The 106,678-nt window shown below is 45.2% G+C and overlaps 1 protein-coding gene across 4 annotated transcripts; it reads right to left on the minus strand.

Moving 5' to 3' along the window:
* Positions 1 to 1,291: 1,291 nt before the first annotated feature.
* ano8b (anoctamin 8b) lies at positions 1,292 to 103,409 on the minus strand. Of its 4 annotated transcripts, XM_065009262.1 has the most exons (21): positions 103,018 to 103,409; positions 38,549 to 38,659; positions 37,961 to 38,093; positions 32,715 to 32,853; positions 32,471 to 32,567; positions 31,066 to 31,182; positions 30,309 to 30,436; positions 28,388 to 28,549; positions 27,432 to 27,584; positions 23,003 to 23,129; positions 22,211 to 22,266; positions 22,005 to 22,079; positions 21,665 to 21,799; positions 21,124 to 21,162; positions 17,696 to 17,943; positions 16,954 to 17,485; positions 13,563 to 13,754; positions 9,399 to 9,530; positions 2,542 to 2,652; positions 2,340 to 2,418; positions 1,928 to 2,144 (listed from the first exon to the last, which is right to left on the minus strand). In XM_065009262.1, the coding sequence occupies exons 1-21, from the start codon at positions 103,187 to 103,189 to the stop codon at positions 2,029 to 2,031; spliced, it is 3,054 nt and encodes a 1,017-aa protein (XP_064865334.1). In that variant the 5' UTR covers positions 103,190 to 103,409; the 3' UTR covers positions 1,928 to 2,028. The 4 variants fall into 4 exon arrangements, with proteins under 4 accessions (XP_064865331.1, XP_064865332.1, XP_064865333.1 ...); XM_065009259.1 differs by lacking the exon at positions 2,340 to 2,418 and having other exon boundaries at positions 1,292 to 2,144; XM_065009260.1 differs by lacking the exons at positions 2,340 to 2,418; positions 21,124 to 21,162 and having other exon boundaries at positions 1,292 to 2,144.
* Positions 103,410 to 106,678: the final 3,269 nt, after the last annotated feature.

The raw sequence follows: 106,678 nt of genomic DNA on the forward strand, positions 1-106,678 counted from the left end.
CGGATGAAATGACAGCATCTACAGTACAAGATACTAGCGATAATAAAATCCAACGTTTGTATATGTTATGTTGTGTTGTGAGGCAGACCGGTATAGTTCTTCCTTACACCTGCTGTCTCAGTGCAGAACGTCAGAGTTTAGTGCAAATCTTCTCTCTTTCTATGTCTAGTCTACTCACTAAATCTAGTCAGATCTGTGTGCTGAAATGGAGAGCCATTAGTATACTGTGTAGAATGTCTCTCTGCAGGCTTGAATGGAGAGAGATTAGAATGGCACACAGTAAACTACAGGAACCCAGACTTTCCATGATACATACCGTGTACTGTATAATCCACATCAACATCCTGTGGCATCAGTCAAAACAACTCTTTCATTCTCTCTCTCTCATACTGATGCAAGACAAAGCCTGTCTTTTATCAAACGATTTTCATCTTTGCCTTTCACAACGTCAAACACAACATCCTGTTTCCCACGCACTGTGTCAGACATACACTTCAGATATTGCCGTTGTTTTCATGGGATGTACTGTATATACAAAACTCACGACTGCTCACGTATGCCTTCAGATGAGAGTGTGGGTGAAAAACAAAGAACTGGACGTGTTTTGCAGTACTGCTCAGATTTGAAACACTGATTTGATATTGCTCGGCTAGCACAGCCGGTTCGTATTAAGTAGAAAAGCCGATCGACCGTCACAGTTAAAAGTGAGTCTGATATCAGGCCACCATTGTGTGGTGACTGTGAAAGGTCTCATTATGCTTTTGATTCACACACACCAATCCATTTTTTTCTTCTGACCTTCGAAACCAGGATGTTATGTTTCAGTGGCAAGATGGCCACCAGGATGTTATGTTTCAGTGGCAAGATGGCCACCAGGATGTTATGTTTCAGTGGCAAGATGGCCACCAGGATGTTATGTTTCAGTGGCAAGATGGCCACCAGGATGTTATGTTTCAGTGGCAAGATGGCCACCAGGATGTTATGTTTCAGTGGCAAGATGGCCACCAGGATGCTTACAATTTTCAGAATAGAATAAATCAAGAAACACTGCTCTCCTTTTTTTGGAAAATGCTCGGAAAGTATCAGAAATGCAGCTCATGCATTTCTATATGTATTGCAGACAAAAGAGGATTCTATGTGTGTGTGTGTGCGTGTGTGTGTGTATGTGTGCGCGTGTGTGTGGCCACGGGTAAAAGGGTGGGTTATGTCTTCACCATTAAGCCTGAAAGTCTCTCAGCAACAGCAACAATGCAGACCCACACATCCCATCATCATTACCATTAGTCCCCCCCACAGCCCTCAGGCGGCGTCTTCATACACAACCTCAGATCCAGACAGCACAGAGAGAGGCTTGACCTTTTCTCCCCATACATTTCTCCTTCTAGTAGATATATTAAGTTAAGTTCTCATAGTAGTTTGTCATCTCCCTATCCAAAGAGAGCCTAGACTTTAGGGTCTGAGGAGTCTGTGTGGTGTCCGTTCTCCCCCTCATCCCCTCCAGGCGAGGGGATTTCGTCCGGCACCCCATTCAGGTCAGACTTGGTGAGCTGTTTGTCAGATCCCTGGGAACCCTCCCCTGGTCGGGGTAACTGGGACCCATTCACACAGGAGCCCCCCTCTGACTTCCCAAAGTTAAATAGTTTCCCAGGGTTGAACGACTTGCTCGGCGACTGAGACCGCTCCTGGTTACCGCCGGGGGCGGTCGCGGTCGTCGTGGTATTCGTTGCCGTGGCTGCAGCTGCAGCGGCAGCAGCCGCTTCCTTCTTATTCTCAGGCGACTTGAGGAACTTGAAGCTGAGGAACCCGGGGAGCTTGGGTTCGTTTCCTGTGGGAGACTGAGGGGATCGTGCGCTGCCGGAGGAGAACTTGCTCTGTAAGGGGGTGATCAGTTTGAGCTTCATCACGTTGTTGTTGGCCAGGAGGGAGCTGGGCCTCTTGGGCTTGTCCCCACCTCCACCCCCTCCAGAGCGGGACTTCCCCCCGTGGCTCTTGTCGTGGTGGTGGTCTCCCCCGGAGGAGTCCTTCCCCTCATCTCTCTCCCTCTCCCTGCGAGCCTGGTGCTCCGTCTGCCTCTGCCTCTCCTCCTCCTCTCTCTTCCTCCTCTGTAGCTGTTGGTAGTGCTGCTGCGCCTGCCGCTCGTGCTTCTGTAGGGAGATTAACAACCGCTACAACAACTCACGCAATCACAGTCTGACAAACATGTGCACACTCTGAACTGTGAAACTATCTGGCCTTGGTAGTCATTTTCAATCTTAACTTCTACCAGGTACAGCCAGAAGAGGATAGCCCTCTGAGCCAGTTTCCTCTCTACGTTTCTTCCTCCTGGAGAGTTTTCCTACCCAATCTGCTTCTGCTTGCTCTTTGAGGTCTAGGCCGGCTTACTGTTTCACTTTGGGTTACTGGGTCACTTTGTAACAACTGGTGATGTAAAAAGGTTTTTATAAATCAATTTGATTGATTATTGCTTGATTGATAGAATGAATTGCTCACAACACCAATGTGATTCAGGCATGGACAAAATAAGCCATTGTAACAATTTACCTTAAAAGCCTCCCTGCGTTGGTACTCCAGTTTGGCCATCTCCTCCCCCACCCAGCTGGGGATGTCTGGGATTGCTATGTGAATGATGTACTTCAGCAGGACGGCAAAGTGCTGTGAGAGAGAAACAGAAAGAGAGATGGGAGGGAGAGAGAGAGGGGAGAGAGAGAGAGAGAGAGAAAAAGGGGGAAAGAGAAAGGGAGAGAGAGAGTGAGAGGGGCAGGGGAGAGGAGATATACAGTATATATAGTACATACTGAGTATAAAAAACATTGACCTTTCCATGATATAGACTGACCAGGTGAATCCAGGTGAAAGATATGATCCCTTATTTATGTCACTTGTTAAATCCACTTCAATCAGTGTAGATGAAGGTGAGGAGACGGGGTTAAAGATGAAGGTGAGGAGACGGGGTTAAAGATGAAGGTGAGGAGACGGGGTTAAAGAAGGATGTTTAAGTCTTGAGACACCTGAGACATGGATTGTGATGTGTGCCATTCAAACATTGGCAAGACAAAATATTTCAGTGCCTTTGAACGGGGTATGGCAGTAGGTGCCAGGCTCACCAGTTTGTATCAAGAACTGCAATGCTGCTGGGTTTTTCACACTCAACAGTTTCCCATGTCTATCAAGTATGGGCCATCACACAAAGGACATCCAACAAATTTGACACAACTGTGGGAAGCATTGGAGTCAACATGAGCCAGCATCCCTGTGGCTTTCGACACCTTGTCGAGTCCATGCCCCGACGAACCGAGGCTGTTCTGACACCTTGTCGAGTCCATGCCCCGACGAACCGAGGCTGTTCTGACACTTTGTCGAGTCCATGCCCCGACGAACCGAGGCTGTTCTGACACTTTGTCGAGTCCATGCCCCGACGAACCGAGGCTGTTCTGACACCTTGTCAAGTCCATTTGTATGAACATAACAAGATTCAACAACTGAGACATAAACTGAACAAGTTCCACAGACATGTGACTAACAGAAATGGAGTAATGTGTCCCTGAACAAAGGGGGGGGGGGTCAAAATCCAAAGTAACAGTCAGTATCTGGTGTGGCCTCGAGCTGCATTAAGTACTGCAATGCATCTCCTCCTCATGGGCCGCACCAGATTTGCCAGTTCTTGCTGTGAGATGTTACCCCACTCACTCTCCCGGACATTTCTGGGGGGAATGGTCCTAGCCCTCACCCTCTGATTCAACAGGTCCCAGATGTGCTTAATGGGATGGAGATCCGGACACTTCGCTGGCCATGGTGGAACACTGACATTCCTGTCTTGCAGGATATCATGCACAGAACGAGCAGTATGGCTGGTGGCATTGTCATGCTGGAGGGTCATGTCAGGATGAGCCTGCAGGAAGGGTACCACATGAGGGAGGAAGATGTCTTCCTTGTAACGCACAACATCCTTACAGCATGCCTTAGGCACGTTCACGCAGATGAGCTGGGACCCTGGGCATCTTTCTTTTGGTGTTTTTCAAAGTCAGTAGAAAGGCCTCTTTAGTGTCCTAAGTTTTCATATCTGTGACCTTAATTGCCTACCGTCTGTAAGCTGTTAGTGTCTTAACGACCGTTCCACAGGTGCATGTTCATTAATTGTTTATGTTTCATTGAACAAGCATGGGAAATAGTGTTTAAACCATTTACAATGAAGATCTGTGAAGTTATTTGGATTTTTATGAATTATCTTTGAAAGACAAGGTACTGAAAAAGGGACGTTTCTTTTTTTGCTGAGTTTATATACTGCGTAAAACGTTAAAGCATTAGAAATGAATGTCTGCTTCCTCTCTCTCTAGTGCGTGGTCTACTTTGAATCAGTTTTCTTTGAATCAGTGATCCGTAAATCGGGCCTACTGCACTCTGACCTATGCTGTCCATGAAGCAAGAGGACACAACAACAGCTGTGACCTTTTTACTGGCTGCATTGCTGTGCTGTGTTGATTTAGTATGTTGAGACCCCCCCCCACCCCACCAGTAGTGTGACGGAGTGTCAGAGATTGTGTAACACTCGACCTTTCCTACAGGTATGTACAGTGACTGGCTGAGACTAGGGTTCACGTCACTCAGCACCCATCTGCCTTATCAACACCCACAGATATACTCAGGAGTGAAGCACCTCAGAGAAAACTTCACCGTCTTTACTGCTATGGGCACTAAGTTGTAGAGCTGAAAGCTACCTCAGAAAAGGATGCATTTGAGGTTAGCTGTGGTTGGCTTCAACATAGTCTTTCATAGACACACCTGCTGCTGGCTGGTGAGCAAGACTATCCCTTCTCTGGGATAAAATATATACATATTTTGACATTACCAAAGAAAGATTTAAAGAAAGGAGGAAGTTCATATGAAATAAGACAGCAGATATATGTCATATTATGATGACTTAAGCTCACCTGAAAGCATGCTAGTAGACTGAGGACGCCTTGATGTCAAAACACATTGGTGCAGGTCATGATAAATGTTTGAAATATGTCTTTTGGAAGACAGTATGAGGACCATAGCTCACTGAGGTGACTTCTAAAGAAACACTTCTATAAGGCCTGCTGGGTTGCTGTCAGTTTGAGAGGTTGAGCTGCTCTGAGATCAGTTTTCTAGCCATATATCTTCACCTCAACTATTAGAGGATGTAAATTAAATCTAATTCTGGACCAGTGCTGTGTTAGACTACCACAAAATCCCTATTTAACCCTGCCAACACTGAAACAGTGTGAGACTGACTCATAAAACTCATAAAAACATGGGTCTATGCAACTCAAAACCCCATCAGCCTACTGAGTTAAAGCCTAGGCATTACAGCCCTGTCAGAAAGTACTCACACCCCTTGAATTTCCACATTATGTTGTGACACAAAATTGATTTAATTGTAATTTTATTTGTCAACGATCTACTCAAAATAGTCTAATGTCAAAGTGGAAGAAAATAATAAATAAAATACACTAATTGTCACGCCCTGATCTGTTTCACCTGTTCCTGGGATTGTCTCCACCCCCTCCAGGTGTCGCTTATTTTCCCCAGTGTATTTATCCCTGTGTTTCCTGTCTCTCTGTGCCACTTCCTCTTGTATGTTTAGTCAAGACAACCAGTGTATTTATCCCTGTGTTTCCTGTCTCTCTGTGCCACTTCCTCTTGTATGTTTAGTCAAGACAACCAGTGTATTTATCCCTGTGTTTCCTGTCTCTCTGTGCCACTTCCTCTTGTATGTTTAGTCAAGACAACCAGTGTATTTATCCCTGTGTTTCCGGTCTCTCTGTGCCACTTCCTCTTGTATGTTTAGTCAAGACAACCAGCATATTTTTTCCTGTACGCATGATGCTATTCTACTTTTTCTAGTCCTCCCGGTTTTGACACTTGCCTGTTTCTGGACTCTGTACCCACCTGCCTGACCATCCTACCTGCCTGACCATCCTGCCTGCCTTGACCACGAGCCTGTCACTCTGTACCTCCTGGACTCTGATCTGGTTTTGACCCTTGCCTGTTTCTGGACTCTGTACCCACCTGCCTGACCCTTCTGCCTGCTTTGACCATGAGCCTGCCACTCTGTACCTCCTGGACTCTGAACTGGTTTTGACCTTTAGCCTGTCCACGACCATTCTCTTGCCTACCCCTTTGGATTATAAAACATTGTAAAACTCCAACCATCTGCCTCCTGTGTCTGCATCTGGGTCTCGCCTTGTAGTAAGCAAAAGTGTTAAACAAATCAAAATATATTTTTTATATTTGAGATTCTTCAAAGTAGCCACCCTTTGCCTTGATGACAGCTTTGCAAATTTTTTTCATTCTCTCAACCAGCTTCACCTGAAATTTTCTAACAGTCTTGAAGGAGTTCCTACATATGCTGAGCACTTGTTGGCTGCTTTTCCTTCACTCTGCGGCCCAACTCATCCCAAACCATCTCAATTGGGTTGAGGTCGGGTGATTGTGGAGGCCAGGTCATCTTATGCAGCACTCAATCACTCTCCTTCTTGTGTTGGGTCATTGTCCTGTGGAAAAACAAATGATAGCCCCACTAGGCGCAAACCAGATGGGATGGCGTATCGCTGTGGAAGCAATGCTGGTTAAGTGTGCCTTGAATTCTAAATAAATCAGACAGTGTCACAAGCAAAGCACCCCCATACCATCACACCTCCTCCTCCATGCTTCACGGTATGAACCACACATGCAGAGATTATCCGTTCACCTACTCTGTGTCTCACAAAGACACGGAGGTTGGAACCAAAAATCTCAAATTTGGACTCGTCAAACCAAAGGACAAATTTCCACTGGTCTAATGTCCATTGCTCGTGTTTCTTGGCCCAATCAAGTTTCTTCTTATTATTGGTGTCCTAGTAGTTTCCTTGCAGAAATTCGACCATGAAGGCCTGATTCAAGCAGTCTCCGCTGAACAGTTGATGAAAGCTGCCGCTTTCAAGGAGCAGGACTCTAACCCGGAAGCTTATAAGAAATCCCGCTATAACCTCTGACGAACCATCAAACAGGCAAAGCCTCAATACAGGACTAAGATCGACTAACACCTCCCACTGCAACTGGATCCTGGACTTCCTGATGGGCCGCCCCCAGGTGGTAAGGGTAGGTAACAACACATATGCGCCACACTGATCCTCAACACAGGTGCCCCTCAGGGGTGCGTGCTCAGTCCCCTCCTGTACTCCCTGCTCACTCATGACTGCATGGCCAGGCACGACTCCAACACCATCATTAAATTTGCAGATGACACAACTAAAAATTGTCAAGGACTCCAGCCACCATAGTCATAGACTGTTCTCTCTGATACCGCATGGCAAGAGGTACCGGAGCACCAAGTCTAGGTCCAAGAGGCTTCTAAACAGCTTCTACCCCCAAGCCATAAGACTCCTGAACATCTAATCAAATGGCTACCCAGACTATTTGCATTGACCCCCCCCCCTTTTATGCCGCTGCTACTCTCTGTTGTTATATATGCATAGTCACTTTAATAACTCTACCTACATATTACCTCAATTACCTCGACTAACTGGTACCCCCACGCAATGAACATGTACCGGTACCCCCCTGTATATAGTCTCCACATTGACTCTGTACCGGTACCCCCCTGTATATAGTCTCCACATTGACTCTGTACCGGTACCCCCTGTATATAGTCTCCACATTGACTCTGTACCGGTACCCCCTGTATATAGTCTCCACATTGACTCTGTACCGGTACCCCCTGTATATAGTCTCCACATTGACTCTGTACCGGTACCCCTGTATATAGTGACTCTGTACCGGTACCCCCTGTATATAGCCTCCACATTGACTCTGTACCGGTACCCCCTGTATATAGTCTCCACATTGACTCTGTACCGGTACCCCCTGTATATAGCCTCCACATTGACTCTGTACCGGTACCCCCTGTATATAGTCTCCACATTGACTCTGTATCGGTACCCCCTGTATATAGTCTCCACATTGACTCTGTACCGGTACCCCCTGTATATAGTCTCCACATTGACTCTGTACCGGTACCCCTGTATATAGCCTCCACATTGACTCTGTACCGGTACCCCCTGTATATAGTCTCCACATTGACTCTGTACCGGTACCCCCTGTATATAGTCTCCACATTGACTCTGTACCGGTACCCACTGTATATAGTCTCCACATTGACTCTGTACCGGTACCCCCTGTATATAGTCTCCACATTGACTCTGTACCGGTACCCCCTGTATATAGTCTCCACATTGACTCTGTACCGGTACCCCCTGTATATAGTCTCCACATTGACTCTGTACCGGTACCCCCTGTATATAGTCTCCACATTGACTCTGTACCGGTACCCCCTGTATATAGTCTCCACATTGACTCTGTACCGGTACCCCCTGTATATAGTCTCCACATTGACTCTGTACCGGTACCCCCTGTATATAGTCTCCACATTGACTCTGTACCGGTACACCCTGTATATAGCCTCCACATTGACTCTGTACCGGTACCCCCCTGTATATAGTCTCCACATTGACTCTGTACCGGTACCCCCTGTATATAGTCTCCACATTGACTCTGTACTGGTACCCCCTGTATATAGTCTCCACATTGACTCTGTACCGGTACCCACTGTATATAGTCTCCACATTGACTCTGTACCGGTACCCCCTGTATATAGTCTCCACATTGACTCTGTACCGGTACCCCCCTGTATATAGTCTCGCTATTGTTATTTTAATTACTTGTTCCTTTTTTTTTTCTTATTCTTATTCATATTTTTTAAACTGCATTGTTGGTTAGGGGCTCGTAAGTAAGCATTTCACTGTAAGGTTGTACCTGTTGTAATAGTCGCATGTGACTAATACAAATTGATTTGATATACTGTAGGAAGGACGCTTGTGTCTTTGTAGTGACTGGGTGTATTGATACACCATCCAAAGTGTAACTATGTTTACCCATCTACCAATAGGTGCCCATCTTTTCAAGGCATTGGAAAACCTACCTGGTCTTTGTGGTTGAATCAGTGTTTGAAATTCACTTCACCTTACATATAATTGTATGTGTGGGGTCCAAAAAGCATGTTAAACACTGTTATCAGGTCCATGCAACTTACTATGTGACTTGTTACGCAAACTTGTTCTCCTGAAGTTATTTAGGTTTGCCATAACAAAGGGGTTAAATACTTACTGACTCAAGACATTACAATTTTTTATTTTTTATTACTTTGTAAAAATGTCCAAAAAATGTATTCTACTTTGACATTATGGGGTATTGTGTGTAGGCTTGTGACATTTTATTTTATTTTTATTCAATCCATTCAGGCTGTAAGACAACAAAATGTGGAACAAGTCAAGGGGTGTGAATACTTTGTGAAGGCTCAGTATCTGATGTCCAGTGAGTGACTTTAATAGTGGATGTACCTCGAGGATGACAATGGAGATGATGGCCATCTCAGGGCTGAGCCAGGGGAAGAGGCGCTGCAGCTGACCACACTGACCAATCAGGTAACAGTTGACTATGATGGCGATCAGACCCATGGCCTCCATCGCTGTCTGCAGAGAGACACACACACACCACAGACAGGTTTACTGTATGTACACAGAACATCATGCCTATAAAGCTTACCCAACTCTATGATTAGGCTTTATGAAAGGACAAGTCTCTGTTTATTAAATAATAGTGCTGGGCTACAACAACAGCCTGTGCATTCTGTGACCTTGCATAACCAGTTTCCCATTCCCACTCCTCTGACTGACCAATATGTCCCTCAGTCCTGCCTGTCCCTCAGTCCTACCTGTCCCTCAGTGCTGCCTGTCCCTCAATCCTGCCTGTCCCTCAGTCTCATCTGTCCCTCAGTCATACCTGTCCCTCAGTCCTGCCTTTCCCTAGGTCCTACCTGTCCCTCAGTCCTGCCTGTCCCTCAATCCGGCCTGTCCCTCAGTCTCATCTGTCCCTCAGTCCTGCCTTTCCCTAGGTCCTACCTGTCCCTCAGTCCTGCCTGTCCCTCAATCCTGCCTGTCCCTCAATCTCATATGTCCCTCAGTCATACCTGTCCCTCAGTCCTGCCTTTTCCTAGGTCCTACCTGTCCCTCAGTCCTGCCTGTCCCTCAGTCCTGCCTGTCCCCCAGTCCTGTCTGTCCCTCAGTCCTGCCTGTCCCTCAGTCCTGCCTGTCCCGCAGTCCTGCCTGTCCCTCAATCCTGCCTGTCCCTCAGTCCTGCCAGTCCCTCAGTCCTACCTGTCCCCCAGTCCTGCCTGTCCCTCAGTCCTACCTGTCTCTCAATCCTACCTGTCCCTCAGTCCTGCCTGTCCCTCAGTCCAGCCTGTCCCTCAGTCCAGCCTGTCCCTCAGTCCTGCCTATCCTCAGTCCTGCCTGTCCCTCAGTCTTACCTGTACCCCAGTCATACCTGTCCCTCAGTCTTACCTGTACCTCAGTTATACCTCTCCTTCAGTCATACCTGTACCTCAGTCCTGCCTGTCCCTCAGTCATACCTTTACCTCAGTCATACCTGTCCCTCAGTCTTACCTGTCCCTCAGTCATACCTGTCCTTCAGTCTTATCTGTCCCTCAGTCATACCTGTCCTTCAGTCATACCTCTCCTTCAGTCATACCTGTCCCTCAGTCATACCTGTCCCTCAGTCCTGCCTTTTCCTAGGTCCTACCTGTCCCTCAGTCCTGCCTGTCCCTCAATCCTGCCTGTCCCTCAATCCTGCCTGTCTCTCAATCTCATCTGTCCCTCAGTCATACCTGTCCCTCAGTCCTGCCTGTCCCTCAGTCCTGCCTGTCCCTCAGTCATACCTGTCCCTCAGTCATGCCTGTCCCTCAGTCATACCTCTCCTTCAGTCTTACCTGTCCCTCAGTCTTACCTGTCCCTCAGTCATACCTGTCCCTCAGTCATACCTGTCCCTCAGTCATACCTGTACCTCAGTCCTGCCTGTCCCTCAGTCTTACCTGTCACTCAGTCTTACCTGTCACTCAGTCATACCTGTCCCTCAGTCTTACCTGTCCCTCAGTCATACCTGTACCTCAGTCATACCTGTCCCTCAGTCATACCTGTCCCTCAGTCATACCTGTTCCTCAGTCTTACCTGTCCCTCAGTCCTACCTGTCCCTCAGTCATGCCTGTCCCTCAGTCATGCCTGTCCCTCAGTCATACCTCTCCTTCAGTCTTACCTGTCCCTCAGTCTTACCTGTCCCTCAGTCCTACCTGTCCCTCAGTCATACCTGTCCCTCAGTCATACCTGTACCTCAGTCATACCTGTACCTCAGTCCTGCCTGTCCCTCAGTCTTACCTGTCCCTCAGTCTTACCTGTCCCTCAGTCATACCTGTCCCTCAGTCTTACCTGTCCCTCAGTCTTACCTGTCCCTCAGTCATACCTGTACCTCAGTCCTACCTGTACCTCAGTCATACCTGTACCTCAGTCCTGCCTGTTCCTCAGTCATACCTGTCCCTCAGTCATACCTGTTCCTCAGTCTTACCTGTCCCTCAGTCCTACCTGTCCCTCAGTCTTACCTGTCCCTCAGTCTTACCTGTCCCTCAGTCCTACCTGTCCCTCAGTCATACCTCTCCTTCAGTCCTACCTGTCCCTCAGTCATACCTCTCCTTCAGTCCTACCTGTCCCTCAGTCTTACCTGTCCCTCAGTCATACCTGTCCTTCAGTCATACCTCTCCTTCAGTCATACCTGTCCCTCAGTCATACCTGTCCCTCAGTCCTGCCTTTTCCTAGGTCCTACCTGTCCCTCAGTCCTGCCTGTCCCTCAATCCTGCCTGTCCCTCAATCCTGCCTGTCTCTCAATCTCATCTGTCCCTCAGTCATACCTGTCCCTCAGTCCTGCCTGTCCCTCAGTCCTGCCTGTCCCTCAGTCATACCTGTCCCTCAGTCATGCCTGTCCCTCAGTCATACCTCTCCTTCAGTCTTACCTGTCCCTCAGTCTTACCTGTCCCTCAGTCATACCTGTCCCTCAGTCATACCTGTCCCTCAGTCATACCTGTACCTCAGTCCTGCCTGTCCCTCAGTCTTACCTGTCCCTCAGTCTTACCTGTCACTCAGTCATACCTGTCCCTCAGTCTTACCTGTCCCTCAGTCATACCTGTACCTCAGTCATACCTGTCCCTCAGTCATACCTGTCCCTCAGTCATACCTGTTCCTCAGTCTTACCTGTCCCTCAGTCCTACCTGTCCCTCAGTCATGCCTGTCCCTCAGTCATGCCTGTCCCTCAGTCATACCTCTCCTTCAGTCTTACCTGTCCCTCAGTCTTACCTGTCCCTCAGTCCTACCTGTCCCTCAGTCATACCTGTACCTCAGTCATACCTGTACCTCAGTCCTGCCTGTCCCTCAGTCTTACCTGTCCCTCAGTCTTACCTGTCCCTCAGTCATACCTGTCCCTCAGTCTTACCTGTCCCTCAGTCTTACCTGTCCCTCAGTCATACCTGTACCTCAGTCCTACCTGTACCTCAGTCATACCTGTACCTCAGTCCTGCCTGTTCCTCAGTCATACCTGTCCCTCAGTCATACCTGTTCCTCAGTCTTACCTGTCCCTCAGTCCTACCTGTCCCTCAGTCTTACCTGTCCCTCAGTCTTACCTGTCCCTCAGTCCTACCTGTCCCTCAATCATACCTCTCCTTCAGTCCTACCTGTCCCTCAGTCATACCTCTCCTTCAGTCCTACCTGTCCCTCAGTCTTACCTGTCCCTCAGTCCTACCTGTACCTCAGTCATACCTCTCCTTCAGTCCTACCTGTACCTCAGTCCTACCTGTAACTCAGTCCTACCTCTCCTTCAGTCCTACCTGTACCTCAGTCATACCTGTACCTCAGTCCTACCTGTACCTCAGTCATACCTCTCCTTCAGTCCTACCTGTACCTCAGTCCTACCTCTCCTTCAGTCCTACCTGTCCCTCAGTCATACCTGTCCCTCAGTCTTACCTGTCCCTCAGTCTTACCTGTCCCTCAGTCATACCTGTACCTCAGTCCTACCTGTACCTCAGTCATACCTGTACCTCAGTCCTGCCTGTCCCTCAGTCATACCTGTCCCTCAGTCATACCTGTTCCTCAGTCTTACCTGTCCCTCAGTCCTACCTGTCCCTCAGTCTTACCTGTCCCTCAGTCTTACCTGTCCCTCAGTCCTACCTGTCCCTCAGTCATACCTCTCCTTCAGTCCTACCTGTCCCTCAGTCATACCTCTCCTTCAGTCCTACCTGTCCCTCAGTCTTACCTGTCCCTCAGTCCTACCTGTACCTCAGTCATACCTCTCCTTCAGTCCTACCTGTACCTCAGTCCTACCTGTAACTCAGTCCTACCTCTCCTTCAGTCCTACCTGTACCTCAGTCATACCTGTACCTCAGTCCTACCTGTACCTCAGTCATACCTCTCCTTCAGTCCTACCTGTACCTCAGTCCTACCTCTCCTTCAGTCCTACCTGTCCCTCAGTCCTACCTGTCCCTCAGTCCTACCTGTACCTCAGTCCTACCTGTACCTCAGTCATACCTCTCCTTCAGTCCTACCTGTACCTCAGTCCTACCTCTCCTTCAGTCCTACATGTCCCTCAGTCCTACCTGTCCCTCAGTCCTACCTGTACCTCAGTCATACCTGCCACTGTCCGATGCTCTCCACTCTCTTGCCGAAGGGTCTCTGCAGGCCGGTACAGAGCTTGAAGGCGTCGCTGCGGATCTCGATGATGTTGTTGATGAGGGCACACATGGCCGCCAGGGGGAAGGCTGAGGAGAAGAGAACTACGTAGCCGAACTGGACAAACATCTCCTGGTAGTCCTGGAAGGTGTCCTGGAAGGGACAAAAAACACAAGGGATAGTCAGCACTGTCTGTGACATGGATAGATGATTTAAAAAAAAAAAAGAATTATTTCACCTTTATTTAACCAGGTAGGCAAGTTGAGAACACCTTTATTTAACCAGGTAGGCAAGTTGAGAACACCTTTATTTAACCAGGTAGGCAAGTTGAGAACACCTTTATTTAACCAGGTAGGCAAGTTGAGAACACCTTTATTTAACCAGGTAGGCAAGTTGAGAACACCTTTATTTAACCAGGTAGGCAAGTTGAGAACAAGTTCTCATTTACAATTGCGACCTGGCCAAGATAAAGCAAAGCAGTTCGACAGATACAACGACACAGAGTTACACATGGAGTAAAACAAACATACAGTCAATAATACAGTATAAACAAGTCTATATACGATGTGAGCAAATGAGGTGAGAAGGGAGGTAAAGGCAAAAAAGGCCATGGTGGCAAAGTAAATACAATATAGCAAGTAAAACACTAGAATTGTAGTTTTGCAATGGAAGAATGTGCAAAGTAGAAAAAAAAAAAAATGATAATCCCGTTCAAAAAATGATTTGTTTTGTTTAATGCTTTTTTGGTTACTACATGATTCCATATGTGTTATTTCATAGTTCTGATGTCTTCACTATTTCTAATGTAGAAAATAGTAAATAAGAAAGATCAACCCTTGAATGAGTATGTGTGTACAAACTATTGACGGGCACTGTAATTGCACATGGGAAGCTAGCTACTCATGGATAACCTCGCAGTGACGTCAAGAGAAACCCTAACGTAAATGTCCCTTTTTTATGGTTCAGTGGTACTGCCAGTTGATACAGATACAATGTATTTACAGTTTTTGGTGGTATTACATAAATACTATTTTCTATGAGACGTATGTGGTAGGGTCTACAGACAATCACGGACTACAAATGGAAAACCATCCACGTGCGGAAACTGACGTCTTGCTTCAGGACAGGCTAAACACCTTCGCCTGCTTTGAGGATAACACAGTGCCACTGACGCGGCCCGCTACCAAGGACTGTGGGCTCCTTCTCTGTGGCCGACGTGAGTAAAGACATTTAACCGTGTTAACCCTCACAAGGTGGACGGCCCAGACGGCATCCCTAGCCGCGTCCTCGGGGCATGCACAGACCAGCTGGCTGGAGTGTTTACGGACATATTTAATCAATCCCTATCTCAGTCTGCTGTCCCCACATGCTTCAAGATATACACCATTGTTCCTGTACCCAAGAAAGCTAAGGTAACTGAACTAAATGACTCTCGCCCTGTAGCACTCACTTCTGTCATCATGAAGTGCTTTGAGAGACTAACTAGTCAAGGATCTGGGTTTGAACTGCGCCCTATGCAACTGGGTCCTGGACTTCCTGATGGGCCGCCCCCTGGTGGTGAAGGCAGGAAACAAAACCTCCCCTTCGCTGATCCTCAACACATGGGTGTGTGTTCACAAGGATGCGTGCTCAGCCCCCTCCTGTACTCCCTGTTCACCCATGACTGCGTGTCCAAGCACGCCTCCAACTCAATCATCAAGTTTGCAGACAACACAACAGTAGTAGGCCTGATTATCAACAATGACGAGACAGCTTACGGGGAGGAGGTGAGGGCCCTGGGTGTGTGGTGTCAGGAAAATAATCTCTCACTCAACATCAACAAAACAAAAGGAGCTGATCGTGGACTTCAGGAAACAGCAGAGGGAGCACCCCCCTATCCATATCGACGGGACCACAGTGGAGAAGGTGGAAAGCTTAAAGTTCCTCGGTGCACACGTCACTGACAAACTGAAATGGTCCACCCACACAGACAGTGTGGTGAAGAAGGCGCAACAGCGCCTCTTTTTATGTATTTTTATTTCACCTTTATTTAACCAGGTAGGCTAGTTGAGAACAAGTTCTCATTTACAACTGTGACCTGGCCAAGATAAACCTCAGGAGGCTGAAAAAAATTGTCTTGGCACCTAAAACCCTCACAAACTTTGACAGATGCACAATTGAGAGCATCCTGTCGGGCTGTATCACCGCCTGGTACGGCAACTGCACCACCCGCAACCGCAGACCCCACCGTCTGCCCAACGCATCACCGGGGGCAAACTACCTGCCCTCCAGGACACCTACAGCTCCCGATGTCACAGGAAGGCCAAAAAGATCATCAAGGACCGCAACCACCCGAGCCACTGCCTGTTCACCCCGTTATCATCCAGAAGGCGAGGTCAGTACAGGTGCATCAAAGCTGGGACCGAGAGACTGAAAAACAGCTTCTAGCTCAAGGCCATCAGACTGCTAAATAGCCATCACTAGCACCTTAGAGGCTGCTGCCCTATATACATATATTTGAAATCACTGGCCACTTAAATAATGGAACACTAGTCACTTTAATAATATTGACATTTACATTTAAGTCATTTAGCAGACGCTCTTATCCAGAGCGACTTACAAATTGGATATTTTGCATTACTCATCTCATATGTCTATACTGTATTCTATTCTATTCTACTGTATTTTAGTCTATGCCGCTCTGACATTGCTCGTCCAAATATTTATATATTCTTAATACCATTACTTTACTTTAGATTTGTGTGTATTGTTGTGAAATTGTTAGATATTACTTGTTAGATACTACTGCACTGTTGGAGCAAGAAACTACTACATTTCGCTACACCTTCAATAACATCTGCTAAACATGTGTATGTGACCAATACAATTGGATTTGATTTGATTTACACAGTAATTACATTCAAGTTAGCACAGCAGTCAATAGAATAAGTAGAAGTATTTTCCCAGAGGTAACCTCAAAACCAATCCATGCCATCCCAAATACCAATCAACAGCTTAGAGCTCAAATCACTTCAGGGATCAAATGAGAGTTTGTGAAGGACTCTAGGCAGGATATATTGTAGTATCATATGGATGGACAGAGGCATGAGTTTGGCTGAGAGAGCATGGGGTAAATCTCGGGCCATGGTAACAGGAACACATGCCCAGCTACATGATTCAGTATGGAAATGGAAATAGATCTACAAAGGGATGGTTACCCCTCTAGTTGGTCTCATATGGGACGATGGAATTGTTTATTTAGAGTTGGCATTGTTGACATAGGTTACATAGTGAGTGAGCCTGCTCATTAGTTAGTTTGTGTGTGCGCATGTGTGTGTATGTGTGTGTGTGCATGTGTGTGCTGTCTTCCTACCTCATATGTCTGCATGCAGCTCTCCATCTCAGCCTGTGCCAGACTCGTACTCTCCTGTTCCTCTGGCGGGTCGATCCATGACTCCCGCTTGGTTTTAGAGTCTGCCCTCTCCAAACTCCTCTGCCTTCTGCGATGACGCACCGTCACCGTGCTCTCTGGCCCAGAAGGCAGCGGGGCAGCCGCCATACTCTCATTGGCCGAAACTCCCGTGTCCTTTGTCTCAGTGACGCCATTGTCATCGTCATCATCATATGTCTCGAACACCGATGCCGGATCCATCCCCTTCTCCACCATAGTGGGGCTGCCGTCCTCCAAGAAACTGTCCTCCATTGTGGGGATGCAGCCCCCTCCAGACGACTTCCTGTCCCCCCTCTCTATGAAGCTGACCTTCCTCAGCTTGAGGCCACAGTCTATCAGACTCTCAGACGATTCCTCATTCTCTCCCTCACTGAACCTCCCACTGTCCCCCTCCTCCCTCTCTCCCTCCTCCTCTTCAGGCACCCCACATCCCCCGTTCAGACACTTCTTCTCCCTGCAGAACAGAGGAAAGGTTTGCCTGTAGTCATATAATCACATACTATCTATAACACTATTGTATTGGGTTAGCCATGTAATAATGTGAATACACATCCTCAAACAAATCAAAACATAGGCTTGACTACACTCAAGGAAACATGTCTGAAAAAGGAAGCTCTCGTGTTGCGTTTTCATGGATGAATACAAGCCGTTGTGTCAGCATTACCTGCGGTCAGGCTGTCCCACCCCGGGTCTGGTTCCCCTCAGGCCAGGGCCCGGCATGGCCTGGTCGGTGGGTGAAGCCTGGGGCTTTCCTGCGGCCAGCCTGCAGTACTTGAGCACGGCTGAGAGGAGCAGATCCCAGACGCTGCGCAGGGTGAGCTCGCCCAGCTTGTGGCGCTCGTACAGATAAGGCTGCATCACCTCCTTCACGTTCTGGACAAAATGGCGGATGATCAGCAGGGTGGCCAGCATCTGACACAAACAGGAAATAGAGGACAGGATCAAGGGTTAAAGGTCAGGGATGTCAGGATCTGTCACAGGGTTTAATACCATGCATAGCGATTTCGATAAGTAATCATTAGGGCACCACAGTAAACAAATAAAGTTGTACAAAATCAAGAATGATAATTCCTTTGCAAAAATAAAATATTCACTCAGTACTAAATGCAATAGACTGAAAACAATTGTATATCTAAACCGCAAGCAGTTCACTCCCATTCAAATACACACACTGCCTGGTCCAATGTGTAACATCAAAACCATGACATGCAAAACTACCACTACCTTGACTACCACTACCATGACTACCACTATCATGACTACCACTACCATGACTACCACTACCATGACTACCACTATCATGACTACCGCTATCATGACTACCACTACCATGACTACCACTATCATGACTACCACTAACATGACTGTCGCTACCATGACTACCACTATCATGACTACCACTACCATGACTAACACTACCATGACTAACACTATCATGACTACCACTACCATGACTACCACTATCATGACTACCACTACTATGACTACCACTATCATGACTGCCGCTACCATGACTACCACTATCATGACTACCACTACCATGACTACCACTACCATGACTACCACTACCATGACTAACACTACCATGACTACCACTACCATGACTAACACTACCATGACTACCACTATCATGACTACCACTACCATGACTACCGCTATCATGACTACCACTACCATGACTACCACTATCATGACTACCACTATCATGACTACCACTAACATGCCTACCACTACCATGACTACCACTATCATGACTACCACTACCATGACTACCACTATCATGACTGCCGCTACCATGACTACCACTATCATGACTACCACTACCATGACTACCACTACCATGACTAACACTACCATGACTACCACTACCATGACTACCACTACCATGACTATCACTACCATGACTACCACTATCATGACTACCACTATCATGACTACCACTACCATGACTACCACTGAGTTGAGACCTAGGACACAGAGACACAAACATATTGTCATTTCACTGCAAACCATGACCAAGTCAAAGCACAAACCACACATAGCATATTGACAGACAGTCCTCAGTCATCAGTCATCAATCATCAGTTTAGACCAATGACAACAAATGATTAGTATGTTCCTTAACAGAAACAGAAAGTGAGGCATAAAAACATATCCTGGAACATTTTGGGTTTTCAGAAATCTATAAACACACAGAAATGAATAAACTATAAACACACAAGGCCACAGTTATTAGAGATGGACTGAGTGACAGGAAGAAGGACAAAAGGACTGAGTGACAGGAAGAAGGACAGAGTGACAGGAAGAAGGACAAAAGGACTGAGTGACAGGAAGAAGGACAAAAGGACTGAGTGACAGGAAGAAGGACAGAGTGACAGGAAGAAGGACAGAGTGACAGGAAGAAGGACAGTGTGACAGGAAGAAGGACAGAGCGACAGGAAGAAGGACAGAGTGACAGGAAGAAGGACAGAGTGACAGGAAGAAGAACAGAGTGACAGGAAGAAGGACAGAGTGACAGGAAGAAGGACAGAGTGACAGGAAGAAGGACAGAGTGACAGGAAGAAGGACTGAGTGACAGGAAGAAGGACAAAAGGACAGAGTGACAGGAAGAAGGACTAAGTGACAGGAAGAAGAACAGAGTGACAGGAAGAAGGACTGAGTGACAGGAAGAAGGACAGAGTGACAGGAAGAAGGACTGAGTGACAGGAAGAAGGACAAAAGGACAGAGTGACAGGAAGAAGGACTAAGTGACAGGAAGTAGGACAAAAGGACTGAGTGACAGGAAGAAGGACAAAAGGACTGAGTGACAGGCAGGAGGACTGAGTGACAGGAAGAAGGACAGAGTGACAGGAAGAAGGACAGAGTGACAGGAAGAAGGACTGAGTGACAGGAAGAAGAACAGAGTGACAGGAAGAAGGACAGAGTGACAGGAAGAAGGACAGAGTGACAGGAAGAAAGACAGAGTGACAGGAAGAGGTCATGGTGACAGGAAGAAGGACAAAAGGACTGAGTGACAGGAAGAAGGACAGAATGACAGGAAGAAAGACAAAAGGACTGAGTGATAGGAAGGAGGACTGAGTGACAGGAAGAAGGACAGAGTGACAGGAAGAAGGACAGAGTGACAGGAAGAAGGACAGAGTGACAGGAAGAAGGACTGAGTGACAGGAAGAAGGACAGAGTGACAGGAAGAAGGACAGAGTGACAGGAAGAAAGACAGAGTGACAGGAAGAAGGACAAAGTGACAGGAAGAAGGACAGAGTGACAGGAAGAAGGACAAAAGGACTGAGTGACAGGAAGAAGGACTGAGTGACAGGAAGAAGGACTGAGTGACAGGAAGAAGGTCAGAGTGACAGGAAAGGACAAAAGGACAGAGTGACAGGAAGAAGGACTGAGTGACAGGAAGAAGGACTGAGTGACAGGAAGAAGGACAAAAGGACAGAGTGGCAGGAAGAAGGACTGAGTGACAGGAAGAAGTACTGAGTGACAGGAAGAAGGACAAAAGGACAGAGTGACAGGAAGAAGGACAGAGTGACAGGAAGAAGGACAGAGTGACAGGAAGAAGGACAGAGTGACAGGAAGAAGGACAGAGTGACAGGAAGAAGGACTGAGTGACAGGAAGAAGGACAGAGTGACAGGAAGAAGGACAGAGTGACAGGAAGAAGGACAGAGTGACAGGAAGAAGGACAGAGTGACAGGAAGAAGGACAAAAGGACTGAGTGACAGGAAGAAGGACAGAGTGACAGGAAGAAGGACAAAAGGACAGAGTGACAGGAAGAAGGACTGAGTGACAGGAAGAAAGACAGAGTGACAGGAAGAAGGACAAAAGGACAGAGTGACAGGAAGAAGGACTGAGTGACAGGAAGAAGGACTGAGTGACAGGAAGAAGGACAAAAGGACAGAGTGACAGGAAGAAGGACTAAGTGACAGGAAGAAGGACAAAAGGACAGAGTGACAGGAAGAAGAACTGAGTGACAGGAAGAAGGACTGAGTGACAGGAAGAAGGACTGAGTGACAGGAAGAAGGACAGAGGGACAGGAAGAAGGACAGAGTAACAGATTGACGTGCCAGGCAAATAACTTTCCCGACACAAACCTTATAGAACAGCTGCTCAAATCCAAAGGTAGCCAGACGCTACAAACCCAAAGCAGAACACTGCTTAACAGACATATCAACCGCTCCCAAAGTCCCGTCACGAACACAACCAACAGAGTGGGAAACCAACTGTGGAACATTCTATATGTGTTTTTAAATCAACATAGTATTCACATGTATTACACGTCTTCCTATAGTAGGTAACTGGGTGTGTGACAAGTTACCAACGGAATCCTTACAAAAACAGGACTACATGTGCTATAGGACTAGCAGGTTAATGCTAGCAGACAGCCTACAACAGACACATTTAGCCATCCTGCATCTACCTGAACATGGAAATGCTTTCTATGCAATGCCAAAAGATACATACAATAATGATGCTAAAACTACAAGCACAACAAAATAACAGTCTACAACTCTACACAAATAAGGCACATGATGTTTAAAGGTCTAAGGTCATGCATTTGGGCGCTGGGCAGGTAATGTCGAGATGACTTTGACCTCTAACCCCCTGACCCTTGACACACAGGCAAGGTCGTACTTTGGACCTGAAGGAGGCCTTGATGACCCAGGGGATGGTGACGACCAACAGCCTGATCTTGAGGAAGACAAAAGGCAGCACATTGTCCTTCAGCTGTCTGAGAAGACTCTGTCCCAGAGAGAACACCAGCAACACCTAAGACCAGCACCACGGAACCAGCACCACGGAACCAGCAGCACAGAACCACACAACAGAGACAGGATGGAAAATAGACAGAACGAAGAGAGAGCAACATGTGAAGGGGAGGGAGGGATGAAGCAAGGAAGACCAGGAAGGTGAACACGGTTTGGGTAACTATTTGGAAGGAGTGGAAACGTGTTGTGATTTAAGTGTCTCTTACCTCTTTCAGACGCTCCATGTCTTTGAGGTAGAATCCAATGTAGAAAAGGCTGAGATAAGAGTTTACAAACTGAAACTGGGAGTACAGAAAGAAAACGTGTGAGTGGTAAAGACCTCCGCGGGAAAGTGTCAATTCTGTATTTCAATCCTTTGTCTTGTGAAAAGTGAGTCCAATTTCCATGTAATAAGGAAGATGACAGCACTCACAAGAACCAATTTAATGATGAGATGTTTCTCATAGGCACTCTGGAGTCTATAGTTTTCTGTGGGGGAAGAAATATAACGTCAGAATTCACAGCAATAATCATCATCACCTGAATTAGTTTTTTAAAATTCCGCTGCTCCTCGACTCTCTGGCCTCCATTAGCCCATTCCCCTTCTCCTCTGCCACATGCACAAGTGTCCCAAAGCTGAGGGGGTGAAAATTACGAAGGGTGTAGGGGCTAATTAGACCCTCCGATAGCCACTTCCACAGAGCCAGCTACGCTGTTTGCTTCAGAGCGAAGTGGTATCCCATAACGCACCGCGTTATTTTTGAGTTTGCACAATTTCGCACAAAAGATCTAATTATGAGCCACCTGTAATTGTTTGTGTCTGATTTCGAGGCTTGATACATGTTACAGATTAAATACCTCCCAAATGAAATGTTACTGAGGATTATATCTTGTAAAACAACACAGGGAATTTTATATTTTTAATTTCATGCTTGTTTTATTATTTAAATGTGAAACATGAATTGTATCATCACAAGTGTGTCCCGAAGTTGAGGGGTTTATTTGTTCCTCACTCGCCACTCTGGAAGTCACCCTCTGAGTTTCGTCAGCAGCAGGTGACAATGGAGGGCCCTACGACTGAGTTGATAGGGGCGAGAGGTTGGTTTAATTCTTTTTTACCCCCTACCCTTTTCAGATACACCAGCACCTGGTATACAGAAGCAGGCATGGTAAAATAGTGGGATGTTGGTCTGTGTATGAAAGGGATAAGAGTGCCTGTTCTCACCCATGTCGTTGAGCCAGTAGGCTATCTTCCTGTACACCTCGTCACAGGCAGTCACAGTGATGGCCAGCATGATCTTCGGGATGAACCGGGCCAGGCGAGGTACTTCTTTAATCCCCATAACAAACTCCTGCAAACGCCATCACAACAACAACAACTTTCTTACTTACTACACACATTACAAACCTTTACCGTCCATACAATGTCAATCTACATACAGTACCAGTCAACAGTTTGGACACACCTACTCATTCAAGGGTTTTTCTTTATTTTTACTATTTTCTACAATGTAGAATAATAGTGAATACATCACAACTTTGAAATAACACATATGGAATCATGTAGTAAACAAATCTAAATATATTTTATATTTGAGCTTCTTCAAAGTAGCCACACTTTGCCTTGATGACAGCTTTGCACACTCTTGGCATTCTCTCAACCAGCTTCATGAGGTAGTCCCCTGGAATGCATTTCAATGAACCGGTATGCCTTGTTAAAAGTTCATTTGCATAATTTATTTACTTCTTAATGCATTTGAACCAATTAGTTGTGTTGTGACAAGGTAGGGTGGTACAGTATACAGAAGATAGCTCTATTTGGTAAACTACCATATTATGGCATGAACAGCTCAAATAATCAAAGAGAACAACAGTCCATCATTAATTTAAGACATGAAGGTCAGTCAATACGGAAAATGTCAAGAAGTTTGAAAGTTTCTTCAAGTGCAGTCGCAAAAACCATCAAGTGCTATGATGAAACTGTCTCTCATGAGGACCACCACAGGAAAAGAAGGCCCAGAGTTGCCTCTGCTGCAGAGGATAAGTTCATTAGAGTTACCTGGCTGTCATGAGGACCGCCACAGGAAAAGAAGGCCCAGAGTTACCTCTGCTGCAGAGGATAAGTTCATTAGAATGAACTGCACCTCAGAAATTGCAACCCAAATAAATGCTTGACATAGTTCAAGTAACAGACACATCTCAACATCAACTGTTCAGAGGAGACTGCGTGAATCAGGCCTTCATGGTCGAATTGCTGCAAAGAAACCACTACTAAAGGACACCAATAATAAGAAGAGACTAACTTGGGCCAAGAAACACGAGCAAGGAAATCAGTCCTTTGGTCTGATAGTGCAAATTTATTGTGAGACGCAGAGTAGATTAATGGATGATCTCCGCATTTGTGGTTCCCACCGTGAAGCATGGAGGAGGAGGTGTGAAGGTGTGGGGGTGCATTGCTGGTGACACTGTCAGTGATTTTTTTTGAATGCAAGGCAACACTTTACCAGCATGGCTACCGTAGCGTTCTGAAGTGATACGACATCCCATCTGGTTAGTGCTTAGTGGGACTATCATTCGTTTTTTTCAACAGGACAATGACCCAAAAACACCTCCAGGCTGTGTAAGGCATATTTGACCAAGAAGGGGAGTGATGGAGTGCTGCATCAGATAACCTGGCCTCCACAATCACCCGATCTCAACCCAATTCAGATCGTTTGGGATGAGTTGGACCGTAGAGTGAAGGAAAAGCAGTCAACAAGCACTCAGCATATGTGGGAACTTTTCAAGCCTGTTGGAAAAGCATTCCTCATGAAGCTGGTTGAGAGAATTCCAAGAGTGTGCAAAGCTGTCACAAGGAAAGGGTGGCTACTTTAAATAATTTAAACTCTAAAATGTGTTTTGATTTGTTTAACCCTTTTTGGTTCGTATGTGTTATTTCATGGTTTTGATGTCTTCACTATTATTCTACAATTTTGACTGGTACTGTAAGAAATAGACCTCTGAACATTTCACCTATTACTACCTGTCAGGGCAAGGAGATTGAGGTTGTAACCTCATATAAATATCTTGGAATTTTAATTGATGACGGCCTCTCTTTTAAATTGCATATTCAACAACTTACAAAAAAATTGAAGCTGAAATTGGGATTTTATTTTAGGAATAAGGCCTGTTTTTCTTTTGAAGCCAGAAGGAGGCTAGTATCAGCTACATTTGTGCCTTTACTAGACTATGGGGATATTTTATATATGAATGCTTCCGCTCAGTGTTTGAGATCAATTGACACTCTTTACCATGGCACTTTGAGATTTATTTTAAACTGCAAACCCTTACGCACCACTGCACTTTGTATACCAGGGTTGGCTGGCCTTCTCTTGTCACTCGTAGGCTCAGTCACTGGTATACTTTTATTTACAAAGCCATTTTGGGTTTACTACCTTTTTATTTGTGCATTTTTATTGTTCAGAAATGTGGTGGGTACTCTCTTCGTTCGCTGGACTTTATCCTGCTAACTGTTCCAATGTCCGAACTGAATTTGGTAATAGGGCTTTTATGTACTCTGTGCCATCGTCTTGGAAAGCCTTACAAAATACTTTAAAACTGGAAGAACTTGTCCCGATTGGTGTTTTTAAATCACTGATGAAGGATTTTGAGGCTGATTCCCTGACCTGTCAATGTTTTTAATTTGCTGTTTTATACTCTTGTGAATTCAATGGTTTTTACTAGATTACTTGTAGTTTTTCATGTTGTCTGTCTGTAATTTTTTTGTAATGACTTGGTGCTGCCTATCTTGGCCAGGGCGCTCTTGAAAAAGAGATTTCAATCTCAATGAGCCCTTCCTGGTTAAATAAAGGTTAAATAAAATTAATAAAAATATGGCTTCAATTACATATATTTAACTATTCTGTATTACGTGGCTACATACAGCTATAGAACGCACTGACAAGAACCACATCCATCCTAAGGAATAGATGTTTATGACCGATTCATAATCAAAAGAAATGTACAGTTGAAGTCGGAAGTTTACCTTAGACAAATACATTTAAACTCAGTTTTTCACAATTCCTGACATTTAATCCTAGTAACCACTTTAAGAATGTGAAATGTCAGAATAATAGTAGAGATAATGATTTATTTCAGCTTTTATTTCTTTCATCACATTCCCAGTGGGTCAGACGTTTACATACACTCAGTTAGTATTTGGTAGCATTGCCTTTAAATTGTTTAACTTGGGTCAAACGTTTTGGGTTGCCTTCCACAAGCTTCCCACAATAAGTTGGGTGAATTCTGGCCCATTCCTCCTGACAGAGCTGGTGTAACTGAGTGAGGTTTGTAGGCCTCCTTGCTCGCACACGCTTTTTCAGTTCTGCCCACACATTTTCTATAGGATTGAGGTCAGGGCTTTGTGATGACCACTCCAATACCTTGACTATGTTGTCCTTAAGCCATTTTACCACAACTTTGGAAGTATGCTTGGGGTCATTGTCCATTTGGAAGACCCATTTGCGACCAAGCTTTAACTTCCTGACTGATGTCTTGAGATGTTGCTTCAATATATTCACATAATATTCCTGCCTCATGATGTCATCTATTTTGTGAAGTGCACCAGTCCCTCCTGAAGCAAAGCACTCCCACACCATGATGCTGCCACCCCCGTGCTTCACGGTTGGGATGGTGTTCTTCGGCTTGCAAGCCTCCCCCTTTTTCCTCCAAACATAACGATGGTCATTATGGCCAAACAGTTCTATTTGTGTTTCATCAGACCAGAGGACATTTCTCCAAAAAGTACAATCTTTGTCCCCAGTTGCAAACCGTAGTCTGGCTTTTTTTATGGCAGTTTTGGAGCAGTGGCTTCTTCCTGACTGAGTGGCCTTTTGGGTTATGTCGATATAGGACTCGTTTTACTGTGGATATAGATACTTTTGTACCTGTTTCCTCCAGCATCTTCACAAGGTCCTTTGCTGTTGTTCTGGGATTGATGTGCACTTTTCACACCAAAGTACGTTAATCTCTAGGAGACAGAACGCATCTCCTTCCTGAGCGGTATGACGGCTGCGTGGTCCTATGGTGTTTATACTTGCGTACTATTGTTTGTACAGATGAACGTGGTACCTTCAGGCATTTGGAAATTGCTCCCAAGGATGAACCAGACTTGTGGATGTCTACAATTTCTTGTCTGAGGTCTTGGCTGATTTCTTTTGATTTTCTCATGATGTCAAGTGAAAAGGCACTGAGTTTGAAGGTAGGCCTTGAAATACATCCACAGGTACACCTCCAATTGACTCAATGTATGTCAATTAGCCTATCAGATGCTTCTAAAGCCATGACATCATTTACTGGAATTTCCCAAGCTGTTTAAAGGCACAGTCCATTTAGTGTATGTAAACTTCTGACCCACTGGAATTGTGATGCAGTGAATGATAAGTGAAATAATCTGTCTGTAAACAATTGTTGGAAGAATGACTTGTGTCATGCACAAAGTAGATGTCCTAACCGACTTGACAAAACTATAGTTTGTTAACAAGACATTTGTGGAGTGGTTGAAAAACAAGTTTTAATGACTCCAACCTAAGTGTATGTAAACTTCTGACTTCAACTGTAAATCTCCAGTAAGGAAGTTTGACAGTGTTACTAGAAGCTGTTGATCATTCAGTGACCTGCAGTTCGAAGCAGAGGAGCATGGCCAGGAACACAAAGCAGAGACACAGGATGCAGATGGGCAGGCTGACCAGCCACCTGAACACCCTCCTCCTCCATGGTGGGTAGTAAAACTCCTCACAGCCTGTTATGGGGCTGCACCGCTTCACACCCTGCAGAGGGAAAGTGGGGGGGGGGAAGGTTGAGAGAAAGAGGAGAGAAAGGGTGTAGGGAGGGAGGAGAGAGTTGGAGGGAGATGGAAAGAGGTGGAGGGAGATGGTGGAGGGAGGAGAGAGGTAGAGAGAGATGGAGAGAGGTGGAGGGAGGAGAGAGTTGGAGGGAGATATAGAGGGTTGGAGGGGGATGGAAAGAGGTGGAGGGAGATGGTGGAGCGAGGAGAGAGGTAGAGAGAAATGGAGAGAGGTGGAGGGAGGGAGGATAGATGTGGAGGGAGAGAGGCGAGAGATGGAGGGAGTTAGGCGAGAGGTGGAGGGAGGAGAGAGGTGGAAAGAGATGGAGAGAGATGGAGAGAGGTGAAGGGAGATGGTGGAGGGAGGAGAGAGGTAGAGAGAAATGGAGAGAGGTGGAGGGAGGGAGGATAGATGTGGAGGGAGAGAGGCGAGAGATGGAGGGAGTTAGGCGAGAGGTGGAGGGAGGAGAGAGGTGGAAAGAGATGGAGAGAGATGGAGGGAGGAGAGAGGTGAAGGGAGATGGTGGAGGGAGGAGAGAGGTGGAGAGACATGAAGAGAGGTGGAGAGACATGGAGAGAGGTGGAGAGACATGGAGAGAGGTGGAGAGACATGGAGAGAGGTGAGAGATGGAGGGGGGAGAGGGGGGGGGAGTAGCAGGAAGGGAAGGAAAAATGTTTACACCTGTTGTCCATAATTTTTATTGTAGCTCTGTGCTTTTCTTTAGTCATCTTCTTCTGTAAAATATATTGAGACATTGAGTTGAAATGTTCTCATGTCGTCCTCACCCTAAACTGCGTCCGTGGTTCCTCTAGGGACTCGTTAGGGGTGTCCAGCGTACCCCACTTATAGGCCAGCTCCGCCCCCCTTCTCTTCCACCTCTCCAAGAAGAGTGTGGCCCACACCACGTTAAACAGTGCAAACACCACACAGCAGATATCACGACTCGTCTGAGGAGAGAGAATACACAGTAGATATCACGACTCGTCTGAGGAGAGAGGAGAATACACAGCAGATATCATGACTCGTCTGAGGATAGAGAATACACAGTAGATATCACGACTCGTCTGAGGATAGAGAATACACAGTAGATATCACGACTCATCTGAGGAGAGAGAATACACAGCAGATATCATAACTCGTCTGAGGAGAGAGGAGAATACACAGCAGATATCACGACTCCTCTGAGGAGAATACACAGCCGATATCACGACTCGTCTGAGGAGAGAGGAGAATACACAGCAGATGTCACGACTCGTCTGAGGAGAGAGGAGAATACACAGCAGATATCACGACTCGTCTGAGGAGAGAGGAGAATACACAGCAGATATCACGACTCATCTGAGGAGAGAGAATACACAGCAGATATCATGACTCGTCTGAGGAGAGAGAATACACAGCAGATATCATGACTCGTCTGAGGAGAGAGAATACACAGCAGATATCACGACTCGTCTGAGGAGAGAGGAGAATACACAGCAGATATCACGACTCGTCTGAGGAGAGAGGAGAATACACAGCAGATATCACGACTCGTCTGAGGAGAGAGGAGAATACACAGCAGATATCAAGACTCCTCTGAGGAGAATACACAGCCGATATCACGACTCGTCTGAGGAGAGAGGAGAATACACAGCAGATATCACGAGCAGATATCAAGACTCGTCTGAGGAGAGAGGAGAATACACAGCAGATATCACACTCGTCTGAGGAGAGAGGAGACTCATCTGAGGAGAGAGAATACACAGCAGATATCATGACTCGTCTGAGGAGAGAGAATACACAGCAGATATCATGACTCGTCTGAGGAGAGAGAATACACAGCAGATATCACGACTCGTCTGAGGAGAGAGGAGAATACACAGCAGATATCACGACTCGTCTGAGGAGAGAGGAGAATACACAGCAGATATCACGACTCGTCTGAGGAGAGAGGAGAATACACAGCAGATATCAAGACTCGTCTGAGGAGAGAGAAGAATACACAGCAGATATCACGACTCGTCTGAGGAGAGAGAATACACAGCAGATATCACGACTCATCTGAGGAGAGAGAATACACAGCAGATATCACGACTCGTCTGAGGAGAGAGGAGAATACACAGCAGATATCACGACTCGTCTGAGGAGAGAGAATACACAGCAGATATCACGACTCGTCTGAGGAGAGAGGAGAATACACAGCAGATATCACAACTCGTCTGAGGAGAGAGAATACACAGCAGATATCACAACTCGTCTGAGGAGAGAGAATACACAGCAGATATCACAACTCGTCTGAGGAGAGAGAATACACAGCAGATATCACGACTCGTCTGAGGAGAGAGAATACACAGGTGGTCCTTCGATTCCATGAAAAGACATGAGATCATCATATCTGAGGAACCTTAGAAACACAGTTGCTACATTTTCAAACGTCAACACAGTTCAATATCTCACCGTGAGCCAGTAGAAAAGGCTAAAGATGTTAAAGAAGGGAATACACTGTACTTCAGAGCAGATTGGAGTGTATCACAGTGAGTATGTCTCTGTGTATCTGTACTAAATGAGATACAAACAGTGCATTTGAAAAGTAAGCTGTAAGTAAAAGCCTTGTCTTGACCCAGAGGACAGGAGTCTATCTCCTGTTGCTGTAGTGTGAGGCAGCTTGGTGTACAGGTACTCCCCATTCCAGACAGGACACTCGAAAAGGTCCAGTGTAAAAGTCACCTGGTCAGACTCGGTGAGAACCCAGAGCACGAAGCCGATGACAGCAGGATAGAGCATAGACGTGGTGTAGAACCCCAGCCAGGCGAAATACATGGCTATCTTCACCCCAAAGTAGTCACGAATATCATCTAGATTCACCACAGAGGGAGACAGGCCGTTAGATTCACCACAGAGAGAAACAGACTGTTAGATTCACCACAGAGGGAGACAGACTGTTAGATTCACCACAGAGGGAGACAGACTGTTAGATTCACCACAGAGGGAGACAGACATACACCACAGAAGGAGACAGACTGTTAGATTCACCACAGAGGGAGACAGACATACACCACAGAAGGAGACAGACTGTTAGATTCACCACAGAGGGAGACAGACATACACCACAGAGGGAGACAGACTGTTAGATTCACCACAGAGGGAGACAGACCGTTAGATTCACCACAGAGGGAGACAGACTGTTAGATTCACCACAGAGGGAGACAGACTGTTAGATTCACCACAGAGGGAGACAGACATACACCACAGAAGGAGACAGACTGTTAGATTCACCACAGATGGAGACAGACTGTTAGATTCACCACAGAGGGAAACAGACTGACAGACTGTTAGATTCACCACAGAGGGAGACAGACTGTTAGATTCGCCACAGAGGGAGACAGACTGTTAGATTCGCCACAGAGGGAGACAGACTGTTAGATACACCACAGTGGCATACGTGCATGTGCGTTTTTGTGTGTGCGTGTTTGTGTGTACTGACCTAGTGGCTGTTTTTCACACACAGCCTGCACCCAGGACTTCATCAGCTGACTGAGGATCCTCTGCTCATGGAGAGGAAACACCTGCTGGATCACACCCCTCCCACTCAGCTCTGGGACTGGTGGAAAACACAGGTAAACATTAACCCCTCCCACTCAGCTCTGGGACTGGTGGAACACACAGGTAAACATTAACCCCTCCCACTCAGCTCTGGGACTGGTGGAACACACAGGTAAACATTAACCCCTCCCACTCAGCTCTGGGACTGGTGGAACACACAGGTAAACATTAACCCCTCCCACTCAGCTCTGGGACTGGTGGAACACACAGGTAAACATTAACCCCTCCCACTCAGCTCTGGGACTGGTGGAACACACAGGTAAACATTAACCCCGCCCACTCAGCTCTGGGACTGGTGGAACACACAGGTAAACATTAACCCCTCCCACTCAGCTCTGGGACTGGTGGAACACACAGGTAAACATTAACCCCGCCCACTCAGCTCTGGGACTGGTGGAACACACAGGTAAACATTAACCCCGCCCACTCAGCTCTGGGACTGGTGGAACACAGGTAAACATTAACCCCGCCCACTCAGCTCTGGGACTGGTGGAACACACAGGTAAACATTAACCCCGCCCACTCAGCTCTGGGACTGGTGGAACACAGGTAAACATTAACCCCGCCCACTCAGCTCTGGGACTGGTGGAACACAGGTAAACATTAACCCCGCCCACTCAGCTCTGGGACTGGTGGAACACACAGGTAAACATTAACCCCGCCCACTCAGCTCTGGGACTGGTGGAACACACAGGTAAACATTAACCCCGCCCACTCAGCTCTGGGACTGGTGGAACACACAGGTAAACATTAACCCCGCCCACTCAGCTCTGGGACTGGTGGAACACACAGGTAAACATTAACCCCGCCCACTCAGCTCTGGGACTGGTGGAACACACAGGTAAGCATTAACCCCGCCCACTCAGCTCTGGGACTGGTGGAACACACAGGTAAACATTAACCCCGCCCACTCAGCTCTGGGACTGGTGGAACACACAGGTAAACATTAACCCCGCCCACTCAGCTCTGGGACTGGTGGAACACACAGGTAAACATTAACCCCGCCCACTCAGCTCTGGGACTGGTGGAACACACAGGTAAACATTAACCCCGCCCACTCAGCTCTGGGACTGGTGGAACACACAGGTAAACATTAACCCCGCCCACTCAGCTCTGGGACTGGTGGAACACACAGGTAAACATTAACCCTGCCCACTCAGCTCTGGGACTGGTGGAACACACAGGTAAACATTAACCCCACCCACTCAGAAGCATGCACACAAGCACACACATATTTTATTGGGATTTTAACAAAGTGCTAGAAATAAACAACAAATTCTGCTCACTGATTGGCTGTCCCTCCAGGAAGTGTATGTTATGAAGCACCTCCCCCTGCTTGGCTCGTAGATTGTCGAGCCAGTACTTGATAATGCTCTGCCTCTCCTGAAGACAGAGGGACAGGCTCAGACACAATCAACTCTTTAGATTCTCAGACAAGGTTATTAAGCACATCAGTCTGTGTGTCAGTGTGTGTGTGTGTGTGTGTGTGTGTGTGTGTGTGTGTGTGTGTGTGTGTGTGTGTGTGTTGACCTGTGATGTGAAGAAGCATAGTTCACTCTCAATGTTCTCATAGATGTAGTCTTCTTCACAGGAGAAGCTGCGTGTTCCTCCCCCAAACTCTGGCTTTAATGACTTCCTCAGACCCATCTCCTCTGCCCCGCGCAACAAACTGAGAGAAAGAAAGAGAGAGAGAGAGAGAGAGATGAAGTGAGAGAGAGAGAGAGAGAGAGAGAGGGAGAGAGGGAGATGAAGAGAGAGAGAGTGTCAGTTAGGGAAATGCTTGCACAAGCCACACGGCAGGTGCAGAGTTGGGCTGGAGAAACACACACACTCTCAAACCAACAGAAGGTTCTCTCTGTTCCGTTCTCCCTATTCTGTTGTCTCTGTTTTTGTTCTCTGTGTTCTGTTCTCTGTGTTCTGTTCTCTTTGTTCTCCCTGTTCTGTTCTCTGTGTTCTGTTCTCTTTGTTCATGCTGTTCTGTTCTCTTTTCTCCCTGTTCTAATCTCTGTTTTCTAATCTCTGTGTTCTGATCTCTGTGTTCTGTTCTCTGCATAATGATAGATCCACCACACACACACACACACGCACACACACACACACCTGAGTGTGGCCACGCCTGTCTTAGCTGACATTTACCAGCACACATCTATCACAATGTTGTGTGCCTCTGGGAGCATGACTGATACTGCTTTCCAATACAGCCCATAGTAGATCAACACACTGTCCATCTGAAAGGGATTCGATGTGTCTTTAGGGAAACACAGGCTGCATTATAAACCCGCTATTTATTCTCCAGACCAAGCCAACAGTATGTTAAGAGACGTATCCTGCCAAGACTCTTTACGAACACGTCCAAGCTTCCAAGCTATTGGATTAAAACTTTAATGCTTCTTTTATTTTCCTTTCATTTCAAGAGGTAGTTTTTTTTTTTGCGTGTAGTGTCCTGTTGTCATTGGCAGCTCCAGGGAGTTAGAAGCCTAAACTGCTGACAGGCCTAGCCAGCTGTACCCTGAACGGCTCTATGTTAATGTAAACCATTATATATCTCCTGGAATAAACAGCCAACTCAGACTCTAGAGGAGTGAGCGGTTTAATACCATCTCCAGTAGAAGATGATCTCACCACGTTCCACGCTAAAATCTCTTCAGTCCAAATTGGTTCCATATCACTTTAATGGTTCAACACACAGTCGTTCCAGCAGAATTAGCATTTATCTTTTCACATCAAATGCAAATTTAGGTCATCCAATATACCTTAAAGCGAGCGTGCAAGTGTGTGTGACTGTGTGTGTGTGTGTGTGTGAGTGTGTGCGTCACTGTGTGTGTGACTGTATGGGTGGTTGTGTGTGTGTGTGGTTGTGTGTGTCACTGTGCGTGTGGTTGTCTGTGTGACTGAGTGTGTGGTTGTGTGTGTGTGGTTGTGTGTGTGTGTGACTGTGTGTGTGGTTATGTGTGGTTGTGTGTGTGACTGTGTGTGTGGTTGTGTGTGTGACTGTGTGTGTGGTTGTGTGTGACTGTGTTTGTTACTGTGTGCGTCTTGTGTGTGTGTGTGTGACTGTGTGTGTGTGTGTGAGTGTGTGCGTCACTGTGTGTGTGACTGTATGGGTGGTTGTGTGTGTGTGTGTGTGTGGTTGTGTGTGTCACTGTGTGTCACTGTGCGTGTGGTTGTCTGTGTGACTGAGTGTGTGGTTGTGTGTGTGTGTGTGTGACTGTGTGTGTACTGTGTGTGTGGTTGTGTGTGTGACTGTGTGTGTGACTGTGTTTGTTACTGTGTGCGTCGTTGTGTGTGTGTGTGACTGTGTGTGTGGTTGTGTGTGTGACTGTGTGTGTGGTTGTGTGTGACTGTGTGTGTGACTGTGTTTCTTACCGTGTGTGTGGTTGTGTGTTTGTGTGTGTTTGTGTGTATGGTTGTGTGTGTGTGGTTGTGTGTGACTGTGTGTGTGTGTGTGGTTGTGTTTGTGGATGTGTGTGTGACTGTGTTTGTTACCGTGTGTTTGTGTGACTGTGTGTGTGACTTTGTGTGTGGTTGTGTGTGTGTGTGACTGTGTGTGTGACTGTGTGCGTGTGACTGAGTGTGTGACTGTGTGTGTGTGACTGTGTGTGACTGTGTTTGTTACTGTGTGTGTGGTTGTGTGTGTGTGTGACTGTGCGTGTGATTGTGTGTGTGGTTGTGTGTGTGGCTGTGTGTATGTGTGACTGTGTTTGTTACTGTGTGTGTGTGTGTGTGTGTGTGGTTGTGTGGTTGTGTGTGTGTGTGACTGTGTTTCTTACCATGTGTGTGTTTGTATGTTTGTGTGACTGTGTGTGTGACTGTGTGTGTGTGTGGTTGTGTGTGTGTGACTGTGTGTGTGGTTGTGTGTTTGACTGTGTGTGTGATTGAGTGTGTGGTTGTGTGTGTATTCAGAGAGAGAGAAGATAGGTAACACAACAGAATCATTATTTCATGTCCAGTACTGTGTTTAGCAACATCCCCAGAATCGGTTCTAGAATTGAAGTCCTTCCAACATTCTACAACAGACAGAACACTCACAGGGCTTTAGGCAGGGAACCGATGGCCAATATACATTTCACAGTGGCAGCAGCGTTGCTAATCACAATTTATTTTGCCGATGACTGTAGTATGATAATAGACTGCTTAATTTGGAACAGCCACAGGATATCAGAGCTTTTAGCCCTGAGCTGCATATGCTTACACTATACCGCACTGCTAAGAGTTGCGTTTGAGAGGGGGACAAGCAGGAGCAGGACTTGAACCAACAGTTCCTACATCAACAGTAGAGCCGACTATGGGAAAAATCTGCCGATGTGCCCTTGAGTCAGTGGCTCTGGATAAGAGCGTCTGCTAAATGACTAACATTTAAATGTGAATGTCTGTATGTGTGTGTAGCTAGTTCCTGCATCTCTTATACAGTGCCTTCATTTTTACATGTTTACATTTAAGTCATTTAGCAGACGCTCTTATCCAGAGCGACTTACAAATTGGTGCGTTCACCTTAAGACATCCAGTGGAACAGCCACTTTACAATAGTGCATCTAAATCTTTTAAGGGGGTGAGAAGGATTACTTTATCCTATCCTAGGTATTCCTGAAAGAGGTGGGGTTTCAGGTGTCTCCGGAAGGTGGTGATTGACTCCGCTGTCCTGGCGTCGTGAGGGAGTTTGTTCCACCATTGGGGGGCCAGAGCAGCGAACAGTTTTGACTGGGCTGCGCGGGAACTGTACTTCCTCAGTGGTAGGGAGGCGAGCAGGCCAGAGGTGGATGAACGCAGTGCCCTTGTTTGGGTGTAGGGCCTGATCAGAGCCTGGAGGTACTGAGGTGCCGTTCCCCTCACAGCTCCGTAGGCAAGCACCATGGTCTTGTAGCGGATGCGAGCTTCAACTGGAAGCCAGTGGAGAGAGCGGAGGAGCGGGGTGACGTGAGAGAACTTGGGAAGGTTGAACACCAGACGGGCTGCGGCGTTCTGGATGAGTTGTAGGGGTTTAATGGCACAGGCAGGGAGCCCAGCCAACAGCGAGTTGCAGTAATCCAGAAAGCGTTCATACCCCTTGACTTATTCCACATTTTGTTGTGTTACAGCCTCAATTCAAAATATATGTTTTTTCCTCACCCATCTACACACAATACCCCATAATGACAAAGTGAAAACATGGTTTTATAAAATTTTACAAATGTATTAAATACTGAAATATCAAAACTGTAACTAGGCCACTCAGATACATTCACTGTTGTCTTGGTAAGCAACTCCAGTGTAGATTTGGCCTTTTAGGTTATTGTCCTGCTGAGAGGTAAATGAATCTCCCAGTGTCTGGTGGAAAGCAGACTGAACCAGGTTTTCCTCTAGGGGTTTGGCTCTGCTTGGCTCCATTCCGTTTCCTTTTTATCCTGAAAAACTCTCCAGTCCTTATAAGCATACCCATAACATGATGCAGCCACCATTATGCATATCTTTAACATGCTCAAAGGGGTATTCGATGTCTGCTTTTTTTATACCCATCTACCAATAGGTGCGCTTTGTGAGGCATTGGAAAACCTCCCTGGTCTTTGTGATTGAATCTGTGATTGAAATTCACTGCCGAGGGACAGATAACTGTGTGTGTGGAGTATAGAGATGAGGTAGTCATTCAGAAATCATGTTATATTTGTACTCCTGAACATATTTAGGCATACCAAAAGGGTTGAATACTTAAGACATTTCACCTTTTCATTAGATGTTTTTTTTTTGTTGTAAACATTTTCTAAATCATAATTCCACTTTGACATTATAGTCTATTGTGTTTAGGCCAGAGACACAATATCTCTATTTAATTCATTTTAAATTCAGGCTGTAACACAACAAACTGTGGAATAAAGTCAAGGATTAATCAAACTTCCCGAAAGGCGCTGTAGATTACCTTATGAGTTCCTGCACCTAAATATAAACAGAACCGCCACCTATTTCCATCCAAGTCAAACACTGGTTTAAACAGGTCGTTAGAAAACACACACTAGTACCATAAAGGTCCAGATTGCTTAACAGTGGTTGTTGTACACTCACATACAGACCTTTTAGTCATTTTGGCGGCAGGTAGCCTAGTGGTTAGAGTGGAGGGGCGGCAGGTAGCCTAGTGGTTAGAGTGGAGGGGCGGCAGGTAGCCTAGTGGTTAGAGTGGAGGGGCGGCAGGTAGCCTAGTGGTTAGAGTGGAGGGGCGGCAGGTAGCCTAGTGGTTAGAGTGGAGGGGCGGCAGGTAGCCTAGTGGTTAGAGTGGAGGGGCGGCAGGTAGCCTAGTGGTTAGAGTGTTGGACTAGTAACCAAAAGGTTGGAAGATCAAATCCCTGAGCTGACAAGTAAAAATCTGTCATTCTGCCCCTGAAGAAGGCAGTTAACCCACTGTTTCTAGACCATCATTGTAAATAAGAATTTGTTCTTTACTGACTTGCCTAGTTAAATAAATGAACATTTAGCAGACGCTCTTATCCAGAGCTACTTACACGTAGTGCCTTGTTCAAGGGCACTTCCATAGATGTTTCACCTAGTCGGCTCTGCTGTTGATATCGGAACGGTTTACAGTCAAAAGCCTGACCATCACGGTCCTTAGGGGGAGACAAGATGCCTTGTCTGTAACTCAATCTACCCTCCAGGATCTATTTCGCTGGTAACAATAAGAACCGATGAGTCATTCATCAAGCTATAGTTATACTGCAGCACCCATGATGTCATTGTCTATACATTAGCCAATAGATGGCCATGCTAGGATCGTGATATTGTCGTCCCACACCCCACGGAGGCGGGGTTCTTACTTCTCGTAAGTTGCCGTGACGAAGAAGGCGTGTACATGCGTGTGTTTGTGATGTCGGATCTGGACGATGAGTTCTGGAATGCCCAGGCGCATGTGGTTTAGTAGCCATAGCAACGTGTGGTCATCTGTCCGGTCTGTCACAGGAGAAGAAAAAGACGTGTTTTAAAATTTTCAATTAAAAAAGGTTTATCTTATATCAGTATATCAAGGTTTTACTGAAAATACCAACCTTAAAGACATTAGCAACAGTTTACAGTGAAATTGATCCACATAAACCAAACACTGAAACACTGTTTTTAATTAGAATCATATATAGCCTCATTATCTCAAAAGCAAACGATGTAAATAACCCATATTATAATCATGTGTTTTTCACGAGCCTGGAGAGATGACTGTTGTCTAATGAGCATTACGTTCCAGTGATGACTGAGCAGAGTAACACAGACTAGTCATGGACTGGGATGGCTAATGTTGCAATGAGTGCACGGATGGCTGAACAAATGTGTATGTAAACAATAACGCTGAGTAATGTGTGTGTGTGTGTGTGTGTGTGTGTGTGTGTGTGTGTGTGTGTGTGTGTGTGCATCACCTGAGAAAGTCATGAGGACGTCACAGTTCTCAGTGGGCACGGTCTTCATCCAGGACTTATGAGACATTATGTACCTCCCAGCCTGCAGCAGCCGCTTCCCAAATAACTTATCTAGAGAGGGGAGAGAGGGAGAGAGAGGGGAGAGAGAGAGAGAGAGAGAGAGAGAGAGAGAGGGACAGAGGGAGAAAGAAAGAAATAGAAAGAGAGAGAGCGAGAGCGAGATAGAAAGACAGAGACAGGGGGGGCACATGGTCAGTTAACTTTCCATAGTGAAACAGATTGACAGACGAAGACATTTGTTGTAGAACTGTCAGTCAGTGCGTCCCCTCTCCCACAAACCCTCCCGTCCCCTCTCCCACAAACACTCCCGTCCCCTCTCCCACAAACACTCCCGTCCCCTCTCTCTCCATCTGTCAGTCAGTGCGTCCCCTCTCCCACAAACACTCCCGTCCCCTCTCTCTCCATCTGTCAGTCAGTGCGTCCCCTCTCCCACAAACACTCCCGTCCCCTCTCTCTCCATCTGTCAGTCAGTGCGTCCCCTCTCCCACAAACACTCCCGTCCCCTCTCTCCATCTGTCAGTCAGTGCGTCCCCTCTCCCACAAACCCTCCCGTCCCCTCTCTCTCCATCTGTCAGTCAGTGCCTCCCTCTCCCACAAACACTCCTGTCCCCTCTTCCACAAACCCTCCCGTCCCCTCTCTCTCCATCTGTCAGTCAGTGCCTCCCCTCTCCCACAAACACTCCTGTCCCCTCTCCCACAAACCCTCCCGTCCCTCTCTCTCCATCTGTCAGTCAGTGCGTCCCCTCTCACACAAACCCTCCGTCCCCTCTCTCTCCATCTGTCAGTCAGTGCGTCCCCTCTCCCACAAACCCTCCTGTCCCCTCTTCCACAAACCCTCCCGTCCCCTCTCTCTCCATCTGTCAGTCAGTGCCTCCCCTCTCCCACAAACACTCCTGTCCCCTCTCCCACAAACCCTCCCGTCCCCTCTCTCTCCATCTGTCAGTCAGTGCCTCCCCTCTCCCACAAACACTCCTGTCCCCTCTTCCACAAACCCTCCCGTCCCCTCTCTCTCCATCTGTCAGTCAGTGCCTCCCCTCTCCCACAAACACTCCTGTCCCCTCTCCCACAAACCCTCCCGTCCCCTCTCTCTCCATCTGTCAGTCAGTGCGTCCCCTCTCACACAAACCCTCCCGTCCCCTCTCTCTCCATCTGTCAGTCAGTGCCTCCCCTCTCCCACAAACACTCCTGTCCCCTCTTCCACAAACCCTCCCGTCCCCTCTCTCTCCATCTGTCAGTCAGTGCCTCCCCTCTCCCACAAACACTCCTGTCCCCTCTCCCACAAACACTCCTGTCCCCTCTCTCTCCATCTGCCAGAATAAAATGTCACCATCCTTCACCCTGCAACATGAGAGCGTGAGCAAGTCGGACTTAACCCCTACCTGTCAGGGACAGAGGGCGTTCATTGTCCTCTCTCTCTATGTATGTATGTATGTATGTATGTATGTACAGTGCCTTGCGAAAGTATTCGGCCCCCTTAAACTTTGCGAGCTTTTGCCACATTTCAGGCTTCAAACATAAAGATATAAAACTGTATTTTTTTGTGAAGAATCAACAACAAGTGGGACACAATCATGAAGTGGAACGACATGTATTGGATATTTCAAACTTTTTTAACAAATCAAAATCTGAAAAACTGGGCGTGCAAAATTATTCAGCCCCCTTAAGTTAATACTTTGTAGCGCCACCTTTTGCTGCGATTACAGCTGTAAGTCGCTTGGGGTATGTCTCTATCAGTTTTGCACATCGAGAGACTGAATTTTTTTCCCATTCCTCCTTGCAAAACAGCTCGAGCTCAGTGAGGTTGGATGGAGAGCATTTGTGAACAGCAGTTTTTAGTTCTTTCCACAGATTCTCGATTGGATTCAGGTCTGGACTTTGACTTGGCCATTCTAACACCTGGATGTTTATTTTTGAACCATTCCATTGTAGATTTTGCTTTATGTTTTGGATCATTGTCTTGTTGGAAGACAAATCTCCATCCCAGTCTCAGGTCTTTTGCAGACTCCATCAGGTTTTCTTCCAGAATGGTCCTGTATTTGGCTCCATCCATCTTCCCATCAATTTTAACCATCTTCCCTGTCCCTGCTGAAGAAAAGCAGGCCCAAACCATGATGCTGCCACCACCATGTTTGACAGTGGGGATGGTGTGTTCAGGGTGATGAGCTGTGTTGCTTTTATGCCAAACATAACGTTTTGCATTGTTGCCAAAAATATCAATTTTGGTTTCATCTGACCAGAGCACCTTCTTCCACATGTTTGGTGTGTCTCCCAGGTGGCTTGTGGCAAGCTTTAAACAACACTTTTTATGGATATCTTTAAGAAATGGCTTTCTTCTTGCCACTCTTCCATAAAGGCCAGATTTGTGCAATATACAACTGATTGTTGTCCTATGGACAGAGTCTCCCACCTCAGCTGTAGATCTCTGCAGTTCATCCAGAGTGATCATGGGCCTCTTGGCTGCATCTCTGATCAGTCTTCTCCTTGTATGAGCTGAAAGTTTAGAGGGACGGCGCCAGGTCTTGGTAGATTTGCAGTGGTCTGATACTCCTTCCATTTCAATATTATCGCTTGCACAGTGCTCCTTGGGATGTGTAAAGCTTGGGAAATCTTTTTGTATCCAAATCCGGCTTTAAACTTCTTCACAACAGTATCTCGGACCTGCCTGGTGTGTTCCTTGTTCTTCATGATGCTCTCTGCGCTTTTAACGGACCTCTGAGACTATCACAGTGCAGGTGCATTTAGACGGAGACTTGATTACACACAGGTGGATTGTATTTATCATCATTAGTCATTTAGGTCAACATTGGATCATTCAGAGATCCTCACTGAACTTCTGGAGAGAGTTTGCTGCACTGAAAGTAAAGGGGCTGAATAATTTTGCACGCCCAATTTTTCAGTTTTTGATTTGTTAAAAAAGTTTGAAATATCCAATACATGTCGTTCCACTTCATGATTGTGTCCCACTTGTTGTTGATTCTTCACAAAAAAATACAGTTTTATATCTTTATGTTTGAAGCCTGAAATGTGGCAAAAGGTCGCAAAGTTCAAGGGGGCCGAATACTTTCGCAAGGCACTGTATGTGTGACCACACAGTTCAGGCCAGTACACACGTCAACAGTGTTTATATTATTATATTTAGGTAGAGTGCAATGAGTGCAGGGTCATGGACACTGGCATCATGTGACTCAAATCCTGATCTGTACCTTCAAGGATTTCACTTCAAGTGAGGGAAAATTCCTCAGACAGTGAAGTTGAGACGATTGTATTTATAAACCCCTGATTTGAACCCGACTGTGAAACCGAGGCTCACAGACAGTAGAGACATGATTTCTACACACAGGCAAGTAGCGAATGAAAGACATCAGTGTCCAGCCAAGCATCAATAGAGAAGAGAAGTACAGCCCCCAGGCTACAGGCTACAAAGGTAACGTTAAGGTGACCACGGTAACGCTGCAGAATTGCATAATGTTAAGCCCTCTAAGAGGGAAAAAACAGAATCACACACGTCTTTGAATAAAGGTTCATCTCGTTGATCTCCTTTTCAACAGACAGCTGGTCCAAGACGGCAGCAGGGGTCAATAGTTCAACAGGAAGTACATTGTAAACGTCATTGTTTTGAAGTGCAGCGCTCTAACCCCAAAGGCCTTGGGAAAGGGGTGAAACTGAAGGGACTTTTCTGACTTGCAAACCAACTCGCCAAAATCTAAAACTGACCCTTACCTTAACCCTGACCTTAATCAAACCCTTAACCCTGACCTTAATCAAACCCTTAACCCTGACCTTAATCAAACCCTTAACCCTGACCTTAACCATAATCTTAACTGTAACCTAATTTTAACCAATTCTGAAATGAAATATCGTTTGCACGTCAGAAAAGTACCCTTTAGTATGTCCCTTGGCAGAGTTGTCTGAGGACAGTTTGTGCTGTACACTGCTGGCTGAGTCCTGAACAATACTGGTGGGGGTGGCCAGACAAAATGCCTGTCCCAAAACAGTTCTGTGCTCAGTGAGCCGTAGGTCCTCAGAGATGGGCAGAAAGTGGGCCACGTTCCAGAGATCTCAACTGGGCACAGTTTAACACTGCAGCCTATAATGGCAGGACAAATGACTTGCTGCATGAACAAAACTATGTTTATTTATACATAAGATCATGACACAGGAAGTAAATGATAATATGCACTTGAACAAAATCTCATTGTTACCGATTAGAATATGAAAGACAAGATATAATGACAACACAGCAAGCAGGACAATGTAAACAGATAAGGTAAGCATCATTAGGTAACAGACAAGTCACAGACTAGGAGATGACAACACTGTGCCCCTACACACTGTGTATGTACTACAGACACATCTCTCTCTGTAAAGGCTCTATTACTACTTTGACATTTCCACCATGGCTGGTTAGCCAGAGAAGACTGAGCCAAATCTCACCTCATATCGGTTACACATACACACATACTCACACACAGACACACACACACACACACAGACACATACTCACACACACACACACACACACACACACACACACACACACACACACACACACACACACACACACACACAGACACATACTCACACACACACACACACACACACACACACACACACACACACACACTCATACTCAGACAGACAGACACACACACACACACGGTGGTCACACAAGGTCATAGTCAGCGTTACGGCATCAACAACCAGATGGTCACCACACCAGATAGTCTCTTCTATAAATCATAGATCATGAGTTTAACTTGACACCACAGCCCTATAAACAGCTGTCACATTTAAAACCCTTCTTCTCTGACCAATCCTTGGTGACCTTCAGTCATTCCACATATCTGATGTATACCAACTGAAGCACACCTTAGTCAACCAGTCAACTAAGTCAACTAAGCAAATCACCAAGTCCTTGACCAGGTGAATCAGGTGAATCAGGTGGATTAAGTGGGAAAGGGTGGACTAAATCCAATATGTTGAATAGCGAGGGGTCTGCGAGGACTGGTTTGGAGAGATACACTGTTCTGCTCAGTGTGGTTCTGCTTCCAGGAACAGACTGATGATGACATTGGATAGTATAACTAGGTACTTCCTGGAACAGACTGATGATGAAAGAGGAGAGTAGAACCAGCTACATTCTGGAACAGACTGATGATGAAAGAGGAGAGTAGAACTAGCTACTTCCTGGAACATACTGACAATGAAAGAGGAGAGTAGAACTAGCTACTTCCTGGAACAGACTGATGATGAAAGAGTAGAACCAGCTACTTCCTGGAACATACTGACAATGAAAGAGGAGAGTAGAACTAGATACTTCCTGGAACAGACTGATGATGAAAGAGGAGAGTAGAACTAGCTACTTCCTGGAACAGACTGATGATGAAAGACGAGAGTAGAACCAGCTACTTCCTGGAACAGACTGATGATGAAAGAGGAGAGTAGAACTAGCTACTTCCTGGAACAGACTGATGATGAAAGAGGAGAGTAGAACTAGCTACTTCCTGGAACAGACTGATGATGAAAGAGGAGAGTAGAACTAGCTACTTCCTGGAACAGACTGATGATGAAAGAGGAGAGTAGAACTAGCTACTTCCTGGAACAGACTGATGATGCAAGAGGAGAGTAGAACTAGCTACTTCCTGGAACAGACTGATGATGAAAGAGGAGAGTAGAACATTTACATTTACATTTAAGTCATTTAGCAGACGCTCTTATCCAGAGCGACTTACAAATTGGTGCATTCACCTTATGACATCCAGTGGAGCAGCCACTTTACAATAGTGCATCTAAATCTTTTAAGGGGGGGGGGGGGGGTGAGAAGGATTACTTTATCCTATCCTAGATAGGATACTTCCTAGAAAGAACAACCAGGGGCTGTTCCAGAGAAAAATAGCCCCATACTGTTTACTATTGTGTGTTATGAGGTTAAATAAGGTTTGGATTGTTTATCTGTTATAGTCACAGATAATCTTCAGATGACTCACTTTGCCACTACAGACGGTCTATTTAAGGACAGCTACATTTGGAGCACTTATTAAGGGATTCCATCTCGTTTCAGGATGCTCTTCTATTATAAATGTTAAAACATTAGATTTCATTTTAAACTTAAGAGTCATTCACTGTCCCCCAAATTCCTCCTGTTCCCCATGCAGCTGTAAGGCCAGACAAAGTCCCGTAGCCTACCCCTGACCAGCATTCTAATGAGACCTGTATTCACTGCTCCACACACACACTGTAAATACCTTGATTTATGAGCCTCACTGACAGGCAGATTGGTGTGCAGTTTACGTGTGTGTGGATGGTTCTTTGTGTGTGTGTGTATGTGGAAGAGGGGGGGGGGACTTTGTGTGTGGGTCTTTGTGTGTGGGTCTATGCGTGTGTGTGTGGAAGAGGGGGGGGGTCTTTGTGTGTGTGTGTCTCTGTAATACTCAGTGGGAAACCCATTGACACTGGGACACTGGTGGTGTCTACATTTGGCCACACATTGCCCATTGGGGCTTATCGACAGACTAGGAGTGGCAGGTGTGTGTGTATTAGTGTGTCTGTGTGTGCACTCTGCTCAAGTGCACCTGATGCCATGCTGCTGAAGGGACGGAGGACAATACAGCCCCTATCAACAGACCCCGGGTCAGCAGTCACAGACAGGTGTCCAGTAACTCAAGCATTTTATTGGGAAATCACTGTTCTAGGAAAAGGGCTCATTTAACAGCAGTCGCTCTGTTATGTGTTCTCAGACTCCACTGATCTGGGGAAAGAGGGGATACCTAGTCAGTTGTACAACTGAGTGCATTCAACTGAAATGTGTCTTCCACATTTAACCCAACTGCCTTGCTCAGGAGCAGAACAACAGATTTGTACCTTGACAGCTCAGGGATTCGATCCAGTAACCTTTCGGTTAATGGCCCAACGCTCTAAGCACTAGGCTACTGCCGCCATCTATCACCACTCTGTAAAATAATCATGATAATACATGTAATAATTATAGATATATACAGTGCCAGTCAAAAGTTTGGACACACCAACTCATTCTAGGTAAAAAAAAAAAAAAAATGTTTTATTGTAGAATAATAGTGAAGACATCAAAACTATGAAATAACACATGTGGAATCATGTAGTAAGCAAAAAATTGTTAAACAAATCAAAATATATTTTATATTTGAGATTCTTCAAAGTAGCCACCCTTTGCCTTGATGAAAGCTTTGCACGCTCTTGGCAAATTTCTGTCAAGAAATTTCTGTAAAGAAACCACTACTAAAGGACACCAATAAGAAGAGACTTGCTTGAGCCAAGAAACACAAGCAATAGACATTAGACCGGTGGAAATCTGTCCTTTGGTCTGCTGAGTCTAAATTTGAGATTTTTGTTACAACCTCATTGTCTTTGTGAGATGCAGAGTAGGTGAACAGATGATCTCCGCATGTGTGGTTCCCACCGTGAAGCATGGAGGAGGAGGTGTGGGGGTGCTTTTCTGGTGCCACTGTCAGGGATTTATTTAGAATTCAAGGCACACTTAACCAGCATGGCCACCACAGCATTCTGCAGCGATATGCCATCCCATCTCGCTTGCGCTTAGTGGGACTATCATTTGTTTTTCAACAGGACAATGACCCAACACACCTCCAGTCTATGTAAGGGCTATTTGACCAAGAAGGAGAGTGACAAGGTGCTGCATCAGGTGACCTGGCCTCCACAATCACCTGACCTCAACCCAATTCAGATGGTTTGGGATGATTTGGACCTTAGAGTGAAGGAAAAGCAGCCAACAAGTGCGCAGCATATGTGGGAACTCCTTCAAGACTGTTGAAAAAGCATTCCAGGTGAAGTTGGTTGAGAGAATGCCATGAGTGTGCAAAGCTGTCATCAAGGCAAAATGTGGCTACTATGAAGAATCTGAAATATTTGTTTAACACTTTTTTAGTTACTACATGATTCCGTAAGTGTTATTTCATAGTTTTGATGTCTTCACTATTATTCTACAATGTAGAAAACTGTAAAAAAAAATATATAGAAAAACCGTTGAATGAGTAGGTGTGTCCAAACTGTTGACTGGTACGGTACATACAGTGGGGCAAAATAGTATTTAGTCAGCCACCAATTGTGCAAGTTCTCCCACTTAAAAATATGAGAGAGGCCTGTAATTTTCACCATAGGTACACTTCAACTATGACAGACAAAATGAGAGAAAAAAATCCAGAAAATCACATTGTAGGATTTTTAATGAATTTATTTGCAAATGATGGTGGAAAATAAGTATTTGGTCAATAACAAAAGTTTATCTCAATACTTTGTCATTGCCAACAAAGGGTATATAACAGAGGTCAAACGTTTTCTGTAAGTCTTTACAAGGTTTTCACACACTGTTGCTGGTATTTTGGCCCATTCCTCCATGCAGATCTCCTCTAGAGCAGTGATGTTTTGGTGCTGTTGCTGGGCAACACTGACTTTCAACTCCCTCCAAAGATTTTCTATGGGGTTGAGATCTGGAGACTGGCTAGGCCACTCCAGGACCTTGAAATGCTTCTTACGAAGCCACTCCTTCATTGCCCGGGCGGTGTGTTTGAGATCATTGTCATGCTGAAAGACCCAGCCACATTTCATCTTCAATGCCCTTGCTGATGGAAGGAGGTTTTCACTCAAAATCTTACGATACATGGCCCCATTCATTCTTTCCTTTACACGGATCAGTCGTCCTGGTCCCTTTGCAGAAAAACAGCCCCAAAGCATGATGTTTCCACCCCCATGCTTCACAGTAGGTATGGTGTTCTTTGGATGCAACTCAGCATTCTTTGTCCTCCAAACACGCAGAGTTGAGTTTTTACCAAAAGGTTATATTTTGGTTTCATCTGACCATATGACATTCTCCCAATCTTCTTCTGGATCATCCAAATGCTCTCTAGCAAACTTCAGATGGGCCTGGACATGTACTGGCTTAAGCAGGGGGACACGTCTGGCACTGCAGGATTTGAGTCCCTGGTGGCGTAGTGTGTTACTGATGGTAGGCTTTGTTACTTTGGTCCCAGCTCTCTGCAGGTCATTCACTAGGTCCCCCCGTGTGGTTCTGGGATTTTTGCTCCCCGTTCTTGTGATCATTTTGACCCCACAGGGTGAGATCTTGCGTGGAGCCCCAGATCGAGGGAGATTATCAGTGGTCTTGTATGTCTTCCATTTCCTAAAATTGCTCCCACAGTTGATTTCTTCAAACCAAGCTGCTTACATATTGCAGATTCAGTCTTCCCAGCCTGGTGCAGGTCTACAATTTTGTTTCTGGTGTCCTTTGACAGCTCTTTGGTCTTGGCCATAGTGGAGTTTGGAGTGTGACTGTTTGAGGTTGTGGACAGGTGTCTTTTATACTGATAACAAGTTCAAACAGGTGCCATTAATACAGGTAACGAGTGGAGGACAGAGGAGCCTCTTAAAGAAGAAGTTACAGGTCTGTGAGAGCCAGACATCTTGCTTGTTTGTAGGTGACCAAATACTTATTTTCCACCATAATTTGCAAATAAATTCATAAAAAATCCTACAATGTGATTTTCTGGATTTTTTCCCCCTCATTTTGTCTGTCATAGTTGAAGTGTACCCATGATGAAAATTACAGGCCTCTCTCATCTTTTTAAGTGGGAGAACCTGCACAATTGGTGGCTGACTAAATACTTTTTTGCTCCACTGTATAGTAGATATGTATGATAATAGCAAAGCTATGTGTCAGACTATATGGGATATACTGTCATATGTCCTCTCAAGGAAAGAGATTGATGTACAACTTTGATTGTGTGGTATTGCTGAAGAAAATGCAAACAAACAAATGTAAATTGATTAAACCTGATTAAACCTAAACCTTTCCCACTTACACTACAAACTATCACCCTCAGGCACTCAGGAAATCATGAATGTCATGGATATATTGGAATTAGTGGATACATGGAGGTTTAATATCCTGACCTAGTGAGATATACATGGAGGTTTAATACCCTGACCTAGTGAGATATACATGGAGGTTTAATACCCTGACCTAGTGAGATATACATGGAGGAGGTTTAATATCCTGACCTAGTGAGATATACATGGAGGAGGTTTAATATCCTGACCTAGTGAGATATACATGGAGGTTTAATATCCTGACCTAGTGAGATATACATGGAGGAGGTTTAATATCCTGACCTAGTGAGATATACATGGAGGAGGTTTAATATCCTGACCTAGTGAGATATACATGGAGGAGGTTTAATATCCTGACCTAGTGAGATATACATGGAGGAGGTTTAATACCCTGACCTAGTGAGATATACATGGAGGTTTAATATCCTGACCTAGTGAGATATAGATGGAGGAGGTTTAATATCCTGACCTAGTGAGATATACATGGAGGAGGTTTAATATCCTGACCTAGTGAGATATACATGGAGGAGGTTTAATATCCTGACCTAGTGAGATATACATGGAGGAGGTTTAATATCCTGACCTAGTGAGATATACATGGAGGAGGTTTAATATCCTGACCTAGTGAGATATACATGGAGGAGGTTTAATATCCTGACCTAGTGAGATATACATGGAGGTTTAATATCCTGACCTAGTGAGATATACATGGAGGAGGTTTAATATCCTGACCTAGTGAGATATACATGGAGGAGGTTTAATATCCTGACCTAGTGAGATATACATGGAGGAGGTTTAATATCCTGACCTAGTGAGATATTCATGGAGGTTTAATACCCTGACCTAGTGAGATATACATGGAGGTTTAATATCCTGACCTAGTGAGATATACATGGAGGAGGTTTAATACCCTGACCTAGTGAGATATACATGGAGGAGGTTTAATATCCTGACCTAGTGAGATATACATAGAGGTTTAATATCCTGACCTAGTGAGATATACATGGAGGTTTAATACCCTGACCTAGTGAGATATACATGGAGGTTTAATACCCTGACCTAGTGAGATATACATGGAGGAGGTTTAATATCCTGACCTAGTGAGATATACATGGAGGAGGTTTAATATCCTGACCTAGTGAGATATTCATGGAGGTTTAATACCCTGACCTAGTGAGATATACATGGAGGTTTAATATCCTGACCTAGTGAGATATACATGGAGGAGGTTTAATACCCTGACCTAGTGAGATATACATGGAGGAGGTTTAATATCCTGACCTAGTGAGATATACATGGAGGTTTAATATCCTGACCTAGTGAGATATACATGGAGGTTTAATACCCTGACCTAGTGAGATATACATGCGAGGTTTAATACCCTGACCTAGTGAGATATACATGGAGGAGGTTTAATATCCTGACCTAGTGAGATATACATGGAGGTTTAATACCCTGACCTAGTGAGATATACATGGAGGAGGTTTAATATCCTGACCTAGTGAGATATACATGGAGGAGGTTTAATATCCTGACCTAGTGAGATATACATGAAGGTTTAATACCCTGACCTAGTGAGATATACATGGCGGAGGTTTAATATCCTGACCTAGTGAGATATACATGAAGGTTTAATATCCTGACCTAGTGAGATATACATGGAGGTTTAATACCCTGACCTAGTGAGATATACATGGAGGTTTAATACCCTGACCTAGTGAGATATACATGGAGGAGGTTTAATATCCTGACCTAGTGAGATATACATGGAGGAGGTTTAATATCCTGACCTAGTGAGATATACATGGCGGAGGCTTAATCAAGCTAGTCGTCTTGATTACTTTCTTATGTCATTCTCTCTCTGCCACCGAAAGTTTAAAAAGTGTTGATAGGGAACAAAATGCAGTCAGACCATCACATAATTGGCATATATATTACTCTTACAGTATTTCCACATGGACAAGGATATTGGACATTTAATCAAAGCCTGGATGGTATACCAGGGGAACTACAGGTCTAGATGGTATACCAGGGGAACTCCAGGGCTAGATGGTATACCAGGGGAACTACAGGGCTAGATGGTATACCAGGGGAACTCCAGGGCTAGATGGAATACCAGGGGAACTACAGGGCTAGATGGTATACCAGGGGAACTCCAGGGCTAGATGGTATACCAGGGGAACTCCAGGGCTAGATGGTATACCAGTGGAACTACAGGGCTAGATGGTATACCAGTGGAACTACAGGGCTAGATGGTATACCAGTGGAACTACAGGGCTAGATGGTATACCAGTGGAACTACAGGGCTAGATGGTATACCAGTGGAACTACAGGGCTAGATGGTATACCAGTGGAAGTATACCAAACTTTTTGTTGATATACTCAGAGGAGCATTATTAGCATGTTTTAACCACTCGTATATAAATGGTAGATTATCAGACACGCAACAAGAAGGTCTGATTTCATTATTACTGAATCAAAATCCAAGTGGTAAATATAAAGATCCAATCCATTAAAAAAATTGGAGGCCTCTTACAAAAATTCGAGCTAAATGCTTGGCGCATAGAATTAAAAAGGTTTTGTCAGATATTATTCATCCTGGTCAAACAGGTTTTTTACATGGACGATACATTGGAGATAATATGAGACAAGTACTGGAAACAATAGAATACTATGAAATATCTGGGAAACCAGGCCTGGCTTTCATAACTGATTTTGAAAAGGCTTTTGATAAAGTACGACTGGAGTTTATACAGTTGAAGTGGGAAGTTTACATACACTTAGTTTGGAGTCATTAAAACTAGTTTACATACACTCAGTTTGGAGTCATTAACACTAGTTTACATACACTTAGTTTGGAGTCATTAAAACTAGTTTACATACACTTAGTTTGGAGTCATTAACACTAGTTTACATACACTTAGGTTGGAGTCATTAAAACTAGTTTACATACACTTAGGTTGGAGTCATTAAAACTAGTTTACATACACTTAGTTTGGAGTCATTAACACTAGTTTACATACACTTAGTTTGGAGTCATTAACACTAGTTTACATACACTTAGTTTGGAGTCATTAAAACTAGTTTACATACACTTAGTTTGGAGTCATTAAAACTAGTTTACATACACTTAGTTTGGAGTCATTAAAACTAGTTTACATACACTTAGTTTGGAGTCATTAAAACTAGTTTACATACACTTAGTTTGGAGTCATTAAAACTAGTTTACATACACTTAGGTTGGAGTCATTAAAACTAGTTTTTCAAACACTACACAAATGTCTTGCTAACAAACTAAAGTATTGGCAAGTCGGTTAGACATCGACTTTGTGCATCCTTGGGAGCAATTTCTAAACGCCTGCAGGAACCACGTTCATCTGGACAAACAATAGTACGCAAGTATAAACGCCATGGGACAACGCAGCCGTCATACCGCTCAGGAAGGAGACGCGTTCTGTCTCCTAGAGATGAACATACTTTGGTGTGAAAAGTGCATATCAATCCCAGAACAACAGCAAACGACCTTGTGAAGATGCTGGAGAAAACAGGTACAAAAGTATCTATATCCACAGTAAAACGAGTCCTATATCGACATAACCTGAAAGGCCGCTCAGCAAGGAAGAAGCCACTGCTCCAAAACCGCCATAAAAAATACAGACTACGGTTTGGAAATGCACATGGGGACAAAGACTGTACTTTTTGGAGAAATGTCCTCTGGTCTGATGAAACAAAAATAGAACTGTTTGGCCATAATGACCATCGTTATGTTTGGAGGAAAAAGGGGGAGGCTTGCAAGCCGAAGAACACCATCCCAACCGTGAAGCACGGAGCTGGCAGCATCACGTTGTGGGGGTGCTTTGCTGCAGGTTGGACTGGTGCACTTCACAAAATAGATGGCATCATGAGGGAGGAAAACTATGTGGATATATTGAAGCAACATCTCAAGACATCAGTCAGGAAGTTAAAAGCTTCCAAATGGACAATAACCCTAGGCATACTTTGAAAGTTGTGGCAAAATGGCCTAAGGACAACAAAGTCAAGGTATTGGAATGGCCATCACAAAGCCCTGACCTCAATCCTACAGAAAATGTGTGGGCAGAACTGAAAAAGCATGCGAGCAAGGAGGCCTACAAACCTGACTCAGTTACACCAGCTCTGTCAGGAGGAATGGGCCAGAATTCACCCAACTTATTGTGGGAAGCTTGTGGAAGGCTACCCAAAACGTTTGACCCAAGTTAAACAATTTAAAGGCAATGCTACCAAATACTAATTGAGTGTATGCAAACTTCGGACCCACTGGGAATGTGATGAAAGAAATAAAAGCTGAAATAAATAATTCTCTCTACTATTATTCTGACATTTCACATTCTTAAAATAAAGTGTTGATCCTAACTGACAGGGAATTTTTACGAGTGTTAAATGTCAGGAATTGTGAAAAACGAGTTTAAATGTAGTTGGCTCAGGTGTATGTAAACTTCAGACTTACACTGTATATACATTAACCCGAATCCCGGGGGTCAAATCAAATGTTATTTGTTACATTCACACGGTTGGCAAATGTTATTGCAGGTGTAGCAAAATGCTTGTGCTTCTAGTTCTGACAGTGCAGCAATATCTAACAAGTAATCTAAATATTCCACAACAAATACATAATACACAAGAATCTAAGTAAAGGAATAAGAATATATAAATATAAATATATGGATGAGTGATGGGTCGACACAGGGGGTGGGTCAGTACACGTGAACAAGCTTTAGGGTGCCCAGGCCACCCTTACAGGGTGAGGTGCTGTGCCAATATGTCACATTAAATCACAGGACAAAATAGCTGGGATGTTGGGACCCGGAACTAAACACAACACACGCATAACAACATTCTGACTTCATCACTACCAGTGTGGTCATAAACCTGGAACTGTTCAAAACATATGTATTACACATTCATAACAGCATTCATAACAGCATTCATAACAGCATTCATAACAGCATTCATAACAGCATTCATAACAGCATTCATAACAGCATTCATAAACTACAAATAGGTCCTGGAGTCACTTTCTCCAGTATAGCTGATGCAGTGACCCACGGATGGAATTCTCAGTCAGTCCACGGAATATTTGTAAACCCATCAATGGAGTCTTTATATAGGACAGATAAGCCTAACAGAAACACCTCTGTTCCCCCTAGCAACAGAGACTGCATTACCTCACAGACAGACCAGGGGGAAGGGAGTGTGTGGAACTGCTTTCGAGCAGTATGTGTATCGCATGGGGCGGTCCTAGAGGAACCACACGTAGCCCAAACCCCACACTAAATATTACATCCGCAAACCATCCCTTTAGGCACTATGCCGAAGATCTGTACGGACTGTCTGGACAGCTGCCCATTGGTTTGGGATTCAGCATAATTATTATGATTACACACACACACACGCATATCAGACACTTAAATATGCAAACATGTACACACACACATAAATACACACACACACGCACACAAGCGAAAATACATGCATGCATATCCACCAACGGACATTAGACAAACCTGCCATACACCCTAGTTGTCGTATAACATGCCAAAAAGGGCATCAGTGTTTTTCTGCATCCCATTCCAAACAATCCCATCTAGTGAGGAAAAATGAAGCCAGATATCTGCATGATGCAAGCGCAGCACACATGCCTTGAGGAGATAGAAGACAATCCAAGCGGTGGCCCACCCTCTCCCCTTGTCTCTCTCTCTCTATTTCTCTTCCTCTCGCTCTCTCTCTCTATTTCACTCCCTCTCCCCTTGTCTCTCTCTCTCCATCTCCCTCTCCCCTGTCTCTCTCTCTCTCTCTCTCTCTCTCTCTCTCTCTCCCCTTGTCTCTATCTCTCTCTCCCCTTGTCTCTCTATTTCTCTCTCTCTCTCTCTCTATTTCTCTCCCTCTCCCCTTGTCTCTCTCTCTCCATCTCCCTCTCCCCCTGTCTCTCTCTCTCTCTCTCTCTCTCCCCTTGTCTCTCTCTCTCTATTTCTCTCCTTCTCTCCTTTCTCCGTCACCCAAACACTGATCTGATTGATTTCTGGTGGCAATGGCCACCTCAGAGAACCCTCCCAAAGCACACTAGCAAACACACACACACACACACACACACACACACACACACACACACACACACACACACACACACACACACACACACACACACACACACACACTCCCAGTCTTCTCCTCAGGCAGCTGAATACCCAGACACTCACAGTCTTCTCCCCAGGCAGCTGAATACCCAGAGACTCCCAGGCTTCTCCTCAGGCAGCTGAATACCCAGAGACCTCCACGCTTCTCCTCAGGCAGCTGAATACCCAGACACTCCCAGTCTTCTCCTCAGGCAGCTGAATACCCAGGCACTCCTACTCTTCTCCTCAGGCAGCTGAATACCCAGACACTCCCAGTCTTCTCCCCAGGCAGCTGAATATAGACACTCCCAGTCTTCTCCGCAGGCAGCTGAATACCCAGGCACTCCCAGTCTTCTCCTCAGGCAGCTGAATACCCAGACACTCCCAGTCTTCTCCCCAGGCAGCTGAATATAGACACTCCCAGTCTTCTCCTCAGGCAGCTGAATACCCAGACACTCCCAGTCTTCTCCTCAGGCAGCTGAATACCCAGACACTCCCAGTCTTCTCCCCAGGCAGCTGAATATAGACACTCCCAGTCTTCTCCACAGGCAGCTGAATATAGACACTCCCAGTCTTCTCCTCAGGCAGCTGAATATAGACACTCCCAGTCTTCTCCTCAGGCAGCTGAATACCCAGACACTCCCAGTTTTCTCCTCAGGCAGCTGAATACCCAGACACTCCCAGTCTTCTCTCTCTCTCTCTCTCTCTCTCCATCTCCCTCTCCCCCTCTCTCTCTCTCTCTCTCTCTCTCTCCCCTTGTCTCTCTCTCTCTATTTCTCTCCTTCTCTCCTTTCTCAGATCACCCAAACACTGATCTGATTGATTTCTGGTGGCAATGGCCACCTCAGAGAACCCTCCCAAAGCACACTAGCAAACAGACACACACACACACACACACACACACACACACACACACACACACACACACACACACACACACACACACACACACTCCCAGTCTTCTCCTCAGGCAGCTGAATACCCAGACACTCACAGTCTTCTCCCCAGGCAGCTGAATACCCAGAGACCTCCACGCTTCTCCTCAGGCAGCTGAATACCCAGACACTCCCAGTCTTCTCCTCAGGCAGCTGAATACCCAGGCACTCCCACTCTTCTCCTCAGGCAGCTGAATACCCAGACACTCCCAGTCTTCTCCCCAGGCAGCTGAATATAGACACTCCCAGTCTTCTCCGCAGGCAGCTGAATACCCAGGCACTCCCAGTCTTCTCCTCAGGCAGCTGAATACCCAGACACTCCCAGTCTTCTCCCCAGGCAGCTGAATATAGACACTCCCAGTCTTCTCCTCAGGCAGCTGAATACCCAGACACTCCCAGTCTTCTCCTCAGGCAGCTGAATACCCAGACACTCCCAGTCTTCTCCCCAGGCAGCTGAATATAGACACTCCCAGTCTTCTCCACAGGCAGCTGAATATAGACACTCCCAGTCTTCTCCTCAGGCAGCTGAATATAGACACTCCCAGTCTTCTCCTCAGGCAGCTGAATACCCAGACACTCCCAGTTTTCTCCTCAGGCAGCTGAATACCCAGACACTCCCAGTCTTCTCTCTCTCTCTCTCTCCATCTCCCTCTCCCCCTCTCTCTCTCTCTCTCTCTCTCTCTCCCCTTGTCTCTCTCTCTCTATTTCTCTCCTTCTCTCCTTTCTCCGTCACCCAAACACTGATCTGATTGATTTCTGGTGGCAATGGCCACCTCAGAGAACCCTCCCAAAGCACACTAGCAAACACACACACACACACACACACACACACACACACACACACACACACACACACACACACACACACACACACACACTCCCAGTCTTCTCCTCAGGCAGCTGAATACCCAGACACTCACAGTCTTCTCCCCAGGCAGCTGAATACCCAGAGACTCCCAGGCATCTCCTCAGGCAGCTGAATACCCAGACACTCCCAGTCTTCTCCTCAGGCAGCTGAATACCCAGGCACTCCCACTCTTCTCCTCAGGCAGCTGAATACCCAGACACTCCCAGTCTTCTCCCCAGGCAGCTGAATATAGACACTCCCAGTCTTCTCCGCAGGCAGCTGAATACCCAGGCACTCCCAGTCTTCTCCTCAGGCAGCTGAATACCCAGACACTCCCAGTCTTCTCCCCAGGCAGCTGAATATAGACACTCCCAGTCTTCTCCTCAGGCAGCTGAATACCCAGACACTCCCAGTCTTCTCCTCAGGCAGCTGAATACCCAGACACTCCCAGTCTTCTCCCCAGGCAGCTGAATATAGACACTCCCAGTCTTCTCCACAGGCAGCTGAATATAGACACTCCCAGTCTTCTCCTCAGGCAGCTGAATATAGACACTCCCAGTCTTCTCCTCAGGCAGCTGAATACCCAGACACTCCCAGTTTTCTCCTCAGGCAGCTGAATACCCAGATACTCCCAGTCTTCTCCCCAGGCAGCTGAATATAGACACTCCCAGTCTTCTCCACAGGCAGCTGAATACCCAGGCACTCCCAGTCTTCTCCTCATGCAGATGAAAATAGACACTGCCGGTCTTCTCCTCAGGCAGCTGAATACCCAGACACTCCCAGTCTTCTCCCCAGGCAGCTGAATATAGACACTCCCAGTCTTCTCCTCAGGCAGCTGAATACCCAGACACTCCCAGTCTTCTCCTCAGGCAACTGAATACCCAGATACTCCCAGTCTTCTCCTCAGGCAGCTGAATACCCAGACACTCCCAGTCTTCTCCTCAGGCAGATGAAAATAGACACTGCCGGTCTTCTCCTCAGGCAGCTGAATACCCAGACACTACCGGTCTTCTCCTCAGCCAGCAGAATACCCAGACATCCCCAGTCTTCTGCTCAGGCAGCTGAATACCCAGACACTCCCAGTCTTCTCCTCAGGCAGCTGAATAGCCAGACACTCCCAGTCTTCTCCTCAGACAGCTGAATACTCAGACACTCCCAGTCTTCTGCTCAGGCAGATTATTATAGACACTCCCAGTCTTCTCCCGAGGCAGTTGAGAACCTAGACACTCCCGGTCTTCTGCTCGGGCAGATTATTATGGACACTCCCAGTCTTCTCCTGAGGCAGTTGAGAACCTAGACACTCCCAGTCTTCTCCTCAGGCAGATGAATATAGACACTCCCAGTCTTCTCCTCAGGCAGCTGAATACCCAGACACTCCCAGTCTTCTCTCTCTCTCTCTCTCTCTCTCTCTCCATCTCCCTCTCCCCTGTCTCTCTCTCTCTCTCTCTCTCTCTCCCCTTGTCTCTCTCTCTCTATTTCTCTCCTTCTCTCCTTTCTCCGTCACCCAAACACTGATCTGATTGATTTCTGGTGGCAATGGCCACCTCAGAGAACCCTCCCAAAGCACACTAGCAAACACACACACACACACACACACACACACACACACACACACACACACACACACACACACACACACACACTCCCAGTCTTCTCCTCAGGCAGCTGAATACCCAGACACTCACAGTCTTCTCCCCAGGCAGCTGAATACCCAGAGACTCCCAGGCTTCTCCTCAGGCAGCTGAATACCCAGAGACCTCCACGCTTCTCCTCAGGCAGCTGAATACCCAGACACTCCCAGTCTTCTCCTCAGGCAGCTGAATACCCAGGCACTCCCACTCTTCTCCTCAGGCAGCTGAATACCCAGACACTCCCAGTCTTCTCCCCAGGCAGCTGAATATAGACACTCCCAGTCTTCTCCGCAGGCAGCTGAATACCCAGGCACTCCCAGTCTTCTCCTCAGGCAGCTGAATACCCAGACACTCCCAGTCTTCTCCCCAGGCAGCTGAATATAGACACTCCCAGTCTTCTCCTCAGGCAGCTGAATACCCAGACACTCCCAGTCTTCTCCTCGGGCAGCTGAATACCCAGACACTCCCAGTCTTCTCCCCAGGCAGCTGAATATAGACACTCCCAGTCTTCTCCACAGGCAGCTGAATATAGACACTCCCAGTCTTCTCCTCAGGCAGCTGAATATAGACACTCCCAGTCTTCTCCTCAGGCAGCTGAATACCCAGACACTCCCAGTTTTCTCCTCAGGCAGCTGAATACCCAGACTCCCAGTCTTCTCCCCAGGCAGTCTCCCAGTCTTCTCCTCAGGCAGCTGAATATAGACACTCCCAGTCAGGCAGCTTACCCAGACACTCCCAGTTTTCTCCTCAGGCAGCTGAATACCCAGGCACTCCCAGTCTTCTCCTCATGCAGATGAAAATAGACACTGCCGGTCTTCTCCTCAGGCAGCTGAATACCCAGACACTCCCAGTCTTCTCCCCAGGCAGCTGAATATAGACACTCCCAGTCTTCTCCTCAGGCAGCTGAATACCCAGACACTCCCAGTCTTCTCCTCAGGCAACTGAATACCCAGATACTCCCAGTCTTCTCCTCAGGCAGCTGAATACCCAGACACTCCCAGTCTTCTCCTCAGGCAGATGAAAATAGACACTGCCGGTCTTCTCCTCAGGCAGCTGAATACCCAGACACTACCGGTCTTCTCCTCAGCCAGCAGAATACCCAGACATCCCCAGTCTTCTGCTCAGGCAGCTGAATACCCAGACACTCCCAGTCTTCTCCTCAGGCAGCTGAATAGCCAGACACTCCCAGTCTTCTCCTCAGACAGCTGAATACCCAGACACTCCCAGTCTTCTGCTCAGGCAGATTATTATATACACTCCCAGTCTTCTCCTGAGGCAGTTGAGAACCTAGACACTCCCAGTCTTCTGCTCAGGCAGATTATTATAGACACTCCCAGTCTTCTCCCGAGGCAGTTGAGAACCTAGACACTCCCGGTCTTCTGCTCAGGCAGATTATTATGGACACTCCCAGTCTTCTCCTGAGGCAGTTGAGAACCTAGACACTCCCAGTCTTCTCCTCAGGCAGATGAATATAGACACTCCCAGTCTTCTCCTCAGGCAGCTGAATACCCAGACACTCCCAGTCTTCTCTCTCTCTCTCTCTCTCTCTCTCTCTCTCCTTGTATCTGTGGGGCTCCTGTGGGCACTGCCAGTGCTATGCTGAGCAGAGAGAAAACGGACTGGATTGAAGAAGGGTGCCCTGTACAATAGTACAAATAGTCCACAATAGTCATTAAAACAGTCTGCTGGTCACATGGATGTGATACTAGTGTAGACCGGTCCTGATTGGTGAGACCTGGGGCTCCTGAGTGGTGCAGCGGTCTAAGGCACTGAATCTCAGTACAAGAGGTGTGACTACAGTCCCTGGTTCAAATCCAGGCTGAATCACATCCAGCTGTGATTGGGAGTCCCATAGGGCGGCGCACAATTGGCCCAGCTTCGTCCGGGTTTGACCGGAGTAGGCCGTCATTGTAAATGAGAATTTGTTCTTAACGGACTAGTTAAATAAAGGTTTAATTAAGACATGTCCAGTGGTGTTATTTGTTTTAAAGTGAAGGAGCACAAAATAAAAAGGTAAACGACGTCATCATTTCCTCAATCAAAGTTTGTACCGACAGATGTAGCCTGTTGAACATTTCATCCTATACAGTATAATTCTATATCATCATAGAATATGTATAAAATACATCCTCCAATCGCAACGTCTGCCTAGGCCAACACATACTGTCTCAAGAACATGTTCTGTTGTTAATACCCTCAATCACCAAGTTAGGCGTAGTATCTCATTTCAAAATAGGCCATCATCCCTGTCTTGCGTGAATGATAATTAGATACCGGTGAAATGTCCAAACTGTATCTACATACCAATCATTTGTTCTCCATCAGTTTGATGGGAATACGCATTCAGATCTTATTCAATGATTGTCTGGTGAGTGAATTAGAGCAGATGGGGTTAATGCACTTCATAGCCTTTCTTGTGTTTTGTTTCAATCAAAGCATATAACAATGATAATATTATTTATTTATTTTTTACTATTGAACGTTAGCTAACCATCAGAAAATGTCATTAGAAATGAGGAAGTGTTTTTGGTGTAACAGTATCGCTATAGGCCTACTATGCTATGCTATTATAAACGGGTTGTGTAAAATGCTAATGAATCATTATGTGATCTTGCGAGACATTTATGCAGCTCTGATCTAACTTTTCTAAACGAGCCCCATTGTGAGAATTGATAATCTTCTATTGATAATCTTCCATTTGTAATAATGATAGTAAGTGATGAGTAGGCCTGTTAGATGTAGGCAACAGATCTTGATGGTGGTTATTTTAAGCGATTGGAACGCCCTTCGTGGGGTTGAAAGGACAGCCAGGATCTGATGTTAAAAAAGGCCAAATCTCTCAGTGAAATCATACCTGCATTGGACAACGTGAATAAAGGCAAGTCACCTGGATGGGTGTTTACTCCTCCTGAGGCCTAATAAACATTTGGGAATCACTTAGGTCCACTATTGCTCTAAATTATCAATACAGCCGTTCACAAGAAGAGGTTCATTTGGAAGAGGTGTGATTAACGTCTGATTAACATCCGTTGTTGAATTCTGATTGAAGAGGTTCATTTGGAAGAGGTGTGGACACTAATTTGGCTGGAATTAAAAAAAGGTAAGGATGCCACACAGTGTTCTCACTACCCGACTGGTGGTGCTGGAGGGCAGCTCTGGGGGTGTGAATACTTTCTGGAGGCTCTGTATCTGGAGGGCAGCTCTGGGGGTGTGAATACTTTCTGGAGGCTCTGTATCTGGAGGGCAGCTCTGGGGGTGTGAATACTTTCTGGAGGCTCTGTATCTGGAGGGCAGCTCTGGGGGTGTGAATACTTTCTGGAGGCTCTGTATCTGGAGGGCAGCTCTGGGGGTGTGAATACTTTCTGGAGGCTCTGTATCTGAAGGGCAGCTCTGGGGTGTGAATACTTTCTGGAGGCTCTGTATCTGGAGGGCAGCTCTGGGGGTGTGAATACTTTCTGGAGGCTCTGTATCTGAAGGGCAGCTCTGGGGTGTGAATACTTTCTGGAGGCTCTGTATCTGAAGGGCAGCTCTGGGGGTGTGAATACTTTCTGGAGGCTCTGTATCTGGAGGGCAGCTCTGGGGGTGTGAATACTTTCTGGAGGCTCTGTATCTGGAGGGCAGCTCTGGGGGTGTGAATACTTTCTGGAGGCTCTGTATCTGGAGGGCAGCTCTGGGGGTGTGAATACTTTCTGGAGGCTCTGTATCTGGAGGGCAGCTCTGGGGGTGTGAATACTTTCTGGAGGCTCTGTATCTGAAGGGCAGCTCTGGGGGTGTGAATACTTTCTGGAGGCTCTGTATCTGGAGGGCAGCTCTGGGGGTGTGAATACTTTCTGGAGGCTCTGTATCTGAAGGGCAGCTCTGGGGGTGTGAATACTTTCTGGAGGCTCTGTATCTGAAGGGCAGCTCTGAATACTTTCTGGAGGCTCTGTATCTGGAGGGCAGCTCTGGGGGTGTGAATACTTTCTGGAGGCTCTGTATCTGGAGGGCAGCTCTGGGGGTGTGAATACTTTCTGGAGGCTCTGTATCTGGAGGGCAGCTCTGGGGGTGTGAATACTTTCTGGAGGCTCTGTATCTGGAGGGCAGCTCTGGGGGTGTGAATACTTTCTGGGGGCTCTGTATCTGGATGGCAGCTCTGGGGGTGTGAATACCTTCTGGAGGCTCTGTATCTGAAGGGCAGCTCTGGGGGTGTGAATACTTTCTGGAGGCTCTGTATCTGGAGGGCAGCTCTGGGGGTGTGAATACTTTCTGGAGGCTCTGTATCTGGAGGGCAGCTCTGGGGGTGTGAATACTTTCTGGAGGCTCTGTATCTGGAGGGCAGCTCTGGGGGTGTGAATACTTTCTGGAGGCACTGTATCTGGAGGGCAGCTCTGGGGGTGTGAATACTTTCTGGAGGCTCTGTATCTGGAGGGCAGCTCTGGGGGTGTGAATACTTTCTGGAGGCTCTGTATCTGAAGGGCAGCTCTGGGGGTGTGAATACTTTCTGAAGGCTCTGTATCTGAAGGGCAGCTCTGTCATTCGGCCAGTTCAGGAACAAACAACTATCATTTGCAGTATAGTCTAATAGGCCTTCGACTACATGGTATGTAGCTATTTGTAACCTGTAACCTACAGTGCATATGATCGTGGACAGGAAACAGCAAAGGGAGCACCCCCCTATCCACATCGACGGGACCACAGTGGAGAAAGTGGAAAGTTTTAAGTTCCTTGGTTTACATATCACCGACAAACTGAAATGATCCACGCACACAGACAGTGTGGTGAAGAAGGCTGAGAAAATGTGGCTTGTCACCGAAAACCCTCACTAACCTTTACAGGTGCACAATCGAGAGCATCCTGCCGGGCTCTATCACCGCCCGGTACGGTAACTGCACTGCCCACAACCTCAGGGCACTCCAGAGGGTGGTGCGGTCTGCACAACGCATCACCGGGGGCAAACTACCTTCCCGCCAGGACACCTACACCACCCAATGTCACAGGAAGGCCAAAAAGATCAATAACCACCCGAGCCACTGCCTGTTCACCCCGGGAGAGGCGAAGGTCAAGAGCCAAGCGTCCTCCGAAGCACAACCCAACCAAGCCACACTGCTTCTTGACACAACGCCCACTTAACCTGGAAGCCAGCCGCACCAATGTGTCGGAGGAAACACCGTACACCTGGCGACCGTGTCAGCGTGCACTGAGCCCGGCCCGCCACAGGAGTCGCTAGTGCGCGATGGGACAAGGACATCCCTGCCCGGACAAACCCTCCCCTAACCGGACGACCCTGGGCCAATTGTGCTCCGCCCCATGGGTCTCCCGGTTGTGTCCGGCTGCGACAGAGCCTGAACTCAAACCCAGAATCTCTAGTGGCACAGCCAACACTGCGATGCAGGGACTTAGTGGGGGCACAACTTTCACTGGGAACGCACATTTTGGAATTGCATTTTTGTTCCTCCCTAGTTTTATCATTGGAATGTGATACAAAACGAAGCAACGGTGTGCTTTAGGACCATGCAGACGCCTCCGAGTGGTTGGGTAGGCTGTTAGGAGTGGGGAAAAAATTACAAATGATGTCACCGCCCACTTCTAAAACCAAAATTGCGCCCCTGGGTTCCGGTACTCATTTTGGGTGCCGGGACTGTTTATATTTATGTGCAGGAGCTCCACAATACTTTTAAGCTAATTTTCTATAAGAGGAACAGGAGCTCAAGCAGTAGATATTTTGAGGTGTTCACCCCCAAAGAGAAGACAGCCCCCCCCAGAGAGAAGACAGAGCCACCCCCAGAGAGAAGACAGCCCCCCCAGAGAGAAGACAGAGCCACCCCCAGAGAGAAGACAGAGCCACCTCTAGAGAGAAGACAGAGCCACCTCTAGAGAGAAGACAGAGCCAACCCCAGAGAGAAGACAGCCCACCCAGAGAGAAGACAGGGTCCCCCCCAGAGAAAAAACAGGGTCCCCCCCAGAGAGAAGACAGAGCCACCCCCAGAGAGAGAAGACAGGGTCCCCCAGAGAGAAGACAGAGCCACCCCCAGAGAGAAGACAGAGCCACCCCCAGAGAGAAGACAGCCCCACCCCCAGAGAGAAGACAGCCCCCAGAGAGAAGACAGAGCCACTCCCAGAGAGAAGACAGGGTCCCCCACAGAGAGAAGACAGCCGCCCCCAGAGAGAAGACAGCCCCCAGAGAGAAGACAGGGTCCCCCAGAGAGAAGATAGGGTCCCCCTCCAGGGAGAAGACAGAGCCACCCCAGAGAGAGAAGACAGGGTCCCCCCAGAGAAGACAGAGCCACCCCCAGAGAGAAGACAGAGCCACCCCCAGAGAGAAGACAGCCCCACCCCCAGAGAGAAGACAGCCCCCAGAGAGAAGACAGAGCCACTCCCAGAGAGAAGACAGGGTCCCCCACAGAGAGAAGACAGCCGCCCCCAGAGAAGACAGCCCCCAGAGAGAAGACAGGGTCCCCCAGAGAAGATAGGGTCCCCCTCCAGGGAGAAGACAGGGTCCCCCAGAGAGAAGACAGGGTCCCCCAGAGAGAAGACAGGGTCCCCCCCAGAGAGAAGACAGGGTCCCCCAGAGAAGACAGGGTCCCCCAGAGAGAAGACAGGGTCCCCCAGAGAGAAGACAGGGTCCCCCAGGAGAAGACAGGGTCCCCCAGAGAGAAGACAGCCCCCAGAGAGAAGTCCCCCCAGAGAGAAGACAGGGTCCCCCAGAGAGAAGACAGGGTCCCCCAGAGAGAAGACAGGGTCCCCCCAGGAGAAGACAGGGTCCCCCCGGAGAGAAGACAGGGTCCCTCCCAGAGAGAAGACAGGGTCCCCCAGAGAGAAGACAGGGTCCCCCCAGAGAGAAGACAGGGTCCCCCAGAGAGAAGACAGCCCCCCAGAGAGAAGACAACCCCCCCGAGAGAAGACAGGGTCCCCCAGGGAGAAGACAGGGTCCCCCGGAGAGAAGACAGGGTCCCCCCGGAGAGAAGACAGGGTCCCCCCAGGGAGAAGACAGGGTCCCCCGAGAGAAGACAGGGTCCCCCAGAGAGAAGACAGGGTCCCCCACAGAGAGAAGACAGCCCCCCCAGAGAGAAGACAACCCCCCAGAGAGAAGACAGGGTCCCCCAGGGAGAAGACAGGGTCCCCCGGAGAGAAGACAGGGTCCCCCCCAGAGAGAAGACAGGGTCCCCCAGGGAGAAGACAGGGTCCCCCCGGAGAGAAGACAGGGTCCCCCAGAGAAGACCGGGTCCCCCCAGGGAGAAGACAGGGTCCCCCCAGGAGAAGACAGGGTCCCCCGGAGAGAAGACAGGGTCCCCCAGGAGAAGACAGGGTCCCCCCGGAGAGAAGACAGGGTCCCCCAGAGAGAAGACAGGGTCCCCCACAGAGAGAAGACAGCCCCCAGAGAAGTCCCCCCAGAGAGAAGACAGGGTCCCCCAGGAGAAGACAGGGTCCCCGGAGAGAAGACAGGGTCCCCCCAGAGAGAAGACAGGGTCCCCCAGGAGAAGACAGGGTCCCCCAGGGAGAAGACAGGGTCCCCCGGAGAGAAGACAGGGTCCCTCCCAGAGAGAAGACAGGGTCCCCCAGAGAGAAGACAGGGTCCCCCAGAGAGAAGACAGCCCCCCAGATAGAAGACAGCCCCCCCAGAGAGAAGATAGGGAAGAAACCACCATTTACCTCTAAGCTGACATACATATTGATTTGGTTTATAATTTTTCATGGATTTTTAGTGGTATTTATCAGAATTAATTTTCCAGTAATAATTTGACCAGCTCCGTGTATTCTCAAATTGGAAGACATTAAGGACTGTCTAGTAGTGACTTCATCCATATTAGGAATAGATTCTCTTTCTACGTCTCAGAGAAAGAGAGAACGTGTCACTTTCCCTGTCCTGATGAATGGCTGTGTGGTAGATGGATCACAACTCATTATCAGCCGCAGAAACGGGCAATGAGGGTCTGTTACGTTTTCACAATGACTTTATGTGACAACAAAACCAATAGCCAGGAGCCAGAGCGAGACAAGGCCAGATGATGAGAGGAGATTGAACAGTAACGTAGGCTATTTTGTGTGTGAGACGTGGCTCTTTTTCTATTAAAGCTATTAAAGCCTTTCACTCATCTGAGCTAGTTTAACAACAGATAAATGGAGGTTCAAGAACTAAGCAGGTGAGATATCCTCAGGCTTGTAGATAACACTGTACTGATTATAACACTGTACTGATTACAACACTGTACTGATTACAACACTGTACTGATTATAACACTGTACTGTATATAACACTGTACTGATTATAACACTGTACTGATTACAACACTGTACTGATTATAACACTGTACTGATTATAACACTGTACTGATTACAACACTGTACTGATTATAACACTGTACTGTATATAACACTGTACTGTATATAACACTGTACTGATTACAACACTGTACTGATTATAACACTGTACTGATTACAACACTGTACTGATTACAACACTGTACTGATTATAACACTGTACTGATTACAACACTGTACTGATTATAACACTGTACTGATTACAACACTGTACTGATTACAACACTGTACTGATTATAACACTGTACTGATTACAACACTGTACTGATTATAACACTGTACTGATTACAACACTGTACTGATTACAACACTGTACTGATTATAACACTGTACTGTATATAACACTGTACTGATTACAACACTGTACTGTATATAACACTGTACTGATTATAACACTGTACTGATTATAACACTGTACTGATTATAACACTGTACTGTATATAACACTGTACTGATTATAACACTGTACTGATTATAACACTGTACTGATTACAACACTGTACTGATTATAACACTGTACTGATTACAACACTGTACTGATTATAACACTGTACTGTATATAACACTGTACTGATTATAACACTGTACTGATTATAACACTGTACTGATTACAACACTGTACTGATTATAACACTGTACTGATTACAACACTGTACTGATTATAACACTGTACTGTATATAACACTGTACTGATTATAACACTGTACTGATTATAACACTGTACTGATTACAACACTGTACTGATTATAACACTGTACTGTATATAACACTGTACTGATTATAACACTGTACTGATTATAACACCGTACTAGAGATAACACTGTACTGATTATAACACCGTACTGGAGATAACACTGTACTGATTATAACACTGTACTGATTATAACACTGTACTGATTATAACACTGTACAGTATATAACACTGTACTGTATAAAACACTGTACTGTATAAAACACTGTACTGTATTTGTACTGTATACAACACTGTACTGTAGATAACACTGTACTGCATACAACACTGTACTGTATATAACACTGTACTGTATATAACACTGTACTGTATACAACAATGTACTGATTATAACACTGTACTGTATACAACAATGTACTGTATATAACACTGTACTGTATATAACACTGTACTGTATATAACACTGTACTGTATATAACACTGTACTGTATTCGTACTGATTATAACACTGTACTGTATATAACACTGTACTGTATTCGTACTGATTATAACACTGTACTGTATATAACACTGTACTGTAGATAACACTGTACTGTATATAACACTGTACTGTATATAACACTGTACTGTATTCATACTGTATATAACACTGTACTGTATATAACACTGTACTGATTACAACACTGTACTGATTATAACACTGTACTGTATATAACACTGTACTGTATATAACACTGTACTGATTACAACACTGTACTGATTACAACACTGTACTGATTACAACACTGTACTGATTATAACACTGTACTGATTACAACACTGTACTGATTATAACACTGTACTGATTACAACACTGTACTGATTACAACACTGTACTGATTATAACACTGTACTGATTACAACACTGTACTGATTATAACACTGTACTGATTACAACACTGTACTGATTATAACACTGTACTGTATATAACACTGTACTGATTACAACACTGTACTGTATATAACACTGTACTGATTATAACACTGTACTGATTATAACACTGTACTGATTATAACACTGTACTGTATATAACACTGTACTGATTATAACACTGTACTGATTACAACACTGTACTGATTATAACACTGTACTGTATATAACACTGTACTGATTATAACACTGTACTGATTATAACACCGTACTAGAGATAACACTGTACTGATTATAACACCGTACTGGAGATAACACTGTACTGATTATAACACTGTACTGATTATAACACTGTACTGATTATAACACTGTACAGTATATAACACTGTACTGTATAAAACACTGTACTGTATAAAACACTGTACTGTATTTGTACTGTATACAACACTGTACTGTAGATAACACTGTACTGCATACAACACTGTACTGTATATAACACTGTACTGTATATAACACTGTACTGTATACAACAATGTACTGATTATAACACTGTACTGTATACAACAATGTACTGTATATAACACTGTACTGTATATAACACTGTACTGTATATAACACTGTACTGTATTCGTACTGATTATAACACTGTACTGTATATAAAACTGTACTGTATATAACACTGTACTGTATATAACACTGTACTGTAGATAAAACTGTACTGTATATAACACTGTACTGTATATAACACTGTACTGTATTCATACTGTATATAACACTGTACTGTATATAACACTGTACTGTATATAACACTGTACTGATTATAACACTGTACTGTATTCATACTGTATACAACACTGTACTGTATTCGTACTGATTATAACACTGTACTGTATATAACACTGTACTGTAGATAACACTGTACTGTATATAACACTGTACTGTATATAACACTGTACTGTATTCATACTGTATATAACACTGTACTGTAGATAAAACTGTACTGTATATAACACTGTACTGTATATAACACTGTACTGTATTCGTACTGTATATAACACTGTACTGTAGATAACACTGTACTGTATATAACACTGTACTGTATATAACACTGTACTGATTATAACACTGTACTGTATTCGTACTGTATATAACACTGTACTGTATATAACACTGTACTGATTATAACACTGTACTGTATATAACACTGTACTGTATACAACACTGTACTGTATTCGTACTGATTATAACAATGTACTGTATATAACACTGTACTGTATATAACACTGTACTGTATACAACACTGTACTGTATATAACACTGTACTGATTATAACACTGTACTGTATTCGTACTGTATATAACACTGTACTGTATATAACACTGTACTGTATTCGTACTGTATATAACACTGTACTGTAGATAACACTGTACTGTATATAACACTGTACTGATTATAACACTGTACTGTATATAACACTGTACTGATTATAACACTGTACTGTATATAACACTGTACTGATTATAACACTGTACTGTATATAACACTGTACTGTATATAACACTGTACTGATTATAACACTGTACTGTATATAACACTGTACTGTATATAACACTGTACTGATTATAACACTGTACTGTATTCGTACTGATTATAACACTGTACTGTATATAACACTGTACTGTATATAACACTGTACTGTATACAACACTGTACTGTATTCGTACTGATTATAACACTGTACTGTATATAACACTGTACTGTATATAACACTGTACTGTATATAACACTGTACTGTATTCGTACTGATTATAACACTGTACTGTATATAACACTGTACTGTATTCGTACTGATTACAACACTGTACTGATTATAACACTGTACTGTATATAACACTGTACTGATTATAACACTGTACTGATTATAACACTGTACTGATTACAACACTGTACTGATTATAACACTGTACTGTATATAACACTGTACTGATTATAACACTGTACTGATTATAACACCGTACTGGAGATAACACTGTACTGATTATAACACCGTACTGGAGATAACACTGTACTGATTATAACACTGTACTGATTATAACACTGTACTGATTATAACACTGTACTGTATATAACACTGTACTGTATAAAACACTGTACTGTATAAAACACTGTACTGTATTTGTACTGTAGATAACACTGTACTCTATACAACACTGTACTGTATTTGTACTGTATACAACACTGTACTGTAGATAACACTGTACTGCATACAACACTGTACTGTATATAACACTGTACTGTATATAACACTGTACTGTATACAACAATGTACTGATTATAACACTGTACTGTATACAACAATGTACTGTATATAACACTGTACTGTATATAACACTGTACTGTATATAACACTGTACTGTATATAACACTGTACTGTATATAACACTGTACTGTATTCGTACTGATTATAACACTGTACTGTATATAACACTGTACTGTATTCGTACTGATTATAACACTGTACTGTATATAACACTGTACTGTAGATAACACTGTACTGTATATAACACTGTACTGTATATAACACTGTACTGTATTCATACTGTATATAACACTGTACTGTATATAACACTGTACTGTATATAACACTGTACTGATTATAACACTGTACTGTATTCATACTGTATACAACACTGTACTGTATTCGTACTGATTATAACACTGTACTGTATATAACACTGTACTGTAGATAACACTGTACTGTATATAACACTGTACTGTATATAACACTGTACTGTATTCATACTGTATATAACACTGTACTGTAGATAAAACTGTACTGTATATAACACTGTACTGTATATAACACTGTACTGTATGCGTACTGTATATAACACTGTACTGTAGATAACACTGTACTGTATATAACACTGTACTGTATATAACACTGTACTGATTATAACACTGTACTGTATTCGTACTGTATATAACACTGTACTGTATATAACACTGTACTGATTATAACACTGTACTGTATATAACACTGTACTGTATACAACACTGTACTGTATTCGTACTGATTATAACACTGTACTGTATATAACACTGTACTGTATATAACACTGTACTGTATACAACACTGTACTGTATATAACACTGTACTGATTATAACACTGTACTGTATTGTACTGTATATAACACTGTACTGTATATAACACTGTACTGTATTGTACTGTATATAACACTGTACTGTACTGATTATAACACTGTACTGTATATAACACTGTACTGATTATAACACTGTACTGTATATAACACTGTACTGATTATAACACTGTACTGTATATAACACTGTACTGATTATAACACTGTACTGTATATAACACTGTACTGTATATAACACTGTACTGTAGATAACACTGTACTGTATATAACACTGTACTGATTATAACACTGTACTGATTATAACACTGTACTGTATTCGTACTGTATATAACACTGTACTGTATATAACACTGTACTGTATTCGTACTGTATATAACACTGTACTGTAGATAACACTGTACTGTATATAACACTGTACTGATTATAACACTGTACTGTATATAACACTGTACTGATTATAACACTGTACTGTATATAACACTGTACTGATTATAACACTGTACTGTATATAACACTGTACTGTATATAACACTGTACTGATTATAACACTGTACTGTATATAACACTGTACTGTATATAACACTGTACTGATTATAACACTGTACTGTATATAACACTGTACTGATTATAACACTGTACTGTATATAACACTGTACTGATTATAACACTGTACTGTATATAACACTGTACTGTATATAACACTGTACTGTATACAACACTGTACTGTATATAACACTGTACTGATTATAACACTGTACTGTATTCGTACTGTATATAACACTGTACTGTATATAACACTGTACTGTATTCGTACTGTATATAACACTGTACTGTAGATAACACTGTACTGTATATAACACTGTACTGATTATAACACTGTACTGTATATAACACTGTACTGATTATAACACTGTACTGTATATAACACTGTACTGATTATAACACTGTACTGTATATAACACTGTACTGTATATAACACTGTACTGATTATAACACTGTACTGTATATAACACTGTACTGTATATAACACTGTACTGATTATAACACTGTACTGTATATAACACTGTACTGATTATAACACTGTACTGTATACAACACTGTACTGTATTCGTACTGATTATAACACTGTACTGTATATAACACTGTACTGTATATAACACTGTACTGTATACAACACTGTACTGTATTCGTACTGATTATAACACTGTACTGTATATAACACTGTACTGTATATAACACTGTACTGTATTCGTACTGATTATAACACTGTACTGTATATAACACTGTACTGTATATACTGTATATAACACTGTACTGTATATAACACTGTACTAACACTGTACTGATTATAACACTGTACTGTATATACACACTATTCACTGTATTATAACACTGTACTGTATATAACACTGTACTGTATATAACACTGTACTGTATACAACACTGTACTGTATTCGTACTGATTATAACACTGTACTGTATATAACACTGTACTGTATATAACACTGTACTGTATACAACACTGTACTGTATTCGTACTGATTATAACACTGTACTGTATACAACACTGTACTGTATTCGTACTGATTATAACACTGTACTGTATACAACACTGTACTGTATACAACACTCTACTGTATACAACCTACCCAGTCTGATCTGCGTTGACCCTGACCTACTGTATATAACACTGTACTGTATTCATACTGTATACAACACTGTACTGTATTCATACTGTATACAACACTGTACTGTAGATACCACTGTACTGTAGATAACACTGTACTGTATTCATACTGTATACAACACTGTACTGTAGATAACACTGTACTGTATACAACACTGTACTGTAGATAACACTGTCCTGTAGATAACACTGTACTGTATATAACACTGTACTGATTATAACACTGTACTGATTATAACACTGTACTCTATACAACACTGTACTCTATACAACACTGTACTGTATATAACACTGTACTGTAGATAACACTGTACTGTAGATAACACTGTACTGTATATAACACTGTACTGATTATAACACTGTACTGTATATAACACTGTACTGTATATAACACTGTACTGTATTCATACTGTAGATAACACTGTACTGTATATAACACTGTACTGTATACAACCTACCCAGTCTGATCTGCGTTGACCCTAACCTACCCAGTCTGATCTACGTTGACCTTAATCTACCCAGTCTGATCTGCGTTGACCCTGACCTACCCAGTCTGATCTGCGTTGACCCTGACCTACCCAGTCGTTTCTGCGTTGACCCTAACCTACCCAGTCTGATCTGCGTTGACCCTGACCTACCCAGTCTGATCTGCGTTGACCCTGACCTACCCAGTCTGATCTGCGTTGACCCTGACCTACCCAGTCTGATCTGCGTTGACCCTGACCTACCCAGTCTGATCTGCCCAACTACCCAGTCTGATCTGCGTTGACCCTGACCTACCCAGTCTGATCTGCGTTGACCCTGACCTACCCAGTCTGATCTGCGTTGACCCTGACCTACCCAGTCTGATCTACGTTGACCCTAACCTACCCAGTCTGATCTGCGTTGACCCTAACCTACCCAGTCTGATCTGCGTTGACCCTGACCTACCCAGTCTGATCTGCGTTGACCCTGACCTACCCAGTCTGATCTGCGTTGACCCTGACCTACCCAGTCTGACTAACCAGTCAAATGTCCATAAAAAGAAGGTAGAGATTTTTGGTGTGTTTTTCTAAAACACAAACATGTAAGGAAACCCGACCAGGGGTACCGGAGGAGCTGAGCGGGACTTCCTGAATCCAGCAGTCTTTCAGTAACAGAGTCTCATGAAGGTTTAAGGTGCTTAAAGAGAGAGGAGAGACGGCATTAGAGTAGAGGGTAGAGTAGACGGCATTAGCGTTGGAGGCACTGACCCACTTCAGGCTGATACTATTAGCCATGACCAGCCATTTCAGGAAATATGGGATTTAAAGCCATTTCAGGAAACATAGGATTTAAAGCCATTTTCTTTTAAGGGGTAAAGGGGCGACCACTGTATCATCTGTATAAAGGTGTGAAAAACTCAACTAAAGTCCATTTATATTGATCTATTTTTAGGTCACAGTGAGCGAGTAGAAAACACAATGATAATGCATTGTCCCCATTGTCCCTTAGCATACCTCTCATTTCACATCTCATGTTTCCTTTTCATGAGGTCAATAAGGAGTCACATAACTCTTATTACTGCACCATGGCATATTTATAGACGTTCCTGTGTGCTGCATATTCTGATGTATGTATAACCCGTGGTTCTCCAAGTCAGATCCCATGGGAGCTTTTTTTTCCCACTGGGATGTAATACTACGGTAGACCAGTGATGTAATACTACGGTAGACCAGTGATGTAATACTACGGTAGACCAGTGATGTAATACTACGGTAGACCAGTGATGTAATACTACGGTAGACCGGTGATGTAATACTACGGTAGACCGGTGATGTAATACTACGGTAGACCGGTGATGTAATACTGCGGTAGACCGGTGATGTAATACTACGGTAGACCGGTGATGTAATACTACGGTAGACCAGTGATGTAATACTACGGTAGACCAGTGATGTAATACTACGGTAGACCAGTGATGTAACCGTAGAGTGATGTAATACTACGGTAGACCGGTGATGGTAGACCAGTGATGTAATACTACGGTAGACCGGTGATGTAATACTACGGTAGACCAGTGATGTAATACTACGGTAGACCAGTGATGTAATACTACGGTAGACCAGTGATGTAATATACGGTAGACCGTGATGTAAAACTGCGGTAGACCGGTGATGTAATACTGCGGTAGACCGGTGATGACCAGTGATGTAATACTACGGTAGACCGGTGATGTAATACTACGGTAGACCGGTGATGTAATACTGCGGTAGACCGGTGATGTAAGACCGTGACCGTGATGTAATACTACGGTAGACCGGTGTGATGTAGACCGTGATGTAATATACGGTAGACCGGTGATGTAGACCGGTGATACCGGTAGACCGGTGATGTAATACTACGGTAGACCAGTGATGTAATACTACGGTAGACCAGTGATGTAATACTACGGTAGACCGGTGATGTAATACTGTGGTAGACCAGTGATGTAATACTACGGTAGACCAGTGATGTAATACTACGGTAGACCAGTGATGTAATACTACGGTAGACCGGTGATGTAATACTATGGTAGACCAGTGATGTAATGACGGTAGACCAGTGATGTAATACTACGGTAGACCAGTGATGTAATACTATGGTAGACCAGTGATGTAATACTACGGTAGACCAGTGATGTAATACTACGGTAGACCAGTGATGTAATACTACGGTAGACCAGTGATGTAATACTACGGTAGACCAGTGATGTAGACCAGTGATGTAATACTACGGTAGACCAGTGATGTAGACCAGTGATGTAATACTACGGTAGACCAGTGATGTAATACTACGGTAGACCTGTGATGTAATACTGTGGTAGACCAGTGATGTAATACTATGGTAGACCAGTGATGTAATACTATGGTAGACCAGTGATGTAATACTGTGGTAGACCAGTGATGTAATACTACGGTAGACCAGTGATGTAATACTACGGTAGACCAGTGATGTAATACTACGGTAGACCTGTGATGTAATACTGTGGTAGACCAGTGATGTAATACTATGGTAGACCAGTGATGTAATACTATGGTAGACCAGTGATGTAATACTGTGGTAGACCAGTGATGTAATACTACGGTAGACCAGTGATGTAATACTACGGTAGACCAGTGATGTAGACCAGTGATGTAATACTACGGTAGACCAGTGATGTAGACCAGTGATGTAATACTACGGTAGACCAGTGATGTAATACTGTGGTAGACCAGTGATGTAATACTACGGTAGACCAGTGATGTAATACTACGGTAGACCAGTGATGTAATACTATGGTAGACCAGTGATGTAATACTACGGTAGACCAGTGATGTAATACTACGGTAGACCAGTGATGTAATACTACGGTAGACCAGTGATGTAATACTACGGTAGACCAGTGATGTAATACTACGGTAGACCAGTGATGTAATACTACGGTAGACCAGTGATGTAATACTGTGGTAGACCAGTGATGTAATACTATGGTAGACCAGTGATGTAATACTACGGTAGACCAGTGATGTAATACTACGGTAGACCAGTGATGTAATACTACGGTAGACCGGTGATGTAATACTACGGTAGACCAGTGATGTAGACCAGTGATGTAATACTACGGTAGACCAGTGATGTAATACTGTGGTAGACCAGTGATGTAATACTACGGTAGACCAGTGATGTAATACTACGGTAGACCAGTGATGTAATACTACGTTAGACCAGTGATGTAATACTACGGTAGACCAGTGATGTAATACTGTGGTAGACCAGTGATGTAATACTACGGTAGACCAGTGATGTATGTAGACCAGTGATGTAATACTACGGTAGACCAGTGATGTAATACTGTGGTAGACCAGTGATGTAGACCAGTGACCGGTGATGTAATACTACGGTAGACCAGTGATGTAATACTGTGGTAGACCAGTGATGTAATACTGTGGTAGACCAGTGATGTAATACTACGGTAGACCAGTGATGTAATACTACGGTAGACCAGTGATGACGGTAGACCAGTGATGTAATACTACGGTAGACCAGTGATGATGTAGACCAGTGATGTAATACTACGGTAGACCAGTGATGTAATACTGTGGTAGACCAGTGATGTAATACTGTGGTAGACCAGTGATGTAATACTACGGTAGACCAGTGATGTAATACGGTAGACCAGTGATGTAGACCAGTGATGTAATACTATGGTAGACCAGTGAGACCAGTGATGTAATACTACGGTAGACCAGTGATGTAATACTACGGTAGACCAGTGATGTAATACTACGGTAGACCAGTGATGTAGACCAGTGATGTAATACTACGGTAGACCAGTGATGTAGACCAGTGATACTACGTTAGACCAGTGATGTAATACTACGGTAGATGTAGACCAGTGATGTAATGGTAGACCAGTGATGTAATACTACGGTAGACCAGTGATGTAATACTATGGTAGACCAGTGATGTAATACTACGGTAGACCAGTGATGTAATACTACGGTAGACCGGTGATGTAATACTATGTTAGACCAGTGATGTAATACTACGGTAGACCAGTGATGACTGTGGTAGACCAGTGATGTAATACTACGGTAGACCAGTGATGTAATAGACCAGTGATGTAATACTACGGTAGACCAGTGATGTAATACTACGGTAGACCGGTGATGTAATACTACGGTAGACCAGTGATGTAGACCAGTGATGTAATACTACGGTAGACCAGTGATGTAATACTGTGGTAGACCAGTGATGGTAGACCAGTGATGTAATACTACGGTAGACCAGTGAGTGATGTTAGACCAGTGATGTAATACTACGGTAGACCAGTGATGTAATACTGTGGTAGACCAGTGATGTAATACTACGGTAGACCAGTGATGTAATACTGTGGTAGACCAGTGATGTAATACTACGGTAGACCAGTGATGTAATACTGTGGTAGACCAGTGATGTAATACTACGGTAGACCGGTGATGTAATACTACGGTAGACCAGTGATGTAATACTGTGGTAGACCAGTGATGTAATACTGTGGTAGACCAGTGATGTAATACTACGGTAGACCAGTGATGTAATACTACGGTAGACCAGTGATGTAATACTACGGTAGACCAGTGATGTAATACTACGGTAGACCAGTGATGTAATACTACGGTAGACCAGTGATGTAATACTACGGTAGACCAGTGATGTAATACTGTGGTAGACCAGTGATGTAATACTGTGGTAGACCAGTGATGTAATACTACGGTAGACCAGTGATGTAATACTACGGTAGACCAGTGATGTAGACCAGTGATGTAATACTACGGTAGACCAGTGATGTAATACTATGGTAGACCAGTGATGTAGACCAGTGATGTAATACTATGGTAGACCAGTGATGTAGACCAGTGATGTACTACTACGGTAGACCAGTGATGTAATACTACGGTAGACCAGTGATGTAGACCAGTGATGTAATACTATGGTAGACCAGTGATGTAATACTACAGTAGACCAGTGATGTAATACTACGGTAGACCAGTGATGTAATACTGCGGTAGACCGGTGATGTAATACTACGGTAGACCAGTGATGTAATACTGCGGTAGACCAGTGATGTAGACCAGTGATGTAATACTACGGTAGACCAGTGATGTAATACTACGGTAGACCAGTGATGTAATACTACGGTAGACCAGTGATGTAATACTATGGTAGACCAGTGATGTAATACTACGGTAGACTAGTGATGTAATACTACGGTAGACTAGTGATGTAATACTATGGTAGACTAGTGATGTAATACTACGGTAGACCAGTGATGTAATACTACGGTAGACTAGTGATGTAATACTACGGTAGACTAGTGATGTAATACTACGGTAGACTAGTGATGTAATACTACGGTAGACTAGTGATGTAATACTACGGTAGACCAGTGATGTAATACTACGGTAGACTAGTGATGTAATACTACGGTAGACAGTGATGTAATACTACGGTAGACCAGTGATGTAATACTACGGTAGACCAGTGATGTAATACTACGGTAGACCAGTGATGTAATACTACGGTAGACCAGTGATGTAATACTATGGTAGACCAGTGATGTAATACTACGGTAGACCAGTGATGTAATACTACGGTAGACCAGTGATGTAATACTACGGTAGACCAGTGATGTACTACTACGGTAGACCAGTGATGTAATACTATGGTAGACCAGTGATGAGCGGGGGTGAGATGACAGACTGTCTAACAGTGACTTCATCCAGATTTGGAATAGATCATCTTTCTACGTCTGGTGAGAAGAGAGAACGTGTCCTGATGAATGGAGTAGAGATGACCAAACTGCTGCAGTGCTCTGAGTAACGCTCCTCTCCATACTGTACAACCACACCGATGATAATAGACTAGCTATTTATAGAAAAGTCATTCTAGGTCTGATTTTCCATTTAATTCACACACACTGTATGACACATATTATAGTGACACATAGTCATCTACTATATAGTCTCTAGCACCCTCTAACCCTCCTATCAGCCCTGAGACTGATGCCCTATACTGTAGTATTGATATGTATGATGTCTGTGAGGATGGAGAAGGCCATTATAATGACCCTGGGTCCATACTGTAGGAGGGTCCTAGTCTAGAGGTCCATGCAGCACCTGAACATGGAGGGTTCCTTCCGCAGGTGGTTGGTGCCTTAATCGGGGAGGATGGGCTCGTGGTAATGACTGGAGCAGAATAGGTGGAACGGTATCAAATACATGGTTTCCATGGTTTCCAGGTGTTTGACGCCATTCCATTCGTTCCATTCCGGTCATTAATTAAGAGCCGTTCTCCCCTCAGCAGCTTCCTGTGGTTCCTTCCCCCCCAGACAAATCGACACCATATGAGGATGTAATGACCGCAGACTATAATATAGATTCACTTCCTGTCTCACTCAACGACTCAATGAGACCAAGTCATCAACGGCTCATAATAATGGCCGGAATGGGGCAAATGGAATGTCATCAAACACCTGGAAACCACGGAAACCATGTATTTGATATCATTCCACCTATTCTGCTTCAGTCATTACCACGAGCCTGTCCTCCTCAATTAAGGTGCCACCAGCCTCCTGTGAGCTAAAATAATGCAATACTGTATGTTCTAAAACGTGTTATTAAACTGTAGGGTACTTATTATACTTGCAGTATGCAAAGGTATTAACAGCATTAATTAAATATAAAGTATCTATATTGCCACATATCAGACATGTACAGTAGCAATTTACAATTTACAGTCTTCTAGCTACTGAAAGATACCGCAGCATTTATGTTGGTAGCAAGCATCACTTTTACTACACCGTATGAGAGAGTAATTGCCCCGATTCTTAGGTTTACAATAATTACATTCAATCAAATTGGACCGATTGAAGTTAATTCAAGACATCGCAGCCACTTAGAGAAGCCTCGGCGGTTGAGTCACAGCAGTCAAACTCAAGGGCCTGTTGGAGTAGTACCCTCCAGTGTTTCTAGATTGTTCCCCAGGCGACGTTTCTTTGAGACATCAAGAGCAATTCTACTGAGGACATCAAAGACGAAACACAAACTGACAGAGATACACGGGGAAATGTTGGGTGCAGGATCAGGGTGGGTATAGAGATGGTGTTACAGTACATTTTCCTGTCAGCCTATTTGTGAGAGGCTCTCATGCAACACTGCACAGTGGCAGACAACCCTCTTGTAGTAGTTCTGCAGAGGGGACAAAAGCACCAGAAGAACCAGAAAGGGAAACAGAGAGAGCAGTTTGGTTAACAACAGTATTTTAATCACGTTGCACCGAAAGGTCAACTAATAGGAAAGTGTGTTTATGTTATTACAGTCTTTAACTAGAGGACAGAAATGTTGACGTGTCCCAACGAAAAGGGTTGACAATAGAGACTCGGTGACCTACTATTGGGTTTGTATCTCCACAAATATATATTTAAAAAAATATTCAGAACTTAACAAATTAGGTCATATCCAGAACTTAGCTATTTGTGTAATAATCAATTAGGTTATATCCAGAACTTAGCTATTTTTGTAATAACCAACCAGGTCATATTCAGAACTTAGCTAATTTTGTAATAACCAATTAGGTCATATTCAGAACTTAGCTATTTTTGTAATAACCAATTAGGTTATATCCAGAACTTGTGTATTTGTGTAATAACCAACTAGGTAAAGAAGAGACCCAGTGATGCACTGGTGCTGAAATACTAATGTCTGAAATGGACCAAAAACTGTTCCTCTCCCCTGTAGATTACCTGAGAGTCTTTCGGCAGAGGTAGAGGGTAAAGTAGAGGGTAGAGTAGAGAGTAGAGTAGAGGGTAGAGTAGAGTAGAGGGTAGAGTAGAGGGTAGAGTAGAGGGTAAAGTAGAGGGTAGAGTGGAGGGTAGAGGGTAGAGTAGAGGGTAGAGTAGAGGGTAGAGTAGAGGGTAAAGTAGAGGGTAGAGTAGAGAGTAGAGGGTAGAGTAGAGGGGTAGAGTAGAGGGTAGAGTAGAGGGGCTGAGTAGAGGGTAGAGTAGAGGGGTAGAGTAGAGGGTAGAGTAGAGGGGCAGAGTAGAGGGTAGAGTAGAGGGTAGAGTAGAGGGTAGAGTAGAGGGGTAGAGTAGAGGGTAGAGTAGAGGGGCAGAGTAGAGGGTAGAGTAGAGGGGCAGAGTAGAGGGGTAGAGTAGAGGGCAGAGTAGAGGGGCAGAGTAGAGGGTAGAGTAGAGTAGAGGGCAGAGTAGAGTAGAGGGGCAGAGTAGAGGGTAGAGTAGAGTAGAGGGGCAGAGTAGAGTAGAGGGTAGAGTAGAGTAGAGTAAAGTAGAGTAGAGGCTAGAGTAGAGTAGAGGGGCAGAGTAGAGGGTAGAGTAGAGTAGAGTAGAGTAGAGTAAAGTAGAATAGAGTAGAGGGTAGAGTAGAGTAGAGGGTAGAGTAGAGTAGAGTAAAGTAGAATAGAGTAGAGGGTAGAGTAGAGTAGAGGGGCAGAGTAGAGGGTAGAGTAGAGGGTAGAGTAGAGGGGCAGAGTAGAGGGTAGAGAAGAGTATAGGGGCAGAGTAGAGGGGCAGAGTAGAGGGTAGAGTAGAGTAGAGTAGAGTAGAGGGCAGAGTAGAGGGTAGAGTAGAGTAGAGGGGCAGAGTAGAGGGTAGAGGGTAGAGTAGAGTAGAGTAGAGGGGCAGAGTAGAGGGTAGAGTAGAGTAGAGGGGCAGAGTAGAGGGTAGAGTAGAGGGGCAGAGTAGATGGGCAGAGTAGAGGGTAGAGTAGAGTAGAGGGGCAGAGTAGAGGGGCAGAGTAGAGGGTAGAGTAGAGTAGAGGGCAGAGTAGAGGGTAGAGTAGAGGGGCAGAGTAGATGGGCAGAGTAGAGGGTAGAGAGTAGAGTAGAGGGGCAGAGTAGAGTGTGGAGTAGAGGGGCAGAGTAGAGGGTAGAGTAGAGGGGCAGAGTAGAGTGTAGAGTAGAGGGTAGAGTAGAGTGTAGAGTAGGGGTAGAGTAGAGGGCAGAGTAGAGGGGGTAGAGTAGAGTAGAGGGTAGAGTAGAGGGGGCAGAGTAGAGGGGTAGAGTAGAGGGTAGAGTAGAGGGTAGAGTAGAGGGGCAGAGTAGAGGGTAGAGTAGAGTAGAGGGTAGAGTAGAGGGTAGAGTAGAGGGTAGAGTAGAGGGTAGAGTAGAGTAGAGGATAGAGTAGAGGGGCAGAGTGGAGGGTAGAGTAGAGTAGAGGGTAGAGTAGAGGGGCAGAGTAGAGGGTAGAGTAGAGTAGAGGGTAGAGTAGAGAAGAGTAGAGGGTAGAGTAGAGGGTAGAGTAGAGGGGTAGAGTAGAGGGTAGAGTAGAGGGGCAGAGTAGAGGGTAGAGTAGAGGGGCAGAGTAGAGGGGTAGAGTAGAGGGCAGAGTAGAGGGGCAGAGTAGAGGGTAGAGTAGAGTAGAGGGTAGAGTAGAGTAGAGGGTAGAGAAGAGTAGAGGGTAGAGTAGAGTAGAGTAGAGTAGAGAGTAGAGTAGAGGGTAGAGAAGAGTAGAGGGTAGAGTAGAGTAGAGGGTAGAGTAGAGAAGAGGGTAGAGTAGAGTAGATAGAGAGTAGAGTAGAGGGGTAGAGTAGAGGGTAGAGTAGAGTAGAGGGTAGAGTAGAGTAGAGCAGAGTAGAGGGGCAGAGTAGAGGGTAGAGTAGAGAAGAGTAGAGGGTAGAGTAGAGTAGAGGGTAGAGTAGAGGGGCAGAGTAGAGGGTAGAGAAGAGCCGATCCGGTCTTATTCCCCATGTCATGACGGAGGTTAAAAACAGCCTTCCTCTCCATAGTTCTACATCCATCGTACTTCTACTGGCCTTGCTCTGCAACTACAACAAATCCCCCTACGGCAAGCGGAAGTTCGGAGCCTAGGTCTTTATCGGTGATTGGTCAACAGTAGGGATTCTTCAATAAAGTCTTTGTGGTCATTCAACACCTCGTTTTCATGCAAATGTTTTCATTTTAGAAATACTGCACCAAAGATCTTAGTTAGATGAAAAATTGCTTGACTAAGATCTCCTCTGCAAAAACCTCAAAATTAATGACAGATTTCTTGAGTCATCTTAGATTAATTCTGACTATTTTGAGGAAGTGTATACTGGCTATGGCGCCTCAAAATGGACAAACAGTACTATTGCGTTTTTTTTTCTTCTAATTTCTCAAGCGAAGTAGGCTTAGTGATTTGATTTTGATTTGATTTTAAGCTCGAAGTCGGGTTGGTGTTGAGGCAGGCTGACTAGACTTGACCCTCAGACAGACAACATCGATGTATGACTAGCGCCACTTGCATTGCTCATCTCTGGAAGAACATTTAGTAACACAAGACAGCAACCCGAGACAGAGAAAGGGTTCGGTCTGATGCTGAGGGAGGGCCCCACCAGCTTGCTCTCAGATACTCTCATCATCCCTTATATGGCCCTTAGACCGCACAGCTACCGCTATCTTTAATCCAGACAGTCTTCATCAATATTCTCCATTTCCTCTGTGAAACCATTTGGTCACCATCGTGTCTGATATGAACACTCAAGGCTACAGGACCGTCCATGTTAGTTAGTTTGTTCATATAGACAGAGGCTCATCTCATTTTGGCACCAATATACAGTATGATACAAAATAACAGAAAATGGCATTCTGCTCCCTTTCCTGAACAACAAAAAGAGTGAGGGGTATCAAAGTTGACTGGAAGCATGATAAACCTATTAGGAGGTGAAATGAAATCCCAGACTCAGCGTCAGTCGGGCCAGAGCAGCGTCAGTCGGGCCAGAGCAGCGTCAGTCGGGCCAGACTCAGCGTCAGTCAGGCCAGAGCAGCGTCAGTCAGGCCAGAGCAGCGTCAGTCAGGCCAGACTCAGCACCAGTCAGGCCAGAGCAGCGTCAGTCAGGCCAGAGCAGCGTTGGTCATATATTAAGGTTAAAGTTCAGACAACTATCTGATTACTGGCATCAAGGTCACCCCACACTTAGCTGTTTCTCACTTTACTAATGCTGATCATGTGCAGCTCAGCAGTATCCTGGAAGAGGATGGTGGACGTGAGGAGGAAGATGTCTCTACCTAATACAGGCTCTGCTCTGAGACGACAGGAAAAGCCGGTAAGCAGGAAATCATTAGGGAACATTCTATACTGCGGTGCTATACTGTACCGTATTCTATACTGCGGTGCTATACTGTACCGTGTTCTATACTGCGGTGCTATACTGTACTGTATTCTATACTGCGGTGCTATACTGTACCATATTCTATACTGCGGTGCTATACTGTACCATATTCTATACTGCGGTGCTATACTGTACCATATTCTATACTGCGGTGCTATACTGTACCATATTCTATACTGCGGTGCTATACTGTACCGTGTTCTATACTGCGGTGCTATTCTGTACCGTATTCTATACTGCGGTGCTATACTGTACCATATTCTATACTGCGGTGCTATACTGTACCATATTCTATACTGCGGTGCTATACTGTACCGTGTTCTATACTGCGGTGCTATACTGTACTGTATTCTATACTGCGGTGCTATACTGTACCGTATTCTATACTGCGGTGCTTTACTGTACTGTATTCTATACTGCTGTGCTATACTGTACCATATTCTATACTGCGGTGCTATACTGTACCATATTCTATACTGCGGTGCTATACTGTACCATATTCTATACTGCGGTGCTATACTGTACCATATTCTATACTGCGGTGCTATACTGTACCATATTCTATACTGCGGTGCTATACTGTACCATATTCTATACTGCGGTGCTATACTGTACCATATTCTATACTGCGGTGCTATACTGTACCGTGTTCTATACTGCGGTGCTATACTGTACCGTATTCTATCTCTATGGTGCTGTACTGTACCATATTCTATACTGCGGTGCTATACTGTACCATATTCTATACTGCGGTGCTATACTGTACCATGTTCTATACTGCGGTGCTATACTGTACCGTGTTCTATACTGCGGTGCTATACTGTACCGTATTCTATCTCTATGGTGCTGTACTGTACCATATTCTATACTGCGGTGCTATACTGTACCATATTCTATACTGCGGTGCTATACTGTACCATGTTCTATACTGCGGTGCTATACTGTACCATATTCTATACTGCGGTGCTATACTGTACCATATTCTATACTGCGGTGCTATACTGTACTGTGTTCTATACTGCGGTGCTATACTGTACCGTGTTCTATACTGCGGTGCTATACTGTACCATATTCTATACTGCGGTGCTATACTGTACCATATTCTATCTCTATGGTGCTATACTGTACCATATTCTATCTCTATGGTGCTATACTGTACCATATTCTATACTGCGGTGCTATACTGTACCATATTCTATACTGCGGTGCTATACTGTACCATATTCTATCTCTATGGTGCTATACTGTACCATATTCTATACTGCGGTGCTATACTGTACCATATTCTATCCTTATGGTGCTATACTGTACCGTGTTCTATACTGCGGTGCTATACTGTACCATATTCTATCTCTATGGTGCTATACTGTACCGTATTCTATCTCTATGGTGCTATACTGTACCATATTCTATCTCTATGGTGCTATACTGTACCGTGTTCTATCTCTATGGTGCTATACTGTACCGTGTTCTATCTCTATGGTGCTATACTGTACCGTGTTCTATCCCTATGGTGCTATACTGTACCGTGTTCTATCTCTATGGTGCTATACTGTACCGTATTCTATCCCTATGGTGCTATACTGTACCGTGTTCTATCCCTATGGTGCTATACTGTACCGTATTCTATCCCTATGGTGCTATACTGTACCGTATTCTATCCCGATGGTGCTATACTGTACCGTGTTCTATCCCTATGGTGCTATACTGTACCGTGTTCTATCCCTATGGTGCTATACTGTACCGTGTTCTATCTCTATGGTGCTATACTGTACCGTATTCTATCCCTATGGTGCTATACTGTACCATATTCTATCTCTATGGTGCTATACTGTACCGTATTCTATCTCTATGATGCTATACTGTACCGTATTCTATCTCTATGGTGCTATACTGTACCGTATTCTATCTCTATGGTGCTATACTGTACCATATTCTATCCCTATGGTGCTATACTGTACTGTGTTCTATCTCTATGGTGCTATGAGATAAAATAATACAATTCTATCCCTATGGTGCTATACTGTACCATATTCTATCTCTATGGTGCTGTACTGTACCATATTCTATCTCTATGGTGCTATACTGTACCGTGTTCTATCTCTATGGTGCTATACTGTACCATATTCTATCTCTATGGTGCTATACTGTACCGTGTTCTATCTCTATGGTGCTATACTGTACCATATTCTATCTCTATGGTGCTGTACTGTACCATATTCTATCTCTATGGTGCTATACTGTACCGTGTTCTATCTCTATGGTGCTATACTGTACCATATTCTATCTCTATGGTGCTGTACTGTACCATATTCTATCTCTATGGTGCTGTACTATACCATATTCTATCTCTATGGTGCTATACTGTACCGTGTTCTATCTCTATGGTGCTATACTGTACCATATTCTATCTCTATGGTGCTATACTGTACCATCTATCTCTATGGTGCTATGAGAGAAAATAATACAATAGCATCAGATAGAATATAATATAATAGGATCAGACAGAATAGAACAGAGTAGGATCAGATAGAATATACCGTAATATAATAGGATCAAATCGAAAATAATATAATAGGATCACATGGAATATGATAGGATCAGATAGAATAGAATATAATAGAATCAGATAGAATATAATATAATAGGATCAGATAGAATATAATATAATAGGATCAGATAGAATATAATATAATAGGATCAGACAGAATAGAACAGAGTAGGATCAGATAGAATAAAACAGACTAGGATCAGATAGAATATAATAGGATCAGATAGAATATAATATAATAGGATCAGATAGAATATAATATAATAGGATCAGATAGAATAAAACAGACTAGGATCAGATAGAATATAATAGGATCAGATAGAAAATAATATAATAGGATCAGATAGAATTGAGTAGTATCAGATAGAATAGAACCGAGTAGGATCAGATAGAATTGAATAGGATCAGATAGAATAGAATACAATTGGATCAGATAGAATAGAATACAATAGGATCAGTAGAATATAATATAATTGGATCAGATAGAATATAATAGGATCAGATAGAATATAATAGGAGCAGATAGAATAGAACAGATTAGGATCAGATAGAATTGAATAGGATCAGATAGAATAGAACCGAGTAGGATCAGATAGAATAGAATACAATAGGATCAGTAGAATATAATATAATTGGATCAGATAGAATAGAATAGGAGCAGATAGAATAGAACAGATTTGGATCAGATAGAATTGAATAGGATCAGATAGAATAGAATACAATAGGATCAGATAGAAAATAATATAATAGGATCAGAGAGAATAGAACAGAGTAGGATCAGATAGAATATAATAGAATCAGAGAGAATAGAACAGAGTAGGATCAGATAGAATATAATAGAATCAGATAGAATAGAACAGAGTTGGATCAGATATAATATAATAGAATCAGATAGAATAGAACAGAGTAGGATCAGATATAATATAATACAATAGGATCAGATAGAATATAATACAATAGGTTCAGATAGAATATATTAAGATCAGATAGAAAATAATATAATAGAATCAGATAGAATAGAACAGAGTAAGATCAGATAGAATATAATACAATAGGATCAGATAGAATATAATACAATAGGTTCAGATAGAATATATTAGAATGTCTGCAGTAAAAATTGTAGCTTCTTGCTTCTACAAGTGTGGCAAGTTTGATGCTTTTGAATAATTTGCTTTGCTTTTCAGTGCTGTCACAGAGGATATATGTATTTAAACCAAGCTGTGTGCCATTGTACCTGTCTAAATCTGCTTAAACCAGAGTGGGGGACTTCTCGCTGAGGGGTAAAGAGAGATACCCAGAGAAAGTGGAATCCCTGCCAGTGCCAAGGCTGTGTGGGTGATGTGTGCTGAGTCAGAGTGCACATCCCTGCTTAAAACATTTCACTCATGCATTATTGCACAAGGTGAAGTGTCTTTATTAATGCTGAGCTCTAAAGAATGAAACTAAGTTTTCCCAAAATGGACCCCTCGAACCTCCTATCTCACCAAGATCCCAGAATAGATTGGGTGCCACTTTCTGAGGATGTTTGAGTCGGCAGAGTGAAAACAGTTCTCATGATCTGATTGTTTTAGACAAGGATGGGTGTTTCTCAATGCGCTCCACAGTCTCATGCTCAGAGTTTGTTTTCCAAGAGAATTCTCTTTGGGTTGAGATGTTTTTACCTGGGTAACGCTAAGATCAGTGATTCACTTGATCTACAGAGAGAGATAGAGTTAAACCAATGATAATTGGGAAATATACTTGTTACTAGGTGGCAGGTAGCCTACGGGGTTAGTGTTGGGCCAGTAACCGAAAGGTTGCTAGATCGAATCCCCGGAGGTGACAAGGTAAATCTGTCATTCTGCCCCTGAACAAGGCAGTTAACCCACTGTTCCTAGGCCATCATTGTAAATAAGAATGTGTTCTTAACTGACTTGCCTAGTTAAATAAAGCTTACATTTAAATAATAATAAATAAGCACAGACCAAGTCCATGTTTAGAAGAGTAAGAACCAATACCTCTTCTATCAGATTAGGGAACCTCCCTCCCAACCAATCAAAACAAACCCATTTGATGTTGTGGTTGACTGAGTATCCACTGTGAAATCCATGCCCTAATTTCCCTAATGGAACTGTTCCTTATCAGCAGCTGCTCTAAAGCAGTCTGCAGACAGACACAGTCAGTGATTGCTGCAACGCAGTATGTGTCCCAAATGAAACCCTATTCTCTATGTAGTGTACTCGTTCAGCGAGAGCCCATAGGGCGAAGATGCCTATGTCCTATGATGGACGTATAATTCATGTGGAGGACGAGGGCAGGGACCGGAAGGGGGAAGTCACAAAGGACAGTGGCTGAACGGATCAAAGCTACTTCAGACTAAACAGAAACGGATTAGGAAGGCATGGAGAAGAAACATCCAATCCTTGCCGTCCCGCCCGGCTGAAACGGGGAGCAGGGCTGAGGGAGAATCAAGCATCAGGATTCAATACACTGTGTGTGTGTGTGTGTGGGGGGGGGGGCTCTGACAGACACTGACACGTGAGAAGGCAGTTATGTGATATCATGATAATCCAGATGAAACTAAAACCCACTGACTCTCCAGCTCCAATCTTCTTCTCCCCCATGAACCAACTGGTAAATACAGTCCATAGTAATATACAGACTATATACTGATGCTTACAGAGAAAATCACTGCAGGATTAATATTATGACTATTAGACTACAGTGAAGTCAGTCCCTCCATATTAACCCAAATGTAGCTACACTCACAGTTTATAATATCTTTAGTTACTTTATCGTGGACTAAGTCAAAGACCAGCCCTGGCCAAGTGAAGAGCCACTCTCTTTCATTAACAGAGGTCGACCATTTAATCTGAATGGCCGATTAATTAGGGCCAATTGAAAGTTGTCATAACAATCGGAAATCGGTATTTTTGGACGCCGTTTTGGCAGATTTTAAAATATTTTTTACATCTTTATTTAATCTTTATTTAACGAGGCAAGTCAGTTAAGAACACATTCTTATTTTCAATGACGTCCTTGGAACGGTGGGTTAACTTCCTGTTCAGGGGCAGAATGACAGATTTTTAACCTTGTCAGCTCGGGGATCCAATCTTGCAACCTTACGGTTAACTAGTCCAACGCTCTAACCACCTGCCTTACATTGCACTCCACGAGGAGCCTGCCTGTTCCTAACAAAGACAGCCAACTTCACCAAACGGGGGATGATTTAACAAAAGCTCATTTGCGAAAAAAGCGCAATCGTTGCACAACTGTAACTAACCATAAACATCAATGCCTTTCTTTAAATCAATACACAAAAGTATATATTTTTAAACCTGCATATTTAGCTAAAATAAATCCAGGTTAGCAGGCAATATTAACCAGGTGAAATTGTGTCACTTCTCTTGCGTTCATTGCACGCAGAGTCAGGGTATATGCAACAGTTTGGGCCGCCTGGCTCGTTGCGAACTAATTTGCCAGAATTTTAAGTAATTATGACATAACATTGAAGGTTGTGCAATGTAACAGGAATATTTAGACTAATGGATGCCACCCGTTAGATAAAATAAGTAACGGTTCCATATTTCACTGAAAGAATAAACGTTTTGTTTTCGAGATGATAGTTTCCGGATTCGACCATATTAATGACCTAAGGCTCGTATTTCTGTGTGTTATTATGTAATAATTAAGTCTATGATTTGATAGAGCAGTCTAACTGAGCGATGGTAGGCACCAGCAGCTCTTCGCAATGCTTCAAGCACTGCTCTGTTTATGACTTCAAACCTATCAACTCCCGAGATGAGGCTGGTGTAACCGAAGTGAAATGGCTAGCTAGTTAGCGGGGAGCGCACTAATAGCGTTTCAAACGTCACTCGCTCTGAGACTTGGAGTAGTTGTTCCCCTTGCTCTGCATGGGTAACGCTGCTTTGTTGTCGATGTATTCCTGGTTCGAGCCCAGGAAGGAGCGAGGAGAGGGGCGGAAGCTATACTGTTACACTGGCAATACTAAAGTGCCTATAAGAACATAGTCAAAGGTATATGAAATACAAATCGTATAGAGAGAAATTGTCCTATAATTCCTATAATAACAACAACCTAAAACTTCTTACCTGGGAATATTGAAGACTCATGTTAAAAGGAACCACCAGCTTTCATATGTTCTCATGTTCTGAGCAAGAAACTTAAACGTTAGCTTTCTTACATGGCACATATTGCACTTTTACATTCTTCTCCAACACTTTGTTTTTGCATTATTTAAACCAAATTGAACATGTTTCATTATTTATTTGAGGCTAAATTTATTTTATTGATGTATTATATTAGTGTTAAAATAAGCGTTCATTCAGTATTGTTGTAATTGTCTTTATTACAAATTAATTTTAAAAATTGGCTAATTAATCGCTATCGGCTTTTTAAAATATTTAATTGGTATCGGCGTTGAAAAATCATAATCGGTCGATATCTACTGTAAGCTATGTTTCCTGGATAGTTACCCTGGGGGGGGCTCAGTCAGGGGTTTTCCTAAATTGAGAGTTAGAATATTAGAATACACAAGGTGCAATTTTTTTATTTTGTCAAACATCAGCAGTTTCTCTCTTGTTATGTCACTCAACAAGCCATGTCAGCTAACACATTTTTATTTATTGGTAAATTAGTCTAGCCAGCTATCTAAACTTGTAGTAATCATGGCCGAATAGCAAACGGGCACGCAAGGCATGAGCTCAGGGGCCCTGACTTCCAGGGGGGCCCCATTGATTGTGTTAGTCACTCTCACTTAGATAACCATAACAGGATTATGCCATGTTAATGATATCTTCCTCTGTTATCTACTGGTGATCTCATATTGTAGCTTGTCAAGTGTCCTAGTTCTCTCCTCTGCCTGTATGTTGTACAGACGCTCCCCACCCCGGGGCTGTAACCCTTCCAATGTAGTTTACCCTGCGCGTACAGCCCATGTAGAATTCATAGTCTCTGGCAGTGTTTGGAACTGCGATCTGCGGTCAGCAAGGCTGAGTTCATTTCAGCCTACAGTATATTGCCCTTTAGTCCCTACAATGTTTGGCCCTGACGGAGACACAGATCACCCCAGAGAACACTGCTACTCCAGCTGCTCTCTCTTCATCATATGTTCTCTCATAGTCCGAGAGCATCTGGTCGTTGCGGTGGTGGCACAGGGCAGACAATTACTCATAAATGGAGATTTTCTCTTCCCCTTCTGTCACCTGTATATATCCTCATTTGAATGACATGTGGTCACTGTCACCTGTATATATCCTCATTTGAATTACATGTGGTCACTGTCACTTGTCAATTCATTTATTTCCACCTCTTACTTTCCCCTCCTTGCCTCGTTTGTCCTCACCCTTTCCCAGTCCCCTCCCTCTCACAAGGCAGGGAATATGCTTGACCTCATCTTTACTAGAGGCTGTTCTCCTACTAATCTCACTGCAACCGCCCTCCAGGTCTCTAATCACTATTTTGTTTCCTTTTCTCTCCCATCTCTCCTCCTACCCTACCCATCTCTCCTCCTACCCACGCGGCCCCTATCATCTCTCCTCTTACCCACGCAACCCCATACCATCTCTCCTCCTACCCACGCAGACCCTACCTATCTCTCCTCCAAACCTACCCACTCAGCCCCTACCATCTCTCCTCCTACCCATTTATCCCCTACCATCTCTCCTCCTACCCACGCAGCCCCTACCATCTCTCCTCCTACCCACGCAGCCCCTACCATCTCTCCTCCTACCCACTCAGCCCTACCCATCTCTCCTCCAACCTTACCCACTCCCCCTACATCTCTCCTCCAAACCTACCCACTCAGCCCTACCCATCTCTCCTCCAACCTTACCCACTCCCCCCTACATCTCTCCTCCAACCCACGAAGCCCTTACCCATCTCTCCTCCAACCTTACCCACTCACCCCCTACCCATCTCTCCTCCAACCCTACCCACTCCCCCTACATCTCTCCTCCAACCCACTCAGCTCCTACCCATCTCTCCTCCAACCCACTCAGCCCCTACCCATCTCTCCTCCAACCCAACACATCTCTCCTCCAACCCACTCAGCTCCTACCCATCTCTCCTCCAACCCACTCAGCCCCTACCCATCTCTCCTCCAACCCACTCAGCCCCGACCCATCTCTCCTCCAACACACTCAGCCCCTACCCATCTCTCCTCCAACACACTCAGCCCCTACCCATCTCTCCTCCAACCCACTCAGCCCCTACCCATCTCTCCTCCAACCCACTCAGCCCCTACCCATCTCTCCTCCAACCCACTCAGCCCCTACCCATCTCTCCTCCAACCCACTCAGCCCCTACCCATCTCTCCTCCAACACACTCAGCCCCTACCCATCTCTCCTCCAACACACTCAGCCCCTACCCATCTCTCCTCCAACCCACTCAGCTCCTACCCATCTCTCCTCCAACACACTCAGCTCCTACCCATCTCTCCTCCAACCCAACCCATCTCTCCCCAACCCACTCAGCTCCTACCCATCTCTCCTCCAACCCACTCAGCTCCTACCCATCTCTCCTCCAACCCACTCAGCTCCTACCCATCTCTCCTCCAACCCACTCAGCTCCTACCCATCTCTCCTCCAACCCACTCAGCTCCTACCCATCTCTCCTCCAACCCACTCAGCTCCTACCCATCTCTCCTCCAACCCACTCAGCTCCTACCCAGATGGTCATGTGCCGCCGCAATCTTCGCTCTCTCTCTCCCACTACTCTCTTCAATCCTCTATCTCTTCTGCTAAATCCTTCTCGCTCCTGTCACCTGACTCTGCCTTGTACCCTTCTCTCCTCCCTTTCCGGATCCTCTGATTCTCATTGTCCCATTTCCTCCCCACCGGCTCAACCTTCGACTCCCGCACCATGGTTGCGAACAGGGCTGCAGGCAGCTGAGCAGAAATGGAGAAAAGCTCAACTTCCAGAGGACCTATCATCCTTCCATTCCTTCCTGTCTCTGTGTTCGCTGCTAGAGCCGCTTTCTATCACTCAAAATGTAAACCCTGAGAAACTCTTCTCTACTTCCTCCTCCATCCTTAATCCTCCACCTCCTCCCTCTCCACCCTCTCCACTCTCCCTCCCTCTCCACTCTCCCTCTCCACCTCCTCCCTCTACACTCTCCCTCTCCACCTCCTCCCTCTACACTCTCCCTCTCCACTCTCCCTCTACACTCTCCCTCTCCACTCTCCCTCTACACTCTCCCTCTCCACTCTCCCTCTCCACCTCCTCCCTCTCCACTCTCCCTCCTCGCCACTCTCCCTCTCCACCTCCTCCCTCTACACTCTCCCTCTCCACTCTCCCTCTCAACCTCCTCCCTCTACACTCTCCCTCTCCACTCTCCCTCCTCTCCACTCTCCCTCTCCACCTCCTCCCTCTACACTCTCCCTCTCCACCTCCTCCCTCTCCACTCTCCCTCTCAACCTCCTCCCTCTACACTCTCCCTCTCAACCTCCTCCCTCTACACTCTCCCTCTCCACTCTCCCTCTCCACCTCCTCCCTCTCCACCTCCTCTCTCTACACTCTCCCTCTCCACCTCCTCCCTCTCCACTCTCCCTCTCCACCTCCTCCCTCTCCACTCTCCCTCTCCTCCCTCTCCACTCTCCACTCTCCGCAGATGACTTTGTCAACCATAAAAAAGGTTGACGACATTTCTTCCTCATTCAGTCAGCCTACTAGTCCACTGATCCCACTCACACAGAACTACCCTAGGCCTTGACCTCTTTCTCCCCTCTCGACAGACCAGTGTCCATTCTTTATTTTCTTTCCAAAACACTTGAACGTGCTGTTTCTGACAAACCCTCTCGTTATCTCTCTCAGGCTTCAAGGCGGCTCTCCGCGCTGCCAAAGCTGACTCTCTCTCCTCTTTTCTTATCCTCCTAGATCTATCTGCTGCCTTCAACACCGTGAACCATCAGATCCTCCTCCCCACCCTCTCAGGGCTGGACGTCTCAGGCTCTATCAGATCCTCCTCTCCACCCTCTCAGGGCTGGATGTCTCAGGCTCTATCAGATCCTCCTCTCCACCCTCTCAGGGCTGGGCGTCTCAGGCTCTATCAGATCCTCCTCTCCACCCTCTCAGGGCTGGACGTCTCAGGCTCTATCAGATCCTCCTCTCCACCCTCTCAGGGCTGGACGTCTCAGGCTCTATCAGATCCTCCTCTCCACCCTCTCAGGGCTGGGCGTCTCAGGCTCTAAACGCTCCGAGATTGCATCCTGCCTGGCAGGTCGCTCCTACCATGTGGCGTGGAGAGGATGTGTCTGCAACTCGTGCTCTCACTACTAGTGTCCCCCGGGGCTCGGTTCTAGGCCCTCTCCTCTTTTCTCTTTACACCAAGTCACTGTTATATCCTCACATAGTCTCTCCTATCATTGTGATGACGCTCAACTACTTCCCCCTTCTGACACCAAGGTGGCGGTACGTATCTATGTATGCTTGGCAGACATCTCAGCTTGGATGACAGCCCACAACCTCAACAAAACGGAGATGCTCTTCCTCCCAGGGAAGGCCTGCCAGCTCCAAGACCTTTCCATCACGGTTGACAACTCTGTGGTGTCCTCCTCCCAGAGTGCAAAGAACCTTGGCGTGACCCTGGACAACACCCTGTCGTTCTCTACAAACATCAAAGCAGTGATTCGCTCCTGCAGGTTCATGATCTACAACATCCAGAGAGTACGACCCTACCTCACACAGGAAGTGACACAGGTCCTAATCCAGGCACTTGTCATCTCCCGTCCATACCACTGCAACTCTCTGTTGATAGAGTATCTTAAAGAGTATCTTAAACAACTCTCTGTTGATAGAGTATCTTAAAGAGTATCTTAAACAACTGTCTGTTGATAGAGTATCTTAAAGAGTATCTTAAACAACTGTCTGTTGATAGAGTATCTTAAAGAGTATCTTAAACAAATCTCTGTTGATAGAGTATATTAAACAACTGTCTATTGGTAGAGTATATTAAACAACTCTCTGTTGATAGAGTATATTAAACAACTGTCTGTTGATAGAGTATCTTAAACAACTGTCTGTTGATAGAGTATCTTAAACAACTGTCTGTTGATAGAGTATCTTAAAGAGTATCTTAAACAACTGTCTGTTGATGGAGTATCTTAAACAACTGTCTGTTGATAGAGTATCTTAAAGAGTATCTTAAACAACTGTCTGTTGATAGAGTATCTTAAAGAGTATCTTAAACAACTGTCTGTTGATAGAGTATCTTAAAGAGTATCTTAAACAACTGTCTGTTGATAGAGTATCTTAAAGAGTATCTTAAACAAATCTCTGTTGATAGAGTATATTAAACAACTGTCTATTGGTAGAGTATCTTAAACAACTCTCTCTTGATAGAGTATCTTAAACAACTGTCTGTTGATAGAGTATCTTAAACAACTGTCTATTGGTAGAGTATCTTAAACAACTCTCTGTTGATAGAGTATCTTAAAGAGTATCTTAAACAACTGTCTGTTGATAGAGTATCTTAAACAACTGTCTGTTCATAGAGTATCTTAAACAACTGTCTGTTGATAGAGTATCTTAAAGAGTATCTTCAACAACTGTCTGTTGATAGAGTATCTTAAACAACTGTCTGTTGATAGAGTATCTTAAAGAGTATCTTAAACAACTGTCTGTTGATGGAGTATCTTAAACAACTGTCTGTTGATAGAGTATCTTAAAGAGTATCTTAAACAACTGTCTGTTGATAGAGTATCTTAAAGAGTATCTTAAACAACTGTCTGTTGATAGAGTATCTTAAAGAGTATCTTCAACAACTGTCTGTTGATAGAGTATCTTAAACAACTGTCTGTTGATAGAGTATCTTAAACAACTGTCTATTGGTAGAGTATCTTAAACAACTCTCTCTTGATAGAGTATCTTAAACAACTGTCTGTTGATAGAGTATCTTAAACAACTGTCTGTTGATAGAGTATCTTAAACAACTGTCTGTTGATAGAGTATCTTAAACAACTGTCTGTTGATAGAATATCTTAAAGAGTATCTTCAACAACTCTCTCTTGATAGAGTATCTTCAACAACTCTCTCTTGATAGAGTATCTTAAACAACTGTCTCGCCACCCTCCCACTCATTGTTTAGCGATATGTTTTTAGGTGCTGGAGCGCAATTAGAATAGAAATGACGTAATTTCCTCAAAGTTTGTACCGACAGATGTAGCCTGTTGAATATATCATCCTATACAGTATAATTCTATATCATCATAGAAAATGCATAAAATATATCCTCCAATCGCAATGTCTGCCTAGGCCAACATACAGTGGGGCAAAAAAGTATTTAGTCAGCCACCAATTGTGCAAGTTCTCCCACTTAAAAAGATGAGAGAGGCCTGTCATTTTCATCATAGGTACACTTCAACTATGACAGACAAAATTAGAAAAAAAATCCAGAAAATCACATTGTATGATTTTTAATTAATTTATTTGCAAATTATGGTGGAAAATAAGTATTTGGTCACCTACAAACAAGCAAGATTTCTGGGTCTCACAGATCTGTAACTTCTTCTTTAAGAGGCTCCTCTGTCCTCCACTCGTTACCTGTATTAATGGCACCTGTTTGAACTTGTTATCAGTATAAAAGACACCTGTCCACAACCTCAAACAGTCACACTCCAAACTCCACTATGGCCAAGACCAAAGAGCTGTCAAAGGACACCAGAAACAAAATTGTAGACCTGCACCAGGCTGGGAAAACTGAATCTGCAATAGGTAAGCAGCTTGGTTTGAAGAAATCAACTGTGGGAGCAATTATTAGGAAATTGAAGACATACAAGACCACTGAGAATCTCCCTCGATCTGGGGCTCCATGCAATATCTCACCCCGTGGGGTCAAAATGATCACAAGAACGGTGAGCAAAAATCCCAGAACCCCACCTAGTGAAAATCCCAGACCTAGTGAATGACCTGCAGAGAGCTGGGACCAAAGTAACAAAGCCTACCATCAGTAACACACTACGTCGCCAGGGACTCAAATCCTGCAGTGCCAGACGTGTCCCCCTGCTTAAACCAGTACATGTCCAGGCCTGTCTGAAGTTTGCTAGAGAGCATTTGGATGATCCAGAAGAAGATTGGGAGAATGTCATATGGTCAGATGAAACCAAAATTTTACTTTTTGGTAAAAACTCAACTCGTCGTGTTTGGAGGACAAAGAATGCTGAGTTGCATCCAAAGAACACCATACCTACTGTGAAGCATGGGGATGGAACATCATGCTTTGGGGCTGTTTTTCTGCAAAGGGACCAGGACGACTGATCCGTGTAAAGGAAAGAATGAATGGGGCCATGTAACGTGAGATTGAGTGAAAACCTCCTTCCATCAGCAAGGGCATTGAAGATGAAACGTGGCTGGCTCTTTCAGCATGACAATGATCCCAATCACACCGCCCGGGCAACGAAGGAGTGGCTTCGTAAGAAGCATTTCAAGGTCCTGGAGTGGCCTAGCCAGTCTCCAGATCTCAACCCCATAGAAAATCTTTGGAGGGAGTTGAAAGTCCATGTTGCCCAGCAACAGCCCCAAAACATCACTGCTCTAGAGGAGATCTGCATGGAGGAATGGGCCAAAATACCAGCAACAGTGTGTGAAAACCTTGTGAAGACTTACAGAAAACGTTTGACCTCTGTTATATACCCTTTGTTGGCAATGACAAAGTATTGAGATAAACTTTTGTTATTGACCAAATACTTATTTTCCACCTTACTTTGCAAATAAATTCATTAAAAATCCTACAATGTGATTTTCTGGAATTTTTTTTCTCATTTTGTCTGTCATAGTTGAAGTGTACCTATGATGAAAAATACAGGCCTCTCTCATCTTTTTAAGTGGGAGAACTTGCACAATTGGTGGCTGACTAAATACTTTTTTGCTCCACTGTATATTGTCAAAAAATATATATATATTTTTTTTTAATATCCTCATTCACCAAGTTAGGCATGCCCAATTTCAAAATAGGCCATAATCACTGTCAATCGCGAATGACAATTCTTCATGTTTTACTGGTGAAATGTCCAAACTGTATCTGCATACCAATCATTTGATCTCCATCAGTTTGATGGGAATTTGTATTCAGATCTTATTGAATGACTGTTTTGTGAGTGAATTAGAGCAGATGGTGTAAACTGCACACTGAGTGTACAAAACATTAAGAACACCTTCCTAATACACACAGAAAACGGTTGAGTGTGAAAAATCCTGCAGCGTTGCAGTTCTTGACACAAACTGGTGCGCCTGACACCTACTACCATACCCCTTTCAAAGGCACTTAATAAATATTTTGTCTTGTCCATTCACCCTCTGAACAGCACACAACACATGTCTCAATTGTCTCAAGTCTTAAACATCCTTATTTAACATGTCTCCTCCTTTTCATCTACACTGATTGTAGTGGATTTAACAAGCGACATCAATGAGGGCTCATAGCTTTCATCTGGATTCACAGAAGGAGTAGGTGTTCTTAATGTTTTGTACAATCAGTGGGTAATTTTACATACACAGTAATAAATCAATATTAACCTCATTATGGCAGTAGGTCGAGTTTGGCATTAGTCATGTAAACACCTTACTCTGCTTATGTTAATTGGCATAAGGTCAAAGTCAAAGTAAGCAAACGATTAAAACACCTGCCTTCGTGTATTTAGTTTCAATCAAAGCATATTATGTTTAGTGGGGTGATCTGGTGAATTTGTTTAGTGACCATTCAGCTAACAATCCTAAAATATCATCAGAAATTAGGTGGTGTTTTTGGTGTAACAGTAACATTATACTGTGCTATTATATTTGGTTATGTTATGTAGAATCCGAATCAATTATTATGTGATATTCAAAGACATTGATTCAGCTTTGATCTAACTTTACTAAAAAAGCCCCATTGTGAGAAGTTGCAGAGTGGTCGCTACAGGCCGCTCCAGTCCTTCTCCAGCCCGCTACAGTCCGCTCCAGTCCTTCTCCAGCCCGCTACAGTCCGCTCCAGTCCTTCTCCAGTCCGCTACAGTCCGCTCCAGTCCTTCTCCAGTCCGCTACAGTCCGCTCCAGTCCTTCTCCAGTCCGCTCCAGTCCTTTTCCAGCCCGCTACAGTCCTTCTCCAGCCCGCTACAGTCCGCTACAGTCCGCTCAGCCCGCTACAGTCCGCTCAGTCCGCTACAGTCCGCTCAGCCCGCTCCAGTCCGCTCCAGTCCGCTCAGCCCGCTACAGTCCGCTCCAGCCCGCTACAGTCCGCTCAGCCCGCTACAGTCCTTTTCCAGCCCGCTACAGTCCTTTTCCAGCCCGCTACAGTCCGCTCCAGTCCGCTACAGTCCTTTTCCAGCCCGCTACAGTCCGCTCCAGTCCGCTCAGTCCGCTACAGTCCTTTTCCAGCCCGCTACAGTCCGCTCAGCCCGCTACAGTCCGCTCCAGTCCGCTCCAGTCCGCTACAGTCCGCTCCAGCCCGCTACAGTCCTTTTCCAGCCCGCTACAGTCCTTTTCCAGCCCGCTACAGTCCTTTTCCAGTCCGCTCCAGCCCGCTACAGTCCGCTCAGCCCGCTACAGTCCGCTCAGTCCGCTACAGTCCGCTCAGCCCGCTACAGTCCGCTCAGTCCGCTCAGTCCGCTACAGTCCGCTCAGCCCGCTACAGTCCGCTACAGTCCGCTCCAGCCCGCTACAGTCCGCTCAGCCCGCTTCAGTCCGCTCAGTCCGCTACAGTCCGCTCAGCCCGCTACAGTCCACTCAGTCCGCTACAGTCCGCTCAGCCCGCTCCAGTCCGCTCAGTCCACTCAGTCCGCTACAGTCTGCTCAGCCCGCTACAGTCCGCTACAGTCCGCTCAGCCCGCTACAGTCCGCTCAGTCCGCTACAGTCCGCTCCGGCCCGCTACAGTCCGCTCAGCCCGCTACAGTCCGCTCAGCCCGCTACAGTCCGCTCCAGCCCGCTACAGTCCGCCCCAGCCCGCCCCAGTCCGCTCAGTCCGCTACAGTCCGCTCCAGCCCGCTCAGTCCGCTACAGTCCGCCCCAGTCCGCCCCAGTCCGCTCAGTCCGCTACAGTCCGCTCCAGCCCGCTACAGTCCGCTCAGCCCGCTACAGTCCGCTCCAGCCCGCTACAGTCCTTTTCCAGCCCGCTACAGTCCACTCAGTCCGCTACAGTCCGCTCCAGCCCGCTCAGTCCGCTCCAGACCGCTACAGTCCTTTTCCAGCCCGCTACAGTCCTTTTCCAGCCCGCTACAGTCCACTCCAGTCCGCTACAGTCCGCTCCAGCCCGCTACAGTCCTTTTCCAGCCCGCTACAGTCCTTTTCCAGCCCGCTACAGTCCGCTCAGTCCGCTCCAGCCCGCTCAGTCCGCTACAGTCCACTCCAGCCCGCTACAGTCCCCTACAGTCCGCTCAGCCCGCTACAGTCCGCTCAGTCCGCTACAGTCCGCTCCAGCCCGCTACAGTCCGCTCACACCGCTACAGTCCGCTCAGCCCGCTACAGTCCGCTCAGCCCGCTACAGTCCGCTCCAGCCCGCTACAGTCCGCTCAGTCCGCTACAGTCCGCTCCAGCCCGCTACAGTCCGCTCACACCGCTACAGTCCGCTCACACCGCTACAGTCCGCCCCAGTCCGCTACAGTCCGCTCCAGCCCGCTACAGTCCGCTCAGCCCGCTACAGTCCGCTCAGCCCGATACAGTCCGCTCAGCCCGATACAGTCCGCTCCAGTCCGCTCAGCCCGATACAGTCCGCTCCAGCCCGCTACAGTCCTTTTCCAGCCCGCTCCAGTTCTTTTCCAGTCCGCTCCAGCCCGCTCCAGCAGCACTACACCCCTGCTCTTGATGCACGGAACGAGCTAATTGAAGCGCATCTAGAAACGAAACATTGGCCAACGTCTCGTCTTGCCTGCACAGGATATCAGATCTCTACAACGATTGGAGGTGTTAAACATCACCATGGCTATCACATCCTTATGGTATAGATTTGTTTCATAAGCGCAACGTGACTGCAAGAGACAGGTTGGAATGTCTGACTGAAATACGGAACAATTTTTTTTTTAATCCAAATCAGTGGCGTTTGAATTTGTTGATAAATTGCGGGACATGCTTGTTTGGGTGCGGGGTTGCGGGACCCGGGACAAAGGGACAAAATGCGGGACTGTCCCGCACAATCCGTGATCACCAAACTCCATGGAGAAATGTATTGAATTGCAGGAAATTACCATTAAAACTTAAATTGTTATCTCTGCCTTCAAGTGAGGCCGATGTATTTATTTTTTGGGGAAGCATGCTGCCTGTGCTCTCTCGGCCGCCCTTCAGCCAAGACACGAAAACAGCCACACGCAGCTGATGCAGTTCCCAGAATCCCGGCTCCAGTTCCCACATGAAGCATGGACCGTATCCCAAAAATAACACAGGCCCCGGGACCGTATCCCAAAAATAATACAGGCCCCGCGCAGAATATGACCGATGTTGCTTATTCAAATAAACAGGTCCAGTTTATAGACCCTACAAAGCCGAACGAATTCATAAACCCAGTGATAGAAGGGACACAATGTCACCAACATTCTTCCCACAATACATAATTTAAATAACAAAACATTAATCTTTCTATTGTGCTAAATCCGTTTCGGTTTGAACAGGCTGTGTAGTGTAGAGTATAATGTGATGCTCGAAAGCTCAGAATACTGTCGCCTAATCTTTCGGTGACATTAAAAGGTTAATTCGTCAAGAAGCTGGCAACTGGGACGTTGCTGCATTTACAGGCTAACCTCCCACATGTCCGGCTGCTGGAGATAGCCTACATAGACAACACAATGTCTCTGAACATATGGAATAGGATGTTTGTAGCCTAGTAAACAGCGACGAATATACACTGACCTTTGAGGACAAATACATCATTTTACAAACAAGACAAGATGTGGGATGTTTTTCTAAGGGCCCGGTGCATAAAGACAAAAAAGACGCTGCGGTGGCAGTAGGCTATTGGCTATATTGTGATGCCCTGCTCATCTCATTTTCCTGCCACATCCACCTGTCCTGTCGCTACAATTCTACATTCAATTTCCGTCCCCGGCCCAACCGACCCTTTGAAAAGACGGACTCACCCAGTACACCGGATGACGTTTGCTGCGAGGAGGCAGCACTTTGATCTGTCTTTTCCCCTTCGCCTTGCGATCGGTGTCTGTGTCGCGAGCTCTCGGTGCCACCACTGCTGTCGGAGGAGCTGCTACCCGCTGCTGCAGGGACTGCTGCTCCTGCCGCCCCCGTCTCGGGCATGGTCTTTCAGTGGGGAGTAACGGACGATATTCTCCGGGAAAGGGGAGAGCGAAATCGCATCTCAGGCAGGCAAATCATAGGACGCTGCTGGTCGGTGTGTCAGAGAGAGAGAGGGGCTAAATGAACGTGAAAGTGAAGTGAAGGTTGTTGTGGTGGTGGCTTATCCTAGTTTGCAGCAGGATGCGAGCCGATTGATAGCGCTCGGTTGATTCTTACTATGGAGGAGGGACAAAGAGAGAAGGGGGGACGACACACGTAGGGCTACAGCCAGCCTCACACACAGACACGCGCACGCACGAAAACACACATACACGTACAGACATACTGGAAATAAAATATCATGGTTCTCCTCCTCGCTCTCAAAGAGAGAATTGCTTTAAATGCACCCTTCAATTTCCCCTGACCTCTGCAAGCCGCTAAAGAACAAATGGTGTATTTTTATACGCGCCACCACCAGCTATGATATCACTGAAAATATAAAACGTTTATATTTCATTTTCAATTCCATGCCATAGGAAAAAGTATGCCACCACTAGTCATGTCAGTCACCCATGATACCACCCCATAACATACCCAATTATAAGACACAACATACATTTATGTTCCTATAAAGCAGGGTTTATGTACTTACTTTTTAAAATCAGATATCAGATCACTCTCTAGACAGTTTAGCAGCAAAATAGCCTATGTTGTGGTAGGTGCTTGAGCAGTCCAGCAGACACACAGGCAGGCAGGTGCTTGAGCAGTCCATCAGACAGACAGGCAGGCAGGTGCTTGAGCAGTCCAGCAGACAGACAGGCAGGCAGGTGCTTGAGCAGGCCAGCAGACAGACAGGCAGGCAGGTGCTTGAGTAGTCCAGCAGACAGACAGGCAGGCAGGTGCTTGAGCAGTCCAACAGACAGACAGGCAGGCAGGTGCTTGAGTAGTCCAGCAGACAGACAGGCAGGCAGGTGCTTGAGTAGTCCAGCAGACAGACAGGCAGGCAGGTGCTTGAGTAGTCCAGCAGACAGACAGACAGGCGGGCAGGTGCTTGAGCAGTCCAGCAGACAGACAGGCAGGCAGGTGCTTGAGCAGTCCAGCAGACAGACAGGCGGGCAGGTGCTTGAGCAGTCCAGCAGACAGACAGGAAAGGCAGCCAGGTGCTTGAGTAGTCCAGCAGACAGACAGGCAGGCAGGTGCTTGAGTAGTCCAGCAGACAGACAGGCAGGCAGGTGCTTGAGTAGTCCAGCAGACAGACAGACAGGTGGGCAGGTGCTTGAGCAGTCCAGCAGACAGACAGGCAGGCAGGTGCTTGAGTAGTCCAGCAGACAGACAGGCAGGCAGGTGCTTGAGTAGTCCAGCAGACAGACAGGCAGGCAGGTGCTTGAGCAGTCCAGCAGACAGACAGGCAGGCAGGTGCTTGAGCAGTCCAGCAGACAGACAGGCAGGCAGGTGCTTGAGTAGTCCAGCAGACAGACAGGCAGGCAGGTGCTTGAGTTGTCCAGCAGACAGACAGACAGGCGGGCAGGTGCTTGAGCAGTCCAGCAGACAGACAGGCAGGCAGGTGCTTGAGCAGTCCAGCAGACAGACAGGCAGGCAGGTGCTTGAGCAGTCCAGCAGACAGACAGGCAGGCAGGTGCTTGAGCAGTCCAGCAGACAGACAGGCAGGCAGGTCCCTCAGCAGTCCAGCAGACAGACAGGCAGGCAGGTGCTTGAGTAGTCCAGCAGACAGACAGACAGGCGGGCAGGTGCTTGAGCAGTCCAGCAGACAGACAGGCAGGCAGGTGCTTGAGCAGTCCAGCAGACAGACAGGCAGGCAGGTGCTTGAGCAGTCCAGCAGACAGACAGGCAGGCAGGTGCTTGAGCAGTCCAGCAGACAGACAGGCAGGCAGGTCCCTCAGCAGTCCAGCAGACAGACAGGCAGGCAGGTGCTTGAGTAGTCCAGCAGACAGACAGACAGGCGGGCAGGTGCTTGAGCAGTCCAGCAGACAGACAGGCAGGCAGGTGCTTGAGCAGTCCAGCAGACAGACAGGCAGGCAGGTGCTTGAGCAGTCCAGCAGACAGACAGGCAGGCAGGTGCTTGAGCAGTCCAGCAGACAGACAGGCAGGCAGGTCCCTCAGCAGTCCAGCAGACAGACAGGCAGGCAGGTAGGTAAAGCTCCTCTCCTAGGATGTGTAATACATAACAAAGAACCCAGCCTGTCTGTGAAGTATTAAGTACATCATTATTTATTTATCAATGCAAGAAATGTCTTCACTAAGGCACTACAAAGGGTAGTGTGTACACCCCAGTACATCACTGGGGCCAAGCTTCCTGCCATCCAGGACCTCTATACCATGCGGTGTCAGAGGAAGGCCCTAAAAATTGTCAAAGACTCCAGCCACCCTAGTCATAGACTGTTCACTCTGCTAACGCACGGCAAGCGGTACCGGAGGGCCAAGTCTAGGTCCGAGAGGCTTCTAAACAGCTTCTACCCCCAAGCCATGTGACTCCTGAACATTGATTGACTCTGTACCGGTACCCCCTGTATATAGCCTCCACATTGACTCTGTACCGGTACCCCCTGTATATAGCCTCGCTATTGTTGTTTTACTGCTGCTCTTTAATTATTCGTTTCTTTTTTTCCTTCTTTTTTTTGAGGTATTTTTCTTAAAACTGTATTGTTGGTCAAAGGGTTTGTAAAGTAAGCATTTCTAGGTCTGCACCTGTTGTATTCGGTGCATGTGACAAATACAATTAGATTTGGTTTGATTTGAAATCTAAAAGTAAAACGAATGGAAATAAGAAATATATCAATATTCGATCGAGCAATGTCGGAGTGGCATTGACACCAAAAGCCAGAGGGAGGGATGAAGACAAAGTCTTGGTGCTGATGGTTCAAGGACGGTGCCAGCTGTCCTCGATGGAGCCCATTGAATAATTCAGATCAAAAGACTTAAAGAGTGTCCCTCAGGCACTAGGCTCTGACTACATAGGTACCCTGCCTATAAACAGGATGCGTCTCAATAGTCTAAAGTGGATTCCTCTCTCTGTCTCCTTCATCTGCACGGATCTAAAGAGAAACAGGAGCTGACAGCAATAATGACAGGATACACCCAGAGGATATGCTGTCACTTGTCCAGTCCTGTTAAATTAGTGCTAATCTCTCGTAAACATAACTGAGCATCTGACCAAATTACGCAAGATTTTAGTTCTGGGTGAACCAAGATTAGATCAGTCCTGACGAAGGTAGAAGAGACAAGAGAGGAGGGATTATTACTGTACAGCAGACCACGTATTCACCCTGCACACCTTAATTGACAAACAAACAAACCAAAACAAAGTCAAAGTCTTCTCATGCTTTGATCATTTCAAAAAAGCTTTCGACTCAATTTGGCACGAGCGCCTGCTATACAAATTGATGGAAAGTGGTGTTGGGGGAAAAACATACAATATTATAAAACCCATGTACACAAACAACAAGTGTGTGGTTAAAATTGGCAAAAAAAACATACACATTTCTTTCCACA

The sequence above is a fragment of the Oncorhynchus nerka genome, linkage group LG24, assembly GCF_034236695.1.
Source record: "Oncorhynchus nerka isolate Pitt River linkage group LG24, Oner_Uvic_2.0, whole genome shotgun sequence".
Lineage (NCBI taxonomy): Eukaryota > Metazoa > Chordata > Actinopteri > Salmoniformes > Salmonidae > Oncorhynchus > Oncorhynchus nerka.

What these genes read in the sequence shown, in the direction of transcription:
- ano8b (XM_065009259.1), bottom strand. Translation starts at nt 103,189, where the DNA reads ATGCCCGAGACGGGGGCGGCAGGAGCAGCAGTCCCTGCAGCAGCGGGT. An exon ending in TCATCATTAAATTGGTTCTT is followed by an intron (nt 22,080 to 22,210) that starts GTGAGTGCTGTC and finishes CTGTACTCCCAG; the next exon opens with TTTCAGTTTGTAAACTCTTA. An exon ending in GTGGGACAGCCTGACCGCAG is followed by an intron (nt 17,486 to 17,695) that starts GTAATGCTGACA and finishes TCTGTTCTGCAG; the next exon opens with GGAGAAGAAGTGTCTGAACG.